At 37.5% G+C, this 144,179-nt stretch overlaps 1 protein-coding gene across 1 annotated transcript; it reads left to right on the forward strand.

Annotated features, from left to right (window-relative positions):
- Positions 1-56,300: 56,300 nt before the first annotated feature.
- NDP (norrin cystine knot growth factor NDP) lies at positions 56,301-114,122 on the forward strand. Its single transcript, XM_072615119.1, has 3 exons — positions 56,301-56,444; positions 94,279-94,688; positions 113,295-114,122. Exons 2-3 carry the CDS (start codon positions 94,515-94,517, stop codon positions 113,520-113,522), a joined length of 402 nt encoding a protein of 133 aa, XP_072471220.1. The 5' UTR covers positions 56,301-56,444; positions 94,279-94,514; the 3' UTR covers positions 113,523-114,122.
- Positions 114,123-144,179: the final 30,057 nt, after the last annotated feature.

The raw sequence follows: 144,179 nt of genomic DNA on the forward strand, positions 1-144,179 counted from the left end.
TCTTCTCAGTAGAAATAAACATTTTCATTACCTAGCATAGCTAGGTGCTTATTACATACTTACTGCATTATAATGATATGCCCACCAGGGTGATGAGTTATTCAAACCACGACAGACTAAAATCTGCCATCTTCATTTATCTTTGACTCACTCCATAAAGACTCTGATTTTATCTGAGTTTCTACTCTATTCCAATGACTGTACTTCCTACCTATGCTTCCTACCTGTTGACCTACCTGTTGAACCTGGTGGATTACTTCTAATCAATCATTGTTGGCTTTCTCTGCTCAGTTTCCTTAAAGGATAGGTGGATTAGCAGGAGGCCTCTGCAAATAGGTTTGCTAAGGAGTCCTACTGACCACTCACTCCACTGTTCACACTCCCCTTCAGTGGAGAACAATCTCCTGATTTTTTTATTGTTTTGGCTCCCCATCAATGCCTCATTATTTGACGAAAGCATAGGAAAAATAGTATGGGATTAGATACATATGAAAAGTAATGTGACCAGCCTGCATGCTTTCAGAATACTTGACTCAGTTAGAGAAATGAGTCACAAATGGACCAAGGTATGGTGGATAAGTGTGAATGTTCATGGAAAACCAACCCTTCTTAAATTGTCTATTTTGTCATTCCCTCACTAAGCTAGGGACCACTAGGTAGTGCAGTGGATAGAATGAAAGCCCTGGAGTTAAGGGTTCAAACTTGACCTCAGACACTGACTGACTATGTGACCCTGGGAAAGTCTTTTAACCCTGTTTGCCTCAGTTGCCTCATCTGTAAAATGAGCTAGAGAAGGAAATGGCAAACCACTCTAGTATCTCTGCCAAGAAAACCCCAAATGGGGTCACGAAGAGTCGGACACAACTCAACAACAACAAAAGCCTAAATTAGGCCTCTTTTTTTTTTTAGGTCTAAACAAAATGAAACATTTGGTATGCATTTCCTGTAATGAAGTGGCATGTGATGATTATCTCTAGGATGTTAGTTATTTTTAAGACGATGGTTTAATACCATAGTTATTTGGTTTTTTCAGCTGAACATCCACCATGCAGATAACATCCAGCACATGTCATCCCAATCAGGTTGGGTGACCACAGTGGCAGCTATTTTGCTAAATCCTCTGAAAACAGCAGAGATGGGAAGAAATACAATTTTCTTTCAGTTTATGCACACTGAAAGTATGATACAAACATGTTTTACACCTAGAATAAGTGTAGTATTATATACAGAGTATCTTTACTGGCAATGTCCCTATGATGTAAGATTACCTAGTTCAAAATCTATTGATTTCAATTTTCTGATTATGTTACTTTTGTCATTAGCCATCATTTTTTTTTTTAGTCTGCATCTGGTATTTCACTGCAGAGCAGCAATACATCTGCAACTAATTGTCTTACACATCTTTGCAAATGGCTTGCCTATGGTGATACACATAGTTTGTTATTAAAGATGGTACTTGAATTGAGCTCTTCCTGACTCCAAGATGGACAAACCTTCTATGCATGACACTTCGGTACCTGTCCTCATAGTCTTCACCATTCCTATGCATTTGATCTCCTCTCTACTATGTTTTTAAAAGTGTTACAATAGGTTGTGACTAAACAGAAAACTTGTTTTATTACCTGAAAGAAAGAAGAAATATGGTATGATTAGAAGTAATCCCTGAACTCAAGGAAAATTAATTTGGATTAATAGGGCAAATATGTAAATTAGAAAAATATCATTTATATGGGAAAAGGAAAATCTTTAATAGGACTCCAGGTTTCCCAAGGATTTTTGGTGTCAGCCTAAAAGGTATCTAAAGTAAAGAAGAATTCGTAGAATCTCAAATGACAGAAATGATTTTGGTTGACAGAAGAGAAAGGGCTGGGAAATGAATTTTTGACTGCCAGTGTGTGGAAAGAAAACCATTCATTTAGAGACGGGTGGGGGGGAATCCAACCACACAGATTAAATTCTTGTTTAGAGGAGATTAAGTTTGATGTGTGCAAACCAATTCTTTCTGAAATATAAACAAGCCTGGATATGAGATACTTATGACCTTGAAAAAAAGAGAGGTTGGAAAGGTTTGTGTATGCCTGGTAATCACAGCCACCACAGAAACACTCTTCACTTCATTGGCTTCTACCCAAGCAGTCTCTGTAGGCTTTGGAGTGGGAAAGCTGTCAAAGGTGTCTCTGGGGGTAGTGAACTTGTGCAAAGTTATTATTGAAGCCCCATGATTCAAGCCAATGCCACTGTTTCTTATGTTTGGAGAGACTGAAGGACTGTTCACACAGACATAGATTTGTTTTTCATTTTTCCAAGTTTAAAATTTAGCAAGAAAATCAGAGCTGCCCACTACTTCATGGTCCATGAGGTCAAAAGAAATAATAGTATTTTTCAAAGGTGACCTACCCTTTTGATACATGTAAATAACTAATTGAACAGCACATTAAGTACATTCAAATGTGCTTAAAATGTTCCTCTCCTGAAGTCATGTAGAACAGAAAACAATCTCTTATTGTTTCAAAATAAGAAGGTTCAAAGAGTGTTGGGAGCAGGGAGTACTTAGAGTAATGAAGAAATAATGCCTTGTCTCAGATAGGAAGATATTTCCTGAAAGGTGAAAGAAGGATTTTTTTTCTGATTTTTTTTACTCTGATGCTAACAAAGACCAATTAAGTGAACCTTTCCATATATAGAGTAGAACAGAAAAAAGATGATTTTACATGAAACTGAGAAGCTTTATTATGCACAGCTTGCTTTCCTTTTGGAATAGATAATAAATTCAACATGGTGTTTGAATAGAAAAACATTGAGGAGTTTCCTATCCTTATCTCCACCTCCTGACTTTCTTCAGATTCTAGTTAAAATTGTACCTTTTATAAAAAGTCTTTTCTGATCCTTCTCAATGCCAGTGCCTTTCCTCCATCCATTATCTTTAATTTATCCAATATATATATTATTTTACACAGTTTGCATGTTATCTCCACATTAAACCATGAGTTTCTTGAGCGTAGGAATTGTCTTTTGCCCTTTGCATTCCTAGTGCTTAGCATAGTGCCTGGCATGCAGTAGGTGCTTAATAAATGCTTGTTAACGTATATGCCTGACTCCAACAGATCCAACATCCCATGATCCCTCATTTCACAGGTAGATCAGATTTTTTTTTTCATTTGAGGGGAAGATTTCTAAAAGCTACTATGAGGGTCTAAACTTTTGCAAAGCATTTAGAACCTTTTTTCATGAGTGAATAAAGGGGGGCGAGGGAATTGCTAAGCAAATGTTATTGTTACTGTTGAGTTATTTTATGTTGTGTCTGACTCTTCATTGTCCAATGTGGATTTTTTTTTTTTGACAAAGATACTGAACTGGTTTGCCATTTCCTTCTCTAGCTCATTTTACAAATGAGGAAAATGAGGCAAACAGGGTTAAGTGACTTTCCATGGGCCACTCAGCTAGTAAGTTTCTGAGGCCAGATTTGAACTCAGGAAGATGGGTCTTCCTGACTTCAGACCCAGCATTCTATCCACTGTGACTATGTGCAAATCACTATTCTAAACACTGGGGAGGTGGGGAGGAGGGAGAGGTTACAAATAGAAAAGTGAAGCAGTTTCTATTTTCAAGGAGCTCACATTTTAATAATAAGGGAGACCACACACAGCAGGTTAGAAAGGACCCCGTGGTAGCAATGCAGACAGTGATTCATTTTCTTTAATTTCATCATCATTAATAAGACTATGCAAGTTTCTTACACTGAGTCATTTGATAGTGCCAAGGGCTTTGGGAATCAAGAACTTGCCTTTTCCAGCTCTCCAGTGGCTATGGAAGTTTCTGCAAAGGAAATTGCCAGGTCACAACTCCATAGGTATTGCTTCCCTTGATGCAGGGAAGAGTTGGAGACAGAGTTAGGAGGGGTGGGATGAAAGAATAGGACACTATTATTTCCAGGGCTCTTGGACTCAGAGTCCTAGACTGTCTCCATTGAGGTCTTAGGAGAAGTGGAGCTGGAGGCAGGGGCATTGGCTTGACCTGCTTGACATATGATTCCACTTGCCTCTCCCTCAGGGACCTTGCTACAGGCTGATTTACCTAGCTCACAGGTAGCAGACACAAAATATGTCAGCTATGAAAAATGGTTAGATTTTTGCCTTACATTTTCTCATTTTTTCTTAGGTATTATAGTGTAGCAGAAAAAAGTTAATTTTTCATTATCTCTAGCATCTGACAACAGTAGGGGTCTCTACTTTTCCTGCCCCCCATCCCACTTCCAAATCCTACCTGGATGTCACGGGAAGTGTGAAGCTTGAGACATAACCCCATCCAGCCGATTCCAGGGGGATGTGTGAGACTTGAGGAATAAATGCAGAAGAAACTGAAGGAATTTACCAAGCATCTGGATCTACAGGAGGTTCTGTATCTACAGGAGCAGAAGGAACATTACTGGGGTGCTAGGGGAAATGGCAAACTGCTTGCCTTCTCAATGAATCTGGAACTTAAAATTTGAAAAAAGGAATGTGAAAATTGTTTTTGCATATAATTTGGAAAAATGAAATGTTAAATTAAATTTAAAAAAAGAAAGGAGGATATTAGGATAAAAGTTAGGATAAATTTATCCATATCTAAATCACATTCAGAAGGAATGTCTTCTTGGAAGATGAGAGGGTCTCATTTATGACTTTATCTCTCTAGAACAGATCCCACAAATGGACAATGAATTTGGCCCAGAAATAAACAGGAACAAGGCAGCAGGCTGGATTGTTTTAGAAAATTGCTTAAGATATATCTCAGTATACATTGAGGAAGTAGCAGTTCAAAGAGAAGGATGGATGGTGATAGGAGGGATTCTTTCCCCATGCCTAAATCTGCCCTAGACTTTAATCCCCTGCTACTTAACTAGAGGTAAAGTTGCATCAGGGATTGACTGGAGTCTTTTCCAGACCAACCACAGAGCCAGCCATGTTAATAAGATGCAGGAGGGTGGGGCCAACTTCACTGGGGGCTGGCTTGAGTGCGTTGGTTTCCTAATAGACTTACTGCTGCCCCTATGAGAGACAATAAATGATAAAACAGATAGGGGAGTCTTGCAGTTTTAAGTGAGAGAGGCTAAGTCTGAGAACCAGGACTGTGTCTGTAATCTTCCAAGTTAAGGGAACATGTATAGTCTGATTAACAGCTTCCTGGATTTAGGAGGAGATGGGATATTCAGGGTGGTAATATGTACTATTTATTCCTTTTGTTTCTAAGACCGTAAATTCAAAACATTTACAGCTAGTTGATACCATAGTACACAGAGTACTGGGCTTGAATTCAGGAGGACCTGAGTTTGAATTTGGTCCCAGCCTGATTCCAGGCAAGTCACTTTACCTCTATTTACTTTAGTTTCCTCAGTTATAGAATGAGGATAATAATAGCTCCTACCTCCCAGGACTGTTGTACCTGGCACATAGTAAGTACTTTAATAAATTCCTGTTTCCTTCCTAAAACACAAACAATTGCATACAATTGCATGCATATATGGCCAATTTCTTTGTGCCATGCCCACATGACTGACTTCCATTGAAATCAGAAGAGAGGAGAAGATGTGCTTCCCGTGGCTGAAAGAGCTACAGAAGGATTAACTAGATAAATCCAACCAGACTGTATCACTAGACTGATGAGGCAGAACAGTGCCATCCACAAAGAAAAAGAATGAGAGAACAAAGGTTGATACACTCTGAGAACTTGGCATGCTCTTCTGATGCCTTCTGGGGTTTGGCAGAGTGCATGAAGACCAAGGTGACCGCCCTGTGCCCTAATCTCTAGAAGGTCATGCAAACGTACAAGAGTACCATCTGATAGGTTAAATGCATATATTGCTATGACTGTGTGAAATGTCTCTTCCTATTCTAGATTCCATATGATTGATTGTTTTTTTTTAATATAAAGTGTGTTACAACCACCACCTAGAGTCACAGCTTTAGATTGTCTTTTAGACAACCAATCCAGCTGAGAGTTCATTTCTAAATACTTTGTGTTCATGTGAAGAATTCCCCAACGGCAAAACAGCTGCTCCAGGCACAGCATTCTGCAGGCTATCCCCAGTAGACCTCTGCATTTGTTCTCATTAAAAGCCTACTGCCTCCATGCTCCCTTCCTGCTACAATTCCCCTCTTGCTCACTCTTTGCACTGTTTGATAGCTGCCTTGCTATGAATCCTTCCCTCAGAATGACCTCTTGTAAGCTGGGCACAGACCCCAAGTTGAGTTGAGGTGCACTTCAATCCCCTTCCTTGCAGTTCAAATTCCCTTTGTCTCCTAACAGTGCATTTCTTCTATTAACACCCTCCTTGAAGGTTCTTTTCTGCTCACTTGCAACTCTCCCTTCACCAGACCCATCTACTAGCACATAAATCTTAATCAACCCCTGAAATGTTGCCACATTGCCTTACAAAGAAAGGATTTGCTAGTGAACAGTTAGAAGACAGCTCTCACAAATTCTCCTGTTCTACCAGGAGAATTCTGTTATAAGTCTTGATAGCCTTGAAGGTGGGCCAAGACTTACCCAGTTCTATGGGCATCATGTCAGCACTCTGGACAGTGTAACTCTTTGGCTGCCATTAAAAAATTGATGTAGATGCTTTGAGGATTTTTAATTATTTTATATTATCTATGATCTCTTTTTCTTTTTATTAGACAGTTGAAGATAGTTTGCATGACATATTGGAAGGAAGGGAAATAAATGACAGCACTCTTTCTACTCTTTACTATTAAAAAGCATTTACTTATGAAGATAATGAAAATTAAAGAGATTTTCTCAAATATTACAGTATTTCTAGGAGGGAAATTATCTAAAGGTAAAACTTCTGAGTTATCCAAATGATTAGGTTATTTTACATCTTCTGCTATTAAAAAACTGGGAGAACTAAGATAAGGAAGAAAGGGGAGGAAATTCTAAAATGAGGCCAGAAACTTGCAATTTAATTCACTGAGCATTTATCAAATACCTATTGTGTACAGATAAGAAATGATTTTTGCCTTCATAGTGTTGGCATGATAAATTTGCAGAGGGAAAAGACTTCCTCTCTCTTCCTCAAATTATCATCTCTATGCTTTTCCCCCTTTTTTTTAAAAAATTCAATTGTAATTGTTTTCAGCTCTGAATTCTCTCCTCACCTTTTTCTCCCCCACTCACTGAGAAATCAAGAAAAGCATAACAGTTACAAACACTATAATCCATCAAAACAAATTCCCTCATTAGCCATGTCAAAAAATAAAGTCTCAATCTTCATGCAGAGTTTACCATTTCTACAGTTAGGGGGCACAGTGGATAGAGCACTGAGCCTGAAGTCAAGATTACCTTAATTCAAATTTAACCTCAGACACCTAACAGCTGGATGGTTCTAGGTAAGTCACTTAACCCATGTTTGCTTCAGTTTTTCCTTCTTTACAAAAAAATGAGGATAATAATAGAATCTACCTCTGAGGGTTGTTGAAAAGATGAAATGAAATAATTGTTGCACACCTAGCACACTGGCACATAGCGCTATATAAATGAACTATCTTTAGTACTATCTGGAAATGACTAACATTTCATCATGAATCTTCTGGAATTGTGGTTAGTCATTGAGTTGATCAGAGTTCCTAAGTCTTTCAAAGTTATCTATCTTTTCAATAATGTTGTTATTGTACAACACTGCTTTCCAAGTTCTGTTCACTATACTTTGCATCAATTCATACAAGTCCTTCCAGATTTCTCTGGAATCGTCCAAGTGCAATAGCATTCCATCACATTCATATCACCTCTATCTCTATCTGTTTACATGCTGTAAGACCCTGGTAGAATGTAAGCTCTTTGAAAGTAGAGACTTTTCATTTTGTCATTGCCTATTCAGTGCTTTTCACATACTAGGTGCTTAGTAAGTGTATACTGGACATATACAGTGAAAGGATAGTAACTGTATTTGGAGAAGTACAAAGCAAAATGCCATAGGAGATGAGGAGAAAATTTGGCATTGACATGTGGGATCAAGAATGATTTCATGGAGGTGGTGGTCTTTTAATTAGGCTTTAATAAATTCCAAATAACCTTAACTATTTGCTTCAGGTCTCCTAGAAAGGCAGAGTGAGGTATAGGCATACCTCAAAAATACTACAGGTTCAGTTCCAGATCACCACAATAAAGCTATTATCACAAGAAAGTGAGTCACACACATTTTTTTTTGTTTCCCAGTGCATATAAAAGTTATGTCTATAATATATTGTAGTGTAAAATTATATCATGTCTTTTTTAAAATGTACATCCTAAATTTAAAAAGACTTTATTGCTAAAAAAAATGTTAACCATCATCTGAATCTTCAGTGAGTTGTGATCTGTTTGCTGGTGGAAGGTCTTACCTCGATGTTGATGGCTGCTGACTGCTCAGGTTGCTGAAGGTTGGGGTGACTGCGGCAATTTCTGAAAATAAGATAATAATGAAGTTTTTCATATTGATTAACTCTTCCTTTCATCTAAACACTTAGAAGCCGTTTTAGGGGTATTAATTGCCCTGATTTCAATATTATTGTGTCTCAGGGAATAGGGGGCCTGAGGAGAGCTGGTGAAAGTCAGAATATACACAACAGTTATAGTTTGTTGTCTTATATGGCTGTGGTTCATGGCACCCCAAAAGAATTGCAATAGTAATACCAAAGATTGCTGATCACAGATCACCATAACAGATAAAATATTAATGAAAAATTTTGAAGTATTGTGAAAAGTATCAAAATGTGACACAGAGACATGATGTGATCACATGCTGTTGGAAAAAATGGCACCTACAGACTTGCTTGAGGCAGACCTTCAATTTGTCAAAAACACAATATTTGTAAAGCACAATTAAGTGAAGCGCAATGAAACAAGGTGTGTCTCTATTCCAGTGAGTGTGAGAAGAGGCTTTTTTATCTGGAGTTTCAACTCTTCAAGATTTTCCCCTAAGATTCTGACCTAGGAAACTGTGTGAATAGCTGCGGGTGGAAGGTCACTGGACCCAGATGGCTCAGGAGGAGAAAGTGAGTCTGGTGACCTTGCACAGCCCTCCTTCACTCAAAACTGTCACGTGCCAGTCATGTCATCATTTCTCTGATGTCATGGTCTTCTTCGAAAATGAAGGATGTACACAGACAGACAGACAGGGAAACAGATGACTGGAAGATGTTTTCTCTGACACTTAAAACACCACCTTTTAAAATACAGACTTTCACTTTTATGCCATGATTATACTGCCCAGTGCGCAATCTTCATCAATTCATCATTCATAAAGCCTTAGAAATGGATGGATGCAGGGTAGTATTTGCTTACAATGAAAAAAACAATTTTGTGGTATAATGTCACCATTAAATCCCCATTATAAGACAGCTTTATGCTTGTTATAAAGAATTCTTAACACTTTGTACGTAAGCACATGTCCTCCCATTGTTCTATACCTTCTGAAATATAAACAAAGGAATTTATGTGAACAAATGAAATCTTAACATACCTGGGTAGGTGGCAAAAGCACATGGTTTTAAAAAATCATTACCTGCATTACAATTTAACAAAGCAGAGTAGACAGGGCAAATTTTGTCTTTTCTGTGCTAAAGCTAACAGACTGCAGAATACTATGCATGTAATAAGCTTAGAATAAGCCTGGGAAGTGAAAAATGAGTGAAAGGGTATATGAAAATGGCTATCCAAGCACCCAGACAGAACTATTTTAAGCACCTTGACATCATCCCCTATTCTGTGATCCTTTATTGCAGTCTCTGATGAAGAGCTGGTCCTCCTACTCAAGCCCAGCTCCTCTATATGTAGCTTTGATCCCAGACCCTCTTGTACCCTCCTACAACTTGCTCCTCCCCCCCCAAATCACTACCTTCTCTCATCTTTTATATCTCCTTATCTTCTGACTCCTTTCCTGAGTCTAGAAATGTTCCAGGTCTCCCCAAACGAAAGCAAAAAATCTTCACTTGAACCTACTACTCCCTTTAGTTTCCATCTCATACCTCTACTCTCCTTTTACAGCCAACTCCCTTAGAAAAAAAGCCATTTACACTCTTTGCTTCTACTTCCTATCCTCTCATTCATTATTACAAACCTTACAATCTGGTTCTCAGACTGATTACTCAGCTGAAACTCTCCACAGTTAACAATGATCTACCAGTTGTCAAGGCCTTTTCTCAGTCTTTATCCTTCTTGACATCTCAGCACCTTTGGGCTCTGTTGACCATCTGCTCTTTCTGGATACGCTCTCCTCTCTTGGTTTTTGTGACATTACTTTCTCTCAGGTCTGCTTTTTTTCTTACTGATCATTCTAAGTCTCCTTTGATGAATCTTTTTCTTTTCTTTTTTCTTTTCAGTTTCTTTTTTTGGAAAGATAATAATTTTTATACACTTGGCAATATTCCAGTGATCAAGAGATATAAAAATTACATATGTATATATAAACACACATATGCAAATGTGTAATATGTATGAGCAACTGTGAGCCTATTAATGTGTGTTCTGTATATATTAAATCTAAAAAAGTGTAAAAAAAATCATCTTTTATTCTTGTCACTTTCTGAGATTTTTCTCTCTGTGTGTTTAATGTTTCATTGATGCCATTTTCTTTTTCTCGCTTTTACATCTCTATCACTACCCACCTAATACATCTCTTTTAATAGAAACCCTCACTCCCCAGAAACAAGTGTAGTCAAGGAAACAAACTGATGCATTACTCTTGTCAGAAAATGTATATCTCCTTCTATACCTCTAATCCATCACATTTCTGCCAAGAGGCAAGAAGCAGGCTTCAGCATGACTCCTAAAGTGATGGTCGGTCACTATTTCAAACAGTTCTGAAATCTTTCAGGTTTGTGTTCCATCACATCCCTGTGGTCATCATGGAAATAGGTCTCCTGGGCCCACTGATTTCACTCTACCTCAATTCATAAAATCTTCCCAAGTATCTCTAAACCTTTCACATTTGTTACTTTTTGCAGCCCAATAATATTCCTTATGATTCATATTTTATAATTTCTTTAGTTATCCTTCAATTAATGGGCAATGACTTTATTTCCAGTGCTTTGCTATAACAAAAAAGTGCTACTACAATACTTCTAAAATTTTTAATTCATTTTAAACTTAGATACAAAATGAAAGGAGAGAACAAAAAAAAACATTGTCATGTAAATAGCAGACCATAGAGGAATCAATATAAAATATGAAAGCATTCCAATTTCAAACTTTTTACTTTTTTTTGAAAGCCTATGTAATAAATATTAAGCATTGTTTTCAAAACTGCCCAGCTTTCTGTGCTTCCTTCTAAGCTTTCTTTTTTCTCTGCTGTGCATTTTTATATTTTTCTCCTTCCCTCCACACCCTGCCCAATTAAGGCTACCATTAAACATGAATATGCATGCATATGTATCTATGTACACATGTGTGTACATAGATACATATACACACATATACATATATGCAAGACAGTATTATACATATTTCTATTTGTCGGTTCTCTCTCTGGAGGTAGATAGCCTCTTCCTTCATAGGTGCAAGCTTTTCCATGTTTTTCTAAAAACCTACCAGCTTATCATTTCTTATATCATAGCACTATTCCATCACAATCATATACCATAACTTGTTTAGCCATTTCAGGACATCTATCATTTTAGCCAATCTGATAGGTATAAGATGGTATCTCAAAGTTGTTTTAATTTGTATTTCTCTAATCAATAATGATTTAGAGCATTTTTACAAGACTACGTACAGTTTAGATTTCTTCAGTGAAAAACTACCTATTCATGTCCTTTGACCATTTATCAATTGAGAAATGACTTGTATTCTTACAAATTTGACCAAGTTCTTTATATATTTGAGAAACGAGACCTTTATCTGATTGTCTATGAAAGTTTTTCCTCAATTTTCTGCTTTCTTTCTAATCTTGGTTACATTGGTTTTATTTGCACAAGAACTTTTAAATTTAATATAATGAAAATTCTCCATTTTACACCTCACAAAGCTTTGTTTCTATTGTTTCTTCATATGTTATTGTCCTACCCATGAACCTGATGTTCCATGTTCTTTTTTAAAATAAATTTTTCTTTTAATTTATGTAATAAAATAAGCATTTAGTTCTCGTTTTCTTGTGATAAACCTTTATATCTAGGTCACAATTTATGCCCATGATCTATGCCCAGTTTCTGCCAGAAGCTTTCCAGCTTTCCTAACAATTTTTACCAGATAATGAATTCTTATCCCCAAAACTTAAATCTTTACATTTGTCAAACACAAGGTTATTATAGTCTTTTACTGCTGCCTATTGCATTTCTACTCTGTTCCATTGATCTATTTCTATTTCTTAACCAATACCAAATAATTTTGATATTTACTGCCATATAATATAGTTTCAATTATTTTTTAACATATGGTTCCACTCTCTGTCTTTGACCCCTTTGTAATATATGGCTACTTGTGGTATTGCTTAGAAAAAAACTTATGTGCAGAGTAGTGCTTCTAGGGTATAGTTCCAACTTTTTTTCCAGAATGTTTCAACCAATTTACTTCTCCATAAAGAATGTATGAAACTTGTGTTTCACAGACCTGCCAAAAATTGCTGTTTATATCTTTTCCTAGCTTTCCAATCTGTTGGTGTGAAGTAGAACTTCAGAGTTGGTTGGGTTTTTACTTTTGCTTTGCTTTTTAATGTGCTTGGTGTTTGGGTACATTTTAATGTGATTTTTTGATATTTTTGTGTTTCTTCATTTGAAAACTCCTTTTTCACATCATTTGACCATTATCTTTTGTGGATTGCGTCTTGTTCTTATATATGTGCATCAATTCTCTATACACATATGGAATATCAGACCTGTCAAAGAGAAATATGTTAAGAGGTTTCTCCTAGAAACTTTTCTCTTTTCTAACTTCTTCTTCTAAACTGTTTCTCTTCTAATATTAACTGCCCTGATTTTGCTCATACAAAATTTTTTCCAACTTTATCTAAAGAAAATTGTCCATTTTATGTTCAGCGATGACTTTTATCCCTTGATTAATTAGTAGTTGTGGAAATTATCCTATCTTTTTCTCTTTGCCTCTAATTATTTTCTGATATGATGTTTTATATTTATGTAACTTAATGTGTGGCCTATGGTATAAGTTGTTGGTAAATTTAATTTTGGCTAGATTGCTCGGAAGTTTTTGATGAAGAAGAAACTCTTGACCTAATAGTTGATGGTCTTGAGTTCATCTGTTAGATTTATTCTAAATCTAATTTGCATAATCTGTTCCACTTTAAAATTAATATAATAATATAATATAATTTAAACTAATGCTAAAGTATTGCAATATAAATATAGTTTATAATTATAAACTAATATAATTCTATTAATAGTATGAAAATAACATTTATATAACTTAGTATGTGCAAGGCATTATGTTAAGCACTTTATAGTTATTGTTTCATTCAATTCTCACAAGAGTCCTGGGAGGTAGGTGTTATTACTATCCACATTTTACAGATGAAGAAACTGAGGCAAACAAAGGTTCACTGACTTACCAAAGGTCACACAGTAAGTAAGTATCCAAGGTTAGATTTGAATTCAAGTCTTTCCTTATATGAATTCTGGCATTCTAGGTGCTTTGTCCACTGCTCCACCTAGCTGTCCCATAGTAAAAGTAAATAGTCTTGATTATTATTATTTTTGTGACATAATTTTGCATCTACCTAGGCTCTCTTCATACTTACTTTTTAAAAATCATTTTCTTTGATATTTCCCTTGAGGCCCTTTTGATTTTCCAGATTAATTTTATTGTTTTGAAGTAGGTGTTTAATAATGTTTTTGATTGATTGGTTACTAAATCATTTTCATTCTCTGCTTCATTGCTCCCTAGTTTTGTTATCAGAACTATATTTGCTAATAGAAGGATTTTAATAGGATGCCTTCTTTCTGTATTTTAAAACAATTTATATGTAACCAGTAGGTGTTGCTGTGGAGCAAAGTTAGCTGAGCTCTGACTCCTTACTCCTCCTCCCCACTGGTTTATGGGTGTGACCCTTTTTTTGGTCATTGCTTCTACTCCCTGCCTTCTTCAGTTTGGAAGCTGGAGTTTTGCCCTAGATTCTTTTCTTTGCGAAATCATCATCATCATCATCATCATCATCATCATCATCAACATCATCATCATCATCATTTATATGTCTCCTACTACGTGTCAGGCATTGTGGTAAGCACTTTACAACTATCTCATTTTTTCTTCACAACAACCCTGGGAAGCAGGTGCTATAACTCTCCTCATTTTATAGTTAAGGAAACTGAGGCAAATAGAGGTTGAGTGACTTGCCCAGGCTAATAAGTGTCTGAGGCTGAATTTAAACTTAGGTCTTATTCCAGGCCAGATGCACCACTTAGTATATAGGTTATTAATTCCAAATAATCTGAACTCCTTGACTAGAAGCAAAGGACAGAGCTCAATCTTTTGATTTTTAAAAATTCTATATATCTTAGCTAGTTACTGGCTCACTCTATTTTCTTCCTTCCTAAAGCATGCAACAATTACATAGACAGACAATACAAATGTCCATGATGGATTATGGATTTTTATAGGAAAAAAGATTGCGATAAGGGTATTAATAAAGAGGCAGGCATGGGGAAGGGAACTGGGGGGAAGTAAACATCCTTTGGAATTCTCCAAAGTTCTTAAAGTGGCAGTAATTAGAGACTGCCCCAGTGCAAATTCTTCATTCCAGCTGACTGTGGTTGGGCCACTCTCTTTCATCTTCTCACACTCAAACTGTCAGCCTCTCATGGTCTGTGCCACTATCCTCTAGTGTTCTCCAATGATCCAGATGTTTGGTGCCTTCTCATGGTCAGTGCAGACAGTCAGCCTGTCTGTACCACATCTTCTTAGTCTTTGTCTGCCCATCACAAGCTGCATGTTCTTTTCAAAACCCCTAGGAGCGGATGTGAGGTCTGGCTCTTAACTCAAAAGACTGTGAAAGCCCAGATTATCTCAGGGAAACCTCTGAACTACAAATCCTAGAATGTTAGTCAGGTCTCAAACCCCCATTAAATTCACAATTTTAGAGTTAATTGTTTCATAATGCTTACTAAAATTCATTTGTAAATGTCTCTGGGCCCAGGATATTTTTTTTTAACTTTGAGAGTTAATTAATGACTAGTTCAATTTTTCTCAAGATCACTTATTTAAATCTCTATTTCTTGTTCCGTTAATTACAGCATTTTATATTTTTGCAATTATTCTTCTATTTTATCTGTCATTAGTAGACACACACATATATAATTAGCCAAAGGAAATTCTTACTATTTCTTTTATTTGTTCTTTTTCATTTATAAATAAAAATGACAAATTTTAAGGAGCTAATTAGTGAAGCTATATTATACTTAAAAGTTACTACAAATAAAAATAAAATAATTATAAAAATAAAACATAAAAATAAACAATACCAATAGTAAATATATGACATAAATAATAAATAAATGAATGAATGAATGCATGAATAAATAAATAAATAAATAAATAAATAAATGGGAAAGATAACTGAACTATCAGGAGAGTTAACCAGGAAAAACAATAATCTCAACAGATGTCAATAGATTCTTTTTAGACCTTTAATTAGTATAGGGAACTATTAGTACGGAAACTCCCTGCCTCCCTACTAATGCAGATCAGCATTTGTTTCACAGTTTATAGTTTCATGTGAATAAATGAATAAGGGACCGAATAAAAAATATTTTATTAATTACTATATGCCAAGAACTGAACTGAGCATACAGGTTGCCTGGGGGCACTACAAGGTTAAATGATTTTTCCCAAAGTCACACAGCTAGTATGTCTCAGCATTTGAACTCAGATCTTCTTGACTCTGTCAGGCTTATTATCTACTAGGCAAGCCTGTCTCTATAAAATCATTGTTAATAATCTAAGTTGGCACAATCTGATCTTACTTCTCTGTTCTTCCTCTCTTTACTCAGACCAGAACTAGATTATTGTATCTTACCCTTTCTCTCCTTTTAATTGCGCCTTCATAATTAATCCATTCTAGTTAACTTTTCTTATTATTCATTCCCTTCTCAATACTACCCTCCCTTTAAAGCCATCTCTCCCCTCTTTCTCTTCATATATTTCCCCATTGACGATAACGTATCTACACAACACTGTGTGTTCCATCTTCCTTTGCCCAGGTCAGTTAAGTGAGGTCCATGAGATGCTTCCCCCTCCCACCCCTGCCTTCATGCTTGCATGTTCTTTCTCTGACATGTCCCTATAATAAGGGACACATATTAAAAGCAGAAATAATCCCTATCATCCAGGAGCTTTTATCTAACGAGACAGCCAACATAAATAGGTATATACAAGATAATAGGCATATATATAATATATATACATAAAGGTATATACCTGATAAACAGGATAAATGCAAGGAAATTCTAAAAGTGCAGCAGCAGGGAGGAGGAGAGGGGGGAGCAGAAAAGGTCTTTTGCAGAAGTTAGAATTTGAGCTGAGTCATGAAGGAATCCAGGGAAGCAAAGAGATAGAGGTGAGGAGGGTATGGAGAATAGTCAGCGAACTATCTTTCTGGAAATAAACAGACCTAAATAATTGGAGAAATATTAATATCTTATCAGTAGGGCCAGTCAATACAACAAAAAGAAGAGTATCATCTAAATTAATTTACTTATCCAGTGCTATACCCATCAAATTATCTAAAGATTGCTTTATGGTGCTAGAAAAAATAGCAATGAGGAATAAAAGGTCCAGAATCTTATGGGAAATAATTTTTAAGAAACTGGGAAGGAAAGGGTCTAGCAGTACCAGCTCTCAAACTATTTCACAAAACAATGATCATCAAAACAATTTGAAACTGGCTGAAAAGTAGAAAAAAAATCAATCAAGAGAATATATTAGTTAGATAACATATACGGAAGCAAAGACAACTAGTAGTAACCTGCCCCCTCTTCCGCCTAATGCTATAATAACTCAAATACCTTAATATCATCCCCAATTTTCTCCCCCTCTGTTTCAATCTCTTGCCGATAACTAGTTCTTTTCTTTGTTAAAACCAGTCCCTCTACTGATCCTGGATGAAGTGGGATTGGCATCCTCTATCTTCTCATACAAATTTATTTATTTTCAGTTTTCAACATTCGCTTCACAAAATTTTGAATTTAAAATTTTCTCCCCATCTCTCCCCTCCCCTCACTCCAGGACAGCATTGATTCTGGTTACCTTCTCCTCAAATCTCCCCCCTTCTATCACTCTCCCTCCCCTGCTTATCCCCTTCCTTTCTGTTTTCCTGTAGGGTAAGAGAGATTTCCATACCTCATTCCTTACATATCTTATGGTCCATCTTCTCTCTGAAAGTGGGAAACCAGAAGTACCAGAAGTGCCTGCAGAGCCCAGAGAGTTTAAGAAAATGAATACAGGGAAAAGGCTGGAACTCTCTCCAGAACTTGTTAATTCTGCCTCATCCCTCAAGGAACTAAAGGACATTGATCTCCACCAATAAAGAGAGGCTTATGCCAATGAGTTTCCAAAGTCACATTACACTTCAATCTGTCATTTTCATTCTATTTACATTTCCACTCTCCTAATCCATCCAGTTTCTCTTGCCTGATACCTCAATGCCTTCAATAACCTGAGTCTCTTGCCTTCCTGCATCTTATGAAAGTTTGTACCTTTTATTATGTCTTCACTCTCTCTGTTCTTCAATTCCTCCCATTCTCTGTTGTCTACAAGCATATCCATATCTTCTCCACTCTTAAAAAAAAACTTTCTACTTGAGCCTATGCAAAAATATCATATCTCTCATCCCACCTTCCAGAAAAAAGAAGCTTTGTTTTTGAGTCATTTCTGTCATGTTTGACTCTTTGTGACACTATTTGGGGTTTCCTTGGCAAAATACTAGAGTGCTCTGCCATTTCCTTCTCCAGCTCATTTTACAGATGAGGAAACTGAGCCAAAGAAAGTTAAGTGACTTGCCCATGGTCACACAACTAGTAAGTGTTGAAAGATGAATTTGAACTCAGGATGATGAGTCTCCTGACTCTTGGTCTTAACTTTCTTTTCTTCTACTCACTTTTCAACCCATTCCAATCTGACTTCCATTCTCATTATGTAATTGGAACTGTTCTGTCCAAAGTTATTGATGTTCTCTTAAAGCATTCAGTGGTCCTTAGTCCTTATCTGTTTTTTCCTCTCTGCAGTATTGGACCCTGTTGATTACTCCTCCTTGGGGATATTCTCTCCTCTCTGAATGTTTGTGACATTGCTGTCTCTGCTTCCCTTCCTACCTGTTTGACCCACCTCATCTCTTCCACTGAATCATCATTTAAATCCTGTTCCTGTGTATGCCTCCCAAGTTCTCGTCTCTTCTCTCTACACACTCTTTCAAAAAATCTTATCAATTCCCATGATTTCAGTTATCACTCAACTCCTATAAACACTTCCATGAATGTATATAAACATGCATTTGCACGAGTTGTTAATATGTATTGTGTACATATATATTCATGTATCTATATCTGTGTATATATGTATCTCATCCTCTTTCCTGAGTTCTAGTCCAACATAATCAACTATCTGCGATATCACCACTTTGACATCTACGAGGCATGACAAACTTTACATTTTCAAAACAAAACATATTTTCCTCTAAAATGACCCCTTCTTTTTACTTCTCTATTTATACCAAGGACATTAGCACTCTTTTAGTCACTCAAGTTTGCAACTTCAGGATCACCTTCAACTCTTCCCTTTCCTTTACATCTCTGCCATATCAGATCAGTTGTCAAGTCATATAAATTCTCTGCCTACAAAGATTCTCACATTTGTCTCTATTTACATGATTAACATGCCAACTTAGGATCTCTTCACTTTTTGCCAGGATTATTGCAACAGCATCCCTGTCCTCAACTCAGTTACCAAAATATTCTTCCTAAAAAAACAGGTCTCATAATGCCCTTTAGTCTAAATAAAATAAAATAAAAGATATTTAGCCTGACATTCAAAGCCTTTGGCAGTATCTATGATATCTTTTCAGGATGGATATCTTACTTATCCCTCCAATAGACATTATAATCAAACTGGCCTGTTTGCTAGGCAACATCACATTCTATCTCCCCATATTTGTGCCTTTGTACGATCATCCCCTAGACTTTGAATTCTCATCTTTGCAACTTAGAATCCTAGCTTCCTTTAAGAACTTCATGTTCCAACTCCCAGGTGAGGCTTTTCTTGTCCCTCTGCTGAGGTGCCAATGTTCTCTCCGTCCTCCTCATATTATCACATAGTTGCTTATCTCTTTGTACATAGTTTCAATAGGCATAGATACTATGAAATGTAACCTTGAGAGTAGTGATTGCTTTCCATTTTATTTTTGTATCTCCAGAACCTAGCATAATACATTGCACATAGTAGGTGTTTAAAATGTGTGTTGGATGTGAGGCAGGGAAACCATTGAGGAGGTTATAATGAATTCAGGTTTTAGATTACCACATGGATTAGTATAGTGGTGGTGGAAATAGAATGAAAGAAAGAATTTGTAGGGCTTAATGACAATGCTATGTGATATCATGGACAAAAATAGGGAAGTCAGAAGAAGGGTTCAGATTCATTTGGAAGATGCCAATCTCTTCTTCAGATAGTTGTATTTGAAAGAATAGGAGGAGGATGAAGTAGAATTGTTCAGGAAATATTTTGAGTCATTCTATGGAAATTTAAGGGGAGAGACCAATAGACGTAATTAGATGGATATATAAATACACATTTATATCTCTGTCACCTCTATATAATCATTACATGCATATAAGCATATATGAATGTGTTGTATATATATGTGTGCATTGTATATATAACATACATACATGCGTGTGTATGTGTATACAGATACACAGACACATATGTATACGTAGATCTTCTTGCTGTTTAGTTATTCAGCCACATCCAGCTCTTTATGATTTTGTGGTCCCTAGCACACCAATACTGTCCAGGGGGTTTTCTTGGCAAAGATATGTAATGTTAATACATTACATTAATGTAATGTAATGTAAGGTTCATGGCGTGTGGAGGGAAGAGTTAAAGATCTTCCCTGCCCATTAATAGGCATCAATACTTTTTGTTAAGAGGGACGTGCCCTCCGACTCTGAAAAGTGTATAAATGATAAGAAGTGAGGTTTTACTTTGGGGCTCACTCATTGGAAGTGTTCATTTGGCCAGACGAGACCCTGGGTAGCTGTTAAGGAGCCCTCCAGCTATGAAAACTCAGATGTTGGTGCTTCTTTCTCTGGCAACTATACATATATAATGCTTATGGTTAGACAGTTGGAAACCCCGTCTATTGATCTTTATTTATCTGCTTGTATTTTCCCTGTTGGTGAATGTAATTAAAGAAGATTGTTGACCCCTCAAAAGTTGCTTTCTTTTTAGAAAAGTAGATCTAAGAACCTGTGCAGCAGATCCTCCTGTGTATGTCAAGGTCCTTGCTGTTACAAGATACTGGAACAGTTTGCCATTTTCTTCTTCAGGGGATTAGGGCAAATAGAGAAGTTAAGTGACTTGCCCAGAGTCATACAACTAGTAAGTGTCTGATACTGGATTTGAATTTAGGTCTTCCTGACTCCAAGCCCAGCTCTCTATCCACTGAGTCAACTAGCTGACAGATAACCATTACTGTAAAAGAAAATACAGACTAAAAAAAAAAAGAGCCATTGGCTTACTTTGGAGATACCAATTAATTAGAAATATTGGTTTCCTCAAGTCAGATTTTTCTTTCATTTTTATTTGTTTGCATTTCTAAAGAATGAAACAAGGCTGAAATGCTATTAGGAAGTGATTTTGTTTTGGGTACAGGAGTAGGGAAGGAGTAATCTAGCACTCAACAGCAGTAAGTAGGATGTCAGACTTACAGCTGAAGGAGAGGTTATCTTTCAGAGGTCATCTAGTCCAGCCCTTTCACTCTAGAGAGGCCCCACCTTTACTTGCCAGTCAGGGCTGCTTCCCTAGTTCCTACGGAAAGTAGCTGGCTGGGTCTTCAGAGTTTGTTTGACTACTACCCTCTTTAGGAATTTAAGTATAACCCAGAGGAGCTGTTGTTTTTTGTTTTTATGGATTTCTGGGTTTTTTTTTTTAATGTTTTTGCTCATAAGCCCCCACAAATATGCTTGCCATTGATTATTATCCAGTACCCTCTATTACCTTTTAGCAAAAGTATTTACTAAAATGATCTAATAAGAACACTTGAAACAAGACACTCCCCCCAGATTAAGATCATATTCTCTCCTTGAACATACAAAGTCTCTGTTTAAATTAAATTTCAAGTTAAACTTAAGTACAAAAGTGGTGAGGTACAACTGTATGTATGGCAAGGGTTAATTTACAACTTCTGTCCCTGGGAGTTTTTTCTCCCTTCATAAAGACCCCATTAAGTTTCCCCTAAGTATAGGGAGCCCCTAGCTCTATGAGGTTCTAAGATTCGGTATTTATGCAGATGCTATTGCTGCCACTTCTTTTCTGGCATGAGAAGACATGGTCTTTGATGCTACTTCCATGCTTAATGCATTCATCTATTGTCAGTATTTGTCCTTGGTGTGCCCTTTGCTATTTCAAGTTGGATAGGTTGCCTGGTGCTGGCCTTGTCTCTATAATAGCATGATAAGAAGGGTTGAGGGGGGGTCTCCCTCTGCTCTCACAACCTACTCTGTGCTGTCCCTTGATATAGGCACAAAGTAAGCTTCCTCAATATAATCCTGAGCCTGGAGCCTTCCATTGCTTGTCTAACCCACTGTTGAACCAGGCAAGTGCTAAAATTTCTCTCTTAAAGCTCCAACATGTGTGCTTAGTTCATTCAGTTAGCTGATCACTAGGTGCCCTTCTTAACCTAATTATAGAGAAGTTCACACCTCATAAAGTTGTAGAGCATCTTGTTTGCACATGAAAAAAACAAAACCTAATCACTTCATAGACTGATTGCATGGGAGGGCCAATCCACTCTCCCCCTCCCAGCTCCTTTCCTTGGGTAGGAGGCCCAAAGAGGATTTGACTTTTCTAAGGTTATATAGATATTAAGTGATACATCTGGGATTCAGATCCTACACCTTTGTCTTCAAATCAAGAGTTCTTAATAATGTAGCCCTTTGCCTCAATATATTTGCCATTATAAAAAAATATATGTAACTTCAATTCCAGCAGATAGGTAGGGAGTGTGAGAGATAACAGAGGGAAATGTGACAAGGTTTTACCCATATTAAAAACAGGCATTGATAAAGACAAGAGGAGAAGAAGAAATCCAGATGCCAAATGGTACTTGACACTGGACATAAAATATCCCTTACAGCAGGTTAGTGGGCAACAATTTTACTTATAAGAAGATCTCAAATTGTCTCCAGGTTAATAATAATATTAGGGATAATTTTTGCAAGTGAACAAAAGAGGCGGTTCTATTGTACTCAACCTCGGTTGTAACCTCTGTGTATAATTTCTGAATATTGTCAGTCTCTCCTTAAGAAAACCATTTTCATATTTATTAGTCCTTTAAATGAGTCCTAAAAGTCACATGTCTACATTAAAAATGCACAAAGGATCAAAAGAGATTCAAATTACAATATTAAACTTTTGATTGCATGTCAGAATCACTGGAGCAACTTTTCCTGACTTTATTATGATTATTTTTAATATTTCCTTTATATCTAATAAAAAGGCCTTTTTCATGACATTCAAAAAACACACATTAGAATGGGCCCATATAGAAAATCAAATGTGTTCTGGGAATTTTACAAGCAGATGCACACACACACACATACATGCACACACACATATACGGCTAGCTGGTCACAATCATAGAATGGTAGAAGGGGTGGAACTTTTGAGATCTAGAACCATCTCTTCATTTTACAGATAAATAAATCAATTAACCAATAAGTATTTCTTAAGTATCTACTCTATACCAGGCACTAGTTTAGATTCTGGAAATATATAGACAAAAAAAAATAGTTTCTGCCCTCAAGGAGCTTATATTCTATTAGGGAGACAACATGTACTTATATGAGTATATATAGGATAAACACAAGTTGCTTTTAATGAGGCGAAGGGGGAACTCTTACTGAAAGGATCAAGAAAGGCTTTCCATAGGTAGTAACATACAGTGCTTTCAGGGAAATTAAGGATTCTATGAGCCTAGTTGAGGAGGGAGTACCTTCCAAGAACAGGGTAGTAAAGCACAGAGGTGGTAGATGAGGTATCAGGTGGGAGGAACACTAAAAAGGGCAGGTTGACAGGACTGCAGAATTTGTGAGTGGAAGCAATATAGAAGGCTAGAAAGTTATGCAGGAGCCAGATTTTAATACATCTCAAATGCCAGACAAAGGATATTGGATTTGATTCTGGAGGGAATACACAGTCACTGGAGTTTATTTAACAGACTGAGCATTTTGGCCTGTGCTTTAGTAGAGTTCACTTTGACATTGAGTGTAGGGATTGGATTGGAGAAAGGAGTGACTTGAGGCATGTATAAAAGTTAGTGAGAACCTTAGCCTAAAAGAGCCAGGGTCTCCTATTGCATCCTAGGCCATCTCCAGTTGTCCTAATGAATATCTGTCCACTGGACCCATATGGCTCTGGAGGAGAAAGTGAGGCTGGTGACTTTGCACAGCCCTCCCTCCCTCAAATCAAAGTCAACTGCAGTCTTGTCATCATCTCCCTGACGTCATGGTCCTCTTTGAGAACGAAGGACAAACACAATAGCAAGCATTTAGGGGGTTATGGCAATAGTCTAAGCAAGAGGTGATAATGAAATAGAAAGGTGGCTGGGTAAGTGAAAAGAGTATGGATATGAGAGATATTGTAGAAGCAGAAGTCAAGTGATCAGATAAGTGGGGTGGAAGGAAAATGAGTTAACATTTGAAGATTATTCTAAGGTTGAGAATCTGGGTGACAGAGAGATGATGGGGAAATTCAGGAAAGGGAATTCTTTAATGGAGAGACTGAGGTCCAAACAAGTACTTGCCCATATCACAAAACTACTATGACTAACTTTATATGGCATAATATACTATATTTAGTATATACTAGAATATTACTAACAAAACCAGGACCAGAATCTAATCTAATGTTCTTTCCATAACATCACACTCCTGCATTATCAGCTGCCTCATCTTTTCTCCTTTCCACATGTCCAGATTAGTCCAAGGAATGGATTGCCTGCTCCCAGAGGTACCATTTTCTTAGCTTTGGGAACTGAAGTTTTGGTAATCTTGAAACAAAGGAGAGAAGGGGAAAAGAAGGTCCCAAGGAATTGTAGGAGTGATCATTTCAAACTCTCGCTTTTTTTTACACTTATTAAGGACTGTTATACCATTGATACACATCTCTGAAGACTGTGGTTGGTTGACTCCAGTTCCATCTGGTCTGAAGCAACCTTAGTCAGGATAGTACTGACTTATCATTCAGCTGGTTACTTAAAGGGGTGATCATCATCCACTGATCTCATGGTCAGACCATATCTGTTACATTCTAGTTCAGTTCTGCTCTCCACAGATTAGGAAAGCCATTGCTGAGGTGTCCAGAAGAGAATGAACAGAAAGGGAAAGGAGTTTGATCCAATGTTCTGTTAGTAACAATTAAAGTAACTGGGGCTATTTAGCCTGGAGAAGACTCAAGGGAGACAAGGGAGCCATCTTCAACTACTTGAAAGAAATCACCTAAAGAAGAATTAGATTTGTTTTGCTTGGCTCCAAAGAGCTGAGCTAAGAGTAATAAGTAGAAGATGCTAGGAGGAAAATTTAGCTTTGACAAGGAAAAGTTTAATAACAATTTGATTTATTTCAAATTGTAGTTGGTGTGTTTGGGAAGGTAGTGGGTAACTTTTCATTGGAGGACTTCAGTCAAAGTCTAGATGACACCATTAGGGTGTATCATCATAGGGATTACATATCCAGCATGGGGTTAGTCTGAATGACTGTTGAAATCTCTCCTAACTCTGAAATTCAGAATGCAATAACATCTGCTAAATGACCCTTAAAACTAAGCTATTTGCATCATTCTGCCATGTAGAATCCTCTAAATGCCCATTCCTTCTTATAGTAGAAATTCTCAAATGAGTTGTATAAAAAGGTTTGATTAAAAGTGATTAATTGAATAAGACTTGGAACTGGGTGACCTCTTAGAGATCATATAATTGAACCTCCACATCTTATAGATGAGGTAACTGAAACCCAGAAAAGTGAAGTGAGCACTGGGGTTTGATAAAATCTGTCACTGGTGGAGAAGTATCTGTGGTTGTGGTTCAAGTATCAAGAGTGTGGTGTATACACAGCAAAGATGATCTTGCTTTGGATAAACTATTTGAAGTGGAAAGATATGCATACAAATGGTAATTTTGAAATTATGCCATAATTCTGCCTGTGTGATACCAACCTTAAATAGAATTAAATTTAATTCCATACTATTGCTTAAACTTCTAGATGGTGACTCAGAAATGCAAAGCTAATTTAAAAAATATTTTCAAGTAAATGTCAAGTTTATACAAGGGATGCTGACAATTTCTGAATACTGTGAAATTTTAGAACTTGAGAAAATAAGAAATGACAGGAAGATCTATTTATTCTGTAGCAGCAAGACTATTTTAAATCTAAGTTCAATTATAGCTGAAAACTGTTGGGTTTTCATTTTAAGAAAAATGTTTTCTCTTCCTAACTTGCCAGGATTTTCACATGATCCACAATCTTTGAGCCAATGACTTAGGACCCTTTCTTTCATTGCCTGATTGATTTCCGCTATCTTGTTCTGTAAGGAACCACAGTCTTCAGCTGCAAAACCACTGGGTGAATTTAGTTTAAAAGCCAAATCCTCTTTTTTTTTAACAATAGCCTACTAACCATTATACAGTCATTCTGACTTAGAATGAAACTGCAAAGGAAAACGAGAATAGTAATTTAGAGGAAAAAAACCCCACGAATTCAACTAGTATTTTTTTATTTAAATTTTTATTGGTAACTTTTTAAAAATCATGTTTTTATTCCAAACTTAATAAACATTAAACAAAATGAACATTTTCACCTACATAGTTCAACAGTAGAAAAGGATTATACATGAAGTTATAGATCCCTGCTACATACAGCTTGCTTTTCTTTTTAAGTACATAACGAGTTCAACAGGAAGTTTTCAAAGCTGTTTTGCTTCTTAGTGCTTCTTTCATGCCTTCCTTCTGTTCTCTGATTTATTTTTTAAAAAAAGATGACCCAATAATCCTCCCTTCTTTCTTTTCCTCCCTCCCTTCCTTCTTTCCCTCCCTTCTTGCTCATTCCCTCCCTCTCCCCCTCCTCTTTTTCTCTGTCTCTCTCCAACTGTCTCTTTCTCTCTCTTTCTGTCTCTCTCTTTCTCTTTCTGTTTTTTTCCCTAACCTATCCTTATCCCTCCTCCTCCACCTCCCTTTTGTTTTTCACACCCCATACATTTCCTGATCTGCACTATCCCCACAAAACCTTTGCACAGGACCAAAGAAAACCAATTCAACAGAACCCACTCGTACAGCATATGCAGCCTTTTGCACATCTTTACCAAAAAGAGGGAAGTTCAGCTAGTTGTTTAACAAATAATAATAGTAAACATTCTATGTGACCACCCTTCAAAATGGTTTATGTGTATAGAATCAATTAAAAGAAAAACAGTGCCGGAGGTGTGCTGGAGCCAGCTTCCAGAGCCTATTTTAAAATTTTCAGTGTGAGCATACACACCTGAGAAATTGACAAACTCTACAAATTTCAGCTTAATTTACTGTTCTGTTGATTGTCTAGACTTAAGAACATGGAAAAAAATGTTAACAATGCAGATTAAATTTAAAAGCATACCATGAGAATATTTTTCTTCTCCAAACACTAGCTGTTAAACATCTGCCAGAACATCACTGATTCAGTACCCCCAGTTGGTGAATGGCTGTCCATGTGGTAGAAATTGAGAGCTGTTTTAACTACTCACTCTCTCAAATTTTGATCCGAATACCTAAGGCTTTAACAAAGTTTAGGATGTGCAACTGCATTAAAACTTTATTAATTTAGATGTCACTAATTAGGAATTTGTAACACTATCAATATGAACTAAAACCAAAAATTATCATTTTATTTTTTGAAGAAAGGGTTTCATAGATAAATATGGATATGAAAAATATGGTCAGAAAATATTTTTACAATGTAGGTGACTACACTGACTTCAAATTCCTCAAAGCACTATCATACCACTGACGTGAAAACAACATTTTAAAAAAAAGTTTATTTTTATTTTTCAGCATTACTTTCAGAAAATTTTGAGTTCCAAATTTTCCCCCTCTCTCCCCTCTCCTCAAGACAGCATACAATCTGATATAGGCTATACATATATTGAATATATTCATATTGAATATATTTCCACATTGGTCATGTCCTGAAAGAATCAGAACAGAAGGGAAAAAAAACATGAGAAATAAAAAACAAAAAAGAGAAAATAGGATGCTTCAATCTGCATTCAGACTACATAGTTCTTTCTCTGGATGAAGGTATTGTTTTCCGTCATGGGTTGTTCATTGTACAATGTTGCTATTACTTTTCTCTGCTCACTTCACTCAGTATCAGTTCATGTAAATCTTTCCAGGTTTTTCTGAAATCTTCCTGTTCATCATTTCTTATAGCACAATAGCATTCCATTACATTCGTATACCACAATTTGGTCAGCCATTCCCCAATTGATGGGCACTCCCTCAATTTCCAATTCCTTACTACCACAAAAATCTAGTACAAATATTTCCTAACTATTCTACAGAGCAGGTCCCTTACTGCTGTGGTCTTCAAACTTTTTCAGATAAGCACCTCTATCAGTAAAAATTGGAGGGGAACACACCTTCTTACTATGTATCTATTGATAATTATATACACAATTCTACTGCACTATCAGGCAGGCAATAAAACATATATAAAAGAGAAACTTAAAAGAATAAGACAAAGATTAAATACATTTATATACTTAGCCATAGTTTTTCTTTTATTTATTAACAGTACAAAAATAATTTTTTTGTTCTTTTTTAAAGTTACTTTTAATACTGAGAGCAATATCTTTAAACATTTCAATATTCCTTTAAAATGTTCGTTTAACACTAACGTATGTGATATGGCTATTTGAGAGTTCAGTTTTAAGTTTAATTCATTTTGAGACGTAGTTTTAATGGCCATCAAAGCTGAAAAAGACATTCCAAAAATACTCATATATTCAAATGGAAAAAAAAATCTACTTACCAAATCATGATACTCATTTTCAATTACATCTACTAATTTTCCTAAAGTTTTTGTTGATGTTCAGCTAGCTAATTTCCATCTTTCTTTATATCAATCAGTTGTTTTTTGAACTAACCAGAAAATATTTGCCTCTTTCTATTTTTAAAAATGGGATCAAAACACACTGAACTTCTTACTTTGAAAGATTTTGAAATGAGTTAGAATAGTTTGCTTTGTATGTTTTCAAAGTGTGTAGATATGAGAGTTTTTAATAGATGATACATTATTTGCCATAACAAAAGATATTAAAATATCTTATTGATGGTGATAGATTCATCTTCAGCTAATATCTCAAGGTACAATATGTATTTAAGGCATTAAAGATAGCAGATGCAAACACATATTTCAAATAACCCTCTTGACAATTTTAAATTTTTGACTAAATTCTCTTCAGATCTGATTGAGAGCTATTATAAGGATGAAATGAGATAATATATGTAAAATGCTTTGCAAACTTTTAAGTGCTATTAAATGTTAACCATTCTTCTTCTTGGATTGTTTTTCTTCATAATGTGACTGCTGAAGAGCTCATCTTAGGAGTACAAAAAATGTAATCTCTGCCATTTTGTTTTTTACTGGAGATCACATTATTAGTATTATCTTTAATCCATTGTTTCTTTACAAGAATGTTTTTAATCCATTATTCTATTAGTCTAGATAAAATGAAGTGATACGATCCATAAATCCACTTGACCAACTGCATCAAACTGCAAGATGCTAAAAACATGAATGAGTAAATTAGCTGCCAATAGCAAACCTTCTGCATTGTAGAAATTTCATTCTTGCCTCAGGATAGCTCACTGTAGGAGACAGGGAACATGTGGAACACTTTATAGAGAAAGACAAGATGAGCAAAGAATATATCTTGGTTCTAACTCTATTAGCGACAATTGTCTTACCCAGCACAAAATCGAAATTCTTTGCCATGCCTTTTCAGCTAGGTGATGGTGTGAACCTGACAAAGTGAGCCCCCTAATCAGAGACACCTGGAACTCACTTTTGAGAGTCTACTGTTAAATTTTCACAGTAAGCATTTATACCTTGGAAATCAGTAGAGGAAAATCAAGTCTTGAGTTATTGGTTGTTTGTTTGTCTAGACTTAAGAAAGGGATGGAGAAAATGATGGTAGTGAAGATTAAATTTTAAAATGTATCATACACACACACACACACACACACACGCATACATACAGCTGGGTAGTAAACATTTGCCAGCAGTCTCTAGTATATAAATGTCTAAAGACCTACTTATGTGACTCACTAGGTTGCATGCCTAGGGGTAGTCTGAATAAAAGAAACTAACCTAATTAGGTTCCTTGAAGTCTCTATCCGAATTAATGGTAGGAGGCTGCACTATAGACCACCATTATATAGGGTATTTACCTGGGATTCCCTCTGCTGCTGGAAATGTGAACTTATTCCCATTCCATAAAAATTCTTTTTGCTATCACATTGTGGTTCTATCTGTCCCAGTGAGCTTGGGAGTTGAACCTTGGTCCTTGGGGATATACTTGGCATAGGTTGAAGTCATGCCCTTGTTTGCAGCAAAAAAGAGGAGAGGGAAAAGGGGAGTCCCTATAAACTGAAAAAGGCAAAAACATGCAGCAACTCAGCTATGGTGGCTGTCTGCTTGTAGATACCTTTTGTAGCCCTGGTGCTTTATGTAGAACCCTGTGGTTGAGATCATCTTTGCCTAGAAGAAACTGTAAACCCCTAGGTATAGTGAGAATAAGTTTTAGTACCTAAACAAGACAGTTGGAATAAGTTTGCAAACTTAGCATAACTTACTCCATTTTGTTTTAAGCCATCATTCTGTGACTGTTTTGAGTAAGTTGTTTTTCTGTGAGTTGTCATTCATTTATCAAATATGCAACTGTATGATATGTAGTAAGCAATGTGTGTGTACTCTTAAACAGCTTAAAAACGTATGGACTCTCTGGTAAGATAAAACACCATTGGAAAAAATTATGAATAACTTTATTGGTGATTTTGAAGTAAGCTAGGAATCAAATTGTGTGGTAAACAACTGGTTAAAAGCATAAAAACCCACCTGAGACCAAAGTGCTCAGCCTGTTTGTAGGTATTTTCTAGGATTGGCTCCCATTTCCCAACTCTGAGACCCAAGCAGCTTATGTTGACTTGAGGACAGTGATAATTAATGAAGAAATGCCAGATGACCAGCTTGGAGGGAGATAAATAGCATCCAGCTGGGCAGAGAGGGAATCTTGTTGAGTCTGGTAATGGAAGAAATAATTATCAGAACTTCTAAGACTAAGGTTGGTGTTTTGTTCTTAGAAGGTACTATTTGCATACTTTGATTAATAAAGTTTGATTGAATGCATTGAGAAGTGCAAGTCCAATTAGTGTTTCATTACACTGGTTTGCATATTTAAATTGGCAATATGCATATGCCATATGTTATACCAGGAAATAGTGGGTGTGGTGCTAGATTTAGAGCCAGAAAAGAGCAGTTTGGGCAGAGTTCATGTCAGAAAGGGATCTTGAATAGGTCCTACTTGTTGTATTCTCCTACATGAATGTGTTTTTTGCCTCCAATAAGAGGCTGCAGGCTAACAGCTGAAAGAGGATGCTGAGACTTTTAAACATCAGCAGATTGTGCCTAGAAAGGTTAGAGAGAATGTCTCTTTGAGAGCCAGCTAGTGGGAGGATGGAAAGAATTAGAGCTGCTCAGCAATAGGGATCTCTTAGAGGTCATCCTAGAGCACTAGGACCCATTAGAAATTATACCCAGGCTGAAACAGGGCTGTTATGGGTATGAGAAGGGAAGAAGAATTGGTGTTTCTATTTCCACAATGGTAGAGAACTGAAAAGATCTTTGTAGTAGCTCTGTTAGAGTATCCCAGGCCACTGACTGACTGTTTAGTTTTCCTCTAAGGATCCCTAATAAGTCTGTACTTGGGGTGGGGGAATGCTTCTATATATTTCCTTTTATGTTTCCCCCTTACTAGATAATCTTTTTAAATCAAGGGAAGATGTACAGGTGGCAGACTGATGTTGGCCATGCCCAAAGAGAAAATTTCGCAGAACCATGGAATTGGAGGCCATTCTGCAAAATCAAAGCCTAGGACTGCAAGTCCAATTCACCAAAAAGTTAACTCTTGCTATTTGCAATGGTTTGCATTTGTAAATATCTATAACACAGAATCCTTCTGAGGACATGGAAACCTACTAAGTCACTTTTGTTCAGGGGAAGGACTGTAAGGCTGTTGTTGCTTTTACTTCCTACTGAAAGAGGACAGATGAATTGTAACAAGAGACTTTATATGAAAAGAGAGGGTGAAGTCTTTCTCAAATCTGGCTAGAGACCACTTTGAGACTCTCCCCCAACCCTCATTTCCATCCCCAAAGAACAGAGTAGAATGAACAAATGGCCAGATGAGCTTCCTTAGGTTTAACTACCTAGAGACTTCATTATGCTATTCTCTAAGTTATATACCTAAGAGGTAGTCCATATATGAGACTGTCTTAATTAGGTTCACTGAAGCCTCTATCTGGCTCAAGTCAGCTATGCTGGGAAGCTGCTCCATAGACTGTGGTTTTATGGAGTCTTCACTGGGGCTTCTTAGTAGTGCTGGAAATAAGAATTTATCCCCTTTCAAAAAATTATTTTGCTAGCAAGCTATGGGTTCTTGCCATCCTGATGCTTTCATGATTCAAACTCAGTCACACTTCAAGCTACACTCTTATACTGAATGTGATAGGTGATTATAAAACATAAAGACAAATTGAGGGCAGCAATGTCAAAGAGTATATTAAATATTAGTAAAATAGATTTTAGATAAAAAAATAAATAGAGGTTCTAATATTTCCTTCTTGATCCCAAATGTATCATCTCATATAACTTTTTGGAGGTATGTACTCCATTTTGGAGACCATTGGTTTACTGTGCCCCAGCCCATCACAGCCTCTTTGAGAGGGTCTTAGAGCTTTCTAAAATAAAGACAAAAGGGTCAGTAGATATTGAAAGCAATAGTCTCTTACTTTGCTCATTTTAATTCACAGAGGGGAAAGTGATTAATTGGAGACCCTCATTAAGAGGTGGAGAAAGGAAGAGGAGAAAGGATATGTGCAGAGGCAAGAATACAATGGGATCTCTGAAGGCCTAGGATACATCTACACAATAAAAGGAGTAGTCCTATTGAGAACCCAGTTGAGGCTTCTAATGAGATGCTCTTCAGGACATGGGAAGAAGAAGAAAGGGACCCAGTGAGAGATTCCCTTTAGAACCAGTACCGAGGTTACTCTAGGCTCTTGTTACTTACCCCAAACTTGGGTTGACATACCTGCTTCATTCAACAGGGCTGCTTTTTGATATGAACAAGGGCCAAGTATTTTTTGGAGGGATGGGGTCTCCAGTAGGAGCGTCTAATTGGCTTCCTACTTTGGATATCATGTCATCAATAGGCAGATAACACTTAAAGAGGCAGTTAAGAATTTCCCAGTTGAAAGGTTTCCAGTATGTGAAATTTCAGTAAAGTGGATAATGGGCAGGAGGAGGGGGCTGGGATGTTTCTGAAGTGCTTCTACTACAAGAAAGGCTACATTCAATAAAAAAAAACAATGGCTTTTTGTAATACTGTATACTGTTAGCCAAGTTTGACTAATATGAGGGAGAGTAGTGGAACAGTGGATCAAGTATTCAGATTAATGTTAGGAAGACCTGAGTACAAATCTCACCTCAAACACTAGTTGTATGTCCCTGAAATTATTCTTTACTTCTCTGAGCCTCAACTTCCTTATCTGTAAAATGAGGATGATAATAGCGCTTATCTCATAGGGTGGTGAGGATGCAATGAGATGTCATATTTTGAAAACCTTACATCTCCATAAAAAATGAGTTACAATTATTATTGTTATCTGTAATTGAAAGTAATAAAACTAGAATTTAAATGTATTATAGCTGGGTTGGTGGGTAGGGGCTGCATTTAAACACAGATTCTTCTTGAAGTATGCTTTTAAGAATTTTACCTCTACTTATCCTGCCATAGAATCTCCAGTATTTTCGGAAAATGATGCCATATGGTTTTGATACCCAGGCCACGGTAGAAATCAAAGTACCATGCAATCTGGCAAAGGTACTGCTTGGGCAATAATATTCAACGGAGAATAAGAAGTATTTTTCAGGATGCATGTACAGGCACTTTCCTTTCTAGATCAAAAAGGACCAGGAGGGAAAATAATAATAAAAAGGAACCCTTTTAGTTTCCTTAACATTTCTTCTCAGGGCTTCCTCTGGATTATTACATTTCTAACTTTGTACTCAAAGCATTTTTTTCTCCTCATCTTTATAAAGTAACTCACAGAATAAAGAATTTATTTTTTTTAAGTCAAGATAAAATCTTTCATTTTCTTCTTACGGCAACAACTTTGTTCTTAAAGTGCTTTCCCTCCCCTTCCATAAGTTCAAAAGGTACTTCAATTTATAGCTGAATTTTTTTCTGTGCTTTTCAAAGATTGTTGCTGATTTATGCCTTTAGTAAGATGTACAGTATGTTGTAAGAAAAGACATCCTCTTGTTGCTTTGAAGAAACTCATAAAATGTCGGACAGGCTGCCAAAATGTTACTCATTAAATAAAACATGTATCTAGTAAGTCATTAACTGGAGTGAAGGGAATGGAATCATCCCTCCAGCTGATTGACTAAAGCAGGAGTGGGGAACCTGTGACCTCAAGGACACATGTGGCCCTCTAGGTCCTCAAGTGTGGCCTTTTGACTGAATCCAAACTTCACAGAACAAATCCTCTCAATAAAAGAATTTGTTTGGTAAAACTTGGACTCAGGTCAAAGACTGCAACTGAGGGCCTAGAGGGCCACGTGTACCCTTGAGGTCACAGGTTCCCCACCCCTGGACTAAAGCCTTTGAAATAATCTGAAAATCTTGTACTTTCTGAGGTTTTCACCAGCATGAGCCCATTCAGTGGTTTCAAAAGTATAACTACTTGTTTTAGGATCAATAAACTTTGTTTTTATAGCTTTTATCTTATTTTAAATTGACTTTTTAAATATAGTTTAGCCTTTAGTATTAAAATTTATGTTTAATCCTTTTTAATATGTGCAGTTTAAAATAGCCCTATTACCCTCAGGCCTTATAACATCTACAATCCTTTTCTATTTATTACTGCATTAAATTGACTTCATTAGTTGAATTCTCTACTTAACGTGGAATTCTCTTCCCATGCCCAATTGGATCATAGTAGAAATTGTTGATCTTAGGGTAGCTTGCAAACCCTTAAAGCATTGTGAGATGAGGATTCTTACCATAAAAGGCTGTGGTCATTCTGGTTTTGTACCTCTGCATTACCATGAACATGACTGGAGATGAGAGGAGAAGGGAGATGCTGAGAGATGAGTAAAGTTTCCCCAACTTGCTCTTCGTAATGTCCATGCTTTGTTCGCCTTTCTAGGAAGCCTAATTTCCTTTTTCTCTTTAGAGTAAGGTTTCTTCAGCCCTAGTTTACTTGAATGGTCTTTGACATCCCACCTATAGTTAGACTTCTGGAAGTATACTTTTTGTTCTTTCGATGTCTCCTTGATTATTTATGTGACTTTGTTATATCTGGATTTGCTATCATTTTAAAATGGATATTTTTTAACGAACATCAACAAACATGAACGTTTCAATATATAAAGAGGGCAAAAAAGAAAATTAGATATAAAACTGTAAACTTCCATTATATATAATTTTTCTACTACATGCAGCTTGGTTTTTTTCTATATATTTCAAATTAAACATAGTAGTTTCAATACTGCTCTACATATATACATCCCCTTCTGAACTTTTTTCTGTTACTTATTTTTGATGATTCATTTACTTTTTCATCCCTTCCTTCTTTCTTTTGGTATCATCACTACCCCTGTCCTTCTGATTTTCCTCCTCAAATTAAGGGTCTACCTTGTAATAAATAAGTGTAGTTACACACAAATCAACCACATTGATTATGTCTTAAAATGTATGTTTCATTCCGAACATCTAGTTCATTAACTCTCCGCCAAAAGATGGGAGGTATGTTTCATCATCTGTCTTCTCAAATCATGGTACTAATCATAGTTCTTAAGCCTCCTCAAACTTCTTTTCTTTACAGTATTACAGTCATTGTATAACTGTTCTCCTAAATCTGCATCAGTTCCTACAAGTCCTCCCAGGTTCCACTGAATTCATTCCTTTCATTATTTTTTATGGCATAATAATATTCCTTTACATTCATGTGTAGTCGTGGTGGGGTAGTGAACAAGGTGTTTCAATAATTGCTATTTCCCTCCCTTACTGTACTACTAACTAGTTGCCTAGATGTTTTTTTTTTTTTTAATATAAATATTCCTTCTCTACTCGGAAGAATATTAACAATGGAACTGTAATTCTCTTTATGGATTTGTTAGCTCCAAGTCTCCACCAAGGTTAGTACTTCTAGTAAAACCCCTCAGGGCGTAGATCTATAGCTCTCTTCCCCCAGAATGTTCCTCTCTCAGTTGCCTCTTCACAACTGTATTCCTCTTAAGTACACACTTACTTGCAAGTGCCATTGGCTAATACTTTTTATATAGACAAAACAAACATTTATTTAGAAAGGTAAAGAGATCTTCCTCATATCCCAGGAAAAGCTTCAGACTTTTATGAAGGAGTTCAAGGAGCAAAGGGGAACATAATACTTCCTTGGGGTCTAGGGTACGGGAATAAAGAAAATTCAGCAGCAGAACTTTTGTCCAGACATCCCTCATGTCTGAATGACCTCATTCCTGGAGTCCTATCTCTTTTTTTTGTTGGTGATGGTTGTGAACTTTGCCTTTTTCACATAGGTAGTTATGACTTTTTATAACTTCTCTTTCTCTAGCAGTATGTATTTTCCATTCTGTCCATTCAAGAGCTAGGTTCTTCTCTTGATCTGACTTCTGAATTCACCAAATGGACTTTTAAAGGTCACCAAGAGGTAGGACCTGTCATCCTCCATCCTATGAGCTTAGTTCTCTTTATTCCCTCAAGGGACTCAATAACACTACATAATTACTTTGCATGGACTCATTTTTATAATAATTTTAAAACTCAATTATCTAGCACTTTTTATTGCATTTATAGAAGAACAGCTCCCTTCAATATATGCTGTAATTTGTCTAGGCATCACTCCAATAAATAGGTCCATGCTTTGATTTTAATTCCATGTCACAAATAAAAGTGCTCTTATATTTTTGTAAAATTGAATTTTTCCCTCTGTCTTTGATTTCTGTTGGCATATATGCCTAATAAGGTTATCCCTGAGCCAGTGGGTGTTTACAGTTTAGTGCCTTTTGAGGTATAGTTCCAAATTGTTTTCCAGGATGGCTGAACCATTTCATTGTACCAACAACAGTACATTAGTGTGCTTGTCCTCATGCATCCCCTCCTATAATTGTAATTCTTTTTTTAAAATGTCTGTGCCAATCTGATGGGTGTGAGGTGGAATCTCAGAGTTGTTTTATTGTGCATTTTCCTGATGATTGGAAAGGAGGAGGGAATTCATAAGCCTGCTGAAAAACTTGCTTTTCTTCTTTTGAGACCTGCCTGTTCAGATTCTTTGATCATCTATCCATTCAGTAATAGCCCCTGCTCTAATAAATTTATATCAATTCCTTCCATACTTTATGTACTTTGAACCAATATTTGAAGAAGAGGTCCATAGGCTCCCTCAGACTACCAAAAGGGTACATGATACAATAATGTTAAAAGTCCCTACTCTAAATCTGATTTTTCCCGGCTATTTTCTTGGTTTCCTAGAATTTTTACTATTGAATCACAGAATTTGAGAGGAATCTCAATGACTAACTAGACCAACCTATGGTGGAAGGAACATACAGTATACTGTACCCAACAAGTGATTACCCTCTGCTTGACGATTTCCAAGATGGAAGAACCCATAACCTTTCAAGGCAGCCCACGTCACTTTCAGACAAGTCTATTAAGAACTTTTACCTGACATCAAACCTAAATTGACTTCCTGGCATATTCTTCCCACTACTTCTGATTCTGCCATTTAGAGCTAAATGAAACAAATCTAACCCAGTCTTTCAAGTACTTAAGCATAGTTATTGGGTCCCCTGCCTATCGCCATCCCCCACAGTCTTATTTTCTCCAGTTCCTTCAACTGATTCTTACATGTCCTGAACTCAAGGTCCTTCAGCTTTCCATTTGCCCTCTTCTGAAGACTCTTTAACTTATGAATGGCCATCTTAAGTTGTGGTGCTCAGAACCGAATAGAATATGCCAGATAATTTTTCACAATGATAGAATACACTGGGTTTATTTCCCTGTTCCTAGAAGCTATGGGGCAGGTAGGTGACACAAAGCACCGAACCTGGCATCAAGCAGACTCATCTTCAGATACTTACTTCAGATACTTCAGCTGAGCAAGTCACTTAATCCTGTTTGCCTCAGTTCCCTCATCTGAAAAATGAGCAGGAGAAGAAAATGGCAAACCACTCCAGTATCTTTGCCAAGAAAATCCCAAATAGCGTTGCAGCCAACAAACATTTATTAATTAGCCCGTATTATGTGCTAGGCATTGTTCTATGCACTATGGATACAATGAAAGGGAAAGGAAATTCAAAGATCACATTAGCTTTGTTGGCTACCACAATACACTGCTCACAAGTTCTTGTAGTCCACTTAAATTTCTGTTTCTTTTTTCCCAGAATAACTGCTACTTTCCTCTCTTCCCCCATCCTGTATTTGTGAAGTTGATTTTTTTTGTACCCAAATGCAAGATTTTACATTTATCCCTTTTGAATTTCATCCAATTGGGTCCTGACTATCATCCAGCATTGTGTCATCTGAAATTTGATGAGCAAACTATTTTCCCTTTAATATGCTATGAATAAAAGTATTTAATATTTAATAAATATATAAAATATAAATATTAAAAATATTAAAATATAAAATAAAATAATTAAACAGACTACAGACAAGCACATATTGCTAGGGTTCTCTATTATCATGTTGACACTGAGCTTTTAACAGCAACCCATTGAGTCTGGTAATATGACTATTCCTGAATTAATCAGATTCAATTATTGTCTAATCCATATCCCTCTATCTTCTCCATAAGAATAGTATGAGACATTTTATTGAAAGCTCTGCTAAAATCTAAGTAAAATATATCAATCCATTATTTTGTAAAATTGTAAATCCTTACCTAAAAACAGTTGGAATCCTTTAGTTTCATCCCTTTCTATTATTCAGTCATGTCCAACTCTTCATGACCCCATTTGGGGTTTTCTTGGCAAAGATACTGGAGTAGTTTGTCATTTCCTTCCGTAGCTCATTTTACAGTGAGGAAAGTGAGGCAGACTGGGCTGAGTGACTTACCCAGGGTCACACAGCTAGTAAGTATCGGAGGTTGGATTTGAGTTCAAGAACATGAGTCTTCCTGACTTCAGGTCTGGGACTCTATCCACTGTGCCACTTAGATGCCTTTTATCAAACACTAAACTGCTATCCTCAATAACTTATGTGTTTATGTTACCTAATTTTCATTATCAACTTTTCTGTTGGATAAGTTTTACTACATTTATTTTGTAGAACAATTTGAGATTTGGTACTACTAAGCTGTCTTCCTTCTGAATCGTCTTTATTATTCCCCTTAAGAATTTTGACTTGTGTTTCTCTAGGTGAATTTTGCTATTTTCCCCCTAGTTCTATAAAGTAACTCTTTGGTAATTTAATCAGTATCTCAGCGAGTCTGGCATTAACTAAGATGGTGCCACCATATTTATTGTATTAGCATACCCTGACCAAGAATCCTTAGCATTTCTGTAGTTATGTAGGTGGGTCATCGTTTCTAATTCCTGGGTATTTCTTGGTAGTTAGACTCCTAAAAATATTATGCATTCATTAATTATTTTTAATTACAATTCACTATCTCTTCCTATTGGCTTTTGTGAATGGCATACATTGGGATAACTAGGTGCCACGATGGATAGAGTGCCTCATTTTGAAAGTGGATAGAAGGACTCATTTTCCTGACCTTGATTCCAGCTTCAGTCACTTACTAGCTGTGTGACCCTGGGCAAGTCACTTAACTCTTTTTACCCCAGTTACTCATCTGTAAAATGAACTGGAGAAGGAAATGGCAAACTCTACTAGAATGTTTGCCAAGAAAATCCTAAATGGGGTTACAAAGAAATGGACATGACTAAATAACAAAAGTAGCATTCAGAAAGGCAGATTATTTTTAATGGATTAATGTCCTACTACTTATTAAAGTTAATAATTGTTTCAATTAATGTTAAGTGACTAATTTCCTTGACCTAAAGCACCATGTTTTCTCCAAAAAATGATTTTATTTTCCATTTGATTATGCTTATTCCTTAAATTTCTTATTCTTATGTAATCACTTATATAGAACATTGCTAAAACTATATCACATGATAGTGGTGACAATGAATATCCTTGCTTATACCCATATCCTACTGGAAAAGCCTCTAGTGCTTCTGCTCTATATTATATTGCTAGCTCTTTCTTTTATGCAGATACAGTTTATCATATTTAGGAAGAGTGTTTATTACAATACAAGGTACTGTTTGTAATATAAGGGAATGGTTTATATTTATAGTCAAAAGCTTTTTTCTGCCTCTATTGATAAAAGCATATGAACTTTTAATTGTTTTTACGTTTATAGTTTTCCTAATGTTAAATTCCATTGTGGCTATAAGTTAGTGGGATATGATCTTTTAAATATGTTACTGTAACCTCTTTGTGATATTACTCAGTATTATTCAATTGATATTCATTAGTGATAGTGTTCTATGATTTCTTTCCTCTATTTTATCTTCCCCTGGTTTAGATGTCCAGACTATCTTTGTCCTGTAGAATATATTTATAAGGATCACTTCTTTCCATTTTCTCTCCCCAAAATTTACACAACATTGTAATTAAATTTTATTTTAATACTTGATAGATTTATAATTTCAACTAATCTGGAGTGCTTCATTTTGAAAGTTTCTTTAGGTTTGCTCATTTTCTTTTTCTGAGATTGGGTTATTTAAATTTTCTGTTCCTTATTCTGTTAATCTAGCTTTGTGTATGTCCATTTCCTTCAGTTTTCTACTTCATTGGCATATAGCTGTGCAAACTCTTTCTAATAACTTAATTCATTTCCCCTTCATCTTTTGCTAATTATATTTTTCCTTTTTTATATCAAGAGATTTTTTCTTTTTTTAATATTACATGAACTATTTTAAGGTGTTTTAGCTCCTTTTTATTTATCAATTCAATGTTTTTATTTTGCTTTGTTTACACCTGTGTTGATTTTCAAAATTTCAGTTTTTTGTGTTTGGTTGAAATTCTTATTTTTTAATTTATGACTTTTTAATTTTTTTATTTGTATAGCCAATTCACTGATTTGTAATTTTTCTCTCTTCTGGGGGAAATGAAAATATTTAGTGATATGTTTTCCTCTAAGGCTTACCTTGTTTTCATCCCCAAAAGTTTTGGCATATTGTCTCATTACTATTTTCTCTAATGAAGTTATTTATTGTCTCTATGGTTTTTTTTTTTCCTTAGCAGCACAGTTTATTTAGGATTAAATGATTTGAATCCTTCTTTCCTACAACTGAATCCTTTCTTCAAATGCCCTTCACTGGTTGTAATTTTCATTACTTTATGGTCAGTAGGAGATGTTTTCAATATTTCTACTTTTCTGTAAAACTTTTCTGAAGTTTTAAATGCCCTAATTAATATATTGTCAATTTTGATAAAAGTGTCATGACTTCTTAGACAAAAGTATATATTCTTTCTTCATTCAGTAATTATATGTATTTTTTCCTAAAATTCTATTCAGGTACTAAACATCTTTTTGTTTCTCTTTTTATTTGAATTGTCTAGATCTGTAATTAACACACTGAGATCTAGAAATAATATCGTTTTATTGCATATTTCTCCCTATCATGTGATGAAACTTTTCCTTCAAGTATCTAGATGTTATTCAGAGTACACATATTAATTATTGATATAATTTCATTATATAGGGTGCCTTTTAGCATAATTACTTACATTTCTCACACCAACTTCAGTGTTATACCCCTTGGGTGGTTGTTTCCTGATATGACTACCCTGTGCTAAACTCTGAGTTATGTAGAGAGAGATGTAACATCCAATTGTCTGAGAGAATTATCAAATGTAACATTACAGACCTGAATAAGAGACTTATTTCACTCGGTTATGTTCAGTTCTCTTAAAAGAGAACTTCCTGAGTGGAGGCTGAGAGAAATTTCTATATAGTGTAAACTTGTGAATGGCAGACCAACCCCTGGAACCATAGATATGTATAAGAAATTGACTTTCACTTCCAGAGCTTGCAACTGTAGAAACTTCTGAGAGTATTATGTTCCTCCGATGAAATCATTTTTTTTTTCTTTTCTCATTGGGCTGAGAGCTTGATTTCAGCTGACAAGCTCATTTACTCTCATGTATTCTTTGGTACATTCTAATGGGTAGATCTCCAATTTCTAATGTTGTTTTGCATAAATGGGTTTTCTCAATATTTGATTTTTTTTGTAACCACTGTTTGGTGAGCAGGAGGTAAGCAAGGGAATGTAAGTCGGGGGCTACTGACACACACACTCTTATGAACAATCAGAGAATCAGGTTCCTTCTGAACTCCTAAAATTGTATTCAAAAATAGCAACGTTTGAAGGGCAGCAAATAGATAAAATTCTAACCCAATACCCTTTTTGGAGGTAGATGGGATGCACTAGCACCAGCAGTCCTGATCTTGACTGTCCTATTCCCAAGTGAGGTTATTGTTATGGCCCTCTTTCTCCTTTCTGAAGAGGTGGATAAGGTCTTAGAATATATCTTTCCATGCCAATCTTGACCTGTACCTCTATGTATTTAGACAGGAATCCACATATTACACATATTACATCTCTTTTAAATATGTCTATTTTTATTTTATTTCTATGTGGGAGACCATCCTTATTTTAAAATTTCCTTAATATAATATATTAATATAACATTAATAATATATTAATTAATTAACATATAATAAATTCCATTTAGCCTATTATTTTAGTTCTGTAAGAATTTTTTTTTATTTCCAATGTTTATTATAAACACGTCATTGGATTCTGTTCTAATCCTTGTTTTTACGGGTTAGTTCATCCCATCCATAATTGCAATTATGATAGTTAATGGTGTATTCTCTCCCCCATCATAACTTCTTAATTTTCCCCTCATTTTCCTCCATTTTTTACAAAATAAAAGGCAATAGAGAAAGAGAAGAAATCTGATGACTGTTAGAAATCTGTCATTGAGGTAGTCTGCTCCTATTTCTCTGCCCCCTCCTTTTTTCACAAAGCCGCAGTCACAATCTTTGGTCCTTACACTTCATTACTTTCTTATTAATCACCCTTACAAATCAACTACGTGAAGCTGACATTTGTTTTGCTTGTGATTATTTCATTCCTGACTATTGTCCCTTTTATCCTCTCCCTCCCCATTTCTTGTGCTCATCTGTATCTCTGTGAATTTAATATATGTCTTCTACAAACTCTGTGTGTGTATGTGTGTGTTCTTTGTCCATTTCAAATAAGAGGGAGGCCATGAGGGTCCTATTCCTCTCCCTCCTTCCTCCATGTTTCTGTAGGCTTTGTCTCATACACCGTATAAGTTCCTCCCTCTGCTTTCTCATGTTTTCTTAGCATATTCCTTTTTTTCCTCTCTTTTCTTTCCACTCTTAAAGCCAACAAAGCAGAACAAAACCAAACCCCATCCTTGCTTTGTTTCTTATTTAACTCCTCCCTACACGACCCTTGAAAACATTAGGATTCTGAAGAATTAGTTCTCTCTTCTCAGCCATGACACTGTAATCATCATCTTTTAGCTTTCTGTAGTTACTGAAAGGTATTTACCTCGATAGGTTTGTTGTGACTCCCATTCTTACATTTCAAAGTTTATAGCCAGATCTGGTCTTTTCAATAGGAATGTTTCAAAATCTGAGCTCTCTTTTATTAAAACTTTATTTTTTTTTCCTCTGTAGGATTATACTTAACTTTGCATGGCAAATTATGCTTGCTTATAATTTTTGTCTTTTGGAAAATTATATTCCAAGATTTTCTCTCCTTTTTAGATGATGCAGAATAAACTTTAGAATCCTAACTGTGGTTCCTTTGTGCTTGGATTATTTCTGGCTCACTACCTGCATTTTTTTCCCTTTGGCTTGGAAGCTCTGGATTTTGGCTATGAACTTTCTGCATGTTTTCAGTTTGGGTTTGTTTTCAGGTAGAGGAATCAATGGATTCTATTTTTACTTTGCCTTCTGGTTCTATTACAGGATATTTCAAAAAATCTTAATTCAGATTTAAGCTACTAGAACTTCAAACTGCACTAAGACTTTAGGTATATCCTAAAGATTTGGGCATTTTTTTTTGTGATTTGTTGAAATATAGCATCCAATGTTTAGATCTTAGTTTTCAAGATTAATGATTTTCCTAAGTCAGTTGTATCTGATAGTAGATACCTTATAGTTTCTTCATTCTTTTCAACCATTTAACTTCTATTTTTTTGTTTTGCTTTGTTTTCTTATGGAGTCATTGAGGTCTGTTTGTTCCATCATGATTTTCAGGAAGTCTACTATTGGTCAAGATTTTCTACCTTTTGTTTATTTTTTCCTTTCAGACTCTCACTTCATTTATCATTTCCTTTCTTATTATTTCATTTCTTCCAACCACTCTTATTACCAGGCTATTTTGTTTTTCCTCTGAGACTCTGCTTATAGCTGTTATGGGATGACTGTTCTAAGTGTGTACCTCATTTAGGCTTAATCAAAGTTGACCTTCAAATGGAGCAAAAACAGAGGAAATCAAACAAAAAGTGAAGTTATTTCAGGTGTAAATGAAATATTCCACACCTGGGAAGCATTTCTGATGTTCGAATGACTCAATTGCATATGAAGATGGTAAAAGACAAATAAATCAATGTGTCTCCAGTACACACTTCCTCAGTACTTTAATTCCCTGACACTAGTTTTGAATAAGATTTAACAGGAATTTCAGAAATATAACTGATGATCATCGCAGATTAGGGTAGAAGTACCTTATCACTGAGGCAATCCAGTTCTGAATTGTAAATAACTGTAAAATAGAACAGCTTCTATCATATTCTGATTGTAGAATAAAATACCTCTTCTACTCCCTACTTGGTGATAAACCCTCAAAGTTAAGGTAACCAGGGAGCAGTATTAGAGAAATCCTAGGCCGGGGGGGAAACCTGTGACCTCACTGCCACATGTGGCCTTTTAGGTCCTTGGGTGCAGCCTTTTGGCTGAGTCCAAGTTTTACAGAACAAATCCTTTTATTAAGAGGATTTGTTCTGTGAAGTTTGGATTCAGTCACAGGCCTGCACTTGAGGACCTAGAGGGCCACATGTGCCCTTGAGACCTAAGGTTCCCCATTCCTGGCTTAGGCCATGGGTATCTGCCCTTTCTGAAAGAGCAAGATTGTATTCCAGTGTAAAGGGCATTGTATCCCCCCCAGCTGAAACACTGAGTTGAGCCTGAGGTAATAGAAACTACAGCTGTCCATCTAGGAATGAATATGTAGGGTCTAGTAGATCAGTCTATCCATGACAGACCTCATTCCCTGAGAGGTGCCAGCTTAGCAACTTAGCAACTTAGCAACTTCCAAATAAACCCACCCAGCTGAGATCCTGTGCTCTGTAATGAATGGCACAGACTAGCCACATCTGTCACCAACACCTCACCTGGTGGTGAACTTTATGTAGACTCTGAAGAATGAAAAGATATTGAAAGATCCTGTTCTGTGACTTGTCTTGGACCTACATGTTCACTGCACATTTGCCTCGGTGCCATTGTAATTTAAGTTTGTATCCACTATCCCTAACTCAAGCTCTGTTTTCCATTGTGGGAGTATGCTCCTATAGTTCTGGGGGGTTTTGTGTTTTGTTTTTTTGAGGGGAGGAGGGACATTCTTTATAACAATTTTTCCTTTCTATGTCATTAGAGTCTTTTCTAAGTGCCAATTGAATCTACTGGTTGATTGATAATGGGAAGCATACCAGAGGTAGCTCATGCAGTATAATGTTAGAAGTGGTCACCCCAAGAAACTGAGAACATAATTATCACTCTGGTGATTCAATCTACCAGTATGAGTATGAGTCATGGTGGCAGTGAGGGGACATGGGGGGACCCAGAGGGAATGCCATACTCTCTTCTAGGCTTTATTTCTCTGGGCTTCTCTTAACACATTGTATTTCTTCATTGCCTCTGGCATTTTCTTCTGTTTACTCATATTTTCAACCTCATTTCTTGGTTTGGGATTTTGTCCTCGGGCCAGTCCCCTTTAGCACTCTTAGATGGATTGGGTAGTCCTTTGGTCCTGTCCCATCTAAAGACTAGATGCTACTGCCCATGCCTATCCAGATGTTACGAGGACTTATCCTCTTTCTTAATCCCTGGCTTCTGTCTCAGTCTACTTGCTAGTGGCCTCTATGGGTTCTGGTCTCAACTAGACTCTATTTTCAGAATCCAGGTGCCAGTGGGATGCTGAAGATCATGCTCATCAGGCAGCACATGGTGGTCATGAGGTCTTCATAAATCCACCAAGTTGGAGGAGCTCTGACTGCCTATGGCTGGGACTTTTTATGCCTTAGTATGACCAGGAAGCTGTGTCAGAGGAGTAAGGTTAGTCAGATTCTAGGGATAACTTTGTCTCCTTTTGAGAAAATTAATCCCTGTTGAAGGTAAGGGGAAAGGAAGAAAAGTCCTGAGCCTGCTCTCTGTTGAGATGGGGGAAAAGAAACTGATTTAGGTAAATGCTGGTAAATGTTAGTGTTAGCACAACTCCTCACCCTCCTTTACCACAAATATCTAATTAGTTGCCAAATTTTATTGTTTCTGTCTCTACAACATCTTTCACATTTATCCCCTCTTTTCCTCACACATGAATCAACTTAGCCCAGGTTCTCATTACCTCTTGCCTAGACTGCTGCAATAACATCTTAATTAATTTTGTTCTAAGTCTCTCCAATCATTTCATAGGATCAGAGTTCTAGAGCTGTAAGGGACCTCAGAGGCCATCTACAACCTTAATTTATAACTGAGGAAACTGAGACATAGAGAGTTAAAGTGGCACAGTGAGGTGGCACAGTAGATAGATCACTGGACTTGGAATCAAGAAGACCCATCTTCCTGAGTTCATATCTAGCCTCAGACACTTACTAGCTGTGTGACCCTGGGCAAGTCATTTAACATTATTTGCCTCAGTTTTCTCATCTGTATAATGAGCTGGAGAAGAAAATGGCAAACCACTCCAATATCTTTGCTAAGAAAATCTCAAATGGGCACACAAAGAGTCAAACAAAACTGAAACAGCTCAACAATAGTAACAATAGTAAATGTCAGAGATGAGAGTTGAATTCAGGTCACTTGACTTTGGAGCCCATGCTGTTTCACCTGTGCTATGCTCCTGCCAAAGAGATTTTCCTAGAGAACTGATCTGGCTTTGTCATTTCCCTTTTCGACCCTTACCTCTAGGATAAAATATAAACTCTTCTGTTTGGTCTCAAACTATCATTTCTCCCTTTATTATATATTACTCCCCTTTCCAAATTCTCTGGTTCAGCTTAAATTGGCCTTTTTAATGCTCACAGCATTCAGTCTCCTGTCCATGATGCCTTTCAAGGTTTTCCCCTAGGTGCTAATCTCACACCCCTGGCAGCTAGGTGGTGCAGTAGATAGAGCACCAGGAGTCAGGAGGACTTGAGTTCAAATGTCACTTCAGACACTTGACTCTCACTAGCTGTGTGACCTTGGGCAAGTCACTTAATCCCAGTTGCCTCATCCTGGGTCATCTCCAGTCATCCTGATGAATATCTGGTCACTAGATTCAGATGGCTCTGGAGGAGGTGAGACCTGCACAGCCCTCACTCAAAAAGAAGTCAAGTTCAAGTCATGTCTTCATTTCTCTGACGGCATGGTCTTCTTTGGCAATGAAGGACGAACACACACTCCACAAAACAAGATTCCTCCGAGTTCCCCATGCCCCTTTTCTCTCCTTTTCTGATTCCTTTTGTGTGTCTCCCCACCTTACCCCCATTAGATTGTGATCTCTTTGAGAGTAGAAATTATCATTCCTTTGACCAATTATATCTCCAGCACTTAAGCAAAGTGCCCGGCCAGGTAGTAGGTACTTAATAAATGTTTATTGTATTGGAGTGATACATTTTTTTTGCATATTAATTCAATACTCTTCAGGATACATCTACCAACTTTACTCTTTTTTGGGGGGGAGGCAATCTGATTTGCCCAGAGACATACAGCTAGTAAGTGTTAGACACAGGTTTTGAACTCGAGTTGTCCTGACTCCAGGGCTGGTGCTCTATCCACTAGCTGTTTCCAAAAGTGTACTCTTACACTGGTGGGCTGGTTCCCCACTAATACATCAGATTCAAGGGATAACTCTGTTGGTCTGTCCCCCTTACATGAAGCACTGGTGTGCTTCCCATTAGCAATCAAGCGATATTTAATTAGCTCTTAGCAAAGGTAATTGCTCAGGCAACAGCAGAAATAGTAGTTATAAAGCATTCCTACCATTTATCTGGGGTATACTCTTCTGCAAATAAACAGTATCCATGAATGGAATCGATTCAGATTTAGGGTCCAGTAGGAGTAAGGCATATGTGTAAAAGTCACATGTGATTCCTGGTACTGCAAAACCCTGAATTCCTTTGTTTTTAGAGTTCGCACACTGGGTTTCCAGGAGTGGATACTTTCTTCAGCTTTATTTTTAGTTACCAGGGACCATGATCCTTGAAGCTTTCTCCCTTGGCTCTCCTTCTATCTATGTTTGTCTGGATTTTGAGTCTCTGTTACCTGGTGGAAGCAAACTCCCTCCCCACCTTTGCTGACCTGTGGTATAGGCATGGGGAACTCCTCCACAAATGCCTCCGGCTCTTTAACTTTTAAACTCACTCCTGCAGTTGTTCAGCTCTTTAAAGCCCACAGGGGAACTAACCTGCTCGTTCAACCAACTGTGTTCTCTTTTTGTTTCCTTCGGAGATGCGTTCACATGCCAAAACACAAAGTATCTTGTTTGCATTTGAAAATCTCATTATATGTGTCTGTATTCTGATTACATCAGCAGAGATGGTGAGAAACCACCTCCTCCATTTTTATGCAAGAATATTTTGTCTCCGAGGTAGAATGTAAATTTTCGAAGACAAGGACTATATTGTTTTGACTATATATATATATATGTATGTATGTATATGTATGTATGTATATGTGTATATGTATGTACGTATGTGTGTATATACATATATGCATAAATGTACATATGTATATACACATATATATATAGTAGAGTTTGATAGATATAGATAGATATCCAAGTGCCTAGTATATTTTGTAGCACATGGTAGGTGCTTAATAAATGCTTATTGATTGATTGATTTCCGTGACTGACAAATTTATCACTGTGAAGACAATCTGGTAGTGAAGGAGCTTTTCAGAAAGTAACTAGTCCTAGAAGGACAAGTATAGAGTCTGCTGTCACTCCTGTGGCAGCTTGGTAGAACGCTCCTATACTCTGCTGACCTAGCTTCCATCTTCACATCACAATGGGGCACTTCAGTGGAGGCTTAATTGCTAAGTTGACTAAAACATTTTGTACAAGGCTTATGATTTCATGGATGTGGAGAATTTCCTGGAGAGATGATTCCTTATACCAATGCAATCAGTCCCTGCCCTGAAATTGATAGCCTTAGAGAATTGTCTGAGGGCACTAAGACGTTAAGTTGCTTGCCCACAATCACACTAAAGACTTGAACCCAGGTTCCTGCCGCCAGCTTTCCATTTATTTTGCCATGGTAGATCTGTGTTGTTGAGTCATTTCAGTCGTGTCCAACTCTTTGTGACCTCTTTTTGGGGATTTCTTGGCAAAGATACTGTAGTGGGTTTGTCTTTTCCTTCTCCAGCTCATTTTACAGTTAAGGAAACTGAGGCAAAGAGAGTTAAGTGACTTACCCAGGGACACAGAGCTAGTGAATGTCTGAGGCTGAAATTGCACTCAGGAAGACTAGTGTTCCTGACTTCAGACCTGGCACTCTACCGCACCACCTAGCTGTCTCTACGGTCAGTTAGTTACACATAGATTCAGCATAAACTAGAACCACAGTGGCTCAGCAGAGATGGTGGAAGGCATTGGATACCTGACATGGCTTAACCTTAAACCTATTTTTTCATGCTAATAACAGCTTACATTTACGTACTGGTTTAAGACTTGCAAAGTGTTTTCTTCACAATAGTTCTGTAAAGTTGATATTGCAAATACTAACACCCTCATTTTGTAGAGGAGACAACTAACAAAGACAGATAAAGTCACATGCCTACAAACAGTTTAGAAGAGAGTAAGTCAAGATCTGAATACAGTTCCCCTGACTCCAAGTGCAGCATATTAGGGACCTAAGCACACATGGGCATCTTTCCCAGAGGCAGCATGGTATTCTCATCTAACCTTCTAGATCGCCCTATAAAAGACATAGCAGCAACTAGAGCCACTTTAGAATAGAGGGAATTACCTGGGGATGGGTACAAATAACTAAGAATCAGCAATATTTAGGAAAATAAAAGATGTTATGAATTTTAAAAATACATATCCAGAATGAAATACAGTCATCACCCTAGGATTAGAGGAAAAGTTTGGGAATCTCAGGTTTCCCAATACATTTATTAATTTATATTAGTAGCGAGTAACATATGGAAAGAGCTTTAAGGTTTACAAAGCACTTTTGTTGTGAAGCACTGTCCCTGTGAGGCAGGCAGTATAAGGATTTTGTCTTCATGTTGCTAACGAGCAAATCATCTCAGAAAGGTTAAGTAATTTGCCAAGGATTACATATGTAGTATCAAACTAGAACCCAGATTAGAATCTGATAATGCTAGGACTCATTCCTCTCCACCATTCTTACTCAAAACCTTATACTGCCACTTATCTTTATGAGGTACTATATAATGGTGTGCTAGGAAATGTCTAGCAACTGGCTCTCTGGGGGGAGCAGGTAGAGGAAGCATGTATACATGAATCACTTTAAAGTTTAATCTGCATCATTGACATTTTCTCATGCAGCCATTAAAGCACTTGGACCATCAACAAAACAATAAATCAAACCCTGAATTGAAGCATTTGCCAGTTTCTGAAGTGCAAATGTACTTAAGCTAGACATTTAACAATCAGCTCTGAAGTGTAAATATACTTAAGCTAGACATTTAACAATCAGCTCTTGCAAACTCGTTTGAGCTAGGTTCAGCCCACCCCTACATAAAGACCAATATTCTCTTGGACTTTTAATTAAAATTTAACTGAAAGATATTGCTATTTGTTCATATGTATTATAGAAATATAGACAAATTTTGCTATCTTTAATGGTAAGTGAGGATCTAGGTAGCTAACTTCGCATGAGCTCTGTTGAGCCTAGTAGATTTTCATATTTAGAATTTTCTACATACAAAGCAAGAGGCATATAAAGATTCAGTAAAAAAATTGAACTGGAATATTGTTGGCTCTTACTAGAAGAGGTAGAATGAGTGCGTATTTGAATAAACTGAGAGAACAAGATGTCCTTTCCCAGGAACTGGTGAAGGGATCTTAGAAGAGATCACATTTATATAGCCAAGGAGACAAGATTTGAATTGAGACAGAGAATAGGAATTTCCTTAATTGTGTTTGTCTTATCTTGAAGGACGATTTGCTCAGGTAATACATGAAACTTATCTTTCATTCTCCATCTTAAAGCAAGAAATGTCTGATGGAGAGTTTTCCTTTTTTTCCTGAAAATGGAAAACAAAAAGTAGCTCCTTTCTGTGGACAGTGACATTGGGGATTATAGTAGTAACAACTCATAGCACAGTTGCACACATATACCTACGTATACCTACCTGTGTACATACATATATGTGTGTTTGTGTGTGTGTACGATCATCCTTTCACATCACAATTTTCCCCATTGCAGTTTCAATATATCATGGGTCGTCATAAGAAATTAAATGGGAATTTTAGGGGATTTTTGCAGAAGCTACAGACAACACCCATAAGCCAGCAGACGACTCAGAAAAAGTTTAAAAACTCAGAAATGCATAAAATATATGTATAGTATTATATAATATCAACATATTTTGTCTTAATACCATAATAATTCAGACTTCTTCTCTGGTATGAAGGGAGAGCCAAAAAATTTTACACAAGTTTTCCAGATTGCAGGGGCGCCATGCCCTTAATCCCAGCAATATGGAAGGGATAACTGCATATGTGTGCATATACATGTATATGTGTGCATATCTACACATATATAATATAACATATATAATAATATAGAGTGTGTGTATATCTATACATATTTCTATATATATATGTATATACATGCATTTATTTTTAAGTATGGTTACTGTTTTGGAAAAATTCTTCTAGTTAACTGCAACTGACTTAGAAATAGACAGGCTGTTGTCCTTTGGGGAGAAGGCAAAGTATCAGTAGATAATGCCCTTCCTTATGCCAGTTGAGTAACAGAAGAAACTGCTGGGATGGCATTCAGGAGTGAGCCTGTTCTCACAGGCCAAATTCTTGCACATTGCCAAATGCACAAGTGTTTGTCATTTCTACACATTCCTTAAAGCTTTTTGTTCTGAAGAACCTATTCCTGTGGGACTAGAGAAGCCAGACCATTGCTCATGAGAATTGAGTGCCCTTCTTCTTCTGTCTTTCCACCAATGGGGGAATATGAGCTGACTGAGAATCAAGGAAATAAAGATCGAATTTTGGCCTGATGTAAAGTAAGAAATTGACTTTTTTTTTAACTGAGGTAAATGGAAATCATATCATTGTAGTCTACTACACACTAGGTGGACAGGTAGGTGGTGCCGTGCATAGATTTGCCTACCCTGGAGTCAGGAAGACCTGAGTTCAAATCCAGCCTCAGACACTTACTGGCTGTGTGATCCTGGGCAAGTCACTTAATCCTGTTTGCTTCAGTTTCCTCATCTGCAAAATGAGCTGGAGAAGGAAATGGCAAACTGCTCCAGTATCTTTGCCAAGAAAACCCCAAATGGGGTGGGTTACAAAGTGTCAGATATAGTTGAACAACAACAATGTAGCAGGATGGAAAGATAAGTTGGGTCCAGTTTGTTAAGGGCTTTAAAAGCCACACAGAGATTTGTATTTCACCTACAAAGCAATGGGGATCTATTGGAACTCACTGAAGGTGGAGGAGGTGATATAGTCAGACCTGAAATGAAGGAAAATCCCGCCTCCCTGCCAGTTGTGTGGAGCATTGGCATAAAAAGAGGCTTAAGGTATCAAGACCAATTAAGAAACCATTGCAATAGTTCAGGTAAGAGGTGAACAGGTCTTGAATAAAGGTGGTGGCTGTGTGAGTGGAGGGAAAACAGGAGGCACATAAGTAAGATTTGGCAACTAACTGGATATGTGGAAGGGTGGAAATTGAAGTGAAAACCTGGGTTACTAACCTTGGAGCCTGGAAAAATGCCCTTGACAGAAAAAAAGAAATTCTGAAGAGGGTTGAGTTAGGGAGTGGAGTGATATTGAGTTCTGTTTTGGACATGTTGACTTTGAGGTATCTTTGGTATATACAATTTTAAATCTCTAATAATCAGTCAGTGATGTAGGACTAGAGCTCAGGAGACAGATTAGGGTAGATATAGAAATATCTTAATCTTATTTGTGCAGAGAGAATAATTAAACCTTGGGTAGCTGATAAGGTCACCAAGACAGATAATGTAGAAAGAGAAAAGAAAGCTGGGGGCAGAGCCCAACAACTCTGCCACAGTTAGTGGGGAATGATAAAGATAAAAGACCAGAGAAAGAGACAGAGAAGGAGCTTTTAGCCAGAGAATGAGGACACAATAGCATATCAAAAATACAGAGAAGAGAGAATGTTCATAGTGATCAACAATGCCAAATGCTGCAAAGAAGTCAATTGATAATTTAATAGACATCTTAGAGAAGTGCCTTGGGGCAAAGAGATTTAAAGTAACTTGCCCATAGTGATATAGCTAATCCATGCCAAGGATAGGATTTAAACCCTGACATGAAAGCCATGACTCTATCCACTGCACCACACTGCCTCTTAATGGAAATTAAGTCTGGACATTTGACAGTGGCAATGTCCAATCAGTTTATGCTCTTACTAAATAAGATCTTAAAAGCCAAGCCAGAGAGTGCATTCATTGTTTCCATGATGCTTACTCAACGACAAGTCATTTCCTTCATTCTGAATACTGTGTTTTAAGGCCCAGTTTCCATCTGATTTTTGATCTGTTTCATTAGACACTTAGCCAATATCATCATTTATCAAGTGCCAAGTTTCCTTTAAACACTTTGAACTTAGGACTCTATCCATCTATTTCATGGATGCAGTTTGTGACTAACCAGTGTACTTCCACCAGGCCAGATGGTTCAGGGGATGCTCCTTTAAGTAACATGATAAAGTTCAAAGCCTTTTTAAAAGAAGTCTTTTGCAAAATGTCTAAGTTTTCTTGGAGGGATGGGTGGTCCTACAAAAAAGGAATCATGTGACCATCATCAATGTTGGACAATAGCTACTTACAATAACAGGCATTTTAATAAACAGAGACTAAATGGTGCTTTTTAGAGGCAGCTTGATTCTGTGGACAAAGGGACTGCCTTTGTATTCAGAAAAACCTGGGTTCAAATACTGCATCTGGTGCGTGCAAGCGTGTGACCTTAATCTCTCAGTATCCCAGGCAACTCTATAAATCTGTAAATTGTGAAGTTGTTGCTAATTTACAATAGTGGACAGAACTTTAGTGGAGAGTTGACTACACCACTGAAATCAGTTGGGTCCCCAATACATACTTCAAAAAAGAGAAAGCACTGAGAAAGAATTTACCCATCAGGTATTTGGCACAAAGAATACTTCACTATCCCCTAAAAGATCCAGTCTTTACACCAAGAATTCCATAAAGGCTAATAAGTAGACTTTGCTCTGAGATTCTTTCCATCTGACATAAAAAGGATCAATTCAGCAAAAATAAACAAAAACATTAATAAGTGTAAATGTGACCACTGAGTGGTATATTGTATTATTATTTGTCTATATTTAAATTATGTAATTAGATATTATATAGATACCTATATTATACATATGCATTTTCATGTATTGTATATACATATACACATATATAAACTTTATATATACGTATCTAAATATACGTACATATATGTGTATGCATGTTTGTATATGTGTGTAGATTTACATACATACGTGTGTATGTGCACATATACATGTGTTTATATATGTATGTATATCTCTCTTTCTATATGTGTATATATACATACACACACACACACACATATATATATATATAAAACCTTTCCAGCACGCAAATTGAAAGTAAGATGCTCAATCTACAATAAAAACATTTTTGAAAGTATTTGAAAAATAGCAAGAGGTAGAGAAGGGCCATTTCATTTACTAAAAAAATGGAGGTGGAATTCTAAGAACTGAAAGATTACGGTTACACCATAAATACCATTTGGATATGTAATTTTCAAATTTCTGTGCATGTTTGCATGTACATGTGCTGTGTGCCATTTTCCAATCAGACTGGAAATACCTCGATGAACTGGGGGTATGCATTCTATTTCTTTGTGCCTACCAAGACACTTAACATTTATTTGTTAAAGCAATGAATTTTTCTATTAATTAGTTGGGGTGTTTATTTTAGGCATTGCCTATATGTCCATAGCTGTATAGTATCTAGATTAGAGACACATAGATAGATTTGAAGGAGTCTGTGAATTGGAATAGGAAAAAAAATTCATCTTTTTTTCACTAACCTCTAACTGAAGTTTAGCATTTCCTTAAATTCTGAAAATAGGCAACAAACCAAAGTGCTCTGTAACATTGACCACACTATCAAAGGAGCCTATGCCACAAAAAAGGTTAAAAACCCCAGAGCAGGCATGATAGATGATATTGGTTAGATGGCTAATAAAGCAGAACCCCAGAGCACGCGTTCTTAACCTTTTTTGTGCCATGGAATTTTTTAGCATTTTGGTAAAGCTTATGGACCCTTTCTCAGAATAATGCTTTTTAAGCACATAAAATAAAATGCGTAGGATTACAAGAGAAGCCAATTATATAGACAAGTTACCACTTTTTAAAAAAGTTCACATACCCCAAATTAAGTAGCACCCTGCAGCTAGACCACAAAACTTTAAAAGTTTAATTCCAAGAAATCACTAAATATTAATTATATGTAAGATACACAAGGATTCTGGTTATTCTGGTTCTATATCTCCAACCACACATTTTTCAACTCATTCAGGTGATGATTATATGCAAGTAGTCCTATAAGAAGCTTGCATAGTGGAGGCATAGTCATTGCTAAATAAAAATATCTCACCACCTACATAGATCTTGACAATATAGGTCAGGGTTCTGCAGGTACTTAAATATGCATTGATTGCCTGAAAAGTGCCTCTGGTTCCAATTTCTTCTCATCTTTCTAGAATTCCAATTCTATCCCATTCAGAAGCTGAAATAGCTTTCACTCCTCCACCTCTTCTTAAATTGTACAGAGTGAGCATCTTTCTTTCAGGACGCATCCTTAAAAAGAAAAGTTTATTTTTCATTTATATATCTATATATATTTTCAAAGAATCCTATTTCTTCTCTTTTTTTTCTTTTTTTGCTTCTGCAATAAGATGCTCCTGCAGAGAGAGTGCTAGAACAGTGTATAGCGATTTCTCTTGATAACGAGAGCTTTCCCGTTTCTGTAGAGTTTTCATTTGCCAGTGAGCTGCTGCTGCCGTGAGCCTGATTGATATATGACTGCAATGGCACTTTTCCATTTGACATTCTCTCCCTCCCTTGCTCTCTCTCTCTCTCTCTCTCTCTCTCTCTCTCTCTCTCTCTCTCTTTCTGTCTCTCTCTTTCTCTCTCCATCCCCCACCCCCACCCTCCCCCCCAACCCACCCCCCCCCCCCGCCTGGCTTAAACAACAGCCCTAACTTTTGTGTGTTGCAAATATAAAAGGAAAGCCATGTGACAGAGGGACAGAAGAACAAAAGGATTTCGAAGTAACAGGACCTCTTTCTAGCTCTCGAAACGAGCCCTGCATTTTCCCCAAGGTAAGCAGGAAAACAAGAGCTTACAACTTTCATAGCAAGTTACTTATTTCCAAACTGAGCATTTCATCTTCTTAAATAAACACATGGTCTTTAAATGCCATTTAAATTCGCATTCCTTTAATTTGTATTCATTTGAAGCACTTCAGTATTTGATTTTTCTTAAATTACAGTGCCTTTGAAGTCTGTGACAGATCAAGGGAAGACACACGAAGTGTTCCTTAACTCGAAAAAGCAAGCACAGTTTTTATTTTGTGGGTTTAAAGATATTTCACTTGAAAGCTGCCTATATTTTAATATGTAATTTTGTAATGGTTCTTACCATGTGATCAGTTGAAAGGGGTATAGAAGGCACCACTCCTCCAGTATTAATTCATAGGCATCTTCTGCACTGCCTTTGTCCCATTACAATGGGGGCACTATTAATGCAGGACCCAAGTCCTGCTAGTTTAAGAGAGCTGTTTACTTTTATTGCTACTTATGTATGCGGCTGATCTCTTGCCAGTCATCTGCTGGAGTGCTTAGAATAATTTCAAACAATAGGCAATATTTATTTCTAGCTTTGTGTGTCATGCTTTGTAGGAGCACTAGGAATCTGTGCATTTACTGATTCTGATTTGGGATACTTTGCTGGGAAGGGCACAGCGCTCCTTAGAGTTGGGTATGGATTACTGTATTGTTCCAACTGCATAAAAACACCCAGGAAATTCCCAGTGCTAGTCTTGGCTACATCCCTGAGCGTTGGTTATATTTAGTAGTCAGCTTTACCCCTGAGGGGTGACAATTAGCACAAGGGGGAGGTCCAAGGAGTAGCTAAGCAAGGATGCTCAGACCCCGCAACAGGGTGAGAAATGCTAAGAGAAAACTCCAAAACACTTTCTTGGGAATATGAGAGTTGTCTTTTTTTTTTTTTTTTTCAGTTTCCTGAAATCATTGTTTTCTGGTCAAAAAGTTCTCTCTTTAAATGGGATTCTCACTGTAGGAAGCATGAGTGTAACCCTTTTCTTGTTTGGGTTAAAAGAAGTGTTTGACTGTGAACAGAATGTTAATGTGTCAGAGTACAGCGGAACTAGAGCTCATTGTAGTGGGTAAAGTGCAATAAAACAATTTAAAAAAATAGGTCCCTATGTTACTAAAATTCAGGTAAGTGAAAGACAGTCACTCAGCAAGGGTGGAATTTAGGACAGTCTATCCTTCATAATTAGAATGATTAGTTAAATTGTTTATTTATGTTTTCACTTATAACCCTACACTCTTTGAATGGCAACTAGCGATGAATTGTTCCAGTGGATGTGTATGGAATACCAGGTGCATTTACAAATCTGTAACTACTCAAAGTGTGCACAATAAATGGGGGTCATTAAACTGAAGTGCATGTGATATAGAGCTTCTGTAGAGGCTATTGAAACCAACTTGTAAATACAAAATGATTGAGTTAACCCCTATCTTATATGTTAAAATGATCTCCAACATCAGATGTACATAACCTAGAAAGGAGGCTAAATGTGTCTTTTAGAGAGATGCTTACTCCTTGTCTTTTAAAAATATAGGCTTATTGGGAAATTTTCAATTTCTCTAATAATCTGAACAAATGTTAAAATACATATCTGACTTTTGATGCAAGTACTTTGGGACATTGGGGATAGATAGATTGGGGAAGATAGACAATATTATAGAATTACCATAAAAGAAGTCATGAATTTCATTGCCTTAAGACTGCACGGTGATTCTTAACCAAAAACAAGCAAACAAAATCATTATTGGCTATGACATTTAACTAGCTCTGACTATTTTTGTGAAGCCATCATCCAGGTCAGTTTTACATGATTTGCTCACATACATTAATGGTCAGTACAGGTAAAGGGCACAGGCAGAGGCTTCAATCCATGAGTATGTGGTGTGTAATATATTCAGGGATGGCAACACGCCTGTTTAACTCTCATTTGTAATTCAAGTTTAAAAGTCACTGCCAAGAGCCCATAAGGCAATTTTCAATAATACTTAACAGTTTCCAACTCATTCAGTCAGTTGATCTGAAAAATGGGATGGCTTTCACTGAGTGTATTCATTGTATTTTGCTGAATGTTTTCACCAAGGGTATTTCCAGAAGTTTAGATGCTTGTAACTGTCTTAAAACATTACAGCTCTATTTTCCCTTCTATAATAGCACCAGTTAGATTTCTACTCAATGAAAGGAGATGACCCTTGGAAATGGATGATTGAATAATACCTTGTCTATAATGATGTCATAGTCCTCTGCATATAGAGATTCCCTAATCCCTCTCACCTAGTAGCTCTCTTCCTTCTTACCTGTAGTGCTGTGATTCCTTCCCTTCTGACACCTATCATTTGATGCTAGGATATTCATCATTTTCACAACTAATCTAGCCTAGCCCAGAGTTTTTCAGAAAGGTTGAAAGAAGTCTGGGAGAATACCAACTTGTCCTTTTTCTCTTCCCGCCCTGACCCTGCCACATCCCCACCCTTCATTCCCCCCTACCCCCACCAAGATCTTGAAAACAACCACACTCTTTCTCTATCTGGGATGGATATGAGTGAGTCACCTTCTCTGGGACTGACATCAGTGGCACTAGATGAATCATTCAACTAGAATCATTCATGGAGAGAGATGCAGTTACTATCTCCCACCACCAGTCCCACCCCCAAGGTCAAAACATATGACCTCTGGGCCTGGCCTGAATTCAAAAGGTCCCTGGGAATTGGAAGTTGGAGGTTGTTCCCAAAACTCAGGTCTCCCTCAGAGCCACACACAGTGCTACTTTCAAATCAGCTCATCTCATCTCGTGTTCTCTGTAACTGATTAGGTCATCTGTAAGCATCCCAAAACACAGAATCACCGTGGTCCACTGAACTGGTGTTTATCAGGAGATAATCAGTTTCAGTGAGGTTAAAATGCTTGTAACTTCCCAAGGGGACCTAACTCATAACAATTCCTAGACCAGACCTAGCTGTTAGCCAGCTGCACCCCCCCCCATTCCTCCCCATGGCAGTGGGCTTGCATCATTTCCCTAAAACTAACTGCCTACATTGGGGGGTAGAGGAGGGTCAGTACATATAAGGAAAAGGGGAAATAGGGATGTAGGGGGGGTGCTTACTGTTGACAATCCTAGACATGATCAGCTGTTATTTCCTTTTTATGTATGACAGTGTGGAACATATTAAAATTTCTCTAGGATGGTATGTTTGGAATTCCTCTGATGCCCCACCTCACCAAGTTACCCAAACAATAAAAGCAAGGTTGTAAGCCTTTGAACAGATGGCAGGCTATATATTCACCCCTCTTTCTTTTACATAATCTAATTGTAAAAAGAATCTGGGTACCCTTGGCACTGCCATGTCTCTGACCTTTCTACATAAGTCTTTCTTCTGGAATCTCCTCCTTTTCTCCATGTAATCCTGGCATCTCTGTCTGTCTGTCTCTGTCTCACTGTTTGTCTGTCTGTTTCTCTCCCCTATCTTTGTTTCTTTATATGCGCCTCTGTCTCAGCCTCTTGTCTGTCTGTTAATCTCTGTCTGTCTCACTGTTTGTCTGTCTCTGAACTCCCCCTGTCTTTGTCTGTTTCTGTCTGTCTGTCTCTGTCTATTTGTCTCACTCTGTCTGGCTCTGCCTCTCTATATTTGTCTGTTTCTGTCTGTCTTTCTGTCATTTTTGTCACTGTGTCCCTCTCTGTCTGCTCCTGCCTGTGCAAATATGTAAAGTTACTGCTTTTCTTTACTTCTTTCCTTTCCTATTCCACTATTCCTTCAACTGGGCCCCTTCTATCATGAATCCTCTCTTTACTCAACTTGTTTTTCTTTTTTTAATTATGAACTTGACATACATCAACAAACATGAGCATTTTCTTATACAAAGAACAGGAAAAGAGGACTGTGTGTGATGCAAAACTCTATCTTTTTTAAAAGCGTATATTAAATTTAACATAATAACTCCAACACTGCCTTGTTTATGTCCCTTTCCTTCTGCCCTCTTCATAGTTTTTTTTAATGCTTCATTAATGTTCATGTCTTTCTTTCTTTTTTGGAGGGGAGGGGGGCAGGGAATAGCAGTCACTACTTCAATCTTCCTGTCGCTTCTCCCTCAACACGGTCCAAAAACCCTCACTTGTAACAAATAAGAATATTGAAGCAAAAACAAAGACGTATCTTGGGTTCCCACTTATTTTCAAAATGGCTTAGGGGCAGTTCATTCTGAGGAAGGTCACTAACAAAATTTTTCTATCTCTGTATTATTCCATGCATGTCATCTTGGATAATACAGTTTGGAGGCTCTTAAAAATCTAAGCTTGAACCCCTTTCTGATCATGAGAAGCAGTGTGCCTCTGCTGTCCATTAGGACAGGCAAATTGGAGTTAATACTGAGACCCTGGACTGGTCAAAGACAGCCGTAACAATGCAAATGCTGAACACATCTCTGTCCAAGTGCTGAGGTGGGAGTTGGGTGGGAAGGAAGGGGTGTTTTTCATTAAATATATTTTTATTGATCTCCTTTGTTCTTTTATACCACTAGAATTTCTCCCAGTATCCCTGGTCCTCTCCACTCTCAGGGAGTCATATCACATAAATAATATTTTTTTTAATGAGAGAAATATCATCAAAATTGATCGATGCATTGAAAGAGTCAGAAAACATATGTAATGTACCACATCCATGGATCTCCCACTTGTGCAAAGGAGTGAGATGGGGCTGTTTTCTCATTTTTCTTCTTTGTGGTTATGCGTGTTCTTTATAATTTTGTAACATTCACAGTTGATGCGGTGGGTGTTAACAGAGTTAAATTTGTAGAAATAGTAGTTTTCTTTATTTTTAGGGAAAGTTTGAAGGAACAGAAACAGATAAGATCCAGGATTAGAGACTTAGTACTCTAAGAATTTTCTATTCCAAACTCTTCATTTTACAGGTGGAGAAACCGAGGCCCCAGGAGGTTAATTAATTTGCTTAATGTCCCTGCAGTAATAAGTCACAGGGCTAGTCTTCCAGTCTAGGTCCTCTGACCACAAATCTCCTGTTCTTTCCACTGAACCAAAATGGCTCTGCCCATTTCCTCATCTTTACCCTTACGATTCACCCTGTAAAGATAGATATAGATGGCTCTTATTCTAGTCAGCAAACTGGATTGTCATCATTAAGTGAATTTGGTGAAGGGTAAGTTAGCATGAAGCAAGCTGAAAGTCCATGGAACCTTGAAAATGGAGACTGTGCTTGTTTTATAACAAAGCAACTGTTTAGTTTATAAGATGCAAATGGAAAGAATTGGACATCTCAATTAGATTTTCCCATTTAAGAGTCTCACACAGCCCACTGTGCTGCATTCATAAATGGTATAGCTAATATCCTCAGAATGGAAATGGAATCTTTGGGGCCGTTACCCCTTCCTTTTCTTTTCCTGGGGGTCTCCATACTCTTTACTGAATTAGCTAAAGTCCATTAAAAAACCCAAAAGGAGAAAATTTAACACAGTTGAATTAAAAATGAGCTCTTTCCTTCCAGCTCTACCAGGAAAAAAACAACACCCTCCTCCTTTGCCACTTCTTGGGTTTTAATATGAATTATTCCATACAAATCCCTAGAGGTTCTATTTAAAGACTCCTGGCAGCATGAAGAGAGAGGGTAAAAATACAGCCACTCTTTTGTCCACCAATGGTTTTCTTTGGGAGTGCATTAAGAACATTCCTATTTTCCTGTCTACCCCTGCCAGTGGCAACATTCCAGCTAGTAGTACCCACTGCTTACCAGTCAGGTCAGCAGCCACGAACTTCTATATTTGATTTCCATAGAAGACAAAGACAGGGGATCCATTTGAGACCTATGAGGGGCCTCAAGGGAGGGAAACATCAGTTGGCCACGGATACTGCATGCTACAAATGTGTATAGCGTGCAGTGCATGTACACACACACACACACACACATACACACACATACACAGTCACCTCATCAGTATTTGGGGAAAGATTTGACTAAGGGAGTCCCTTTAGGTGGCAACTTTACTGACCATCCACAGGGGTTGCCTTTCCTGGGAGGCTCTTGCCTTTCACCATTCACATACTCCCACCCTGTCCCTGTGCCTTTGGCTCAGTGGGGCTCAGAGCCAAGGGTTGACAGGTGTCAGGGTTTATTTTATTGTCACAGACAGTACACCCACATCAGGTAACCCAGGCTTCCAGCACCAGATGGGATTTACATTCTGGAGCAAGCATTTGCTTATCCAAAAGAGTGCCGAGTTGGAGAGATTCCATGAATGGGGAAAACCCTTCTCAATGTTTTGTTTTGGGTTTTTTCCCCTTTGATTTTTTTTTTTCCAGGGGAGAAGGACAATTTGAACTATCATAGGTTCCTAAGTGTGGAAAATTCCTCCCCTCCACTGACACAGATGGACAGCACATCTATAATTTATAGTTTTTAAAATGCTAGAATTTTCACTTCTGATTTCTAATTCTTCTACAAATAATCATGTTAGGCTAACTCTGGGATCTAAACCTTAACTCAAATTCCAAAAATGGATTATTTTCTGAAGAACATAAAACATCACAGAAATGAAACTTGTCTTTAAAAAGTCTCTTTCAAAAAAACTCCCAGTGTGGAAATTTTCACAATTATTACACTTGGACAACTCCTCCAAAATATATCACTTTAAAAAGTTGTCTGAACACTGAGAGGTTAAAAACTTGCTAATGTCACGTAACTAGTTTGTGTTAAAGACAAGAAGTCAATCTGGATCTTTCCAATTCTAGGGTCAGTCCTCTGTCCATTCTGCCATACTACCTCATACAGCGCTTATATTTTGAAAATCTTCCTTTTCAGAGTCTATTTCCTGTCAAGTTCTGACATGTTTTGGAGAAGAGGTTTTAGCACCCTTATCTGATTGCAATGTTTGGTAAAAATCTCTTTACATTTGATGGTTAAAATCTTTCTTCCAAGCCTTGGCCTAACTTCAACCCCTAAAAACAAAACAAAAAAACTTTACTCTGACCCATGGCACTATTATTTTAAAGTGAAAGTGTGGCATGTAAACTTCAAATGAAAAAATGAAGAAAAATGATGGTTAAAATGTGACCTTTTTTTCTGTCAAAGCAGACTTCAGAGCAGAGCAAAATTTTAACTGAAAAAACCTACCCTTACCAACTGTGTGGACATAGAGGTACCTATTATAAAGAGAATATGGAAAGACTGAGTGATTCAAACCTCAGTTGAGGTTTGGGACTTTCTTATTTTAAAGCAAGGAAAGATTTCAGGAGCTGATATTTTTGAGATTTTTTACTGTGTTTCAGAAAATAATTATCTTTTAGAATTTGATTCATTGCTTCTGGTATTCAAAGCCCAGTAATTGCCCAACAAGATTATTTGCAAAAGAATTAGAAATTAGAAATGAGAGTTCTAGCACGCATTGTTCCGACAGTTTTGTGACTTTGGGGTTTTGGCAACTTCAGTAAATGTTTCCAGTGCTATTTATTCTGACAGCCTCTGACACAAGTCTTGCTCAGATGTGACTATATTGCAATTAGGAGTGTTGAATTTTGTTACTCATATCCACTGATTGGCCCCCAAAAAGTCTATTTTAATAGTGAATGGAAAGATGAAATAGTTTCCATTGTTAATGCTTACCCATTTCAAAGGCTATATACAACTGTTAGGTGAAGTCACCAGCTGCTGATGGAAATCCAGATTTAGAAATACTCTATTAGGAAGTAGAAGAAGAAGGAGGAAAAAAAACCCAGGCAGTAGAAAAGAAAGCCCAGTTGACTTCAGACTGGAAGTCATGCCATTAACATGTATAGTGTCTCTCTTCCTAGGGACATTCTCCAGAATCCAAAGCAGTGAAACTCAAAGTAGCTAGGGGTCTTAAAGATGAAGGCACTTAGGATAACTGGCTTCCTTGCATTTTTCTACATGAAGATATGTGTGTTGCACCATCATACACATATATGTTGCCATCTGGAGTCTGGAGTACTTGAAATCCTTGGGGTGGAGTTTCCAGAACCAGCTACCTGTTCCTCCAAGGATCTTACCAAATGAGAACTGGGAAGATGGGTTGGGTCCTAGCATGGCACTCCCTTCCTCACTCCTGGAGATGAACGAGCATTCTAATGAGCATGCTCAGTTATATTTACCCATCTATCTTTCCTGAAATGACTGTCAGTAAGTGTTGGACTGGCAGAAAGGAGGTATAAAATGTGGCAGTCATTTTGTGATTAGCTGTAAAGATGTAGTATACTTACCTTCTTCAACCCTATAGAGCTTATTAATACTCTCATCCGTCATAATAATGAGCGCAGTAGCAGTAACTATAATAGTACTAGCTCATTAGCTCATAAGCTAAGAGACAATAAATCTCTCTACCACAGAGACCTCAAATTATTCTAGAGAATTCAATAAATACGCTGTACAACAAATGGAGCGATATCACAGACAAAACCATTGTCTGCAATCACCCAGGAAAAAACCATCAAATCACAAAAACTTCAAGATGGCTCTTTAATAGATGTTGGCATACCAAATATGCATATCTTCCAAGCTAAGTGGCATGGGAAGCTTTCAAAACCTTAAGAGCTAGTGAAAGAAATCAAAACCATGAAGCAATAGAATGAGCACTGACTGCATATCATTATGTTCTCTACTACTATAGTTATTCTGCAGATGATTTCGTATGGATTTCAAAAGATAAACTTACATCCCAATGCTTTATTCTATTACAAAAATTGCCAATTACCAAAAGCAGTTATTTTATCCACCTGCATTATAATATGTTATTCATCTACTATTTAATTATTTATTATATTCATTATGATATATAATATATATAGTCATTGTTCAGTTGTTTCAGTCATATCCAATTCTTTGTGACCCCATTTGGGGTTCTCTTGGCAAAGATACTGGAGTGGTTTGCTATTTCCTTCTTCAGCTCTCTTGATGGATGAGAAAATGGAGTTAAACAGGGTTAAGTGACTTGCCTAGGGTTACACAGCTGGTTGGTGTCTGAGACTGGATTGGAAATCATGAAGAGGTGTTTTCCTGACTCCAGGCTTGGCACTAAATCCACCTAGCTCACACACACATATATCCTATATGTAGATATAGGATAGAAATGTGTATATGATTTACATACATATATAACTGATATACAAATGTGTGTGTATGCAGATAGCTAGGCAGGTAGGTGGATAGTGCCTTATCCCATGACCATTTATATCTAAACTCCATTGAAACAGACAAGAACACGATGAATGTAATAGCTCACATTAGCCAAGTGCTTTAAGGCTTACAAAGTGATTTAGAGATGCTATCTCAACTGATGCTTACAACAACTCTGTAAAGTAGGTGTTGTTATTATCATGATTTTAGACATAAGGAAATAAGAAAGGAGAGGAAAAGTTACTTTCCCATCATCTGAGATATAAATTAAACCTAGAACATAGTGTTGTTCCATTGTTTCAGTAGTGTCTGGCTCTTAGTAACCCAATTTAGGATTTTCTTGGCAAAGATGCTAGAGTGGTTTGCCATTTCCTTCTCCAGTTCATTTGACAGATGAGGAACTGAGATAAACAGGGTTAAGTGACTTGCCCAGGGTCACACAGCTAGCAAGTGTCTGAAGTTGGATTTGCAATCAGGAAGATGAGTCTTCCTGACTCCAGGCTCAGTACTCTTGTCTTCTGCATCACCTAGCTACCCCTATATTTTTTTTATTTTATTCTGAACTTGAGAAATGAAACAATCATTTCTATAACATAGTAGAATAGAAAAAAAGATGATTGCTCATGAAACTGAAAATCTGTTATGCACAACTTGAGATTCCTTTTAAATATATAATAAAGTTATGTAAGTTTTCGCCCTTTTTTTCTTCCCTTCCCCCCACACCTGTGCCCTAGAGATGGCCACCATTAGGCGCAAATATGTATATATAAGAATCATTCTATACATATTTCTGTTTATTAATTCTTTCTCTGGATGCAGATATCGTCTTCCTTCTTAAGTCTTTTGTAATTAATTTGGGTATTTATAATAGTCAAAATGACTTGATCTCTCAAAGTCAATAGTAAAACAGTATTGCTGTTAACTGTATACAGTTAACTCCTCTCTACTCATTTTGGTCTTCATTCTTTTGGGCAAGTCTTTCTATGCTTTCCTAAGATCATCAAGCCCGTGATTTCTCACATCACAGAAGTATTCCATCATGATCATACACCACACTCTGTTCAGCCATTTCCCAACTGACGACGTCCCCACAATTTCCTATAATTTTTTTCTCTCACCTTTTTATCCCTCTCTGGCAATCAGTGGTGTGGGGTAAAGGAGAAAGCCAGAGTTGTGAGTGTTTCTGTGGGCTTTTAATGCCATTGGATGGTGCCTTTTAAGGCATTTCTAGAGGAGTCAGTGTCATATAAAGAAATGCCTTGACTAGGCATTCCAGGATGGCATGAACAACCTACTGATAAGGATTGCAGGACTGTATTTGTGAAGACTTGGTGTAGACTATCCCCAACTTACGGACAGTCTGGGCTCTAAAAATGCATTTGTAAAATAATTTTTAAAAAATTAAATTCAACAAATATTTCCACATTGTCTTCTATGGTCTGCTAGGTGGTGCAGTGGACAGAAAACCAGGCTGGGAGTCAGGAAGCCCTGAGTTCAAATCCAGCCTCAAATACTTACTAACTATGTCTTCCTAGGCATTCCACTTAACCCTGTTTGCCTCAGTTTCCTCATCTATAAAATGAGCTGGAGAAAGAAATGGCAAACCACTCCAGTATCCTTGCCAAGAAAGCCCCAAGGTCATAAAGCATTGGACACAATTGAAATGACTGAAAAACAGGAAAAAGTGTCTTCTGTAGTAAAAACACTCATCTGGGTTCCAGGCAGAGTTGAGCTAGACTTTTTTTTTATTTTAATTTATCTATATATTTTTAGTTTAGAACATTCAGTTCCACAACTTTTGAGTTTTAAATTTTCTCCCCTTCCCTACCTTCCCCCTCCCCAAGATGGCATGCAATCTGATATAGGCTCTACATATATTTTCATATTATAAGTATTATCACATTATAGATTTTTTAATTGTTAAATATTCAGTGAACACATTCATATCTCCAAAGTCAACAAATGTTATAAGTTAGGGCACCACTTATCATTTTGTTGATTATCTATGCTAGATTTAAGAAAGTGATGGAGAAACTGTGAATAGTGCAAATTAAACTTAAAAATGTGTTGCATGTGAATTTTTTCTCCAAAAGTCAGTTGTTAAAAATTTGTCAGACTATCATTGATTCCATAGATGCAAAGAGAAAAATGAAATAACCTCTAACCCTTACTAAGATGATAATATATATATACATATGTGTGTGTGTGTGTGTGTGTGTGTGTGTGTGTGTATCAGCATAATCCAAGAAAATCTGAAGAGAAAGACATCACTAGGTGCTGGAGCAGGAGGGGAAGGGATCAGAGGAAGTATCATCAATTACAAAAAAAGTCATCTTAAAGGATCAGTGTTAGCTTGAGCATCATACAAGAAGGAACTTCAAGCTCAGTATACTCATGGCACTTAGTATGTGACCTTGTTCTAGGGGTTAATGTGTAAGTTAAGCAAATAGAAAAAGTGGATTGGTGGATGGGGCAAATAGGTGAAACAGAAAGTAGACAAAAGGGTAGATGTGGCTATGAAATTATTAATGAGACAAAAGAAAAGAATTTGAGAGGGTTAGTTATTAATTACAAAGTTATGACTTTAAAAAAAGTTTTATCCATGTGATTAGGTGCGAAGTATAAATATCTGTGAGTAATTTGAAGACACAAGGTTGTAAATTCTCAACCAATATATTGAACAGGGGAAACTGTGTGTGACCTGCATGGAGGGTGTTATGTTAGCATTTCTGCCACATTTGAGTGACTGTGTTTCAAGGATGGGCTGATTTTTCTCCTAAAAGAGGCAAAGGGATATGACAAATGCCTCTCTGTACCCCAGGTCATTAGAGAGAATGAGAGGATCATAAAGGAAGCAGATTAAAGACTTCAATGAGGGGGAAATGATTCAAGTTGGAGGAGGAGGGAAGATGACCTTTGTAAGGGTAAAAGAGCATGGAAGATTGTTACAAAGAGGGGAAAGGGGGAAGGGGACAGCTGTATCATTAAAGCTTAAAAACACATTCAAGGCTATTCTTGAAAAGGAGAAATCTGAATTCTCTGAAGGGTAAGAAGCTGCTTGCTCTCCCAAGAATGTTATAAAAAAATCTCAGATCCATGTCCACTAAAGGGAAGAGAAAGAGAAGTAGTCTTAGGTAGTTATTTTTCCAACCTGAGAGTAAGGCTAGAAAAATCAGTTGTATTCCTGAGGATAAATATTCAAGAATTAAAATTTTTTTTAAGATAGTCAAGAAATGAAAGAAAATATCCCAGATTCAATGAATGACAATTGCTGATTCTTGGAGATTCATTTCGGCATAATGACGTTACCAGAAGGACCCAGAAAAGTTTTGCTAATGATTGTGAGGTCTTGAACAAGAAACCTATCATGAGGTAGGTTGTGTTTTATCCACTGTTGCCCATCCTTGTGCCTAAGGGATGTCTAAGAGAAAAATAGAGAAGTGAACAGCTCAGTCAATGAATAAATATTTGTTAAACTTCTACTATGTGCCAAGAACTGTGCTAAGTAAAAGAGATACAAATTAATGCAAAAAAGGCAAGGGAACTTATAATCTAATGGTGAGCAAATGAATATATGCAAAGCAAAGTATGGACTGGATACACAGGAACAAATTAACAGATATAAGGCACTAAAATTAAGAGGAGTTGGGAAAGATTTCCTGTACAAGATGGAATATTAGTTGGTACTTAAAAGAAGCCAGGAAAGTCAGTAGGTGGAGTTGAAGAGAGAAAGTATTCCACAACAGCCAGAAAAAATGCCTAGTGATGAGAGATGAAGTGTCTTGTTCAAGGAATGACAAGGAGGCCAGTATCGTTGGACTGAAAATGACTGTTGAGTCAAGGAGGGGAGTAAGGAATGAAGAGACTGGAAAAGGAGGAAGGGGATAGGTTATGAAGGGCTTTGAATGTCAAGCAAAGCATTTCATATTTGGTCATGGAGATAATAGGAAATCATTGGAGTTTATCAAGTAGGGGAGTGACATGGTCAGATGTGTCTTTATGTGGCTGAATAGAAGATGGATTAGAGTGGAGGGGACACTCGAGGCTGGCAGACCCATCAGTAGATTATTGTAATGGTCCAGGAGTGAAGTGATAAGGGCCAGAACCAGGGTAATGACAGTATCAGAGGAGAGAAGGGGGCATGCATGAGTGATATTGCTGAGGTGAAAATGACAGGCCTTGGTAATAGCTTGAATATGGGGCATGAGAGATGAGAGAGAGAGAGAGAGAGAGAGAGAGAGAGAGAGAGAGAGAGAGAGAGAGAGAGAGAGAGAGAGAGAGAGGGAGGGAGGATAACATGTAAGCTGTGATCCTGAAGGATTGGTAGGATGATGTTGCCCTCTATGGTAATAAGGGAAGGGAAGACTTAGGGGGTAAGTTAATGGATTTTGCTCTGGACTGTTTAGTTTAAGATGTCCACTGGACAGCAAGTTTGAGGTGTCTGAAAGACAGCTGAAAATGTTAGATCAGCAGAGAGGTTAGGGCATGTCAGTTAGATATGAGAACCATCAGCATAGAAATGAAAATATATCCACAGGAGCTGATGAGATCAGCAAGTGAAGTAGTGTAGAGTGAAGAGTCCCCAAAACAGAAGAAGCTCAAGAGACACTTACAATTAGAAGGTGTGATCTGCATGAGGATTCAGCAAAGGAGATGGAGAAATAACATTCAGATAGGTAGGAGGAGAATCAGAGAAATTGGTGTCCTAAAAACCTGGAGAAAAGAGGTTATTGAATAGGAGAAGGTGATCAATAGTGTGAAAGGCTGCTGAGAAGTCAAGGAGAATGAGGATTAAGAAGAGATCTTTGAATTTGGCAACTAAGAGATCACTAATAACTGTGTTGAGAGTTATTTCAGTAGAATGATAAGATTGGAAACTGAATTGTAAAGGGCTGAGAAGAGAGTAGGAGGAGAGGAAGTGGAGGCACGTATTGTAGATGGCCTTATGAATAGTAAGAACTACATAAGGCAGAGAGATCTAGGTCAATAGTTAGCAAAGATGGAAGGATCAAGGGAGGACTTTTTTCATGATGGGGGAGACTTGGGTACAGTTTTAGCCAGTAGGGAATGAGCTAGTAGAGAGAGAAAAAATGAAAAAATAAGTGTAAAGCCAACTTGCCAAGATGAAGAAAGGGTTGGGTCAAGCCAAAGAAATGACCAAGAAAATAGTGTTTGAGAATAAGATTTACATTTCTACATCACAGTGTAGGGTTGACAGATTTTAGCCAATGATGGAAAACAACTAAGAGAGGGTGAGAAGAATGTATTTGCCAAATGTTTTGAAATTTTAATTTAGAGTCTTTAAGCTAAAAAAAAAAATGGGTGGGAAAAAGGAGCAGAAATATTGCTTGTGTATATTACCAGATACATACCATTAGGTACCACAGGGAGTACCCTCAAATAAAGGCGAAGAATAATATCTGACCCTTGGAAATTCATAGGAGACAAAATCCAAGAAAGGAACCCATCATCTCAAATGTCTATACTCAAAATTTAGGCAATTAGCAAGAGAAATTAGAGGTTCTATGAGAAAGAAGAATTTTGACCACATAGTTATCCCTGAATGTTTGGTGAAATGAAACATATGACTGAACCATGTCTTTGGATGGATATGCCTTATTGTAGAAAATAAGTTAGACAATTGCATGGGATTGCATTGTATATTAAGAAGATATATTCATGTGAGGAAAAACCAGGGAGGCGAAGCATGATAGAGAGTATTTAGATAAAGGTCAAAGGAGGGAGAAACAGAAATGATTTTGGACTACTGGTGTAGGCTACAGACCACTGGACAACAAGAGAAGGAAGATAAGTTTTGGAAATAAGTCAAAAGTTTAATACAGAGACATGATATCATAATGATAAGAGGGACTTCAATTATCCAGCCATTTGCTGGAGCTTTCTCTTTGCCAAAGGCAGAACTGCTAATTACTCCTCAATTTGTCTTAGTGATGATTTCACTCTTCAAGAAGCAGAAGAACCAACAAGGGGAATATCTCTTCTGGATCAGATTCTCAATAAGAGGGAAGAATAGGTTGATGAAGTGGAAATAGTAGGAACCTTGAAGGAAACTGACAATTCTGTCCCAGAGTTTGTGAGGAAGAAAGGAAAAGCATAGGATGATAAGTATCCTAGATTTTGGGGAAACAGATTGCAAAAAGTTCACCAAAAAGATAGGTGAGATCCCATGGAATAAAATGTCTAGGGGAAATCAGCCCAGGAAGGGAGATGCTCAAGAATGAAATCCTAAAGATGCAAATGAAACCAAGGAGAAAAATAAGATTGATATGAAGAGACAGATGAAGACAAAAAGAGAACTCATCAACCAACTTAATCTTTAAAAATAAATGCACAATGTACAAAAGATGGAAGCAGGACCAGGTAACAGGTAACAGAAGACTGTAGGACAACTCTCTAAAAGTGGTATTAAGAATACTAAAGCTCAGAATGAGCTGGGGCATGTATAGGAGGCAAAGACAACAAAAAAGAGCTTTCTTAGTAATATCGGTAGATGGAGGAAAAAATAAAGAATTGGACCATTGCTTAAGACAAATGAGACAATCATAACTGACAATAGAAACTAGGCAGAGCTCCTCAGTTTTCATTTTGTTGTTGTTTCCCCTTACAAAGTAGAAAGGGGGAAAGTTTACACTAGAAATAATAACACAAATAGTACAAAAATAACTAATGGAGAGATGATAACCAAGATGTCCCCTGACCCAGGTGAACTAGTTCCTAGAGCCCTTAAAGTACTGGCAGAAGTGATTATAGAACCTCTCCTAGTAATCCATAAGAGATCATGGAAAATGGGAGCAGTACCAAAAAACTGAGAAGGGAAAATGTCCTAAATTTTAAAATGACTTAATTTATTTACTTTTAGTGTTCAACATTCATTTCCACAAGATTTTGAGTTCCAATCTCTCCCCTCCCCACCCCAATATAGCATCCATTCTGATTATCCCTTCCCTTAGTCTGCCTTCCCTTTTATCACCCTTCCACTTATTTCCTTCTCTCTTTCTTGTAGGGCTATATACCCCATTGCCTATACATCTTATTTCCCAGTTGCACACACAAATAATTTTTAACATTTGCTTTTAAAACTTTCAGTTTCAAATTCTCTTCCTTCTTCCTTCCCCACCTACCCTCATTGAGAAGGCAAGAAATTCAATATAGGTTATATATGTGTAGTTACGCAAAACACTCCCATAATAGTCATATTGTGAAAGACTAACTATATTTCCCTCCATCCTATTGCACCCCCTACTTATTCTATTTTCAGGTTTGACCCTGTCCCTTTTCAAAAGTGTTTGCTTCTGACTACCCCCTTCCCCAAACTGCCCTCCCTTTTACCATCCCCCTCCCCATCCCATTACCCTTTACTTTCCTGTAGGGTGAGATACCTGAGTGTGTATGTTATTTCCTCCTTAAGACAAATCCAATAAGAGTAAGGTTCAATCATTCCTTCTCACCTTCCCACTCTTCTCCTCCATTGTGGAACTTTTTTCTTGGCTCTTTTAGGTGAGATAATTTACCCCATTATATTATTACATATATTACATATATGTATATATATATATTTCTTCCAACTACCCTAATACTAAGCAAGGTCTCATAAGTTACAAATACCATCTTTCCATTTAGGAATGTAAACAGTTCAACTTTAATATCTCTTATGATTTCTCTTTCCTGTTTACTTTTTTATGCTTCTCTTGATTCTTGTATCTGAAAGTCACATTTTCTATTCAGCTCTGATCTTTTCAGCAAGAATGCTTGAAAATTCTCTATTTCATTGAAATTCCATTTTTTCCCTGAAGTATTATATTCAGCTTTCTAGGCAGGTGATTCTTGGTTTTAATCCTAGCTTCTTTGACCTCAGAAATATCTTACTCCAAGCCCTTCAATCCTTTAATGTGGAAACTGCTAGATCTTGTGTTATCCTCATTGTATTTCCACAATACTCAAATTGTTTCTTTCTGGGTGCTTGCAATATTTTTTCTTTGACCTGGGAACTCCTGGAATTTGACTGCAATATTCTTAGGGGTTTTCCTTTTGGAATCTCTTTCAAGGGCAATTGGTGGATTCTTTCAATTTCAATATAGATTATTGAATAGAGAACTAGAGAGAAAAAGGCATAAATTACCAGAAAACAAAGACCTGTGACAATGAAAATAAGTGGTATCCTCAAAGCTTGGGTATATTCATGAAAACTGAAGTATTAGTACTCAAACAGTGATTTAGGTTTGACATTTTCAATTTCTCCCCACTCATGTTTATTACTTTTAATACTGACTAATTGGCGATGTCAAGGTGATAGATACTTATTAAGCTGAATCATTTTCAGTAGTGTCCAATTCTTTGGGACCCTATTTTGTGGTTTTCTTGGCAAAGATACTGGAGTAGTTTGCCATTTCCTTCTCCAGATCATTTTAAAGATGAAGATGCTGAGGCGAACAGGGTTAGGTGACCTGCCTAAGGTCTCAAAACTAGTAAGTGCCTGAGGCTAGATTGAACTCAAGAAGATGGATCTTCCTGGCTCCAGATTCTATCTACTGCTGCCCCAATAGATGCTTAATAGTTGTATAAAGGACTAGAAACAACTTCCTCTTCATGCTCTCTTTTTCAGCATCCTTATTTGGTAAGGAGCATTATTTATTATGATTTCCCTAGCTATCTTCCTCATTAATTTCCCCTCCCTCATCTTTGGCCTCTTGTTCATTTCTTTTGCTCAAAGACAAACATGGGAGTAATTGAAGCTGTCATTCATGGTGACTTGGCTTTGAGAAGACACATAGTCAACTCTATCATAAAGGTAGGATGGTATTTTAAGTCCCTTAATTTTTATGCATTTTCTATGCAGAGCAGTTACATAACAAGAGTCCTTTTCTTCCTCCAAAAGGAATAATAGGAATATATTTGGAAGGACAATGATAAGCTGGCGAGAATCCAGAGACAAGCTACCTGGATGCTGAAATGGCTTGAAATGATGCCGAATGAAGGTGTTTGAAAGAACTTAGCAAAGACAATGGCTAAAAACGGGGGGGGGGGGGGGGAGGCATAACATGTGATAGATGTTTTAAAGAATTTGAAGGGCTGTCTCCTAAGACAGGGATTTGAATTATTCTACTTGCTCTCAGAGGTCAGAATTTGTAGTACAGCAGAGTCCCAATTAGTGTGAATAATGAATCCCCTGTAGTAGCTGAATTTATTCGGACATTTAGACACTATTGAAAGTTATAATTATGTAAAATGTGGTAATTGGTTCCAACCCAATGGAAATATGCGGTATGAATTCAAATAATGTGACTGCTCCAGGGGGAGCTCTATTGTTTGCACTAATTGGAACCTAGGTGTAATTGGTGGAAGAGGAACATTTAGGTGTGATGTCAGTGAAAACTTCCTAACAATTAGGACTATCCAAAAATATACCAGGCTTTCTCTGGAGATAATAAGCAAGCTTTTTCTCATTTCAGATATTCAGATAAAGCCTAGGTGTTAACTTGTCTGATATATTGTAGAGGCGATCCCTGTTCAGGTATGAATTTGACTGGATAGTCACTGAGGTCCCTTCCAAATCTGGAATTCTGAGAAAGAATGGCTGTGGGAGGGGTAGCAGCAGTGTCTTTCAAGGGACCCGCAGGGTCCAGCCTGAAATAATGACCACAGCTGCTGATGCCTAATGGGCCTGCCATTGTCTGGAGCTCCAGCTCTTTGGCTTGTCAAGCATTGTGTTACCATTCAGCCCTGTCTTGGCTGCTACTAAACATGTAGCCCAATAGGAATAATATTAAAAAACATTCACTGAGTGTGCTAAATACTTTACACAATCCAACATGCTGTTTACAGTTTATAAATTAAGCACCATGGAAGAAGGCATTCCATTTATCTTTTGAGGCATTTGCTTAGCCAAGGCCAACTAGAAGACTGGGAATCTACGAAGAGAATGGCTAACAATCTGTACTCTCAGATGTCACCTGTTTCCTTGATTTTCTAATTTTATTGTAAAAATCTGCCTACAGATAACTGCCCTTCTGTGCTTCTAGTCATCAATTTTTAAAAGTAATTTGTTTAGTTGAAGAGATAACTGGAATATTATTGAATTTGAGAAATGGAAGGATTTCAATAACTATCTAGCCCAACATATATTTGAAAAAATCCTAACTACAACATACCTGAAAAGGATCACGTGATCTCTGCATGAAGATTTCCAGTAAGGAGGATACCACCCCTTCCCAAGACAACCTGTCCCACTGATAAAGAGCTCCTTTTTTTTCTTTAAATTTTTATTTTCAGTTCCAAATTCTCTCTGTCTCTCTAGTACCTCCCCCATTCATCGAGAAGGCAAGCAATACAATTCCTATTATTCATGTGAAGTCATGCAAAACACTTCCATATTAGCCACATTGGGGTGAAAAGACAAGAAAAATAAAGTGAAAAAAACATGCTTCAATCTACACTCAGAGTTTATCAGTTTTCTCTCTGAAGGTAGACAGCATTTTTCATCATGAGTCCTCTGACTGTTAAGAAGTTTTTCTTGATTTTGGACTTCAATTTATTTTTCTGTAACTTCTATTCATTGTGTCTGGTCTGGAGACAAACAGAAAAGGTTTAATTCCTCTCCTCCATATGACCAGACAAATATTTTGTCCACCCCCACCCCCTATCCCTTTCTGTGTATTTTCTCTCCTCCAGTCTAAATATTTCCATTTCCTTCAGTCTACTCTTCTGTGATATGTGTTCATGTAGCAGATAAGACTGGATTGAAAGTTGGGAAGACTATGACTTTTAGTAGTTGAGTAACCCTGGACAGCTAGGGGCAGCTAAGTGGTACAGTGGATAGAGCACCAGGGCAGAAGTCAGGAGGACCTGAGTTCAAATCTCACCTCAGACACTTGGCACTCACTAGCTGTGTGACCTTGGGCAAGTCACAACCCCAATTGCCTCATCCTGGGTCATCTCCAGTCATCCTAATGAATATCTATCTGGTCACTGTATTCAGATGGCTCTGGAGAAGTGAGGCTGGTGACCTGCACAGCCCTCCCTCACTCAAAACAAAGTCAAGTGCAAGTCAGGTCATTATTTCTCTGATGGCATGGTCTTCTTTGGCAACGAAGGACGAACACACACAAAAATGCTGGACAAATCATTTGACTTCCTTGGGCCTAACAAGGGTGGGGAACCTGCAGCCTCGAGGCCACATGTGGTTTCCCCACCCCTGAAAGACAACTAACTCCCTAGGACTCATCTCTTAATCACAGAGATTGTAATTTACTTTGGTGGTGGGAGCTACTGGGAACTACCTAGACCAAAGACCACAGGGGAATATTTGAGTAGCCAATAGGAAGAGTAAATATAATCACCTGCCTTCCTCTGTTAAAAAAAAATAAATGTTTAAAACTATATACCAGTGAGAGCCAAATAGACACTGGAACTTTTCTGGAGCCATGCTTTTGTCATCTCATTTGTTCAACATAGAAATTAAAGTTAAATCTGAATTGATCATTTAGAGCTTATTTCTTGGCATGAGAAGAGCTTACCAGAAAGAATAAGAAAATGAGTAATCACCCCTTCTTCTCTCACCCCCTCTATGTAGATGTGTATCTTACCCTTGCAATAAGAAATATAGGGACTGCAGTTTCTCCCTAGAGCTTACTCTTTAGAGGTAACAGAGGAAAACTTTAGTATTACTAAGCCTGATTTTCAGTTTTATCCATTGGTTTTGAAAGGCTCTAATTCAAATAATACCTAACAAGTACTTTCAATATATTTTATACTATTTATTTGTACACACATATATGTAGAAGGCATTTATATATGTATATATAGACAAGAGACAGAGAGGTCTAATTCCTTATATCATACTTTCAAAATAGTTATGTACTATGTACCCTACTATAAGTCCTCCAAGGCAGAGGATACATCTTAAAACAAAAAAACCTTTAAAGGTTCAGCATCTAGTATAGTGCCTTCCATGCATTAGGTATTAATTAAATCCAGTGAATTGAATTAAATTGGCTCTTTTTAAAAAACCACATCCACTGTGATGGTTCTTTAAAACAGGCAATTCTGAATAAACTACCAAACTCAAAATTTCCAAAGGAGGAGCCTACATTTATTAGTGCTAAAAGCTGTCTGTGGGGAAGATGTGAATCCCAAACCTCCTCTTTCTATTGCCAGGTGAGTTGGAGCCAGGATGAGGCCAACTTTGGCACTCTCAGCCCCCTGTCATTTAGCCTGTCACTGAAATAAATTATGTGAGTACAGCATGGTATCATATGCCAGCTTGGAAGGTCAACATACATGAAAGCCAGCCTGTGGGCATAAAACAAACTCTTACCCAGGAGACTAGGCCTCTTTGTGAACTTGTGTTATGCTATACCACTCATGGATAACAGGTGGGGGATCTGGGCACCAGTTGTTTGGATTTTTTTTTCCATTAATACCACTTGGAGAGCAGTTCTAAAAAATAGGCATTACCTCTGACTACAGTGGTTTCTTGTTAGAGATATTAAAATTCAAGCTCAATGAATAGTTGCAACTCATTGTCTTGTCTGCTTAGTGGAATCCTACATCCACAAACATACAGAGAAGTACTTCCATAAATGGTAGCTTCCTGTCTCTGATTTGGACAGGGATATCCAATAATTTTGGATTGTGAAGTTTGGTATAATTTGTTTTCACAACATATGACACTAAAAAAATTTTTAAACAATTGATTGACTTTCTTCAATTCTTCAAACATCTGAGATTTCACCAACATGTATTTCCTTTCCAACAATATAGACCATAATCTCCCATAGGACTTAGTATATGATCTGAGGCCAAAAAAGATCATTATCCTATGACCAGTGTGGTGATGAGTTGCTCTGAAATGATTTCAGTTGGTCCACATATCATAGATATCACTAGTATTTGAGGAGACCTTTTAAGACCAGCAAGACCTACCAGCTTAAGCTCTGCTAGTATAGGCTTCAAGTATGCAGGATCACCTCGTTGTCATGATGAAACATTGGAGGAGGACTTGAATCCTCCTTGAAAATTAATTTAATTTGGAACATTTTATAGTAGCTTTTAAGATAATCAGATATACCCCAGAGTATCACATAATCAGCATTTGAAATCACGGGTTCACAGAATCTCAAATTGGATGGAACATTGGATTATCTAGTCTAATCCGTAGCTGAGTAGAGTAATGTCTCTGGCAAATAACCATTCAGACTCTACTTGAAGACTTCCATTGGTGGAAAACATACTGCCTTCCAACGCAACCATTCTCCTTTGGAAGGTGTTAGAGTGCTTTTGCTTACATTTGCTTAAAATTCTCTTTGATCCTCCTTGTCATCTGTTTTCTTGCTCACTTTGGCTAATTTTGTTCTGGCCCACTTATTGGCCCTTCTAAGCTGTATAAATGGATAACAACAAGAGTAATAGAAAAAATAAAGATTCATAAATTGTCAGAGCTGGAATCGACTTCAGGTATCATATGACTTATTTCATACTACATCGTTTCTGTGAACTGCTCTCCTTCCATTCCGTTGACCTATTTTAGCATTTCCTCCACTCTGAACTGATGTCTTGCTTTTGAGTGTTTATAGTAAGAACCACTGATCTTAAATTGCCCTGGATTCTTACCTTTTCACTTTGAAACAGCCTTCTATCTTGGTCAGAAACTTTCACATGGTTATCGAGTGTTCCTATTTCAGATTTTAAAGTAAAACCAGAGTTAAATGCTGAAACTTAGAAGTTTTAAAAGAAAGTTGACTCTTCCTGCTAGAGAAGCACTCTTGCTTCAGTACTGAATTGTCACTGATTATGGCTAAAGATCCCAAACCCCACCATCTCTCTGTTATACCTTCTTTGTTAACACTTCTGGAGCCAGTCTCCTATCTCTGAAGTGGAAAAAATATTAAGGAGTTTTATTTGAGACTATGAACAGGTTTGGTTTTTTTAAATTTTTTATCTTTTTTTTTTTTTATTCTGGACCAATGGTTTTATCAATGGGAAATTCCTAGTGAGGTAATTCCCTATACCAACCTAGAACCACAACTGTTCTTACTGTTTTTGGTCTTGGAGATCTCTCTAGAACACAGAGATGTTAAATGTCATGCCCTTGGTCACACAGCCAATATGTGTCACAGTCATAATTTAAGCCCACTCTTTCCCCATCCTCCCCTTATTCTCAGCCTCCCTATTACTGTTGAAGGTACCACTATTCTTTCAATCACCCAGACTTACCTCTTGGATAAGTCTCCAGTAACAGCCTTCAGTAAGATTGAATCAGCTCTGAACGCACACTTCTTCAATAGTCCCCTGGCCTGGGATCCCTCCAGGAGACCAGTCTGATTCAAGAGGTAGACTCTGATCAGATAGTTCCTCCCAGATTCTCCCTTTAAGGTGAGTGCCCAGTGAACCCACCTCATCATTTCCTACCTGAAGGCAAATACTCACTTCACCAACTTGTCAGCTTCTTTCTCTTTTATATGTTGACTTCCTCAATGAGATTGTGAGTTCCTTGAGGAAAGGGACTGTCTTTTGCTCTTTTATGTACCCCCAGCCCTTAGCACAGTGCCTGGCACATAGAAAGTACTAAATAAATGTTTATTGACTGACTGAATGACCTGTGTTCCCAAGTTGGTGTCATCCTATGACCTAATCTCATTCACTCCACAAACAGTTGTGACATCTTGCTTCCTCTCCATTCACAGAGCTAATAGCAAACATAAATCGAAGGTGTAAAGAGAATATATACCAGACAACGTACAGAGTGAATGAGCTCTCCCACTGAGAACAAAATATCTCAGTTCAACCAAGAGAAAAGCAGTCCTAGATCTCACTTTAGAGAAATTCCTACAAAGTCTCGGAGGGACAGGATCACAATCTTAGATTCTCTACAAATATTATGCAAATATATGCGTAAATATAGATGTGAATATATGTATGGGCATTGCAGATATACATATATATACATATATGCATGTATAATATGATTCCTGTGATAATAAACATGTTAGGACTAACATATATTTGTGCTTTTAAAGGAAAATTGATTTCCTGGTAGAGAAGCAGTCTTGCCTCGGTGTACTGAATGACTACTGATGATGGCTAAAGATCCCAAACTCTACCAACTCCCTTTTATGCCCTCTTCATTTTTACGTCATATAAGATAATATATGTTATATTACATGGTGAAATACATTGTATATGTTCAATTATGTTATATAAGATATTATATATGTTATATAGTATGTGTTTCAGTCCTATCATGTCATATAAGATATGTCATATTATAGAATATAAGATATTATGTATGTTAGTCCTATTATGTCACATAAGGTGTTATATGTGTTATATTATGTAATATAGTAGATCTTATGTTAGTTATATAGTTATATCTATAGTTGGTTATAGACATATATATTATACATGTTAGTCCTATCATATAGTATAAATATTGTTATATTACATATTCATTATATATGTTTATTATATTATTATTTATTATATATTATAGATATATATTTATTATATTGCATTACATTATGTTACATTTGTTCCATATCATATATCATATCATATTATATGTTAGTTCTAACATATAACTAATGCATACTAGATAGATAGATAGATAGATAGATAGATAGATAGATAGATAGATAGGTAGATAGGTAGATAGATAGATTAGTTTGTATATATATCATTCAAAGGTATGGGACTCCCCAGTGTGAAAACTACATCTATTGCTTCCAATTAACAGCTGGTCTATAATTGACTGTGATTTTAGAAAGTTGCCTGAAGCACTGAGCGGTTAAGTGACTTGGTCGTGGTCATAGCACTAAGGTGTATCAGAGGCATTACCAGAACACATCCCTTCCTGACCTCAAGACCAGGCTTCTTTCAATTATGCTATGCTGTCTAGCCATGACTTTTCTGCATTACACTGATGAAGTAGCTTTTTAAAAAAGATTCTAGCATAAGGATTTACATTTATCCCTACTAAATTTCATCTCACTGTATTTGACCTAATGAGTTGCTTTGTTTTGTAAAGGTCTTTGGCCTGTAAAGATCTTTGTTTTTCCTGATTCTTTTGTCCAGTGTGTTATTGATCTTTCCAGCTCTGGCTCATCTGAAAATATAATCATAATCATGCCATTTTGACCTTTACCAAATTATTGATAAAAACCTGAAATAGCCCATGGTCAAGCACAGATCCCTGGGACAATCCACTGAAAAACTCCTTCCAAGTTGGTATTGAGCCATTAGTAACCATTATTCTTTGGGTTTAACCATTCAAAAAGCTCTGAATCCACTTAATTTCACAATTCCTATCTTCCCACCTTTTCCCCAAGAATAACATGAGAGACTTTATCAAATGCTTTAATAACATCTAGGCAGACTCCATCTATACCATTCTCTAAACCTAATAATCTTGTGCACAAAAAAAAAAATGAGGTAAGTCTGGCAGAATCTGTCCTTGTTGAAGTCATGGTTATTCATTATTATCTTTATTATCTCTCCTCCCTTTTCTAGATATTCACTAACTCTCCCTTTACTAATAACAATCAGGACTGGATCTTCAATCTCACTGACACAGGGAAAGCCAAGTGAGGAGATTCCCTCTGTAATTCAGCGAAGTCTCGGGAACTTAAGTCTTAGACAGTTGACTAGGGTACTGGGAGGTTGAGTGCCTTGCTAAGTAAGAATCACCCAGGCAAAATGAATCAGAGAAGAGACTTAAAGCTGAGTGTAAACATGTTTAAAGTCATATGTGCATCTACTATACCACATTGTCTCCCATTAATAATATTACTGAAATTGAATGTAAGTTCAATGCTTTATGGCTTGTCAACATTGTTCTATTGCATTTTTCTTTTTTCCCAGATTTAATCATTTATTTGTTTCCAGTTTTGAACAATCACTTTCATAAGTTCCAAATTTTCTCCCCCTCCCTCCCCAAGATAGCATGCAATCTTCTATGAGTTCTCCACATGCATTTCTATTAAACACACTTTCATATTAATCATATTGCGTAGAAGAATTAAAATGAATGGGAGAAACCATGAGAAAAACAAAACATGGCAAAGGAAAAAATAGTTTGCTTCATTCTGTGTTCCAACTGCATAGTTCTTTCTCTGGATGTGGATGGCATTTGCATCATGAGTCCTTTGAAAATGTTTTAGGTCCTTGCATTGCTGGGAAAGGCTAAGTCTACCAGAAATAGTCTTCACACACTGTGATTGTTATGGTGTATAATGTTCTCCTGGCTCTACTTGCTTCACTCAGAATCAGTACATATAAGTCTTTCAAGGTTTTTCAGAAGTCTGCCTGTTCATTAGTATTCCATTACATACATATACCACAACTTGTTCAGCTATTCTCCAATTGATGGGCATACCCTCAATTTCCAGTTCTTGGCCACCACAAAAAGAGCTGATATAGACATTTTTGTACATGTGAGTCCTTTCCCCATTTTTATAATCTCTTTGGGATACAACCCTAGAAGCGGTATTACTGGGTCAAAAGGTATGCACATTTTTATATCCCTTTGAGCATAGTTCCAAATTGCTCTCCAGAATGGTTGGATCAGCTCACAGTTCCACTAATAATTAATTTAGTGTTCCAACACTCCCACATCTTCTCCAAAATGTATCATTTTCCTGTTTTATCATGTTATCTAATCTAATAGGTGTGATGTGGTAACTCAGAGTTATTTTGATTTACATCTCTCTAATCAATAGTGATTTAGAGCATTTTTTCATATGACTATAAATAACTTTAATTTCTTCCTCTGAAAACTCCCTATTCATATCCTTTGACTATTTATCACTTGGGTAATGACTTGTATTCTTGTATATTTGTTCTCTATATATTTTAGAAATTTTAGAAATGAGGCCTTTTCCACAGACACTAATTGTAAAAATTATTTTCCAGTTTTCTGCTTCCCTCCTAATCCTCATTGCATTGGCTTTGTTTGTGCAAAAATTTTTCTTTTTGATGTAATCATAATTATCTATTTTGCATTTCATAATGTTCTCTATCTCTTGCTTGGTCATAAATTCCTCCACTTTCTATAAATCTGACAAATAAAATATTCCTTGCTTCCCTAGTTTGTTTATAGTACCAGACTTCGTACTTAGGTCATGTACCCATTTGGACTTTATTCTGGCATTCAGGTATTGGTCTATGCCTGATTTCCACCACACTATGTTCCAGTTTTCCCAGCTGTTTTTGTCAAACAGTGAGTTCTTCTTATCCCAGAAGTTGGGGTCCTGGGTTTAGCAAATGACTGTTATAATCATTGACCACTGTGTCTTATTCACCTAACCTATTCCACTAATCTACTCCTCTACTTCTTAGCCAGTACCGAGTGGTTTTAATGATTGCTGGTTTATAATACAATTGAAGATCTGGTATAGCTAGGCCACCTTCTCTAGCATTTCTTTTCATTAATTCCCTTGATATTCTGAACCTTTTGTTCTCCCAGATGAATTTTGATATTATTTCTTCTAGCTCTATAAAATAATTTTTTGGTAGTTTGATTGATATGGCACTGAATATGTCAATTAATTTAGGGAGAATTGTCATTTTTATTATATTCACTCAGCCTACCCATGAACAACTGATGCTTTTCCAATTATTTAGATCTGACTTTATTTGTGCAAATCTCTTCCACTTTTTGAAAATTGAGATATTTGCCCTCTAGTACTGAAGCACTTATTTCATCCTCCACAATATTTCAAAGACAATTTCCATGGCTCAGCAATTATATCCGTCCAGAATATGTTAGTTAGACCAGATGACTTGGATTCATGAAGAACAATTATATATTCTTACTATCTTTTTACTTATCTTGAATATCAACTATTTACCATTTTTGCTCTGTTCTTTCAACTTGAAAGATGTTTCTTCTTGGAAAAAAAAAAGAAGTAAAATGGAAAATAAGCTTTCATTTGTTATTGGTTAGCACTGTACCAACCACCTGGGACAGTTCAATTCTCTCTTTCACTTTTCTCTTCCCCATCCCCATATGGTTCTCAAACAAGGTGTTCCAAATGTCTTAGTGTAGTTGTAAGCTTTAATAGCTAGAAACTAATGAAATATTCCTCATATGCATATAGAATACAACATAAAATATAAATCTATATGCAAATTTTGTTTATCTTTCTTGTTAGCTTTCCTTACCAACCTCACCTCAACCTGAACTTGAACACTCGACTTTGATTTGAGCAAAATGAAAACATTAAAAACTGGGAGGCATCAGGAAATATTTCTGTAGTAGCAGAGTTAAGCTTTTAAGTTTGTAGCTATTGTAAAAGGTAGAAGTGGAAATGGAGCATGTTCCAGTCATGGGCAACAGCCTGTGTGAAGGCCTGGAGGTGCCATGTTAGGTTCACCAAACAGCTAATAAGCTAGTTTGGTTGGAATTTAGAGTATATCAAGGAGAATGATATAAAATAATGTTGGAAAGGAAAATGGTGGTGAAGGCATGAAACATCAGACTGAGATTTTATTTTATCCTAGAGGTAATAGAAGATTACCACTAGATCTTTTAGCAGGGGAGTAACATGTTGAGAACCTGTGTTCTAGGTTGTGGAGAAGATGGATTCTGGAATCTAAGAGACCAGTAATGAGGTCATTACAATAGGCTTGAGGAGTTCAGGTGAAGAGGTTCTGAACTACAGAAGTAGCTAATGTAGTGGGGAATGTGGATAAGCAGAGAGATGTGAAAAAATCTTGGAATCAATAAGAAACTAATGGGATATACAGGATAAAGAAAAAGGTGATTCTATGGTTACAGTCCTGCTCAATTAGAAGGATGTTGGTACTCTCAATAGGAAAAAGAGATTTTTGAGGAGCAGTTTATTAGAGAAGGTAATATGCCTTTTTTTGACAGTTTGAGTTTGAGTTGTTTACATAGCATCCAGATGGAGATGTTCAGTAGGCAGTTGCTACTGAGATTGGACAGAAATTTAAAGAGATTAATAATTAATTTGGGGAGTCATCTGTGTAGAGATAATAAGTAAACTAATGAGATGAAATAATTAAGAGAGAAGAGGGCTTAAGACCAAATTTTGCAGTACACATGCAGTACACTTAAATATTACAGATAGGAGACAATTCAGTAAGAGGCAGAAAAAGAGCAGTTGTACTGGTAAGAGAAGAATAGAGAGAGCATAAAAACCAATGGAAGAAAGGTGTTAACCTTTTGGGTATTAACACTGGGTATTAACAATTTCAAAGGCTGAAGACAGGTCAAGGAGAATGACTGAGAAAAGGTAACTGATTCACAGTGATCGGATCATTGGTAATCTGGGAGAGAAGAAACATTGTTTCATTGGTAGCATTACAAGCCAGATTGCAAGGGCTTGAGAAGTGAATGGGAGATGAGGAAATAGAGACAGAGTGTATGTCACTCTGAGAGTTTAGTTTGAAAGGGGAAAATAGATAAAGGGTGATAACTTAGAAGGATATCAGGATAAAAGAGCAGGTTGTTGCTTTAAGAATAAACAAAACAGGGTCAAAGGAGAAAATAGAATAATTGGGGGGTGGGACAGGATGGAGGGAAATATAGTTAGTCTTTCACAACATGACTATTATGGAAATCTTTTGTATAACTACACATATATAACCTATATTGAGTTCTTTGCCTTCTCAATGGGGGTGGGTGGGAGGGAAGAAGGGGGAGAATTTGGAACTCAAAGTTTTAAAAACAAATGTTAAAAATTGTTTTTACATGCAACTGGGAAATAAGATATGCAGGAAATGGGGTATAGAAATCTATCTTGCCCTTTAAGAAAGTAAAGGGGAAGGGGATAAGAGGTGGGAATTATAAAAGGTAAGACAGACTGAGGAAAGGAGCAATCAGAATGCATGCCATCTTGAAGTGGGAGGAGGGGAAAGATAGGAAGAAAATTTGGAACTCAAAATCTTGCGCAAATGAATGTTGAAAACTAAAAATTAATTAATTAATTTTAAAAAAGAATAGACACACCAGGAGACAGTGGATTAGTAGAGATCGAAGATAAAAGAAAAGTAAGGTCAAAATCCTTGATGATGCAGAAGGAGAAGGCTTCCATGACTAGAAGACACTGGAAAAGAGAATGAAAGAGAGTTTGGCTTTGGCAAGGAGAAAGGTCATCTCATCCTCAAATACTGTCACAAAGGAGGCAAGAATGGGTGATTTTGTAAAGAGATTCTTATGTATGGAGTAGGAAAAGAAAGGGAGTTTATAGGAGATGATTTCTATTTTTTTTCAGTAAAATTTTATATACAGGCTTTAATTAAGCTACTCCTTCTTATGCTTTACCTCTCATGAGATGTTCAAATGACCCTGGGGCAACTTATTTCTCCTTTTATTTGTTCAATAAGTGCTTATGAAGTCTACTACATGTAAGACAAGCATAGTGTCAAAGTTTCTCTGTTGAAGTCTTTGGTTTTAAAATCACATTTTTTTCCACATATATGCTACCACCAAACAAATATACATTCACGCTCGTACTCACAACCCACCTCCATGAAAACCTTCCCTTACAACAAAGAATATTAGTTAATGAAAACCAACTGAAACAGCAACGTTTGACAACACACGCAGCATCACTTGACCATAGTCTACATCTCAATAACTAGGTAAAATAGGATGATATGTTTTCTCATCTCTTTTGTGAGTCCAAAGTCATTCATAATAACTAACCAGCAGAACAGTATGTTTGACTTATCAGTTAGTTTTTTATTATCAATTTTACTTATATATTTTTAGTTTCAGAGTTTTTATGCTTAGGGTTTTTGATTTATTACTTTTCTAGTTTCTTTTTCAATTCCCTGTCCTATTTATCTGTGTGTTCTTTCTCTCTTATGTTGATCAAAGTGTTTAGAGACATAAATTTCCCCCTAATGGTTGCTTTGGCTGCACTCCAAAAATTTTAGCATAACGTTTCACTGTCATAATTTTCCTTGATGAGTCGTCTATTGTTTCTATGTTCTCTGACCCACATATTCCTTATGATTATATTATTTAGACTCCATTTAAATTTGAAGGCTTTTTTCAGATGCCCTTTATTTTTTATATTGATTATTATTTTGTAATATTTGCTTAACATTTCTACATTTTTGCATTTGCTTGTGAGATTTTTATGTCCTAGCACAGGGTCAATTTTTGTAGAGGTATAATACACAACTAGCATATAAATATACTCCTTTCATATTCTATTTAATAATCATGAGAGATCAATCATATCTAACTTTTCTAAAATTTCTATTCTAATCCTTTATTTATTTCTCATTCATCTTTTATGTTAGACTGGTCTAGGTCTGAAAGTGGCATATTGAGATCCCCAACTATCAGAGTTTTTTGTCTGTCTTTCTTTGTATTTCAATGCACAATACATATACATATATACACACATATATTTCATGTATATAAACATATACATAGATAAACACATACAGGTGGTCCCAAATACATGTGCATGTATACATACACAAACACACACACACCCATACACTCACACACATACACACACATACACGCAAGTGGTCCCAAAAGTCTTAGTGCAGTTTTAAGCTATCAAAGCTAATCGTTTTAAGGTATCAAAACTTTAAACTGCACTAAGACTTTTGGTGCTCTCTCTCTTTCTCTCTCTCTCCAGATAGATATAGATATATGCACATTCATTTATATTAATATAGACATAACTTTATTATTTATGATTCCTTTCAGAATAAGCTAATTTCATTGTTTGAAATATATCAAGTTTTATTGTTGTTTTGAATGAGATCATGATTATGATGATCACCACCTTGCTATTTTGTATTTACCTGAGGTATAATAAATTCAATTTCAACCCCTTATTTTAACTGTGTAAATTTTTATACTTCATGTGTATTTGTTGTAAACTACATATTGTTGAATTCTGCATTCTAATTATTCTGGTACTGTCCTCCATTTTATGGGTGAGTTCATCCTATTTGCATGATTGTTAATTATATTTTCCCTCCAAAATCTGGTCTTAAAATTTTCCTTTATTGCCCCCTCCATCTCCATCTTTTAAAAAAAGTGATGTTGAAAGAAAAAGAATATGATTGACATTACGAAAATTAGTCTAATTTGACTTCATTGTCCTCCTCTTCACCTAGCCCAGATCCTTATCTCAGGTTCTTAATTTTTCTTTTTTTATCTTGTGACTATTCCCATGACAACCCCGAGTCATATTCTTTTAGATCTTTACCAGGTTGTTTATAGGAGAGTTGGAATCCTCTAGATTCTTTCATGTAATCATCTTAACTTAAAGAATACATTTTAAATACAAATTTTGAACAGAAAGTTAAATTGAAATCACAACCCATTTCATCCCATTGTGGTTTACCAATCATCTCTTAAAACCCCTAGAGAAGAAGCTGAAACCAACAGTCCTGGGCCCTACTTTAACCCTACTACTTTTTGACGTAGAACTAGCTGTGATAAATTACAATTTAAGAAAAGGCAATGGTGTAGATCAGGAACTAGAAAGGAATTTTATTTCTGCATCTTCTCTCCACTTTTATTACCAGTTGTAGATGAAGGGCAATGTCCATAGATCATAAGAAAAAGAAAACAGAGTAAATTAATGTCTTCTTTTTCTTAGAGAAATCGAAATCCAGCAGAGGTAGGCAGTCATTAGGAAAATGTCAGTGGGACTTAAATCTATGTGAAGATCATTAAAACTATATTCCTTTAATATGGAAACAAGGAAAAACCTTCATCATTTGAATAAGAAATTCCTTGAATCCTCAGTAGAACAGTAAGCTCTTTAAGGGCAGGGACTGCTTGGATTTTTGCTTTTGTATCCCCAAGTGCCTACTAGAGAGTCTTACACATAACAGATGCTCAATAGATACTTATTTAATTAAATTTAACTCAATATAACATATAAGGGAAAACTCTAAGTGAGTAATAGGAGAGAAGATAATGTATGACTTCTCCAGGGTCCCGAAACTTACAATATCTAACTATGGTTAATTTCAATTTGAATGAATTAATCAAAATGGAAACTGTGATTAATCTGAATAAAGATATATTGTTAACATGAATGAAGATATACTCTTCAAAATGTAAAGCCAAATTATGCATTCCTTTGTACATGAAAATGATACTGAAGACCCAGAAAAGAAAGTTCTCAATGTCAAAGGTCTACACACCATGCATGAATTCCCCAACAGCAGGATACTCAAGTATTCATTCTGTGATCTCATCATTTAAGGAGTCCCTTCCAATTCTGCAGAGTGAAATCTATCCATGCCTGTACATCCTGTTTGGATTTTGTTCATAGCATCCCCAAATTTTTGCTGCTGAGGGTCTACTTCCTATGCTAGAGGCCTTCTATGACTTCTTGTGATATCACAAAGGTTACTGTGGCATACTCTGGCTGCCCACTTTTCACCCCTAGCTCTTCTCCTCCTGACATACAATTCCTTGATGATGTCTTCAGAGTTCCTTATTCACCATGTATTACAACCTGCTCAACTCTGCCATGTGCTTCTTCAATGCCCCCTTCATAATATTCAGTTTTAATTCTTCAGAGGCAATAGTGTTCCCTACCTCACTATCACGTAGCAACAACAGCAGTAAAATGTTAATGTAATACAGGGTATAGCTCTACAAGATTATGAGTAGCCACATCTACCACCTTTTCTCTCTACTCCCCCTGAACAGTCTAGTTCAACCAACTTGTATTCTTATTGGCAGCCAAACTGCTATTCATAGCTCACTCTATCAGGATACTAGGAATAATTATTGTGTGGTTGATACCATTCAACTACTCACAAATATAGCTCCTGAGTCTTTGTCAATATCTTTCCCATTTAGACAAATCAGTCAATATGATAGCATTAATTCTTAATTATGAAATATTTCCTAAACAGAAGGCAAAGCAGTAACAATCATCATATAACCATCTATTCATAAATCTTGAGTTCTGTTCTCCCACTAATTCACAAAGTGGGTACAAGAGTAGGCACAAGGTTATAGAAACCTATCAAGGAAGTCCATGGGGAGGGAAATTCAAGTGCTCTGGTCAGTTTATGTCTCTGGACTGCTGACCTTGAGATCTTTGATCTCCTTAGGGAATAGACTGCACCCCAAATCCCTGCTGGGTAGGGACTTCCTCCACTGAATATTTGTCTCAAATCACAACTTGGTTGGGCTCTAAGGTAGTGTCATACTCTTTTAGCAGAAGAAATAACTTTAAGGCTATTGTCTGAAGAGATATTTCATCTACTGTCTTGGCTGAGGTCTGAAAGTTTTTTCTTTCTCAAGCCATTGGCAACAGCAAAGGACAAAGAAGACAGGCCTCGGAGGAATTTTCCTTCTCTCAATCCGTAGGAGTTAGAAAAGACAAAGAGCCACCTTCCTCTCCAACCCCATCTCTGCTAAGTAACAGAAATTCTTGTTCCTCCAATCAGTCACTAGCAGCAATGCTTTTCTTCCAATCAGCCCTTTCAGTCAATAGAGCTCTCCTTCCAATCAGCTCAGATTCCTCCTTCCTTCTCTCCTCCTGCAAAGCCTGTTTCATTCTAGACATCTTAGCATAGCCTCTTTCAGCTTTCATTTTGATTGCTTTTCTATGAGCTGCCCACTCTACTGGGCTCAAATTCCTTTACAGTAGTAGAGGGAGGTTGACGTTCTGAGTTTCCACTTATCCACTTATCAGCAGGACTTAGCTGTTCTCCATTTTGGTTCTCCCAAACATTCTACTGATGCAGTCTCTGCTTTGTTTTTATCTTATTCACTGCCTTCTTTGTCTTTAACTCATCTATTTTCCTGACTCGAAGAAGGTTTTCCCCTTGAGAAGACTCACCTCTATCTTAGGGTGAGAACTCTAAATTCATATTTCTTTCAGATAAACCATGAATAGGCAATACACAATTATCCCATATTTACCAAAAGTTCCAATGATCAGTTTTCCAAAAATCAACTTAAAATCCATATATGTGAGCTACTGAGAAACAAGATACTTCAGATATTTTTCCTTCATTAAAGATTTGCTATTTGAAGATGGCTTTTTTTCCCTCAAGTCTTCTCAAAACTGTATAGGTTGCTAAACACTTTTCTCAAAGGGGCTACTCTCTCAGAAATTCTCTCAGAACCAACTTCTTCCCATTTCTTCAAATAACTGTCCAAATCCAAAAAGATTTCATTTGAAGGTGTCAGTAAAAGAGATATGTGATCGTCAAAAGCAAACCAACCCACTCTCTTTCACATTGTCAACTCTAAGTCCAATTCATTGTCCAACTATACTGTTCTTTCCAGAGAAGCATACTATTGGACAAGATACATAGCATATCTATCCAAATTAATTTTGAAATCTGGGAAATGAACCATCTTCAATCAATAAACATTTATTAAGCACTTACTATATACTTGGCTCTGTGGTAAGTTATTTATCTCCTTGGTTTTTCCTGTGTTTGTAGACAGACCAAGCTTCTTTTCATAAATATTGATTTTTTTTTCCCAGAAGAATCTACAATGTTCTAGAACTTGATGTAATCAACACAATGTTGTCATCAAGCAGGAGAATCTGGAGGATGCATAAAACCATATAATCAGAGTTGGATACAGAGCCATGAGTAGGATAGGGCAACCAGGACTTTGGCCAAGGGTGCTAACACCCAGAGAATGCATCTGTTTCCCATGATATTTTCTTACCTGTACAGCCTGCATCAGAGTTGGTCCCTTGCATCTTCATCTCAAATAATCCTACTTCCTTGTTCAGCCTTGGTCTGCTAACCTTGAGGAACCTATTACTGCAGCAACTCTCACTTAAGTTCCACTTTCCTCCATTGTCTTTTCTACTTACTGCCACCTCTCCCAACTTTCCCCTCCCAGAATCTGAGAGAAAGATGTGGTTACACAGTCCTGTGTTATATTGTATATGACTAGACTCCTTCCCTTTTCCCAAATAAATTTGCTCTGGGTTGCCAGAATTTCTAGTAGATTAGAAAAGACCTCAAGAGTACAACCCAAGTTGTGAATCCTGTCTACAATACACCTGATAAAGGGTTTTGTCCCACAATATTGAAAATTCAATTCAAAATATTCAATATTTTACCCTGAACCATCCATATTCTTAATGTCTATTACATTATCCTTAGTGCTCCACATTTGAGAAATGGTTGATTAGAGCTGAGACTATAGTCCCTAACCAAGGTTATCCTTTGCAAAGCAAAGCTTAGCAAAAGGATAGAACCTGTTATTTTGGCCCCATTGACATTATACCTTGATAATTTTTGTTACCCATAAAGTGGGAACTATTTTCTACCCTTAATAAGGAATTAAATTAGAATCATCTGTCTCAAGTGTATTATGAAGTCTGAACTTGTAAATACTATGCTTCTTTCCTCAGCACATAATGTTGTAGCCCCTAAATTTCCCAAACTTTTGAAAACAGTTACATATGTGTGTGTATGTGTATGTAATCTGGCTTCTTTTTGTTTTGTGGCACCCATACTTTCCATACAGCATGAAGATTTTAGAGTGAAATAATTTGGGGAGACTTCTGTCCTCTTCTCCTTGTGACAAATGAATTTGTAATGACATCAATGAAGACCCTCTACTCCACTCATCATTTGCTCTTCCAAATTCCTGCCTGCATTAAGAATAAAGAGAATCTGCAGAAATGTGTAATTTTGTTCACAAACACCATATGTGTTTCCCTTTAGGAATTTTAAGATGCACTGGGGGGCAACATGAAGCAAAATGTTTATTTCAGATGTAGTATCTCATCCAAGTGGATGGCACACAGCATACAGACAATAACAGAAGTCAAAAATTAGGTGGGTGGATACATAGAGATGGGAAAAAATGAGATATTTAACTGATATAGAATGAGAGCTGTGATTCCACCCCTAAGGGATTGCTTATTACTCTTGACCCTGAATCGTCCTTGTTTTCTCAGGGTTTTTAGAGCCAGATCTCTGGTGAGTTGAAGCTGTCACTGATGGCTTAGTGGGAAACTGGACAAACATCCAAAAGGAAAAGAAATGAGACCACCCAACTCACTCACATTTATGGCTATAAAAGAAATTTCGCCTTTCACATGGGGAACAAATTATACTCATTCTTAAGAATATGCTTTTAACCAATTAAAGCAACCACATGCTTCCATTAAATCAGAGTGTACCATTGGATTGGAAGGAGTATACTCAGTGAATTACTAACTGGAAGTTTGGGGATGGGGGTGGAGGGGAGGTGTAGCCTAAAGCCAATTTACTTCTATCACTAAAGTAACTTGAACTAAAAGTGTCTTGAGATGAACTTCTTAGGATCCACCATAACGATCACTTTGGGTCTCATAAAACATTTTTAGATTGCCAGCATTCTATTATTATTATCACTATCACCCTTATTGTCATTCAAGATAATGTACTATACTGTAATGTACTACTCCATTGAAAAAGACAAGAATGAGGGAAAATAGTAATAAGATAAATAACCACAGTATCAACCATAATAGACAGGCTTTGGAGTTTGAGGCTCAAATTCTTTTTGTGTTACTTCCTTACTGTGTGTCCACAGGTAAGTCATTTCACTTCCCTAGCCCTCGTTTCCTCATCTATAAAATGAAAGGGTTGGACTCTAATGTCTCTTCAAGTTCTAAATCTCCAGTCTTATTGGTTTCTTGGAAAGTTTATGTCTGACAGATGATTTATATTTTTATTCCAGCTGTGCAAGGGTTGCTGTGAAGGATTACAAGCAGGAAACCTTTTTGCTTCCTCCCCATGCCAAGGAACACGGCATCCAAAGGACGATGACAACCGAGAGGCCTCAGCCAGATTTTGCATTTTCCCTGAAAAGAACTAGGTCCTAAGACTTGAAGGTGTTTTTTTTTTCTTTTAATACTCTACCTCCCTCTACTGTTATTACTGGGAATTTTTTATTTTATTTTATTTTTTACAACAATGAAAAATCATGTACTAGCAGCATCAATTTCGATGCTCTCCCTGTTGGTGATTATGGGAGATACAGACAGCAAAATGGACAGCACTTTCATGATGGACTCTGACCCTGGGCGTTGCATGAGGCATCATTATGTGGATTCTATCAGTCACCCTTTGTATAAATGCAGCTCAAAGGTAAGTGAGTCCCTGGGAAAATGTCTACACCTGGGGTTTTGTCACCAGGAACATGAGTCACCATGGATTTTCTGTTTTGCTTTTTTGTTTTATCATATAGGGAATGATAATCTTTGAGTTTGGCTGCTAGGGTACTAACTTCAGAAGTCCTTTTCAAGGGCTTCCTGCTATGTGTTATATATTCCTTGAGAAAGACAGAGTTATTGGACATCCTGTGCTCTCAGCACAGTAGAAGAGTACTGGCTTTGGAAGGAAAGCAGTTGAGTTCAATCCTGACTGCAATTGACACCTGTGTGACTGTGCTTGTCCCTCCATCGCTCTGAGTCTCAGTTTCCTCATCTGTAAAATGAATAAACTGAACCATATGATTGTTAAGGTCCCTTCTGGCTCTGAAATCCTAAGAATTTCTAAGATCTTATGCATGTGCTAGCACTTGGTCTTATGAAAGCTACATCCATTACCTGGAGATTGTGTGAAGGATATGCATTTGCCTTGAGGTTGTGATTTTATAGGTCATGGATTCTTCTGCTTCTAAAACTTAAAAAAGGCAAATAGTATTTATTTCCATGTTTTTCTAGTAGAGGATGAAAGAACAAAGGACAGTGAAGAGGAAAAAAGAGAATAAATAATAAATAGAAGCAGCTAGGTTTTTGTTGTTCAGTTGTTTCAAACTCTTTGTGTTTTCTTGGTAAAATATACTGGAATGGTTTGCCATTTTCTTCTCCAGCTCATTTTACAGATGAAGAAACTGAGGTAAACAGAGTTGAGTGACTTGTCCAGAGTCATACAGCAAGTAAGCGTCTGAAGTCAGAACTGAATTCAGGAAGATGAGATGCTAGGTCCAGCACTCTGTGTAGGCACTGCACCGCCTAGCCGCCCCAACTACAATCAGGAATTCACACTCAAACATTTACTAGCTGTGTGACTATGGGCAAGTCACTTAACCACTGTCAGCCTTAATTTCCTCATCTGTAAAATTGGTATAATAACAGGACCTGGCCTGTAGTGAGGATCAGGACCTGTGCTATAGTGAGAATCGAATGAGATGATATTTGTAAAGTGGTATTATTATTATTATAGTATAATAATAAAATATTATTCTTGTTGTAACAGCATTGAGTTTTAAAGCTTAAGCCCTTGGGCCCCTGAAGAATAAAAATAAAATTGTCTCACTTCCTAAGTGTGTCCATGGGTAAGTCACTTAACTTCCCTGGCCCTCAGTTTTCTCATCTGTAAATGAGAATCTGCAAATCCGTAAAACGAAGGGGTTAAACGCTAATGTCCCTTCAGGTTCTATATCTACAGTCCTCTAATCCTACTGGTTTCTTGGAAAGTTTATATCTGGAAATTTATTTATATTTTCACACCTACTGTGCAGAGGTTGCTGTGAAGAATTATAAGCAGCAAACCCTTTTGGTAGCCTCTTCTGAATTGGTGGAGTTAACCTATCTAGACATAGAATCAATGCTTTTGAGTTACTATGTTAAGTCACAGGTGTATAAGTCCAGTAAAACTCCCCAATGAGGCTTGAATCAGCCTAAAATGTAATCTAGAAATGGTTAACAAAATAGATAGAAATACAATAAAACATAGAAATGTTAATTGGTGAGTTTTAAGTCAATATGCAGCTAGCAGGAGTCTATTTCTGTTTTGAGTTTGACCTGGTTTAAGCAATTGATACTTTTGGTATGTCATGGCAAAAAGGTAGATATTTCAAAGAATTGATTATATATTCTATTTCTCACTTTTGCTGTTTCATCTATTCATTCATTCACTCAGCAGCCATTTATTTGCATATATTACTATGTGCAAAATACTGTATTAGACACTGAGAACTGTTCTGGACACTAGAAAGGCAATGTTGTGTAAGGAAAAATATATTATGGAGAATCCGGAAACCTCACTTCAACTCTGACCATGACCATGAACTCAACCTCAGTTCAGACCTAGTTTCAGAAAAGGAGTAACAATGCACTATGTACCTCATAGGCTGAGGCAGGGGAAGTGCTTTGTCACTTAAAACTTCTCTATTGATGTGATTATGGATTATGTCATCTTATAAAGACTTAGTCTGCTACACATCTTCCTTGACTCAATCTCATGGAAAAGTTTGTAAGAGAGAAGACCTTGGTCAAAGGGCCTTGATACCTGTCCAGAAAGGAGGAAGGATGAGGAGGAAAAGGGCACAGCAGTTACAACTTGGTTTTCAGAAATTGTGACTTGGCTTTCACTGGAGGGTCTCTGCCACTAAACTTACACAGCTGTACCTCCATTTTTCCAATCATGGTAATAAGAGTGATTCTGGCTATCCTTGGAGATATTAATTTTTAGCCATAGTCAACCATATAAATATTCTCCAATAAAATGGAAAATATTTTAGAAATTACCACTTTAATGATAATATGTATAGATGATACCAACCATTAAAAGTAAGGTCAAATGATTTCTGTTCAGCATTCATATTTTTTTAATTGCTTATCACCTTTTTCTCTGATTAGCATTTGAACTTTAAGAATGATTGTACTCCCATAAGGTGACGTGTTGGTTTTTTTTTTATTTTTGGTGAGGTCAGATTCTGAGCTAAGTCACTTTGGCCATTATTTTGGCTGTGGGAAAGGATACATATTTCCCACTCTAAGAAAAGCTCTCTGACTTTTATTTGTATTTGAGAGACTCAAAAACAGTGGCTGGGGTAACAAAATTAAAATTTTGCATGGCCACAATCCTTGTTAGGAAAATCTAACTAAAAGAAATTGACAATAAGATAGAAAGGCATTTTTACAACTGTAATGGTTCAAAAATGACTGGCCCGATTATGTCATTGGAGTATTTTATTTGCTGGTTTTTCCCATCACCCTCACTGAGGCAGACAGCCAAACTATTTGAACTTTCTCTTTTGCCTAAATTATTTTGATAGGATCATTGAGGGCAGACTGTGATTTATTTATCTTTACAAATAGCAGGTGTCCAATGGATATTCAACAGAAACTGCAGTACGCTTGGGAAACTCTGTCTTTCATGAAGGCCCCCAGAAAAGCTGACCTAGATTTGAAACACTCAATGAGTGAGCATCCACCATAACTAAAAATTCTCCACCAACATATTTACTTCTGGCGGTCAACTATAACACACATTTATTTCAAAACCAAAGACATTTGATCAAAAGAGTAGCAAATAAAGTGATTTTTTTTTTTTGGAGGAAGGAAGGCAAGGAAATTTTACAAACAAGAAAACCGAGGTAACCAGGGTTAAGTGACTTGCACAAGGTCACACAGCTAGTAAGTGTCAAGTGTCTAAGGCTGGATTTGAACTCAGGTCCTCCTGACTTCAGGGTTAGTGCCCTATTCACTGTATCACCTAGCTGGTCCTAAAGGGATAATTTTTAAAATCTCTTCATGCATGAGTGGGGTACATTCTCTCACAGGTAAAGGAAGATACATAAAGAGGATCCATATATACGTATGACCAAGGATGGCACATAAGTAAAATGAATATGTGTGTACATATATACACATGTATATGTATATTGTCTATGCATGTTTATCTATATCTATCTACCTATATCTATCATATACCTGTGTGTGTCACTTTAAGCTTCTCTGTTGATGTGATTATAGATTATGTCATCTTCTTATAAAGATTTAGTCTATTACACATCTTCCTTGACTCATTGTCATAGAAAAATTTGTAAGGTCAAGAGGGCCTTAATACCTTGGAAGTCATATATGCTGTACAAAAGGGAGGATGGATGAAGAGGGATAGATAGATAGATAGATAGATAGATAGATAGATAGATAGATAGATGGATTTGTATTTATATTGAGAGAGATGATAAGTGTAGACAAAGTTGGGAAATATTGATAAACATAAGTCCTGTGTAAAGGAATACATACAGGAATCCATGTAACTAGGGGCAAATGTACAAAAGTCATACATATAGGAAACATAGTGACTAGGTCAGCTGATAACCAAACTGTTTCAGGGATGTTGATGTCCTTCAGTGTTATCATCATGCTCCTCTCTGCTACTCCTAACTAAGCTGAGCACCCCATCTCTGTTCTAAATATAGTATTCACATTCTTCTATGGGCATTTTTTAACCATGTCTCTGGTAGGCATATCCGCTGGTCTGTTGGTTGTTGGGCTTCTCTTTGCTCTCGTCTTATGGGCTTTGCTCCCTCACGACCATCTTAGTAGATCTTAACTCCTTTTTGCTAAACCATAGTGATTAGAAAGTGTCTCCCTAAGCAAATGCATGCTAATGCTTCTTTAGGCCATAGTAGAACATCGAGCTAAGGGCAACAGAGAAATGCCAGAGAGAATAAACATCCCAGGCAAAGATTAAGTCTATTCTTTTGACTTCCTGTTTCTGGTTCTAAGTCAAAGTCCGTGGTGTCAGAAGACCATCTTATCTGGGGTGAGAAATTTATTGTAACTACATTTAACCTCTTGTAGCAAACCTGTGTTCCTAAACTGAAGGTGGGGAATTCTAAAATATTTTTCATTGTTGTCATTCAGTTGTTTTCAATTGTGCCCAATTCTTTGTGACCCCATTTAGGGTTTTCTTGGCAAAGATATTGGAATGGTTTGCCATTTCCTTCTCCAGTTCATTTTATAAATGAGGAAACTGAGGCAAACAGGGTTAAGTGATTTGCACAGAGTCACACAGCTGGGAAGTGTTTGAGGCCACATTTTAACTCAAGAAGATGAATCTTTCTGACTTCAGTCTCTGTGTTCTATCCACTGTGCCATCTAGCTATCCTTCTAACATATAAACCAAAACCAATCACAACAACATGGGGACTGAGTGGAAGCTAAGGCTACAAAGCACACTTTATTCCTAAGATTCTCCCCAAATAGCATAAAAATGGAATTGAGCAATAAAAGCTTGGAGTCATTTACATAAGCTTATAATTTCAAATCTTGTTCCAAGTCACAACCCATTTTTTAGTGCCTGCTCAAGATAGATAAATGATAGATAATACATAGGTAGGTAGATAGATTAATGATATATAGGTAGAAGGATACATAGATGTCTAGAGAGATGATACATAGGGAGGTATGTGGATAGCCAGACAGATAGCAAGAGAAAGAGAGTGAGTAAGAGAGAGGGAGAGGGAGAGAGAAAGACAGAGAGAGACAGAGACAGAGAGACAGAGAGTAAGAGAGAGAGACAGAGAGGGAAAGAGGAGATATACACTGGACCTTCTCCAACATGCCCCAACTCTGCTTCCTGAAGCCTCACTCATTCCTATAATTCACAAATTGAAAGTATCCTCTGCCCCTACAGCCTCTCCTAGTGGTTGGATGGCTCCTCTCAAAACTTCCCTTTAAGGAAGGCATTGGAGCCAGCCAGGTCTCTTTCCTGGGCAGGCTGACTCTGATATTTCTTTATCATGCTCCTGAGAGGAATACTAGTCCCTTCATTTTTACCCCTCCCCTTTCAGTTTCCCTTTATTTGTTGTCTTTCCCCATTGATTGTCTGCCCCTAGTCTTTCCCCCAGATGTAAGCTTCTTGAAAGCAAGGGACTGTCCTTCTTTCTCCTTGTAATATTTCCAGCACTTAGCTCACTTCCTGGCACATACTAAGTGCTTAGTAAATGCTTGCTGACTCTTAAGTCTCACACACACACACACACACACACACACACACACACACACACACTCACTCACCAATGGTCAAGCCCAATAGTTTATTCATTCATCTGTAAATCAAGTATTTTTGAAATAGTGGGAAAAGATCTAGACTTAAAAGACCGGAAGACCTGAATTCAAATCCTGCTTTAGACAGTTAGTTCTCTAACCACAGCCAAGTCACTTAATTTTTCTGTTTAGTTTCCTTGTTTCTGAAGTTATGATAATCATACCGACTATATCATAAGGTTATTGTGGGGAACAAGCGAGATAATGTATGTGGATAGAGTGCTGGTCCTGAAGTAAGGAAGATTCATCTTCATGAGTTCAATGTAGTCTCAGACACTTACTAGCTGTGTGGCTCTGGGGAGGTCACTTAGCTCTGTTTGCCTCAGTTTTCTCTTATGTAAAATGAGCTGGAGCAGGAAATGGCAAACCACTCCAGTATCTTTGCCAAGAAAACCCCAAATGAGGTCACAAAGAGTGGGATGGGACTGAACAACGACACTGAGGACCAAATTCCTCACTGCCTAAAGGCTAGATAGGTTACATTTCAACCCTTCTCTAGAATTCTCAGGTACCCTTTAGTAAGGTTGGCAATTGACTCTGTCAATGGCACCAGCCCTTACAAATGGTGTATCCCTAATGTTTAGGTGGCTTGTAGTCTAGTTACATTTAACTACAAAATAGCTTTGACAAAGGAATATTTACTTCAAAAGGTATAACGACAAATACACAAACTTACTCCACAAGGCCTAGGGCTTAATCCCCTATCTATATTATTTTAGCCTGTAGGTAGGGGAAGGAGATAAGTTTCTTGGCTTAGCTCATGTCTGTAGAGCACAATTCCAAATTCTAAGCTGCAAACCCTCTTTGGGCTCATGTCCCAGACACCTTGATTTCTCCAGGCTTTCCCACCACACTGGCAGGTCATAGCACCCTGCCTGGAATCCTGGCTTCCTGTTCACTGTGACTGGAACTCCCAGGTTCAGTGGAGATTGCCACCTGCATCTGAAACTGAGGACAAATTGAACATAACAGAGAACTTGGGCCCATTTCTCAGAGCTAGGGTAAAAGATAGGAGGGATGTTACCTTCTCTTCCCCTGGTGCTCATGCTATGGGTGAACTGGGTGAGTTCTTTGCTCTTTGGATGTAACAGGAAAGACACTGTCTCAGTCTGACAGGTTTTTTTTTTTTTATTTTAAATGTTTATTTGTTAATTTTTAGTGTTCAACATTCATTTCCACAAAGTTTTGAGTTCCAATTTGTCTCTCTGTCTCTCCCCTCCCCCCACCCCATAACGCCTTGCATTCAGATTACTCCTTCTCTCAATATACCCTCTCTTCTATCATACCCCTCCCTTCACTTATCCCCATCTTCTCTGTTTTCTTGTAGAGCAAGATAAATTTCTACACCCCATTACCTGTATTTCTTATTTCCCAGTTGTATGCAAAAACAATTCTCAACATTCGTTCCTAATACTTTGAACTCCAACTTCTCTCCCTTCCTTCCTCCCCACCCATCCCCACTGAGAAGGCAGGCAATTCAATATGGGCTATACATGTGTAGTTTTGCAAATGACTTCCATAATAGTCATGGTGTGAAAGAATAACTTTATTTCCCTCCATCCTATCCTGCCTCCCATTTCTTCTATTCTCTCATTTGACCTTGTCTCTCCCCAAATGTGTTTACTTCTAATTACTCCCTTCTCCCATCTGCCCTCCCTTCTATCATCCCCTTCACCCCACTTGTCCCCTTCTCCCCTACTTTCCTGTAGCGTAAGGTGAATTTTCATACCAAATTGAGTGAGCATGTTATTTCCTCCTTAAGCCAAATGTGAAGATAGTAAGTTTCACTTTTTCCCTCTCACCCCCTCCCTTTTCTCCTCCATTGAATAAGCTTACTCTTGCCTCTTTTATGACAGATAATTTGCCCCATTCCATTTCACTTTTTCTCCTCCCAATATATTCCTCTCTGATTCCTTAATTTTATTTTTTTTAGATATCATCCCTTCTTAATCAACTTACCCTGTGCTCTCTGTCTATATATACATATATATATATGTATATGTACATATGTGTGTGTGTATATAATCCATCCAACTAGCCAAATACTGAGAAAAGTTTCAAGAGTTACAGATATTGTCTTTCCATGTAAGAATGTAAACAGTTCAACTTTAGAAAGTCCTTTATGATTTCTCTTTCCTCTCTTCTCTTGATTCTTGTGTTTGAAAGTAAAATTTTCTTTTCAGCTCTGGTCTTTTCATCAAGAGCGCTTGAAAGTCCTCTATATCATTGAATGACCATTTTTTCCCCTGAAGTATTATACTCAGTTTTGCTGGGTAGGTGATTCTTGGTTTTAATCCTAGTTCCTTTGACTTCTGGAATATCATATTCTAAGCCCTTTGATCCCTTAATGTAGAAGTGCCAGATCCTGGGTTACCCTGATTGTATTTCCACAATACTCAAATTGTTTCTTTCTAGCTGCTTGCAATATTTTCTCCTTGGCATGAGAACTCTGGAATTTGGCTACAACATTCCTACAGGTTTCTCTTTTTGGATCTCTTTCTGGAGGTGATTCATGGATTCTTTCAATATTTATTTTGCTCTCTGGTTCTAGAACACCAGGTCAGTTTTCCTTGATAAATTCATGAAAGATGATGTCTAGGCTCTTTTTTTGATCATGGCATTCAGGTAATCCAATAATTTTTAAATTGTTTCTTTTTGATCTATTTTCCAGGTCAGTTGTTTTTCCAATGAGATATTTTACATTATCTTCAATTTTTTCATTCTTTTGGTTTTGTTTTGTAATTTCTTGGTTTCTCATAAAGTTATTAGCCTCTATCTGTTCCATTCTAATTTTTAAAGAACTGTTTTCTTCATTGAGCTTTTGAACTTCCTTTTCCATTTGGCTAATTCTGCTCTTTAAAGCATTCTTCTTTTCATTGGCTTTTTGGGCCTCTTTTGCCATTTGAGTTAGTCTGTTTTTTAAGGTCTTACTTTCTTCTGCATTTTTTTGGGTCTCCTGTAGCAAGCTGTTCACTTGCTTTTCCTGGTTTTCTTGCATCACTCTCATTTCTCTTCCCAATTTTGTCCTCCACCTTTTTTACTTGATTTTCAAAATCCTTTTTGATCTCTTCCATGGCCTGAGACCATTGCATATTTATTTTGGAGGTTTTGCATGCAGAAACCTTGACTTTTAGGTCTTCCTCTGAAGATCTAAATTGTTCCTCCTCATCCAAAAGGATGGAAGAAAATACTTGCTCACTAAGAAAGTAACCTTCTATTTCCTTATTCTTTTTCCATTTTGGGGGCATTTTCCCAGCCAGTTACTTGACTTTTGAGTATTTTGTCAGGGCCAAGCTCAGGGCTGAGATTCAGATCAGAGGCTCAATTCCCCCAGGGACTCTAGGTGGAGGTCTCCAAATATGGAAGCTGCCCCTGTAGTGGCTGCTGCTGGGGATCCAGACTGCGCTCCCCTCTCCTGGGTGAAGAAGCCCTCCCACTGACCTTTGAAGCTGTTTGTGGGTTGAGCAATCTGGGAACGGGTGCTGCCAGTGGCTCCCTGAAGTCTGTTAAAGGTCCTGTTCCTGCCATGTCATAAGGCTGCTCTGCATGCGCTCTGCGCTTCCTCCAGTCTGACAGTTTTTAAAGACTTAGCCTGTTCCAGCTATTAGTCAATGGAAGACAATTTAATTCCCTTCATCCACCCACTTGGGAGAACACAGAAGGATGGTGCCTCAAAGTCGGATGATCTGGTTGTGTCCTGAGACCCTTCTTATATATTTATAATGTTATGCAAATCCTAAGTTACTTTATAAATGTTATCCATTGTTATTGTTGATTCTCTCTTGCCATCTCTCACATTCTTGCCCTTGACTTCACTGGTCATGTCTACCAAGCTGAATCAATTCCGTATCATCTCTCACCTTGACTATATCCTTTGGTCTTCCTGCCTTGTCTCTCCCCTCCTTAATATGTCCTCCATGAAGCTATCAAAATAACATTCCTAAGGTAAAAGTCTGCAAAGATTGTTCCCCTGCTCAGACAGTTCAGATGACTCTAGGATAAAATGTAAATTCCTCTTTTTGGCATTTAAAGTACTTCACAATCTGATATAAATTTACAGACTGTTTTACACTCCTCCTTTTCACACATTCCTCATATATGACATGCCACCTCCCATTTCTCTACTGTTCCCATGCCTGGAAGTTGCCTCTTCATCACCTTTACCTTCAAGAGCTGCTAGCTTCCTTCAAAACTCCACTTAGGGGTCACCTATCAAACTTTATCTATTCCTCCATCTGCTAGTGCCCTTGGTCACCCTGAAATTAAATTGTATCTATTTTGTTTATGTTTTGTATTTAGTTATATGTTAGGAAGTCACTCAGTTAATAAACATTTATTAAGCACCTACTACATGCCAGGCACTGTGCCAAACACCAGGGATACAAAGAAAAGGAAAAAACAATTTTTTTCCTCAAGGAACACAAGTCTAACGGGGGAGAAAACAGGCAAATAAATATGTATAAACAAGCTATATATAAGATAAATAGGAAGCAATCAACAGAGGGAAAGCTCCAGAAGAAAATGAGGTTAGGAAAAGCTTCCTGTAAACAGAAGAATTTTAGCTGGTGCTTGAAGAAATCAAGGGAAGCCAGGAGGTGGAGATGAGGAGGGAGGATGTTTCGTGCTTGGGAACAGTAATTGAAAACACCCAGAGTTAAGAGATGGAGTGTCTTATCTGAGGAAGAGCAAAGGAGGCTCATGTGAATGGATCCAAGGGAAAAAAGGAAACAAAGAGCAGGAAGGCTGGAAATATGAGGTGGGAGAGGGCAAATAGGTTATGAGGGGTTTTAGATTCCAAACAGGATTTTATGGTTGACCCTGGAGGTGAGAGACGGCCAATGGATGTGTGTGTGTGTGTGTGTGTGTGTATGTGTGTGTGTGTGCAGGGGAATGTACCGTGGTCAGACCTGAACCATGTGTACGTGTTGTTTCTGCTAAAAATATAAACTTTTTTGAAGGCAGGGACTATTTTCTTTTATCTTCAGTGCCTGGCATATAGCAGGTATTTAATGAATAAATACCTTTTATATTGATTGAATTTATACAGTTTTATTACCACTGATTGGTCATTGGACAAAAGATTTTACATTTGCATATCGATGATTACATTAATGTTTAAATGAGGTATAAAAACAGTATTATTTTCATTATTCTCTGCCTTGCTTTTCCTTAACTTTGCCATCATCACTGTAGAAACTGAAAAGGGCCACACAGGATGAAAGACCATTTTGCATTTTTCCTTTTCTCGTAAGTTGCCATTATTGAACAATTCATCACCAAGGGTACATCCTATTGTTGATAAACCTTTCCACGCTTAGCTAAGTTGGTCCTAGGAAAGTAGATTTAGTGGATTCTGTATGATAGAGTCTGCCAGAGTTAGTGTTCTGCTTCTGTAGTCCTCAAGTACCCACTGCCCACTCCATACCACAATGAGTCATACCCATTGTCCATTCAAAACCACAGGTACCCATTTTATTTGGCAGGACCTTTTCCACTCCGTAAATAGGAAAAGTCAATCGTTTTAAAATGAGCCAGTAAGAGAATGTTTGAAATTCTCAGAAGTAGCAAATTATTCTCAAACTCTGTTTCCTAGGCATGTTAGTAGAGTAATACTTTTATGCAAATTATGTCATGACTTGTAGATGATTTATATTTAGTAATCTAAGCAGGATTGCTAGAATCTACTTTCATACCCTGATGTGCATTTCTGTATTGTTAATCTTAGAAGTAACAAACATTTTTATTTTTAAAATATTTGGCAATTTAGACTTTTTTTTTTTACTAAATCTGACAAGCTTTCTTTTCTTTAGTCTGAATTGATGAAGTTTTATTATTTTATAGAATTAAGATTGCATATATGATGTGCCTAGAAAAAGCCAAACATATTTTGTCAGAAATTGAGTGAGAGATGTACTGGAGAGATGAATGGAAACATCTAAAAATTTCCATTGGTTTTTCCAAAACAAAGTGCTTTCCCAATCATCGTGTTCAAGGGAAGTTCAGTGGACACATCCATGCTGGTTGGCAGTCAATTTGTCAGGTTCACTGTCTTACCTTCACCACCACGTGCATCTCTATGGAAACAAAGAATTCCAAAAAAGGGAAGAAAGATTGTGACCAGCCTCAAGGAACAGGGAACTGGGCCGCTCAGATGAAGATATCAGTGAATAACCTTTACGCTATGACTTGCTAAAAATGTAATGAGTTATGCCTATTTCTTTTTTTAACAAGAGAAATAAAATGCTCATGAGCTTCCATATAAGGCCACAGAAATCACACGATAACTTAATCACAGGCCTTTGGAAAATATAGGTGGAAAATAGCAGAATGGACTTTTCTCCTGTCAATGAAATAAATTGTTAAAATATATAATAACCAACCATGATATAAATAATAAATATATGAATCTAATATAAATAAAACTTTTATATTTATGTACATATACAATTTGATGATGAAAGATAACAATAGAATGTTTTTCACTGTAAATAAAACCATCCCTTGGGTGTAACTCTTGGTCTAGCTTTTCATCCACCTAACATGACCTGGATTAGATATTGACAGTCTTCTAATTGTAATGTATCGGTTTAATGGTCCCTCTTCTGATATACCAAGAGTTGTAGAAACTGGAATCAGAATCTTATATTGACTTTTATTAGCAGGTAATAGCCAGCCAGAGAGGGTGGTGGAAGGCCATGATTCTCATAAGCATTGATGCATTGGGTGTGCATCTACCATCTTTGTCATATATGTTGTATAACTGATGACCTCTGGTACAGGTGTATTGGGACCTGTTAAAAGGGCTTTATGGAAGAGTCAGATGAGCTAGTGACTGTCCAAAGTATTATTTAGTCCTTCATGAGGTCCAGCATCTAGAAAGGAAGGGATAATAGGAGAGCACAAAGGGCAAACAAGAAATATAATTGCAATTGTCAGCGTTGCAGCAGAAAAGAATTCATAAACATGCTTTGATGAGTTTCCCCCAAAACATAGTACATTGGAACAAAAATCTCCCACTGCTCCTCTCAGGTTTGATGGGTAGGGCTTCTACATCCATAGTAACTCCAAGTATACCCCCTCCTTTATAAAGCTGAAAAGGTCAGGTGTTTTATGGGCACAGGTGAGGCCTTGCTCGGGTCTACTTGATTTTCTGATGGAAGTCTCTAGCCCAGAGGATTCCAGAAAAGGCAGTGGATACTGCTCAGGGAGAAAAGATGTGATTCATGTAGAGGCAGCCTGCTGAGAAACACTGGGCCTGAAAAACCAATGTGGTACTTTCTAAGCTTGTCAAGATGGACCTGAGAGAAAATCCTGATTAAAATGAAGATAGTTTTCATATCTTATTTTTGCTGTTATTATAGCATGCTCCTATAAGGGAGAAATAAATGAAATTGGTCTGTCATTATTTGTACTTTGCCAAGGTATTGTGGTTGAGTACTAGTATCTTCTGTTTTTTTTTCATGTGGTTGCTAAGTAATTGCTTTTGTGCTATATCCCAGATAATCATATTAATATTCTGCAATTACTCTGGCTGTATTATTATTCAGAGGAAATATAAAGAGGGGAGAACAGTTAAAAGGAGTAATCATTAAGAGCTGTGACGAAGTGAAGCCCATGGTACCAACTGAAATTTCTCTGATTTGGGACATGGAGGAGGGGGTGGTGCATAGCTGAGAGACTCATGGACAAATAGACATCAAGATTATAAGACTAAGGCAAGATCTAGTACCTGATAGCTGAGATTCATCATGGAACTGAAAGAGCTAGAGGTAGTTCGCTGGCTTCCTTTAGTCCCAAATAAAATCTCATCTTCTTCAGGAAGTGTTTCTCAATCACTTTCAATTCTACCCCTTTCTTGTCTTATTTATTTTCTATTTATCCTGTATTTAGCATGTTTGTACATTTTTGTTTTCTTGTCTCTCCCGTGTCATTGTGATCTGCTTGAGGTCAGGGACCTTCTTTGGGCTTTTTTTGTATCCCCAACCTTAGTCCAGCGCTCAGCACGTAATACGTGCTTAATAAATGTTAATTGATTGACTGACAGGTGAAAATGATAGCTGAAGTGGAAGCAAGGTCAAAATTAGTAGTGACAACGTGGTCAAAGAAGGGACTAGCAAATGGTGAAGCCCAAGGTTCAGGATGCAGCAGGCAAACAACAAAGGTTTGAATGAGATGATTCAATTCCATTAGATAAGCATTTATTAAGTGTCTACTATGTACCAGACACTGTGCTCAGTAGGAGGCATACAGAGACAAAAATGTAAATGGTCCCTGCTCTGAAGGATACATTCTACCGGGGGAGGGAGGCAATGTGTTCACAGAAATATTGTATATATTTAAAATATATACAAAGTAATTGGGAGAAGATGGGAAAGGAAGGAAAGAGGGGAGCAGGAAATGCCGGTGTAGGGGTGAGCTTTGACTAGAGTTAGGGATTCCAGGAAGCAGAGATGAGAGAGAACTCTCCAGGAATGAGAGACATGTATGAAAACAAGTTACCCCAATCTACCACACTTGTTTGGTCTGTGGACTTAAGAGGGCAGCCAGCCTACTTTCCCATTTCTTCTGAAGTCCTCACAACTGGAGATCTGCTGCCAAGGCTGCCATCCTCATTGTCCTCCCTGGCAATGTTCAAGCGCACATGGCCTCTAAGAGTGGTCATCCACCCTTCCATTTGTCATTCTCCCTTTTCCAGTCCTCTGGGACTAATCTTGTTCTCTTGGACTATCTTTAAAGGTGACTATAATGTCTACACTCTTCAACCCAGAGTTCCCAGGGGTAGGTGGGCATGTACCCCAAGAACAAAAACTAAACTAAAAAAAGAAAAACAAATGGAAGAAAAGGCTCTAGGTGGAGAAAATTTAAAACTTATGGAAGTGAATGTTTAGAACTAAAAATAAACAAATTAATTTATATGTATACACATCCACAAATTAAAAAATTCTATTTTCATGGAAATTTTATAAGACTGAAAGTGTCCAGTTCAGATTAATGACTGAAGTCATTACTTAATAAAATATTTTCAATACTAAAAAAAGAAAAAGAAAAGGTTCCATCTACAGTAAAATATTCACGGCAGCACTTATTGAGGTAGTCAAGAATTAGAAACGAAGTAGGTACCCATTGATTGGGGGATGGCTATACCAAATGAGGAGCATGAGTTTAGAGGAGGTGTCAATACACTATAAGAAACAGTGAATATGAAGAATTTCCATGGGAAGACTTGTATGACCTGACACAATGTAAAGCAAGCAGAGCCAGGAAAACAATGACAATGCAAACTGAAGGAATGAAAATGCAAAACTGAACACTGTACAATTTTAACAATCAAGACTGGCCTGGGAAAAGAGTCGAGCAAAAGCACCATTCTCCCTTCATTTTAGAAGTGGGAGACCATAATTATGAAATATTGAATGTACTATCAGAAGCTAATGTATTAATAGGTTCTGTTGAGCTGCTCCCCCCAGCCCCAACTTTAAATTTTTGTCTCAAGAAATGATTGTTCCGGGGGGTGGAGCCAAGATGGCGGAGTAGAAAGACGCACATACACATAGCTCTGAACCCACAACCCATAGAATGGCTACAGGGAAGTAACTCACGGCGAATTCCGAGGGAGATTTCTGTTCCAGAGAGACCTGCAAACCTCTCGCGGGGGGTCCTTCGCGCTGCGGACTGGGCGCCGGGACTGGGAGCTGAGTGCAGCCCTGCCGCGGCCGCGGCACCGAGAGGAAAAGATCCGAGCAGGCTTCACAGACAGGATCTCCAGCGGCCACGCGGGTCCCTCCACCCACAGGTGACAGGGGTGGGTGAGAGAGTCTCTTTGGCGGGTCGAGAGGGGAGTGGGGTGCCCCCATAATACAGCCCCCCCCCCGGGAGGTAGAAGCTGAGAGGTGGCTGCAGACAGGGGCTCCCCAAGCGGGCGGGAGCCTGAATCCATTGCGGAAGGTCTGTGCATAAACCCCCTGAGGGAACTGAGCCTGAGAGGTGGCCCTGCCCCGATCTCAGCACCAGATCATAATCTCATACTGAATAGCAGCCCTGCCCCCGCCAAAAGCCCTGAGGCTGGAAGCAGCATTTGAATCTCAGACCACAAACACTGGCTGGGAGGATCAGGAGGTGAGGTGGGTGTGAGGAAAATATTCAGAGGTCAAGTCACTGGCTGGGAAAATGCCCAGAAAAGGGAAAAGAAATAAGACTATAGAAGGTTACTTTCTTGGCGAACAGGCATTTCCTCCCTTCCTTTCTGATGAGGAAGAACAATGCTTACCATCAGGCAAAGACACAGAAATCAAGGCTTCTGTGTCCCAGCCTACCCAATGGGCTCAGGCCATGGAAGAGCTCAAAAAGAATTTTGAAAATCAAGTTAGAGAGGTGGAGGAAAAGCTGGGAAGAGAAATGAGAGACATGAAGTCAAAGCATGAACAGCAGATCAGCTCCCTGCTAAGGGAGACCCAAAAAAATGTTGAAGAAATTAACACCTTGAAAACTAGCCTAACTCAATTGGCAAAAGAGGTTCAAAAAGCCAATGAGGAGAAGAATGCTTTCAAAAGCAGAATTAGCCAAATGGAAAAGGAGATTCAAAAGCTCACTGAAGAAAATAGTTCTTTCAAAATTAGAATGGCACAGATGGAGGCTAATGACTTTATGCAAAACCAAGAAATCACAGAACAAAGAGAGAAGAATGGAAAAATGGAAGATAATGTGAAATATCTCATTGGAAAAACAACAGACCTGGAAAATAGATCCAGGAGAGACAATTTAAAAATTATGGGACTACCTGAAAGCCATGATCAAAAGAAGAGCCTAGACATCATCTTTCATGAAATTATCAAGGAAAACTGCCCTGAGATTCTAGAACCAGAGGGCAAAATAAATATTCAAGGAATCCACAGAACACCGCCTGAAAGAGATCCAAAAAGAGAAACTCCTAGGAACATTGTGGCCAAATTCCAGAGTTCCCAGGTCAAGGAGAAAATACTGCAGGCAGCTAGAAAGAAACAATTCAAGTATTGTGGAAATACAATCAGGATAACACAAGATCTAGCAGCCTCTACATTAAGGGATCGAAGGGCATGGAACAGTATATTCCAGAAGTCAAAGGAACTAGGACTAAAACCAAGAATCACCTACCCAGCAAAACTGACTATAATACTTCAGGGGAAAAAATGGTCTTTCAATGAAATAGAGGATTTTCAAGTATTCTTGATGAAAAGACCAGAGCTGAAAAGAAAATTTGACTTTCAAACACAAGAATGAAGAGAACCATGAAAAGGTGAACAGCAAAGTGAAGTCATAAGGGACTTACTAAAGCTGAACTGTTTACATTCCTACATGGAAAGACAATATTTGTAACTCTTGAAACATTTCAGTATCTGGGTACTGGGTGGGATTACACATGCACACACGCTCACATACATAGAGACAGAGTGCACAGAGTGAATTGAATAGGATGGGATCATATCTTTAAAACAAGATGAAATCAAGCAGTGAGAGAGAAATATATTGGGAGGAGAAAGGGAGAAATTGAATGGGGCAGGTTATCTCTCATAAAAGAGGCAATCAAAAGACTCATTAGTGGAGGGATAAAGAGGGGAGGTGAGAGAAAAACATGAAGTCTACTCTCATCACATTCCACTAAAGAAAAGAATAAAGTGCACACTCATTTTGGTAGGAAAACCTATCTCACAATACAGGAAAGTGGGGGATAAGGGGACAAGCAGGGTGGGGGGGATGATAGAAGGGAGGGCATGAGGAGGAGAGTGCAATTCGAGGTCGACACTCATGGGGAGGGATAGGATCAAAAGAGAATAGAAGTAATGGGGGACAGGATAGGATGGAGGGAAATATAGTTAGTCCTATACAACACAACTATTATGGCAGTCATTTGCAAAACTACACAGATATGGCCTATATTGAATTGCTTGCCTTCCAAAGGGAAGGGGTGGGGAGGGAGGGAGGAAGAGAAGTTGGAACTCAAAGTGTTAGGATCAACTGTCGAGTAATGTTCTTGCCACCAGGAAATAAGAAAAACAGGTAAAGGGGTATAGAAAGCTATCTGCCCCTACAGGACAAAAGAGAAGATGGAGACAAGGGCAGTGAGGGATGATAGAAGAGAGAGCAAATTGGTCATAGGGGCAATTAGAATGCTTGGTGTTTGGGGGGGGAGGGGATAAAAGGGGAGAAAATTTGTAACCCAAAATTTTGTGAAAATGAATGTTAAAAGTTAAATAAATAAATTTAATAATAAAAAAAAAAAATAAAAAAAAAAAAAAAAAAAAAAAAAAAAAAAAGAAATGATTGTTCCCTAGGTAAAGAACAGTAGGGAGAGACATAACGCCTAAAGGCATTAGTAAAAAAAAATTAGTAAAAAAAAAATGTTGGAATAATATATAACAGCTACTTTCTAGTGGGCTCTGTTAATTCCTTAATTACCTTCAAGTGGGGGTCGTTAATGTTGTGCTGAGTTAATACTTTTGCTTTTGTCTAGCTTCTCTCCTTTTCTGTCCAGATAGAAACACCAACGTGAAACAAAGAGTTTATGAATGAGCACAATCTCTTTGGGGAAGTACACTCTTATGGTAGTTCATTTTAAGATTTTGTAGTGTTCAGTTATTTTCAATCATGTCTGACTCTTCATGAAACCACTTAGGGTTTTCTTGGCAAAGGTGCTAGAGTAGTTTGTCATTTCCTTCTCCAGTTCATTTTACAGATGAAGAAACTGAGGCAAACAGGATTAAGTGACTTGCCCAGGGTCACACAGGTAGCAAGTGTTCCACAGTTCTTTCTTTTGTCTTGGTAATCACACACACACACACACACACACACACACACACACACAGAGATGCAAAAAAAAAAGTGGATATTGTGGTAAATTTTGTTGACTATTTCTTTTTCTCTCTTTTAGATGGTGCTGTTGGCAAGATGTGAGGGGCATTGCAGTCAGCCCTCCCGCTCAGAGCCTCTGGTCTCCTTCAGCACGGTGCTGAAGCAGCCTTTTCGCTCTACCTGTCACTGCTGCCGACCCCAGACCTCCAAACTGAAGGCCCTGAGGCTTCGATGCTCTGGGGGAATGAGACTCACAGCCACCTACCGGTACATCCTCTCCTGCCACTGTGAAGAGTGCAGCTCCTAAGGCTTGCCCACTGGAGGCACTGTAGGACTGGCTGGCATTGACGCCACAGCTGTGGGGTTCTGGACCCCCAAAGGACAGATGGCTGTAAGATCCAGCAGGATAATTTCTCCCAGATGAGGCACTGTAGAAAGGGAACAGAGAAAGGCAGGGAACCTGGTCCATTCGTGTTCTACTAATAGACATTATGAGTTTGTTCATAAAGAGGAGACATTGGTTTTGGCATCTTCCTGGGTCTTCTCCTCCCTCCCCCTACTCTACCTCCCCTTGGACCAAGTTCTTTCAGTAGTTTTTAAGATTCCTCTTTTCTCCACTTTGATCTGAATGCTCTCCACCCATGAGCACTAGTGGGGAAAACAAGGCAAGCGACAAGCCATCACTCATCAGAAGATCCCATGGAAGAAATGCCATTGGGCAGAAGGATGCCCAGGCCTTGTCTACGGAGTCTTCTTTTACTGTTAAGTTTTCATCTCCATTTTACATCGTTCCTGATTATGTTTGCTGCTGCTGCTGCTAAAAGTTGTCACTTGTCTATTCCAAACACCAAGTATGTGGACATGCTTGACCAAGTTTAGCTGGCATTAAAAATAATTAACAAGAAAATTCAGGCTCTCTTTTGGGATGCTGGAATGTCTAGACCTTGACAACTAAGGGCTCATTTAGGAATGGCTTAGGACAAACATAATGATATCTATTCGGGCATTTATTTGGAGTCTATCTTAAATAAATTATGACTGTCATCAGTCAAATGAGTGTAAGGGCAGAACTTCAAAGACCTGTACAGATGCATGTGGACTAGTTATATTCATGTATACAAATGCTGCAACTTCAGATATCAACCAGTATGTATATGCACTATGGCTTAAGCAGCTCTATTTGTATGTTTTTCTAATCTCCCCGTCCTCTACATGAGACTTAGTGTCTCTACCAGGTGCCAAACTGGCAGCCTAACTCAGCTACTATTTCAGTTTTTGAACACTTGATCCACAGATGTTTTTGGTCATTGAGGCAATTATTACAACCAATGGGGGGCTGCTATCAGATCTGTTCAATCAGAAATCCTTGATTTTAAGGAAAAAATAAACTCTCTTAGGACTGATAACTGGAAAAAAAAAACTTGTTATATATAATCTTATCCAAACACCTCATTTTACAGATGAAGATGCTGAGGAGATTCAGAGAGGCTAAGTAATTTGCCCAGAGTTATACAGTCAGTGACTAATTAAATCAGGATTCAAACCCAGGTCATCTGAATAACCCTCTAGTGTTCTTTCTCTCTAGTACTATCTCCCACAATGGTTTCCTTAGTCAGACTATTATAGACTTAACTTATCATTCAAGTTTGAGGTTTAAAATGCAATAATTCCTTGGTGGACCATAAAATCTACTTTAAAATACTTTACTAATTTAATAATTAAAATAATACAGTTAAAAAGGTTAAAATAAGACACTATTTGCTTCTCCTGTAAAATCAACACAGAAAATAGACCAGAAGGCATTTAGGGCTACAAGCCCTAAGACAAAGGGGATACCTTTCCCCCCACTCCATCCCCACCCCAGGCAAAGGTCTTTTATTGTTTCAAGGTGCAGAAAACTCTGACCTTCTTAAAGAAACATTCTGGTTCACCTGCTAATTGCCGGGGTTCTTAAGCTTTTGCTGTGTCATGGAATATTTTTAAATACATAAAATAAATGCATAGGATTACAAAGCAAATCAAAGTACTTCACCGAAGTAAAGGTGAAAAAAAATGTATTTTTTCCCCATTCAAGTTTACAGAGCCCCTGACCTCTCTCTATGGGTTCCTTGGCAGGTCTGTGAATCCCAGGTTAAGAACCCCTGGCAGAATAACTGGGTGGGGCAGCCAAGGTGAAAGGGGAAGCCAAGCAAGGAAAAATGGGAGAAGGGCCCCCTACCCCGGAAACACCCTACAGGCTTCACAGAGCGGCACAAGCCCACCCTCAGAAATCCCGATGTCAAACAAGCCCATCTCTTCTTGCCAATGATAAACCTCTAGCCCAGCACCACCTTTCACTGCAGATGTCCACATAAAACCACTACAGCGCCCCCCCCCCCCCACTCAAGTATTCTTGAGTACTTCCTTTCCCACTCAATGACTTGTCATGATAGGCCCTGTAACATCCAACGCACTTACTTAACTGGCATTGATGCTGGACAAGCATCCTTGGAAACATTGTTTTAGCCCATGAGAAAAGGAAAGATGGGTGTGCTAGGACACATAGTAGAGTTATTTCTGAGACTAATAGTTTTGGGGAGGTGTTTTTCATAAGGGGGTGGGGGTTGATAGGCTTACAAAGTTTTGCTTTGGGGCTAGGCGTAAAAGCAAAGCAGGATATGTTTTCAGTGGGCAGGGTTGTAGGATATTCCAGAATAGAACTGAAGTCCTTTTGGTTCACTATAGCTCACACCCCGAGAGCCTTTATAAAATGCTTTCTTCGCCACAAAAGCTCTACTCCCTTTACAAGTCAGGTGTCCAATGAAGGACTAGAATCTTCGTTTCCTGGCATTGATTATCATTAATAATAGTAATAATAATAGCTTATGTTTACAAAGCACTTTAAAGGATTTCTTTTTTGGTTTGGGTTTTATTTTGGGGAGGGGGATGAGAAGCAATTGGAGTTAAGTGACTTGCCTAAGGTCACACAGAAAATTTGCAAAGTCCTTTGCACACATCTCCTTTGATCCTCACAACTCTCTGAGATAGGTGCTATTATTATCCTTACTTGTCATAGGAGCAGACTGCATCTCAGAGAAGTGAAAGGACTCAGTCACACATCTAATAGCATCTAGGGCAGAAGTTGGAGCCAGGTTTTCCTAACTCTAATTTGATTTAAGCCATTGCTCCTGCAAATAGCATACCAACTCTCAGTTCCTTTCCATTCAAGGATATGTGCATCTCAAGAGATATCTGCAGAACTGCGAGGCAGTTGCAACCCAAAAGCTTGTGGTCCTCAGAAGAGGATTGGATAATATTTCTCAGGACTACCAGAAGTAACCGTACTTGAAATGATTAGTAAACACTAACTCCTCCTAAAGTCTCTTAATTGTCAATGAAATTCCAAAGAGTGCTACATCATACAGACATGTCTTTCACATACTGATGTCCTATATACAAAAGAAAGTAATTATATTTTGAATATAATTATTTTAAATATTTCCCAGTTGTAAATCAATCAACAAAGTGAATGTACTTTTCCATTTGGACAGGTCTCAGAGTATGATCCCGTAGGAGCTGTGCCTGGCATTTCAGTGCTGTTGACCAGACCACCCTATGAGTGGGAGAGATGGGCAGGAAAAAAGTTTCACATAAGAAATTCAGTAATAAATCATTGCTTATTATTAAAAAGAATGGGTTGAAAAATCAGGGATTTGATACTGTATAAATGACAAGCAAAAGCTCCCTTGAAAAGGAGAGAACCTCCCATACCATCTGATGTTAAGATGTCTTAAATTCCATAAGGAATTCTAACATTAGATTGGTTGATTTGGGCTGAATCGGTCATATCAGTCATAAGGGACTTTGAAAATATTTGTATGAAGTATTAATGAGTATGGAACCATAGCCTTTTCTAATCTATTAATTGGAGTACTTCTGAAGGAGCCATATACCAGATATGGCATAAATAGCCAATAAACGTTTATTAAACTTCTATGTTCCAAGCACTGTGCTAAGTGATCTCTGGGGACACAAAGAAAGTCAAGACAGTTCCTGCCCTCATGGAACTCATGATCTGATGGGGGAAGACATCACATAAAAAGAAGCTGAAATGGAAGGAAGAATGGAAGGGGGGTTATATGGTGCAAGGAATGATGAAGTTCTACAGACAGATGGGAAATTATGAGAAGGCTGCTTTTGCCCCTCCTTAAATGGAGGATCTGGAAGGAGATTTCCAAGGTCCACCCTCTACCCTCCACCATCAGAGAAAGGAAGGAAGCCCAGTGGCTGAGGGTACTGGGCAGGTGTGAGTTTTCAGAGTTGATGCTGTCTTGCAGGAACACAAGTTACTTAAGATCATGATGAAAAGCAGAAGTGCAGCCAGGTGGAAAATTAAGAGGTAACTGCCCTGGATCAGTCAAGCTGAGACGCTTATGAGTTAAATGCTTACCATAATTTTTATACGAATGGTATCAACATCTTTACCATTATACAGTTTAAGGAAAGCAGTGGTAAGCACATTACATTTAGCCCAAGAATTCCTGGGTTCAAATTCTTGTTCTACTACTTTCTCCTTGTAATGTCTTAGGTAAATCACTGGACCCCTATGAGCCTCTATTTCCCTATCAATAAAATGAGGATGATGACACTTTTATTACCTCTCTCAAAAAGTTACAGACAGTAGAGTTTTGTATAATATAAATTATATAAATGTGCATTATATATACTTATATATAAATATATAACATTATATTAATTATATGTTAATATAGTAAATTATGTTAATTATATGTAATAAATTATATATAATGCATTAAATTAGTTATATATTCTTATGACATATTAAGTATATATAATTTCTTATAAAGTTAACTAGGCAAATTCATTCCTTACAATGGTTTATAAATTGAACTCTAAGCAATAACGCTAAATTGTTTACATAATATTCTGTTCAATCTGTGGTCCACTAAGAGTAGTACATCTTCTTCTACTGGTAAGAGGATATCCAGGTTCTAGTGCTAGTTCTATCATGGATTACCTATGAATTTGAGAAAGTCCCCTAAACTCTCTAGATGTCAGCTCTCCAACCTCTATAAAATGAGGAAGTGAAAGAAATGATTTCTATAGTCTTTTCCAGCGAAAGAGTCTCTGATTGTAAAACTGTGACATTTCTGGGCATCTCCCTTCTCACAATTAGAATTTTTTTTACAAATTACATATTAAACTTTTTATTTTTTCTAATTTTGGTTCTAGAAATCCACCTTTAAGATCCATTCTTGGTAACCATTAGAAGGGCCTGGAAAATATGTCATAGAATAATAAAGTGAAACCTTTCAGATCTTCTCTAACCATAGATTGCCTATGATTCCTCTTGTATGGCAGCTTCCCTTGGAGAAAAAGTAAAGAAATACTTTGAAGAAATTAACCTTCTCCTGATTTCTGAGTTCCCCATTCGACACCCAAATCTCACTGTTTTTTATTTCAGCATACACCATCTTGGTTTTTGATTCTACACCATAACCTAGCCATCTTAAATAGATAGAGATATATGAGCATACTAGTGCCATAATTCTTTTATATATTTTTTCAACAAATTTCTATATTATTGAAATATCCTGCTATATTCCTTGAGTAAGAGAATTAAATTCTCTTCAGGACAATATTACTCCTCAATAAATAAAAGTGAATAGATAGTATGCAGCATAATATTTGACATGTTCTATCCACATGTAGCAGGGGACTGTTAGATCCTTTATCTCCTATAGTTTTACTATATACTCAACATTAAGTCTAATTTGAAAGTAAAGCAATAGGACATGTAGGTCTCAACTTTGTCTGAGAAATTAATTCACTGTATTACAGCTCCAGAGATTTCCTCTCTGAACGTCATCCAGTTACTCCTACTTACACATTCCACAAACCTTGTCCACAACGTCTGAAATGTGCACACTCCTGGCCATGTCTAGCCATTTGGGGAAAAGCTATGTAAGCTAGTCCCTGATGCTGATGACTCATGATTAATTTTAAATTCAAGACCAGTCAGACAGGAATTGAGGTCACATGGTTCAATAACAGTAAAAACATCCCAATAAAATAAAATTGGTATTTTGTATTAGTATATATCTAGCATTTTGTATAGAATGCAATATTGCCCAAACATAACCACTTCCCTTGTGACATCATTGTAAAGTAGGACAGCTAAAATAAGGAAAGATTAGTGTTTGTTCAAGTGACCTCCCATGTATCTGCATCAGTAAGACATGTCAAAGCATCTAAAATTCCTTCAAGTAATTCAGAGACACAATATGGGATTTTTGAAAATTCATGGAGAGACAAGTCTCCCAAGAAAGAACAAAAATACCCATATTTTTAGAAATGGTTGAAAAGTTTCTGCAAATGAGAGGCCTGCTAGAGCTTAAATTTGATGCCTGGGAAGGTATTAGATAAACTGCCAATCAACTGACTGCCAGCTTAAAGAGCTTAATCTACTAATTGCCAATATGATATTGTGAGGAATGGATATTGTCAGTTACAAAGTATGGTGAAAAAACACAGCATCCTAGACTAGGCAGGGGACCAGGGTCTTTAGATCTGACTGCCATTAACTTGGCATGTGAACTTGGGTGAGTCTCTTAATTTCTCTAGGTGTCAATTTCCTTACCTACAAAATGAGGGGGTTGGGCTAGATTATAGTTAGCGTTTCAGTTCTAACATTCTATGAAACTCACTCTACACATATAAATATAAACACAGATGTATGCCTTTGTATGTGAGAGTATATGGTAATATTATTGAGTGCTTGAAGGTATACAAAGCCTCTTCCTCCTGAATATCCCAAGAGTATATAATGCAAAAATCTTTACAGATGAGATGACAGAGTCACCAAGCAATTAAATAACTTGCTTGATGTAATTTCGTGCCAGGACAGCCAGGTAACGCAGTGGATAGAGAACTGAACCTAGAGTCAGGAAGGCTCATCTTCATCATCCAGCCTCAGACACACTAACCATGTGACCCTGGAGAAGTCACTTAACTCTGTTTGCCTCAGTTTCCTCATCTATAAAATGAGCTGGAGAAGGAAATGGCAAACCACTCTAGTAACTTCAAAAAGAAAACCCCCAAAGCATTGGATGTACCTGAACAACAACGATGATGAAAGCAAATACAGTGCTGGCACCTGTTGTAGAACTTAGGGCTTATGTTTCCCACCATATATAGGATGACATGTTTGGAGCTGAAAAGAACCTTGGAGGTAATGAAATCTACTCCTCTCCTTTTACAGATGAGTAAACTGAAGCCCAAAGAGGTAAAATTACTTAAAGTCACCAAGTTAGTTCTCAACAGGTTAGCATTGGAACCCAATTCCTCTGACTACAAATCCAGATCTCTTTTCAATATTTGCCACTGCTGAGCTCAGCATAAATTGCATGAAAAGATTTCACTTTATTTCTTCAATTAGTTCACCAATATACAGCACCCTTTCTCCCCTTTCCTCCTGATAGCTCCTCTTCTCCCTTTTTTCAAGAACTATTTCATATTTGGAGTAGGGAATAAGCATTTATACAACATCTACTATGTGCCAGGTGCTCTGCTAAACACTTTACCAATATTGTCTCATTTGATATGTACAACAACCCTGCAAGGTAGGTACTGTTAATGATCCCTATTTTACAGTTGAGGAAACTGAGGCAAACAGATGTTAAGTAATATGCCCAGGTCAAAAAGCTAGTGAGACTAGATTTGAACTCAGGTCTTCCTTATTTCAGGCTCAGTGCTCTCTCCACACTGTCCTGTCTAGCTGCTTCCAATATTAATGGCTTGAATTGGAGGGACCATCAAAGAACCGTAGATTGTTTTTGTCAAATCATACAACAGGTAAGATGAGACAATGTTTTATCAAATTGAGTTCCAGATAAGGTGAGCATTTGTTTTAGAAAAGTCATTTTTTTAAAATTGGTATATTCCACCTCAAATTTGCAAACATTCCTCCTTTTCATCTAGTTCCATTTTCCTCTTTCATTCTCTTCTCTATTAGAAAAATCCTCAAATAACAGATGGGCAGGCATCTTTGTTGTTGCTGGTGAGTGAATGAAAGCCCTTCCTTTTGTTATCTATCCTGAGACTTTGTCTCCAGCTCAGAGGTTTATGAAACACATGCTGAATAAATACTCCTAGGCAGATTATTCATTTTAAATTAAATAGCTTTGTTTTTGTTCCAGTAAAGAGAAAAAGCACATATCCCAACTGCAAAAGAAATGTAGAGATTCTTCTGCTGCATTCAGGCTTCTTATCTTGGTAAAAGATGCAGCCAGTGTTGTTCTAGCAGTGCAACCAGCATAGATGAAAAATCAAGATATATGAGAAGAAAAGGCACCAGTCAGGGACGGTTGTTAGACGAGCCTGGAAGGAAAACATGCAGCATTCTTTTGAGATCCGTGCTTTATTCTACCTCCCAACAATCTTCTCCTTGATGCGTTTGGCAGCATGCATGCTCTCCTGCCCTGTAACCTTGCTTTTTCTGTTCTAAAACTATAATCAAATCAATGCTGACTTTTTTTTTCTGGAAAAGGGTTGTCATTTTATTTGCCATGTGCCACACAACTTTCCATACCAAAATATCTCACCAAGACCATCACTCCTCCTGTTGACCCCTTGAGAGCAGGGACTTTTTTTCCCTGTATCTTTAGGCTTAGCAGAGTGTTTTTTTTTTTCATTCATTCATCCTGAGTCTATCGGCAGGAACCATATAAAAATGGGAAAGAACTTTAGGTATGAATAATGTATGTTTTATTAATGATTCATCAGTAAAGTTTGTCTTAAAAGTAAGAAAGGAGAGAGAAGCAGACTCAGAACCTCAGGATGATCATTTCACCTAAAGCACTGGGAATCTATACCCTCCCCTCCAGTTTTTCAGAATTATCGAACCCTTTCAAATATACCCAAATCAATTAAACTCAATCTCATTTCATTTCAATAAAATTGAATTGAATCCTGCAGGGAACATCAAATCCTTCACAGCAGACACATTTCTAAGAAAAATGGCTCTATCCATTGGTATCTATCTTAGAGCTGCCATACTTCCAAAGCAAAGAGTCATCCCATGGATATTGCATGGACCAAGATGTTGCTGCATTACATGGCTCAAAAAGCTATAGTGAGTAAAAACAGAGCTAATATTTAACTTTTGGACCTGTGGTTTTAGTGTGGAAACTATGCTGATTCCATAGTGGGAGTTGCCCCAGTGACTTGCCCAGAATCGCAATATGTAGTGGAACTCTGGTCTTCTGGGGTACCCTAAGGGCAGGCTTTCTTTATATGCTGCTTTGATAAGACTCTTCTATGGCAAGAAAAGAGAAGAAATCAGAGTTCATCCCTTCCTAGAGGTCTGTAAGGGATGTACTTGGAGTCGGGATGATTTGAGTTCAAATCTAGCCTAGATACTTACTTAAAGGCTTATTTCTTTGCCAAACTCTGTGCTAAACTCTGGAAGACAAAAGTAGTCCTTGTTCTCTAGAATCTCCCATTCTAGTGGACTGGAGGAAATGGAGACTCACTGAGGACAAACTACTTGGACAAGGTCAGTCAGTCAATAAAAAATAGTGGCTCCAAGAAGCTGTGACCCTGGTAACACTATCTTGGCAGATGGGCTAAATCAGGTGGAAGTTAACCGAGAAGCCTCAAACCTGTCAGTGATTTAGGAGAATGTCTACCCCAAACAGACAGAATATGCAGATGAGAAAAATTTATTCCAATGGCCATGAAGATGGCTGAAGCAGGCACTATTGAGCTTGGTCAGACACGGAGGACACCAGCCCAGACCATCGCCTGCCATCTTGACTTTTGTCCTACCACTGGACTTTAATGATTCTGAAAGAGAGAGTAAGGCTAAAGACTCTGCAACACTATCTCATTGAAATCCAGTTCTTGTGTAAGTCAAGACATCACCCTGTGAAGTCATTGGTCCTCTTTGAAAATGAAGGATGACCAGCAACAGATATTTACTAGGTATATCACTTCTGAAAAATCACTTAACCGCTGTCTGATTCAATGGACTCATCTGAAAAATAAGAATAATAACAGCACCTACCTCCCATGGTCATGTTAACTTGTTATGTTAACATGTTAATATTCATAAACACTGAAGGGAAGAGACCTCAAAGATCTTTAAGTCTAGCCCTTATTTTACCAATAAGGAAGCTAAGCATCATGGGAAATAAATGACTTACTCAAGATCACAGTGAATTAATGGCAGAGTCAGGGGTAGAACCTAGCTATTTGTTCTTTATTATACACACACACCTTTACATGTATATACATACATACATATATGATACATTCATATACACATACATATACACAAAGAGAGAGTAACCTAGCACCTGTCACTTTTGGGGGGGTTTTCTCTGTGAAGGGGTTGGGGAAAATTACACTCTTTTCAATATACCTGTCCTTCTCCTATGTTTCTCTTGTCATCGACTTTTAAACAGAAGTGTTATCTGTTGCCCACCCATCCCTGCTCCACAAATAAGACAACCTTCAATCATTATATGGCCACGTAATATATTACACAAGATTGAGAAAGATGCTTACTCTGGTAGTTTCTGGAAGACAAAGACCTGTGGATGGCCATTTCACAAGGGACTCCTGCAAAAAGAACGCTGGTGTACAAAAAAGAAGGACCTACGTCTTCAGGGGAAACATTGCCACCTTACCCAGTAGAGTTTCCTTCTAAATTTTAATAGAAAGGGAGAACACGGCTAGCTAGCAGGATATCAATCTCCAGTTGATTCTTATCTCTCCAGCAGAATAGAATTTCATCAGCCTGAATGCACTCTTCCAGTATACAGATGGAGAATTTGTACAAAGCCTTTAGGTGGCGCTAATGTATCACTGAATTTTAACAGCAGCCCTACTGAAATCTATACAAAACATGCATGAACACCTTGTTTCTCAGGATGAAGGGGCTGGAAGGGACCTTAAGCTCCTATCTAATCAGTCCCTTTGAGAGAAAAAAAATTGAAACATCCCATATTGCCCAAGCTCCTTATGTACCCCAATACACACCATTAGAAAAATACTTAGGCTATGCAGTAGCCATGACCATCTGTTTCACTAATAATGAAATAATAAATAACCCCAAGGAGCAGTTTTCTTTCTGTCAATACTGTTCCTATAAATGACAATTATCCAAATTCTAAATAACTCCCTCCCTTCATACGAAAGCTGAAGCCCGACTTGAATCTGTTTTGTAAATAGCTTATATGATGATGTTGCTTATTTGGAAAGGTAGGGCAATGCAGCCAGTTTTCTTCAAATCCATGTACTTGGGGAGCCATAAGTGGAGGCAGAGTTTAGGTATTTAAGACAGACAAGTTTAATTGAAGCATCCCTAGACTCTGTCCTCTTCTGAATGGTCCTCTTTACTCTTGACCCTCAAAAGGTTCTGGATGGAGCTGCAAAAGGGAAGAATGGGTATCTGTCTCCACTACTGCCAAAGAAATGCCTGTCATCAAGAGCTAATAGGTGGGTCCTTTGTCATTGTATTTTGGTGATGGTGATGTATAAAGGGGGATTATTTCACTGGCATTTCTCTTGGAATGCATTGGTCATCTGTTTTATTTGGTAATGTTTTCCATTGTTTCCAAAGTCATTTTCTTTGGAGCAGGGCATGATTGATCACCATTGCTGGTATCAACTCCTTCCCAACCATATGGAGCATCCTGTCAGTGCATGACTAGGCACAGGCCTCCTCAAATAGATGAGACCAGGTAAAAAAAATAAAAGGAAGGAGGGAGACCACATTCCAGTCCTCATGGCTTTCCTAATGTAAACCTTGAATGAGCAAATGTACCAAAATACCAGTTGAGTATTTCTCAGTAGCTACTAAAAAAGTAGGAAAGTACAGACCTAGCTGATATTGATGTTTCACTAAATAGGAAAAAAAGGTGGGGGTGTAAGAAGTATCAGAAGTCACTAAACAAGAGAAAATAAAATTGGTTTAAAAATACTTTGATAACTGTATTTCAGTATAATTGGTTTCTTTTATAATTGTATTTTATTTTCTGCATTAAAAAAAATTATTCTAAAAAGAGTCTATAGGCTTCCTCAAAGTGTAAAAAGGGTCCATGACAGAAGAAGGAGGAAAAGAAGGAGAAGGAGAAAGAGAAAAAGGAGGAGAAGAAGGAGGAGGAAGAGAAAGAGGAGGAGAAGAAAAAGAAGTAGATGAAGAAGAAGAAAAAGGAGGAGGAAGAAGAGGAAGAAGAAGAGGAGGAGGAGGAAGAAGAGGAGAAAAAAAGAAGTAGATGAAGAAAAAGAAGAAGGAAGAGAAAGAAGAGGAGGAGGAGGAGGAGAAGGAGAAGGAGAAGGAGAAGGAGAAGGAGAAAGTCAGACAACTTCATTTCAAGGGACCATTAGACATACACCTACAGCATAAGCAGAACTTTTTGTGCCAACACAAAATGGGTCAGGAATGAGCTATTTCCCATGGATACCCTACCCAATGACCCTGAACCCCTTGAAAATACACCAAGCCTTTGTGGTAGAGGCTGTGCTACACAATAAAAGGAAATATTAGTGCCTGTTAGTGGCCCCAAAAGTAGGAACAAATAATTAATGAAATTGTGAACATGAATTCGAGCCCCCAAAATAGTCCATTTTCTTATCCCTCAGTTATTTCAAGAGAGAAGCATAAAATTCTGATTTTACTCTCTCAAATGTAAAGTAAAGAGAACATTACTAAGGGCTCAGATACTCACTAGCTGTGTGACCCCGAGCAAGTCACTTGACCTCTAAATGTCTTAATCCGCTGGAGAAGGAAATGGCCAACCACTCCACTACTTTTCCAAGAAAATCACTGATGTGCTGTCCATGGGGTCACAAAGAATTGGGCACAACTGAACAACAACAAGTGTTCCAAGCACTATGCTAAGCCCTTTACATTCATTATCCTATCTGATTCTCACAACAACCCTAGAAGGTAAGCGATATCCCCCAATTTACAGTTGAAGAGAGACAAACAGAGGTGAAATCACTTGCCCATAGTCACACAGCTAGTTAGTGTTGGAGTTCAGATTTGAATTTAGGCCCTCCTGACTCCAGGCCCAGTCCTCTATCCACTGTGCCACCTAGCTTCCTTGTCAAACTAAATGAATGAAATTAGTCTTTGCCTTTAAGCAAAGTGAAAAGACATGTCTTTAACTGTTTTTGGTGGCAAAAATCAATGAGCTGTCGGTGAAATATTGTGGAAAACTGCAATATCTTTTCCGTATTGGAAAATCAAATACCTCCTTGCCCCATAAATTACCTATGATTCAAGTCAAAGTTTTTCCCTGGGATTGCTCTTGAGATGATCATTAATATTCCTTTACAATGATGGAAGATTTGATCCATTTAAGGTTGTTTTGACTGGGAGTGAAGATTAAATAAATATAGTCACATGGATGCCATTCCTACCCATGGTACAGTTTCCATCCACCCCCACCATGAATCATTTTTATTTTCTCAGCCAATATTGTCAGAAAAGTCTTTAGACTGTTAAGGTTTGCATACTAATGTTGTAGTAAGAGATAGCTTTTTCTCAAGAATGATGCTCACTAAAGACTTAGGTCAAACTACTTACAAGAATCCTTGATCTTTGGTTTCTTGATAAGCCACTGGACATGTATCTAATTAGTGGCTGTTATGTACTCAAGAGACTAAACATGAATTACTCCCCCACCCCCACCCCAGACACTTGCTTTCTGTGACAGAGTTAAGTTCTCTGGGTCCCTGCCCCTCATTCTTACTCCTTATTAGGCAACTCAGGGAATACCCTGTTTTCAGTGGTCTGGATGACTCACTGTTTTCCCCTTCCAATGAGGGGGCAGTCTTGTAACAAAGCCATGTCAGTTCTTTGTCTAAAACTCTTTATAAATTTGATCTCTGATTGGCTTGGGGACTGAAATCCAAGTGTGCAGAATGACGCATGATCAATCTGATCTGTCTGTGGGGTAGGGAATGAGAGCTATTCCCTCTGCTGTCCTGCCTTGGAATGTGTCCTTCTCCCATGGCTGTTGTCCCAGCATAGCAGTGTGGGTCCCTGGGAACATTTTGCTCCATGTTTGCCTGCAAAGGCCCAGTGTACTCAAGGACAGAGATTCACAAGGAAAAAGTAGGTCACTAGGGGATAATCATTTTTCTAGCCATCATAACCCAGGAAATATATGAAAATGCAATATGGTCCTCATTCCTGTACAGTTCCCTCTATTTCCACAGTGTGTTAAGAATTACACAGCTCTTAAATTATCTATGAATGCTGATTTAAAGTTGATATTGTAAATAAAAAATCTTCATGCCATGAGTAACAATAAACTGATATACCACAGGAGGAGCTGATATGATGTGATATATAACATAATATGTTATGTTACATCATAACATATTATATATAGAAAAGATATTGGAGTGGTTTACCATTTCCTTCTTCAATTCATTTTACAGATAAGGAAACTGAGGCAAACAAAGCTAAGTGACATGCCCAGGGTCACATAGCTAGTAAGCGTCTGAGATCAGATTTGAATTCAGGTCTTCCTGGTTCTAGGTTCAGTTCTCTATCCACTGCCAATTAGAGCTATTCAAAGTGGGAATTGGCTAGCTCAAGGATGGCCTTGCCCTCCTTTCAGGTTTTTAAGCAGAGACTAGATTAGTATTTGTCAGTTATGTTACAGAAGTGGATAGAGCTCTGTGCCTAAAGTCAGGAAGATCTGAGTTCAAATCTAACCTCAGACATTTACTAGCTCTGTGACCCTGGGAAAGTCACTTAACCCTGTTTGCCTCAGTTCCTCATCTGTGTAATGAGGGCACACTGGAGAAGGAAATGGCAAACCCCTTTAGCATCTGTGCTAAGAAAACCCCACGGATCATCATTTATTAAATACTTACCATATATCAGGCATCATATTAAGTGCTTGGAATACAAAGAAAAGCAAAAATATTGTCCCTATCCTCAAGAAGCCCAAAATAAAGCTATGTGCATATAAGATAAGCATGGAGGGGATGGAAAATAATTTCAAAGGGAAGGTACTAGTATTAAAGGCAATAAACAGGGGACTAGGGAAGGTCCCTGGCAGGGGGTGAAACACCCAAAGATGACCACAATTTGACCATCAATAAGGATCACATGAGATGAAAACATTAAAAGCAAAGCAACAACGACTTCTCTACAAGATCCACTAAACTAAGTCAACATGCACTTGTTTTATTTTTTTATGCTTTTATAGCTGTCTTTTGTTTTGTTTTTTTTATATCACCAAAATTTTTCCAGGTATTCTTTCCCTTCCCAGAAAGTCAACCAATGCAATGAATATTTAAAAGGCAAAAATAATTCAAAAAAAAGGGAAAAAAAATCAGAGTAACTGACAAATACTTCAAAAAAGTCTGAAAATATGTGCACCGTATCATACATGTGGGCCTCCTACCTGTGTAAAGCTGGAGGGAGGGGGTGTCCTCTCATATCTCATATTTGAGCCATGTTTGTTCTTTGTAATTTTGCGACATTTGCTTTGAATTATTTTGTGGTTGTTCTTTCTGTTTAAATTATGGTTGTCATTGTGTATATTGTTTTCTTGCCTCTGCTTATTTCCTTCTGCATCAGTTCACATAAATCTTTCCTATTTCTCCGTATTCATCACCCACATCATTTCTTATAGCACAATAATATTCCATTACATTCATGTACACTTAGCTATTCCCCAACAAATGGACATCTAGTTTGTTTCTAATTCTTGTTTAATCACAAAATATATTAGTATAAATATTTTGGTGTATGAGCAGATTTTCTTCTTATAAGTTCAGAAAGGAGTATAATCCTAGGAGTGGATCTCCAGATCAAAGCTTAGGAACATCACAGTCATTTTGTTTTAACAAATCTAACTGCCTTCCAAACTTGTCGTATTGATTCATGTCACTATCTGTAATCCACCTTCACTCATTCAATATTGACTACGTACATTTTAGTCATCTTTGTAAATTTTTAAAGTGTGAGGTGAAACTACAAGGTTATTGTGCTTTGGTCACTCTTATTATTAGTTATTTACAATATTCTTTGGTATAGTTGTTAATAGTTTGTTATTCTTATTTTCTGAGAGCTACTTGTTTATATCTTTTGAACACAAAATTAGTAAAAAAAAAAACTTCTGGACACACAAATTCAAAAAGGAAAGATATGTGTGTATGTATATTTATTATGAAATTATAACTATATGGCTATAATTATATTTATCTGTATGTGTCCAGAAACCACTCACTAATAAATATACTATATGCACTTCTGATTTTTTTAATTCAATTAACACATAAAAAGTATATAACTAATTGTGCTTCAGTACTTCATTTTATTCTGTGTATATCTCTGATTTTTGTTGTTTTTATTGTAAACAAAAAATTGTGGAGTTTTGTTTTCTTAACCAATTTGTCTCCCTTTTTCATTTTATTGGGTTGTTTAATCTGTTCACATCTAAAGTTATAAGAGTTATATTTATATTTTTCTTTTATTTTTCTCTAATATTGTCCCTCTCCCAAGTTAGTACCCCCTTTCTTCTTTAGTGATAGCACTTGTCTCTTCAGTTATTTTATCTTAATGCACTTTAAGGCCATCCTATTCCCATCAGCTCTCTTCCCCTCACTTGCAAGACAATTTATTAATTCTTTTTTATTTCTTCCTTTAATTATCTAATTCCTCCCCTCTTCTTTTCTTCTCAGGTATGTAGTCAAGTGCCCCTTCTTCTATTTTCCTTCAACGTGTTTTGTCTGTGAGTTTTAAATTTTATTTTTTTCCAAAAAAAGGATTTCTTTTTCTCATCATTATTTCTCTTCTCTATCTATTCTAGACTTTTATTCTTTTTTCAATGACTCTTACATTTATTTAATCCTACTTTAATCTCTCTATTCCTTATGGATTTTAAAGTCTTAAGTTATCCATTTTAAGTTCTATCTTCTAAACAGTTTCTCTGTTTTGCCTTATAAACCTTGACCCTTGGCCCTATTTTTTCTGTTGTGTCTCAGCCTTGGAAATATCTTGGAAATTCTGGAGGTGAAAGAGAAGATTACTACTACTACCACACAGTAGGTATTTTCTTTTGTCAAAATTATGACATATAAGAAATTATGTAAACATTGACCAGGGAAACAGATCAAGGAGAGATAAATTAAGAATTATTAGACTCCGAAAACTTAGACCAAACAAAACGTCTGGAGACCATATTTTAAATTATCTAGCTGTATTAGAAACAGACAGCAAAGTGAAAATAGAAAGATTCCACTGGAAAATCTATATGGAGAATGAAAAAAGTTCCATTTGTCTGGGTCATGTCTTAGTGGACTAAGATTATGTCTAGTCATCTCTGTTCAGATTCCCAGAGCAGGGTGAAGGGAGGAAGCCCAGAATCTGCACAGGAAAAGATTTTTGTCTTTGCCCTTCTTTTCATCCATGGAGTCAGAGGCACATAACTCCTCAGCTTTTTTGACTCCTAAGTCATACCCAATATTCTCAACACAGTACCCTCATTTAGGTTTCTGCTCTCAAGATGCTCAATACTGTAAGCCTGGAATGAAAAAAGGGGAGAAGGAAGCGAAAGGAATAAGCATTGGTATAATGCCTTATTATGTGCCTGCCACTATGTTAAGCACTTTTTTTGCAAATATTTGATGAAGACAGTTGGATTGTGGCAACTATCTGCTGGAGCTCAGTTTCTCATATTCCTTTAGTTCTGTGTGGACAACTCAGACATGTAACAGCAGATAAATCCAAGTACATGAAAGAATAAAATTCAGAACTCCAGAAGAAAGACTGTTAAACTTTACCAGTGTCCAGGAGAAGGGAAGGAAATTGACTTGAAATAAGAATCAATTTGCTTTTCAAAGAAAAGAGAAAAGGAGAAATGTCCAGTTTCAGCAAAGATAATATTACTTTCACAACTGGCTTCAAAAGGTTACTACTTGACCCCAGTAGCTTTTTCTTCTCACTATAATTTAACTTCAGAATTATTTCAATGAACATTTACTCAGTTGAATCAACAAGAATTTAGGGAATACCAGTTGTGTTCACAGAACTATCTTGGAATCAACGAGAATGGAAAGTAGAGTCAAAATCCATTCCTCAATAGATAGTCAAAGGATATGAAGAGTTTTTGAAATAATTGCTAATTATAAATATCCTTAATTGACATTTAGAAACATGCTCCAAATCAATAATAGTAACAGAATTCAAATTAAAAAAACTCTTAAGTTTTTCCCTCTCACCTGGAAAATTGACTAAGATAGCAAAAATGGGAATACTCAAGGTTGGAGGGGTTGTGGGAAGAAAGGAACTCTAGTACACTGTTGGTAAAGCTTTGAATTAGTCCAACCCTTCTGACTCTTCATTTGAAATTATTCAAAAAAATGGGACTCAATTGTTTATACCTTTTGATTCAATAAATACTTCTGTTAGGTATCTTCCCCAAGATGCTCAAAGCAAAAAAAAAAAAAGAGTCATATCAGAATTCTGTGATTGTAAAAAATTGGAAACAAAGTGGGTGCTTATTCAATGGAGAATAACTAAGTAAACTGTGGCATGCAACTTCAATAAATATTTTTGTGCAATAAGATAGGAGGATTTTACATGGAAGATTTTTATGAACTCACATGGAGTACAATAAACAGAATGAGAACATGTACAGTGACTACCACACAAAGGGGGAAAACGATCTTGTGAAGAAACCTGAACCCAGAGTGATTGAAATAGCAAAAAACAGTCCTAGAGAACAAATAAAAGAACATATCTATCTATCTCCTTTTGACAGAGGTAAGGGAGTAGATTATTGTATATGTTGTCAGATACTGTGACTAGGAGGTAATTTTGATTATTTGTTTATCTTTGTTACAAAAGAGGATCCAATGGAGGGCTGTGGATGGGAGTGAGAGGTGGGTAGAAGGACCAGGTCAGTGGTAAATACCTAGAAATAACTGTAACGTAAGAATAAAAGGCATAGTAAAACATTTTTGAAGTACAAAAAAAAAGGAAAGAAAGGAAAGAAAAGAAAAGAAATGAAAAGGCTCCATCACCCACTTTCTGAAAGATACCTGAAAATGAAAACACTCAGAAACTTCATAGACAAAATCCAGTCGGAGGGGAAATGTAGCATCCTACAAATTTGAATATAAGCCGACAGGAGGAAAATGGTTTTTCATTAGAATAGAAGACTTTCAAGTATTCCTGATGAAAGGACCAGAGTTGAGGAGAATCTTTGAAGTAAATAAAAAGAAAAAAAATTACACTAGTCACCTCCTGAAAGATACACAAAACTGAAAACACCAGGAATGTCATAGCCTGGAAGCTGTAAGGGGGTGGGAAATAGCATCTTATAAATTTGAGTATAATTCAACAGAGGGAATATGTATTTTTATTAGACGACTTTCAAGTATTCCTGATGAAAGGACCAGAGTTAAATAGAATCTTTGAAATGCAAACATGAGACAAAAATAAAACCTTTAAAGATAAAATACATTTGAACAATTGGAAAGGATTTAATGATGATAAAGTCCTTATATTCTAGTAGGGGGAGAAGAAATGAGTGTCCTTTCAGAATCCTATTGTCTTTGAGATTTCTTTGTGGTTGTTTTACACACAACATGACACAGAAATCAATATCGGTTTTCATTTCAAACAGTCCTCCAGTTTCTTTGTCTGCTTTTTTATATAGAAAACGGCACCTGCTGAGTGAAATAAGTTTAGTAAGAAAACAGTCGTGTCTTCTTTAAGTCTCAACAAAAAACAGGTAAGTAACATAGGATAAAAGGATTACAATATTCTTCTATCCATTTTGGATTTTCTAAAGTTTGATTCAATGGTCTTAAACTTAGCCAAAAAAGGTAGGAGTAAGCTTCATAAATAAAGCATCTTGGATTGTGGAATGAGTACTAACCCAACAAATATACACCCTGAGGATCGTTCAGGGCTTTTCTTTATCTTGCAACATATAAAATTAGTGAGGTGGGGTTCTTTATGATAATGCAAAGTAGCTATTAGTCTTTGGGCTACAAGAGCAAAGGTTTTGTTTATTCAGTAAAGGCAAACAGTGTTAAATTTTAAATTAACAAGGAAATTTATAGCAGGTGGTTAGAATTCCTAAATCATTTTCATTTTAATGAAATGTGTGTGTGTGTGTGTGTGTGTGTGTGTGTGTGTGTTTACTTCAGGCTCTAACCCTGGGTTCTGAAACCATATTAGAGCCTCACAAAGATATGCCAGGACTAGGTACAGTCAACACTGGGAATACTGAAAGTTTGCAGGTGTTCCTGAGAGGCTGCAAAAGTACAACACTCAGTATTCCTAAGAAAACAGAAACAGCACCAGCCAAATCTTCCCTCCCAAATGTACAGAGCCCGGTCTTAACATCACAACAAGAAGTAAGGTAAAAGAATGAGCACACAAACAAACAAATTATCCCTCCACAAAAAGATATTATAGTAAAAAAAAGATGCTTGCGTCACAAAGCTGTAAGATAAGGATTCCAAAAATCTATGAGCAAACCTTCAAAGAAAAATACAATTTGGGAACAAAATCAACTTGAATTCCTAGAAGAGATAAAACAAGAGGTCTTTTTTAAAGTTTCTAATGATTTTATCAATGAAATAAGAATTTCATTGAATAGAAGGAAGATAGTATAGAGGAAAAATGGAAAACAAATGAGAGGAGAAAGAAATGAAAAGAGGATTAACAGCTTGGCACAAATGGTAGAACACCTATGTCAAGCGACAAGCTCCCTAAAAACTAATAGATCAAACATAAATCAATGACTCTATGAGACCAGAGATATTAAAACAAAGTTAAAAGACTCAAAAATTAGAAGAAAACATAAAGTATCTCATAGGAAAAACAAATGGACTATGAAACAGATTGAGGAGGAAAAAATAAGGATCAACAGACTACCTAAACATCATGAGCAAAGGGATAATAGAAAGAATTCATTGTCCACCACCTGAAACTCCAAAATGACAATTCCCAGGAACATTATAAACAACATCCAGACCTTCCAGATGAAAGCAAAAACATTGCAAGCAGCTGGAAAGAAAGCATTTAAATACTAAGAAGTCACAGTCAAAAACGTACATAAGTTAGCAACTACCACTGTAAAAGCAGCAAAGGCCTTGGAATGTGGTATTCCTGAAGGGGAAAAGGATATAGGCTTGCTCCCAAGAATAACTTACCCAGGAATAATCCTACAAAGGGAAAAATGGGCTTTTCATAAAATAGCGGACTTCTAAGCAGAGCAGATGAAAAGACCAGAGCTGCATAGAAACTTTGAAGTTCAAACACAAGAATGAAGGGAAACATAAAAAGGCAAACACAAATGAACCATAACAAAGATAAACAACTTTTATCCTGATACAAGGAAATGATACATGCATCTCCCTCGAACTCTATTATCATCAGGAGTCATAAATGGAGTCTAACTGGACAAAAGGTTGGAGAGTAGTTATATTATGTCTTAATTACCTTAAAAGAAAAATGGAAAAGGAAAAGAAATACATTGTGGAAGAGGGTAAAGGAAGGTCTTTGGCAGTGAAGGAGGAACACACACACAAAAGAAGGTTAGGAGAAAATTATCTCAAGTAATCAACGTATGGAACTAGAAGTCTATACAAACAAGGAAGAAGTAATGGGTGGACTAGTTGACACTTGAACCTCAGTTTAATCTGAATTGGTCAAAATAGAGAAAAATATGCATGTGTGCTTACAGCTACACACACACACACACACACACACACACACACACACACACACACACACACACACCCATACACAAGCATAACCTGGTTCTGGATTCTAGGTTCCGTTTGAAATCTCATAAATGGGTTTCAGAGTTGACTTTGATCTGATCACAGCCTCCAGCATCTATTAAATTTGCATTGGATTGAAAAACTGTCTAACTCAAGATTCCAGACAGAAAAACTCCTAGGAATGTAATGTGTTTTCCATCACAAAGTGACCCAGGACCATGGGAAGGGGCTGTTGCCTGATTTTCATTTCCTCCATTGGGTGTCAAGTTGTTGCTATTTTACTCTAGATCTTTTCTGATAATATTAATAGAAACTGCCTCAATAAGTACTGAGTTTTCCATTGCTAGAGGTCATAGGATTATAAATATAGACAGGAAGGACCTTAGAATTCATATTATCCAACTCCTTCCTTTTTTAAATGATACAACTAAATCCTAGAATAGCTAATTGATGTGCCCAAGGTCAGAGGGGTGGCAAGTAGCATAGCTCTTTCAGATCTTCTGGATCTCTATGTACCACAATGTTGCAGAAGGGATTTTATTTCAATATTATGCTGTGTTGCTGTAAAAAATCACACAATTGCTAGTTCTGATACATCCATGCAGTTTAACATCTAGGATCTCGCAGCCATAATAACCCATTAAATAGATTATCTGCTGTTAGTCAGCAATTACTTATTTGGATATGGGTTGGGCTAGATGATTTCTGAAGTTCTTTCTGTCTCTTAAATGCTTTAATTTTTTTTTATGACTGAATTGAAAGGTAAATAGACACATACAATCAAGCCTAAATTTAGAAAAGGCTAAAGGATAGCTCTGTTATTCTTTTCAAGAACCATCATCTCTAATCATTTATGTTGTGTTCCAGTTTATTCTCTTTATTAACTTTACTCTTGTTTTTATTATATTTTTCCTTATAGTCTCCAGTATCAAATAGAAAATCTTCTGTTTGCCTTTTAAAGGTCATTACAACCTGCTTTCTTCCCACCTTTCCATTTTTCTTACATTCCATTCCCCCCCCATACATTCTTTGATCCAGTGACATCTCCTGACTCTGGGCATGTTCACTGATGTCCCCTATGCCTGGAATTCTCTTGCTTCCCATCTTCTTCTCTTCATTTCCCTGGCTTCCTTCAAGCCTCAGTTAAAATCTTTCCTTTTGCATGAAACCTTTCCTGAGCCTCTTAGTACTACTGCCATCCCTCTCTTGATTATCTTGTTGATATATAAATGTCTGCATGGTGTCTCTCCCATTAAACAAGGAGCTCCCTGAGAATAAGACCCTTTTTTGCCTTTCTTTGTATCCCTAGTATGTATCACTTATCACCTGGCACAATGTGGACACTTGCTAACTTGACTTTAGTATGTATGAGTCAAAGTTAAAATAATATTTATTAGAAAATCGAAAAATATACTTTCAAAAACAATCAAGATAGTGATAGGTAGGTGGGAAGCGATTATAGTCCTATCAGGCAGTTTCCAATCCTTTTTGTACTGGTATCTAGCTGTCAAATATGTCAGTGACCCCTATTACTTCTCACTGAATTATGGCAGTTTTTTATTCACTTTCTTTGCCTCAAGGCATGATTTGAATTTGACTTTTTGTACCATATTGATTTTGATCATCTCTTACTATACAATGAGACAAAAATCATAATGTGTACATTATACCAGCTAGAATTTTAGAATTTCAAGTTTGGAAACAATCTTACAAAGAAATTTAATTCATCCATCCCTTCTTTTAAATATGAGGAAACAGAGGTCCAGAAAAGTGATTTGTCAAAGGACATATAGCTAGTTATGATAACTGCAGCTCACATTTATATGGGGTTTATGTTTATATATATTTTATAATAGGTACATTATTTAAACAATGACAAGAATGCCTATATCTATGAAATCACAAATCTATTAAAGTGTTTTTATGTCCCATGGGATTTTCTTTAAAAATAACTTTGAAAAGTAGCTAGTTGGGGAAGCTGCTACTCATTCTTTTTTTATAGATAAGAAAACACATAGGTAAGTTAAATGACTTTGTATAATTGCATAAGATCAGATGATCTCTGAATATCCCCTTTTTTAGCTATTGGTTGATTCTGTGATTCTAAAGACTCATGGTACAGTAGCTGGTTGACTGGTTGGTTATTGCCCTTCATTCTTGAAGAGCACCAAAATGACATCACCAAGATATAATGAAGTTTCAATGTGTCTGACTGTGGCTGATCAGACCAATATGAGCTCAAAATGCTCTGCCACTGTTGGGCACAGATAGTCCGGGTGAACATTTAGGGTGGATACTCCAAATTTGCACATCCTGCATTTACTTTGTGCTGTCTCAATTCTGATTTGCTCATAGAGCACAGCACCCTTTCTGATGTGGGCATGCCATGTTGAGTTGTCTTTTACCAGTGTCTCCCATGTCACACAATCAAATCCGAAGTTCTTTTTTAATTTTTTTTAATTTTTAAAAAATTTATTTATTTACTTTTATTTCTCAACATTCATTTCCACAAGATTTTGAGTTCCAAATTTTCTCCCCATCTCTTTTCTTCCATACCCCCAAGACACTGTGCATTCTGATTACCCCTTCCCCCAATCTGCCCTCCATTCTATCACACTCCCTCCCTTCCCTCATCCCCATCCTCTCTCTTTTCTTGTAGGGCAAGATAGATCTCCACACCCCACCACCTGTATTTCCTATTTCCCAGTTGCATGTAAAAACAATTCTCAACATTCATTTCTAAAACTTTGAGTTCCAACTTCTCTCCCTTCCTCCCTCTCCACCCAATCCCACTGAGAAGGCAAGCAATTCAATATAGTCTGTATATGTGTAGTTATGCAAAAGACTTCCATAATAGTCATGTTGTGAAAGACTAACTATATTTTCCTCCATCCTATTCTGCCCCCCATTTATTCTATTCTCTCTTTTGACCTTGTCTCTCTTCAAAAGCGTTTACTTCTAATTACTCCCTTCTCCCATTTGCTCTCCCTTCTATCATCCTCCCAACACCCCGTATCCCCTTCTTCTCTACTTTCCTGTAGTGTAAGATAGCTTTTCATACCAAATTGAGTGTGCATGTTATTCCTTCCTGAAGCCAAATGTGATGAGAGTAAGCTTCACTTTTCCCCTCTCTCCTCCTCCCTTTTCTCCTCCTTTGAAAAAGCTTTTTCTTGCCTCTTTTAAGAGATAATTTGCCCCATTCCATTATTCCTTTTCTCCTCCCAATATATTCCTTTGTCACTCCTTAATTTTAGTTTTTTGGATATCATACCTTCTTATTCAACTCATCCTGCGCCCTCTGTCTATAAGTATATAATCGCTCCAACTACCCAAATACTGAGAAAAATCTCAAGAATTACAATTATAAATATTATCTTTCCTTGTAGGAATGCAAACAGTTTAACTTTAGTAAGTCCTTTATGATTTATCTTTCCTGTTTACCTTTTCATGCTTCTCTTGATTCTTGTGTTTGAAAGTCAAAATTTATACTCAACTCTGGTCTTTTCATCAAGAATACTTGAAAGTCTTCTATTTCATTGAAGGACCATCTTTTCACCTGAAGTAATATACTCAGTTTTGCTGAGTAGGTGATTTTTTGGTTTTAATCCTAGTTCCTTTGACTTCTGGAATATCATATTCCAAGACCTTCAGTCCCTTAATGTAGAAGCTGCTAGATCTTGTGTTATCCTGATTGTATTTCCACAATACTTGAATTGTTTTTTCCTGACTGCTTGCAATATTTTCTCCTTGATCTGAGAACTCTGGAAGTTGGCTGCAATATTCCTAGGAGCTTTCTTTTTGTATCTCTTTCAGGAGGTGATTGATGGATTCTTCCAATATTTATTTTACCTTCTGGTTCTAGAATATCAAGGCACTTTTCCTTGATAATTTCATGAAAGATGATGTCTAGGCTCTTTTCTTGATCATGGCTTTCAGGTAGTCCCATAATTTTTAAATTTTCTCTCCTGGGTCTATTTTCCAGGTCAGTTGTTTTTCCAATCAGATATTTGACATAATCTTCCATTTTTTCATTCTCTTGGTTTTGTTTTGTAATTTCTTAGTTTCTCATAAAGTCATTAGCTTCCATCTGCTCCATTCTAATGTCTAAAGAACTGTTTTCTTCAGTGAGCTTTTGAACCTCCTTTTCCATTTGACTAATTCTGCTTTTTAAAGCATTGTGCTCCTTATTGGCTTTTTGGACCTCTTTTGCTATTTGGGTTAGTCTATTTTCAAGGTGTTATTTTCTTCAGCAATTTTTTGGGTATCCTTTTGCAAGCTGTTGACTCACTTTTCATGATTTTCTTGCATCACTCTCATTTCTCTTCCCACTTTTTTCTCCACCTTTCTTATTTGATTTTCAATTTTTTTTGAGCTTTTCCATGGCCTGTGACCATTGCATCCTTATTTTGGAGGTTTTGGATGTAGAAGCCTTGACTTTTATGGCTTCCTTTCATGCAATGCTTGGTTCTTTCTCATCTGAACAGATGAAGAAAAATAGCTGTTCACCAAGAAAGTAACTTTCTATAGTGTCATTTTTTTTGCCCTTTTTTGGGCATTTTCTCAGTCAGTTACTTGACTTTTGAGTCCTTTGTCAAGTGGAGGGAATACTTTAGGGACATGTAGTTTCTTAGTTCCTCCAAGGAGTCACAGTCAAGAGACAGGAGTTTAATCCTCTCCTGGCCTGCTCACTGGTCTGGGAGCAACCACAAACTTTTCTGACCAGGATCTACAAGGAGAATTCCCTCTCCACAACCACCTCCGGGTCCACCACACCAGTGATCCTCCTCACCCCAGGGCCACCACTCAGGGCTGAGACCAGATCAACAGCACAATTACCCCAGGGTCTTTATGCCCAGGGCTCCAAAAATGGATGCTGTTGCTGCTGCCACCTGGGGCCAGGGCTAAGGGAGGACCCTGTTCTCTTCTCACCCAGGTAAAAGAGCTTTCTTACTGATCTTTGAAGTTATCTTTGGTGTTTGGGGATTCAGTAATCTGGGAAATGAAGCTGCTGCCCTTGATTCTGTGAAGCCTGCTCTAGTCCTGTCCATGCTACATGGCCAAGGCTGGGCTGTGATTAGCTTCGAGATCAGTGTGATAGACCTTTCTTGTCGGTGTTCTAGGCAGCCTTGGGCTAGAAATCTCTTTCACTCTATCGTTTTGTGGTTTCTGTTGCTCTAGAATTTGTTTAGAGTTATTTTTTTACAGGTATTTTATGGGCTACGGGAACAGAGTCACAGCAGGTTCATCTTTCTACTCTGCCATCTTGGCTCCACTCTCCAAATCCAAAGGTCTTGAGAGAGAAATTAAGAATATCATTCTATTACTTCTTCTGACCACCAGGTGATCACCTGCCCCATGCAAGTTCTCCATAAAGTAGTCTTTTTGGCAAACGTACATTTTGCATTCAAACAACATGACCAGCCCATAGGAGTTGTGCTCTCTGAAACATAGTGTGAAGGCTTGGCAGTTTAGCTCTATCAAGGACTTCAGTGTCTGGTACCTTATCCTGCCAGGTGATCCTCAGAATCTTCCTAAGACAATTCAAATGGAAGCAATTCAGTTTCCTGGCATGGTACTGGTAGACTGTCTGTGTTTTACAGGCATACAACAATGAGATCAATACAATGGCTCTGTAGACCTTCAGTTTGGTAGTCAGTCTAATACCTCTTCTCTCCCAAACTTTTCTTTAGAGCCTCTCAAACACAGAGCTAGCTCTGGCAATGGGTATGTCGACCTCATTGTCAATGTGTATATCCCTGGAAAGTACAGTAGCCAGTTAAATAAACTTATTTACAACATTCAAAAGTTCCTCATTTGTTGTAACCAATGGTTCCACATGTGGATGGTGTGGTGGTGGTTGATGGAGCACCTGTGTTTTCTTGATGTTAATTATTAGGTCAACATTAGCACAGGCAGCAGAGAATTGATCCATACTTTGTTGCATCTCAGCTTCATAGGCTGCATTGAGTGCACAATCATCTGCAAACAGAAAGTCATGCACCAACACTCCCTCCACTTTGGTCTTCACTTGTAGCCTTTTCAAATTGAAGAACTTACCATCGGTACGGTAGTTGACCTTGATTCTGTGTCCATTCTCATTGAAAGCATTTGACAACATGGCTGAAAACATCATGCTAAAAGGCATTGGAGCAAGCACACAGCCCTATTTCACTGTATGAGTGACTGGGAAGGCACAAGAGCATTGTCCATTATCCAGAACCCAGGCAAACATGCCAACATGAAATTGACGTGCAATACTGATGAACTTCTCTGGGCAACCAAATTTTGACATAATTTTCCATAAGCTCTCATGACTAACAGTGTCAAAGGCCTTGGTTAGATCTCCAAATGTTGTATACAGACCTCTGTTCTGCTCCTAGCATTTCTCCTGGAGTTGTCAGGCAGCAAATACCATATCAACTGTTCCTTGGCCCTTTCTGAAGCTGTACTGGCTCTCAGGTAGATGATCATCTTCCAGGTGAAGGATCAGTCTATTAAGGAGGACTCTAGCAAGAATCTTGCCAATAATGACTTAAGAGAGAGAAGCCCCATCCCTGTGATTATCACAGGACAACCTATTCCCTTTACCTTTACAGAGATGGACAATGGAAGGATCCTTGAATTCCTGGGGGATAACCTCCTCTTGCCATATAACCTGGAAAGTTTCAATCAGCTTTTGTATGAGCAATGACTCCCCTACCTTGTAAATCTCAGCTGAAACAGAATCAGCACCAGGTGCTTTGCCATATGAACCTAATGGCCCTCAAAACCTCTTCTTCAGTTGGAAGTTCAGCTAAGGAGAGCTTGAGTTCAACCTGAGGTAAATAGTCAATGGCCTCAGCATTGATTGATGATGTTCTGTTGAGAGCACTATGAAAGTGTCCAGCCCATTTCTTTAGGATCATGTCTTTATCACTAATCAATGTGGTTCCATTGGCACTGAGTCGTTGAGATGTACCATATCATAAATAGCTTTCAGGGAATCATAAAAGTGCTTTGGATTATTACTGTCAGCATAAAACTGAATTTTATCTGCCTTCTTACTGAGCCAGGAATCCTGCGTCTCTCTAAGCTTTGCTTGCACTTTGTTTTTGATGGAATTAAATGCTGCCTTCTTAGAGGTGGATGAACTGTCCTGCTGGTAAATCCTGTGGAGTTCTCATTTTTCATTTAGCAGCTTCTGGATTTCCCCATCATTTTCATCAAACCAGTCTTGATATTTGCAAGAGTTCTGACCCAGATGAGCAAATGCAGTGCTGTACACCAAATCTCTGAAAACTGCCCACTCCCTTTCTGCTCCACTGTTGCCAGCTGTGTGTTGGCTCAACTTTCCCTCCAATCCAGCAGCAAACTGTTCGTGCTCAGAGAAGTGCTCTAATTTGTTGACATTAATTCTTCTGGTACTCACTTTGCCTTGGGGGCTATGCTTTTGATGAATGAGAATATTTAACTTGAAAAGCATAAGTCTATGATCAGTCCAGCACTCTGTACCACACATTGCCTTTGTCACTTTCACATCTTATCTGTCTCTTCCCCTAACAATCACATAATCTATTAGATGCCAGTGTTTGCTGTGAGGGTGCATCCATGAAGTTTTATTGCATTTAGGTAAATGGAAAACAGTGTTGGTGATGAGGTCATGCGATGCACAAGTCTTCAGCAGTAAATGACCATTGCTGTTGTTGTTTCCAACTCCATTCCTCCCTATGACTTCCTGCCAAGTCTGGTTGCCTGAGTCTACTCTAGCATTAAAATCACCCAGAATGATAAGCTTGTCATCTTTTGGCACATTGATCATAAGAGTCTCTAGATCTTCTTAAAATTTTTCTTTGACCTCATCAAGATTCGTCATGGTGGGAGTACGGGCACTGATGATGCTGGCATGGCAATTTCCTGAAAGTGGAAATTGCATTGTCATGACCTTGTCATTCATTGCCTTTGGCAGGCATTCCAGCTTGCTGACTAGGTTACTTCTGACTGCAAAACCTACGCTAGCTTCAGGATGCTCCCCTTCACTGCAGCCGCTCCAGAAAAATGTGTATCCAGCTCCAGCTTCAGTAAGCTGGCCTTCATTTGCCAGCCTTGTTTCACTCAGGGCTGCTATTTGGATGCAATACCTGTTGAGTTCTCTTGCAACAAGAGCAGTTGGTCTTTCATGTCTACTGGATTTTGTGTTGTCTGTAAGTGTGCAAACATTCCACATGCTGATGGTGAGTGGAATCATCTTTGCATATGTTTTTGTGTATTTTGTACATTTTTTTGTGTTTCAACTGCATAGTGGGATTCCCTTTACTGCCATAGTAATCAGGCCAGGATTGTGTAAGCAGGCAATTCTTAGGGCACCTTTTCTAGGCCCTTTCCTCACACCAGGAGGTGAACAATGGGATCCTTAAAAGGTTGTTCAGACACCCAGGGGGTTGCCAAGTCCTCTGCTGCTTCCAGTGAGAAACAACCTTATGACCTGGGCCACCTGTGTGCACGGTTGTGACTACAGCTCCAAGTGTGTCTGCACCCCCTGCTTCATCATTTGCCTGTTTCCACAGGACATTGAGACATAATAGTGAAATGGTATGGGTGATGTCTTTTGATTCATGCGTAAATTGGATTTAAATGAGGCAGAGATGCACGAAGTCTTCAGCCTCACTCTCTCCTCCAAAGTCATCATAATCCAGTTGCAGAACAGAGTCAAGATGACTGGTGATGGCTCAGGATGCAGTGGATGACCTTGGCATCTTCGGTGTCTAACCAAGCTCTAAGCACTCCACATTGCCTGCTTCAGCTGCCTTCATGGACTTTGGAACACATTGTTCTCATCTGCCCATTCCACTAGAGGAAGTCTTCACATGCTTGAGGTAGACACCCTCCTAACTCACCAATGGATTTGGAACCCCTTGGTTACCTTCAACCTGTTAGGCCTGTCTGCCAAAATGGTTACCAAGATGTGGCCATTATGCATGCTGTAGCTTCTTGGAGCCCCAGGTGAAAACTGGGTGGAACAGGTGGATACCAAAGGTGGAAAGAAACCCTGAAAAGGGCTGGTCAGCCATCACACCAAAGGTACTGATCTTCCCTGAACACACCCTACACCCCAGTGTAGGCGCCACAGATGGATCCCCAACCACATCCAAATACATTTAAGTCATGGCTTATGTTCACCTAACTTGTATCAGTTTACTTATAAGAATCT

The sequence above is a fragment of the Notamacropus eugenii genome, chromosome 5 (genome assembly GCF_028372415.1).
Source record: "Notamacropus eugenii isolate mMacEug1 chromosome 5, mMacEug1.pri_v2, whole genome shotgun sequence".
Lineage (NCBI taxonomy): Eukaryota > Metazoa > Chordata > Mammalia > Diprotodontia > Macropodidae > Notamacropus > Notamacropus eugenii.

Coding starts and splice junctions, on each gene's coding strand:
- NDP (XM_072615119.1), top strand. CDS start 94,515: ATGAAAAATCATGTACTAGCAGCATCAATTTCGATGCTCTCCCTGTTG. Junction 94,689..113,294: donor TGTATAAATGCAGCTCAAAG/GTAAGTGAGTCC, acceptor TCTCTCTTTTAG/ATGGTGCTGTTGGCAAGATG.